Below are 123,557 nucleotides of genomic sequence, written 5' to 3' on the forward strand. Positions count from 1 at the left end.
TGCCATTTTGCCAAAGTGACCCAACAACATGGTCTCCCCCAGTCCTTCAAAACAGCCATTAAGGTGAACTATGTCTAATGTGAACTATGTTTACATCAATTTTCCTACGGGATTAATAAAGTATTATCTATCTATCTAATGGGCAAGAAGGGAGAAAAACCACCCATAGCACCATTCACACATCGAAGAGCACTTTCCCAGCACTCAAAGCAAGCCATATGCAAAACCATATTCAGTTACAGTCACAAAGGGCACATCTTAAAGGCTTTCAATTTCCTTTAAAATCAATCTCGGGGCATGTTTCTGTAGCAGGGCACAGCTAAAAACAAAATTGTATTAAGTTCCTCAAAGTAAGGGAGAATATGAAGGTTTGAGTTAATTGATCATTTAAAAATGTTCGGAAATTAATCAGTTCGTCAAAATCCAACATTTTATTGACAGGTGATGCTGGGGTTTATTCATTTGGGTAAAGGCTACATTTTGCTACTTGCACCAGTAACGTCAAAGATAGTCCTTTATAAAGAATAAGCTTTGAATCTTGATTATTTTTATGAGTGCAGCAGATGTCATTGACACACAACAGATAAAACTGCATTTCATCCTGGACTGTAGCAACTGGTCCCATATGCGCTGTGCCTTTCGGTTTCAATGTACTAAATTCCACAACCAAAGCATTCGCCCCTTTTGTCTATGGCTTCTTCGTTTCTGGTTTACAATTCCAACCTTTTACACTTTCACGGAGAAGTAAACGTGCCAAACTCCCTGTAAGCCTTCTTGCAGTACAAGAAATTCAGGTGCGCGAGTGAATGAACTGGGGCTGTCGGTTCCCTCTAGCGGCTCCATTGTTAATACTCGGCTATTGTCCCATTGTTGAACTCTCGACTAGGACAACAATCAGGCTTCGGAAATGAACGCCGCCTCCTGCTATCAGCCGATAACAATGTTGACTCAGGTTTTAGAAGCCATAATGGTAAAAACACGCTTGACGCGGGATTGATTCTTGGACTTTTATGCTATTTATTGCCTCTATCCATTTGCAGCCTACGGTCTATAGATACGCTTAAGAGCAATTTCCGCATAACTAAATTCCACCACCAAAAAAAAAACAAACAGGAATAGACATTTTGGCAAAAGCACTACAACGAAGTATAATTAATTACTATTAAGGTATCATCGTTGTTTTGTTAAATGTAATACTTTTCCAAACTTTAATTTTCAAATAGAAAACAAGGATCACGTTAGACCGTTTACCGAAATGTTCTTTTAATATTCAGTACCGTTTAACTAGTCTAGCAGGACTCTATCATTTAAAATGTTAATTTTAAATCTGGAAAAGGTACATTGGGATTAAAATACTAACACTATACCGTCTTCGCGTTCTTCTTCCTTCTTTCGTCGTAGTTTGCACACAAGAGGCGAGTCTCACGTGTTTTTATTTATATAGCTTTTAAAACGAGCTGGCCGCTGTTGACTTTTAGTCACGCTGACTGAAAATAACTACAGCAGTTTTTTTTAAATAATATTTGAATAATTTTCTCCGTGATCAGGAAGCATATTAGTACAGTTAACAGTACAGTATGCTGTACATTTATAATTCTGATTATAAAGATAAGTAAAAGTAATCTTGTTACGCGTCTTTCATATTACTTTTTTTTTTCATTTGAAAGTTAGCTCCCCTGCGTCACCCCCCCACAATTAATTCCAGCTGGTAGTGTCTTGGCCCATCCCTACTCTCCGGCAGTCAATGGGCTGTCGGAGGAGGTGGGTGTGTGTTTTAGGGTTGTAGGTTTAGTGTATGAAGAAGGGGTTTTTGAATTAGGAGTAGCCAGTGAGCAGCGTCTCTGAAGAACAATTCTCTTGAGAGAAGTCAAACGTCACACTCGAACAGTATTTTCACGAATCCCAGCTCCTGTGCTGTGCGTTGTTTTGGTGAGTACAACTCTGGCGTTTCCCTTAGAAGCTAGCGAGCCACAGATGGCATGGCTATTTCAGTATGCTCATTGAATATTATTTGTCTAGGCTAAGTCTCTGAACTTTAACTGCATTGAAATGTATGTTGGTGGTCTTGACTGAAAATAAAGTTTCTAAATTGGGGACGCATCCGCAACTGAATCAGTTTTTTTTTTACCTCGTCTGATTTTCGTGTCCCGAATTAAAGTGAGGAAGTAAGCAGGGTAGTGGCATCTACTTCTGTCTTTTTCGAAATAAAAATCTTCAATTTTGAAGCATTTCTCAATGAAACATTCCATGTGTATACCACCTGCCTAGTGGGTGCAATATCGTCATCGAAACGCGGAGTTTCTTGGCCAGTGAATTCTACAGCGCTATTTTAATTGTGTCAGTGAATATTGCTAAGCAATAGAATGGTTCATTCAGTTTTAGGAATCATTGCCCGTGCTCTGCGCTCACTCCTGCAAACGTACTGTTTCAATATAAACTTAACACATTATTCTGAAACGATTTATATTCAGTGGGCTCTAAATAAGAAAGAACCACATTGTTGTTTAATACTGGTGTCGTCTTCCACATGTAACGTAGTGGTGCTACTATTTCTATAATTTCCTTATAATTAGTTTGGGATTTCTTGAGATTTGACACAAGGGGCCGTTTTTATCTCAGGCTTCATCAAAACGCGACCCTTACACTTGTCATCATGTTTTTAAATAAGCTTTCTGTTTTAAGACTACGGGTATCTTATTTCAACCTGTGATACTCCCGTGCGTTTCTAATGCGTCAGTCAAGGCATAGAAGACACGTCTGTAAAAAAATATACGAATATTTTTGACAGACCTCTAGGCGTTGCAGAGATCGGCGTACAGATGGTTGTTAGCCTGGCAAGAGCAAATTAATCTCCTTTTATCTCATTATATACTCTTAAGGCAATGGTACCGAACACATATGTTGTGTACATGTTAAATTTAAACAAAACTGTAGATGTAGATCTGCAGATCGTCAGTTTTACATTTAAATAGGGAAACACCTCTCAATTGCGATATTGCGCATTATGGCCATTTTTAAATAATGTATTAAATCAGTATTTTAATATGTTTGGTAGGCAAGAGAAATAAAAGTAGTGTAACCGTATTAGACTAAATTTCTTTTGTTGCTTTTTGAACGTATTTTTGTGATACAGCCAACCTGGAAATGTGCTCCAACAGTGATTTATCATTTGGATGGAATGTATTTTACACTGCATATTTGTCTAAAACGTTGTATGGATCATGGGTGGTATTTCAGTTTCTGATGTCAGCAAATTAACATGCAAACACAAATGCTCACGGTCTTCGTCAATGAGTGCGAGATGTCGTCAATATATATTAGCTTGTGGGAAAACTTTGCTTGAGACTGCTGACTGTGAAGTGAAGAAAGTGAATTATTTTACACACCTGGCCATGTCAATTATTAATTTTTCCCTTTTAAGTTCGTCTTTTAACAGACCTACAGTAGGTAATGTCTTTGTCACTTTGCCTTTCATCTTTTATCTCAAAGCACTCCTCTTGCTGTCTATAGGCAAGATAGCCATTTCTGGTTCTGGTCTTGTATGGCTGCAAATTAGTAGGTTAACTGGGCCACCGATGTATACATATTGAAACGCCATTTTTTTATCAGTTTACCAAATAGTGAAATGGGCTTGGGATCTGACAACTCTTGATGTGAAGGTCTCCAAGGTGTTTATCTTTCAAAGTATCCCGCATGGGTTCAGTAACAAATGACCACTTCATGTGTTTTTTTATGTCTAAGAAACTATTTGTCAGGATGTGGACTGACCAGTTTTTGTCTAGAGTCTCGGGACAGCACAGGACCTGTTTTGCTTTAAAGTGATGTCCCATTAGTGGGATTTTTTGTTTTGTTTTGCCATAAAACTAAAGCTGTAAAAGAAAATAAAGTGACTTAAGGACTGCTGTTCTCCCAGGGTTGCTCACTGTCACTGCCTGCTGCAGTCCTTAAGGAGGGCTGCGTGGAGTCGTTTGGAAGATTCAGAGGAGGATTTAGCTAGTCTCAATTTTCTGCTTTAATGGACAAAAACAATGATGGGTCTGACCCCAAACTCTAGCAAAGTTTCAGCTCCCTCCTGGAACCCCCTCATCCCTCTCCAGACGTGCCTGACTTCACAAAAAGTCTCAAACCACAGGAGTCACTGCGTTCAGACACTTGATTAAATAGCTGCAGCTTTAAGCAGTTGCTGTACTTTCCATGTTAGGCCATACTCAGCAGTGACTGTCTGCAAGTCACTGCAGCTACTATAGACTACAGAGGTATTTATTGGGAGGGAGAGGTGGGATGGTGATGTGAGTAGAAGCTAAAAGTCATTTCAATCTGTACTGCTGTAGGGTTGTGGAACTGGGGTGAATTTTGGTTAGCTTGGGTGAACGTAGCTGAAAGAGCACTGTACTGTATGTGTTCTGCACGTCCAAGCAGGGATTACAACAGAAGAGTGGCTGGAATTATGATTTATTCAAGATAGTGATAATTTCATGGGGTGTTTTTGTTGTAATTCATGTTAATAGCACTTATGGGGAGAAAGGTTAAGTAAGAACACTTGTCATATTAATTTCTTTTCATATTCAGTAGTTATGGATTAAGCGCCACCACACATTGCCTTGAGGTGTACGTTTTACAGTACAGTATGTTGTATTTTCATTTGAGCTGTCTCGGGTGTGTTATTATGGGCTTATTGCTTCACAGAATAGGGCCTTACTTTACTCCCTTCCAGAGAACGTCTGGCTCAGACAGTTTAAATAAATCAGATGTCTACAGCCTTCCGAACTAGGAAACTACAACAAAACGTTGCTTTACATTCTTGTGAAAAGCAAGATAGCCTGCTATTTTTTCCAAAAAAATAGCCTGTTTTTTGGAAATTACTATTTTCAGCTTTATACAGATTTTCTTTTAAAAGTAAATGGATACAGATTAATTCTACTTTGGGTAGGTGAGTTTTTTTCTCCTTAAAGCTATCATTGGAACACAAACAGGTCTGCGGAAGTATGGGCTTAGAGTTGCTAATAATACAAGCCACACATGAGAGCAAAGTTGAATGTTATTTCTATAACAGTTCAGCGTTATCTGCTCTGTAAGGTAACTAATCATGAGACTACTTATAGGGAATGCATTTTATTACAAGGATATAAACTCATAAAGCACAATCAGCTATAGCTTTAACCCTTAAATAATACACTAAAATAATACTTTTATGATATTCCGGGTCAAAATACTTTCAAAATCCTTACCTTTTTGCAGAAGCAATGGAAAAGTCTTTATCTTGGGGTTTAGTGTGTTGTAATTACTTGTGCACTAAGTGCTTTGACTGTGGAATGGTAAAGGTATCTAATCAGTCTTATGAAAAGTGGTGGGTCTTACAAAAGTGGTGTTTTTCCATTTCTTCATGTTTGTATCCTGTTAGGAATTCTTCTTTAGTGCACCATTTACCTCAGTCTTGACATTTTATAAAGGAATTCAAATGTAATGCGAAAGGCATTTTAATGCTAATTAAACATCACTTGTAAAATAGCAATATGAGCAAAGTTAAACTCACACCCACGCCTACTCACTTTGCAGTCAGCATGTGATTCATGTGTAAATGCACTGCAGTGTGGGGGTCCAGGGACCTGCTCAGTGTTCATGTGTGAGCCCAGGATGTTCCCGATATAGTTGATTCAGACACTGACTGAATATAACAGTAGAACACGGGCTCAGGTCAATAGTCAGGGTTTGAAGGAGTCCAGATCTCTTGAGCGGTAAAGCGCAGGGTAACGTTCAGAGCTCTTGTTGGCATTCATTGTTTACTAAGAATATTACTATTATTGTTAAAGAAGCAGTTTATCTGTTTTTTTTTAATTGAACATATTATTTGAATATATATATATATTCAATCATTAGTAAACCAGGTTAATATCTTTTTGTATGCATAGCCTACATTCTTTAAACAGAGTTTCACTGAATGTGGATGACAGCTAAACTGCATACTTCATAAAACAAAGGGTGTACCAGATTAAAAGTAAATTGAAGAGTTATTTTTAGGCACAGTAAAAATTAATTGGTACTAAAACTAATAAATAAACTAATAAAACTAAAAATAAAAGGTTTTCCATACACTATTTCTGTCAACTTTAATTTATTTCTTTGATAAAAATACATTTCTCTGTGGTTGAAGTGAGGCTTTTGGGGTTGCTTTTCTGTCCTATCTATTGGGTTTCTGGGTTTTCATTACATGAATATGTTTAACTTGAAATGCTGCTGTCTCCAACACTCGGCAATAGTTGAACAGTCACTGGCAAATGCTGGTTAAAAACAAGGTCTCCAGAGATCTCATAATGCGATTGACCTCACAGTGATACCTCTGAATATCTGTAAACCTCAAGATAGGCATTACTGTTTGTCTCTAATTGGCTGTGAAAAGCCTTGGTGCTTCTGATGAGAGCATCTGTTCATCAGCTGTAGGTCCACCAGAGCTAAGGGAATCGTGCTGTGCTGACATTTTAATTAACAGACTGGATTTAAATGAAAAAAAATGTTGTCAAGCTTATAAAAAAGAGTTATAATCATACAAGATAAAACTTTGGATGCACGTTCATTTGTTAAAATAAATGCTAGAGACATTAATTCAATACTTTATTATATAATTAAAAATAATTGATGTATGGTTATCCTTACATGTTACGCCATACTGATGCTGCCGCACTGTAAGTTGACAGTGCAGATGGGTTATACAGTATTGGATTTTACAAGTATTTCATTATTTTACAATGTACAGTAGTACCGTGGAGGGGATACGTGGGTGCTGTCTTTCAAATGTTAACAAATGTTTGAATGCATACAAAAAGACCACACCTCATTATACCATTATTGTGGCTGATCATTAAAGCTGTGAGAAGCCTGTTAGCCATGCTCTGCTAAAACACTGCTGAGCTGGACTCTGCTTACTGTGCATACATGGCCTCATACACTTCCAGTAGACATGCGGAAATCTCAGAGCATTTGTGAGCATTCACATAACAGACTTCCATGGTTGAACCTTGAAGAAAATTGTCTTCTGAGCTTTTGTAAATGTATCTAATGTAAATAAATCTCAATCTCTCATCTTTGTTTTTCTTCCCATTCCTTAACTGTATTAAACCACAGCTTTGCTGGGATGAGTACTGTAATTTTTTTAAGCTGATTAGTTGATTTGTGACTAAGTTGGCGTTAATCACTCAGTGGCAGTACTAGTCTGTTTAGAAAAGCATTGGGCCTTGAAACATAATCGACTTAACATTTTATCGGAAACCCGAATCTCATTGAATTACTGAATAGATTGTATTCCATTGTGTTATATATTGTAATGTCAGATTCTACTTGCTTTTCTGTGCCATCTGTTTGATATCCAACTGGAATCTCAGTTCAGTCACTTAAACACACTCATATACTTGAGAGATCTACTTTGTTTTTCACAGGATAGGCCTCATTTTAAAAGTGGATGATGTGCTCTATTGAGTCTTTAGGTTCAGTGTAGTTTCTGCATAATGGACAAGGTAAGAGCTATTTAGATTAGGTCAGAACAGTCTGGAGAGCTTTGTAGAAAAATGAAGATCTAACTGCAAAAAAACGTTTGACAGATGACAAAAAAAAGTTTGACAAATTTGTTTCATAAGAATTAATACATTAAATTCGTCTTAAGTTGTTGGAGAAAAATAGATAAAACAAAAATTAAACCTAATCAAATAATTGTTTATATTTTGTGATTTTAATAACAAATTGTCTTCCAGTAAAGAAAGTTTTGAAGGCAGGCATTTTGGATTTGGTACTATAACAAAAATAAAATCGGTGCATCATTTCTTTTAAAGATTTCCACTTTGGAAGCAGAATCACTAAACAACACAGCTCAGTCAGTACTCTTAAGAATGTACAACCTCAGGAGTTCAAATAAGGTTTTGTGTTGTGAGTTTTTTTTAAAGCTATTGGTTTTCTTGCTTAAGACTGACACCCACATGTGCAGCTTAAATCAAAGACATTTCACAGCTGCTCAATATAGCCAGCAATAATGGAGCTTGGAGTGCTTGCCAAGTAATGACAAGTGTATGTTTTCTGTTGGCTGCTCCTTTGGACCAAACACCAAAGAGTTTTTATTGATGAATGACTGAGGCTGACGTTTTTATGGCACCTTTAAGAATGTTCAAAAATCACAAAGCACACATTCATGCTTGACCAAAACATGGATCAGAATAGCCTTTTGATGGATGGCAAAAGTACTTTATTTGGCTAAATGGATAATACAGGGTGTTGTTCATTACAAAAGTGAGGTCTAGTAAAGTGCTATGAAATCTTGGTAAGAGCATGGCATAGTATAACAGTGTTCAGGGAAACATGATTGAAACTGTGGAAAGCCATGGCATAGCAAACTGAATGCATGTGACAGTTTAAGAAAACAACAAGATCTGTGAACATTTACAGTGTTAAACATGTCTAAAGGATCTGCTTGGCGGGTTAGTCCGAAAAGAATACAAGCTGTGCATACTGTCTGTGCTGGTGGAATTCAGTGTTCTAATGTGCTCTGCAGAATGTGCTGAAGCCACGTTTTTCATCAAGCAACAATGCAGCTGTCAGGACATGTCTACTCCTCTCTTCATGCGGAGGAGGTGAGCTGTTTCCCTTAATTAATTTCCTTCTTTTTTTCCAGGGGAGATGAAGGCTCCGGGGCCTCTGTTTGGAGCAATCCTGTGAAAGGAAAGGACCCTAAGCCAGACCTGTGTGAAGGATCAGATAAAAGAGTTACCATGAGCAAGCAGGAGCGAAGTGTGTGTGTCTTGTTGCCTAACAAAGAGCAGCTTGACATCACCATTGGGGTAAGTGCACAGTTGGAATTGCCCACTGTTAATGTATGTGAATGCGCTGCTCAGATGCAGGTTACATAGAAGAAACTGTCTTCGCTTCATGTTAGTAGCTTTGAGTAGTCACTCACTACAGAATAAATCGAATTTCAATATTTAGTAATATTTCGTTTATTTTATTTCAGGTCTATGTTATGGGTTTTGAAATGAAAAAATAACAATATTGGGAAAACACCTCAAAATGTTCGTTAGCACATTGCCCTTTCAATATTACACTTAATTTGATAGTTTCTACAACCAGAGAAAGTGTCCTGTAGCTGTGAACGTAGATGAGTTCATGCTCCGCTACTGCATGCTAACAAGAGCAGAGTTCTGTGTATGCATGTTGTAAAAGTTAATAAAATTATAAGTACTAAATCATCTTCTGTACAGCTCATATATTTAAGTAAGTTGTGGGAAGTCTACTTAAGCATTTGTCCTTCCTGCTTCTTTAAAGAAGTATGCCCTCTTAGGAGTGCTTTAAAAGATAGAAGTGAATGTTAAATTTCCACTGAAGGTAACAAAAACAAATCAGTGTTCCCCATTCAGCAGATGAAATGCATAAAAAAGAAGCACAATGTTCTCTCGTAAGTGGAACAAATGGTTTCCTTGGTAGATGATGTTGATGAGCCTGTTCCTGCTGTCTGTCTGTTGTGTGATGCAGGTGAAGGCGACAGGGCAAGATTTGTTTGGTCGTGTTTGCGAGCTTCTGAAAGTCAAGAACCTTCACTTCTTTGGGCTCAGCGTCGTGAAAGGTGGGTCTTACTATAATATTGTTTTAGTGCAGACAATTTGTGTTTTTATGTGACTTGCTTTCTTTGTTATTTTTCCATTCCTGTACTTATTAATGGGCTTTTAGTGTGTGAAAGGTTGTCTCAGGGTATTCTGTGTGATATAATTGATTAAAAGGTTAAAACAAAGGAGAAAAACTGGTTTACTCTCAACATGACTGGTCTAGTCCATTTTTATTACTAATAATAGATTTATTGCTTGTGTTATATTTTAGGTGTTTTAATTCTAGCCCCTGTATGGTTTGTGTCACATCTTTTACTTCAAATGTTGCTACACTGAATGTTGTGTAGAAGAAATTATGATGGGTATGGACTGTCACAGTGTTAAGATATGATTCCAGCGGTGAACTCGGCTTCAGACAGCTGGCAAGAGCAGTCTGTAAACTTCAAAGCTCCCTGCCAGTTCTCCTGTTGAGTCATTAAGCCGTACTGGCTGACACCAGGACCAATCTCCTGGTCTAGGCCTGTCCTTGAAGTGCTGTGCGCCGTCTACATTAGAAATCTCAATATGAGGGTTTGCTGCCAAAATCAAAGCCATTTGTTTGAATAAATGAATGTTTCCAGCATAACTGAGATACCTAATCTTTTGATAAACAGCTGCAAAGTTTGTCTTTGCCTTTGTTTTCGGCTAATCCTGTGAAGCTTACCTTCTCAACAAGGGCCCTTTTGTTTTTGCAGGATGGAGCGTTTCACTATTACCCAGGATTCCAGCAATATTAATTTAATTAAGGCTGGAATGTAGTTCAGCATTCTTCCTTAGAGGGGAGATGGAGATCGGGAGGGGGTGCAAATTGCTTCTGGACACATTCATCATGTACCTCTGACTGACAGCGAGATTATTTGCAAATCAATCTTCCTTTTTATTATTGCCCTTTGAAAAGAAAAGTTGTTTCTCCTTCAAAGATTGTTTCTGGAAATTGGACTGTAAGCTGTGAAGCATGCAGTGACTGAGACCACTGAGGCTCTGTGTGTGTTTATTGTGCTGGATTTGGAACTGCCATCTCTGAACAAGGCAGCACAGGGTTACAGAACAAAGGAATTTTATTAAAGAAAATATTCCTAGCTTTTCCACATTTTAAAACCAGCTGTATTTTTTACCTAAAGTTTAACAGTTCTTCACAATTGTTGCCAAAACTTGCTTTCAGTCCTTCCTTCGCTAAAAGGTGTTTCTTGGTAAATTGGAGTGAGAAAATACAGGGTTTTGGAAGCAATGTGTTTAGGCATAGAGGCTGTAAGTAGCCAAATAATGCGTAGGACAAACTCACCACGTTAATTCATAAATCTTTGTACAGGCATGATTACATGATCTTGTTGCTTCATTTGTACCATTTTCTTTCAGACAATGAACTTGTATTCATGGACTTGGAGCAAAAGCTGACCAAGTATTTCCCCAAAGAATGGAAGAAAGACTCTAGCAAGGTGAGGCTGGATGTCTAAAAGTGCACCTCTGCATGCACATGTAGCTGAGGATGTTCCTACTACGCGTTCGTTTATATAAACACTGTTTAGTACAATCTGTGCTGTTAGAACACATTAAGGATTTTAAAAACTGTTTTGCGGAGCACCTGGAGACGTCACTGATTATTATATAGAGACAAATGTTATTTGCTTACTAAAGCGAATCTAGTTACCTCTTTTTTTTTTTTGCTGTTTACACAAGGACATAAGAAAGGTTTCAATCGATTGGAAGCTTTTTGACCCATCCAGCCTGTTTGGTAGTTTGTAGCTAATTGATCCCAGAATCTTGTCCAGCCAATTCTTGAAAGAGGCTGAGATATTAGCTTCGATTACATGGCATCACTTGTTTCATACTCCCACGATGCTCTTTGTATAGAAGGGCATCATGTTTGTGACTTTAAATGCACTCCACCTAGTATTTCCTAATATCGGTCTATATATTTCTCAGGCTATGATATTTGTTGCTTAGAGGATACTGTGTTCTCTAGTAAGTGGTGGTCCAGTATACCTCTCTTATGGCACTGTTAGCATGCATTTTACTTAGGCACCAGAGTGAGAACTGTTTAACTATTTTTTGCTCAGAACAGAATGATTTTCCAATTTAAGTTATTAAAATATATCTATAAAAACTGAAAATTATCACAAAGAAATGCTAAAGATTGGAAAGGCAACTTAAATAAGCTATATGTGTAAGTGTGGTGTCTCTTTCTGATTCTGATTGTCCCCTCCTCTTGCAGGGCTCTGCCTGTCCTGACTTGCCTCTAGTCACCTGTCTGCAGGTACAATATTACATAGAGAATGGAAGACTCTTAAGGTAATGTTTCTGAACAAGAATGTTTATAGGATTTAATTTGTTTCTTATACTCATTAGCAGGAAACAATCATACTTCTGAAGTCTATTTTGGAGATTAGAGGGTGTGAATTATATACCCTAGTAAAATTATGTACCACATGAAATCAGTTTGAATATTTTTTTGCATGCTTATAGATTTTGTGAAGTTGTACTTAAGAAAATAAACGTATTCCATTGTGTTCTGCAGCTGTTAGTTGGCAAGTTGTTCTATGATAGGTGTATTTAATAGAAAATTCATAGTTAATCTTTGACTCGTGCACAAATAGAAAAAATGTTGTATGGTCACATCATTGGGAGCGACAGAAATGCAAATATTTTCTAAACATTTTATTTCCTAAATAATATTTATAACGTAAAATGTATAATATATAAAACAATAAATATTCCTAAATTAATATTTAGGAGATAAACTACAGAAATCTTGGAGAGCAGCATATGAATTACATCAGCAGTTTAAATTACAATATGTATTGGTGTTGATATTAAGATTGCTCTTAGGTGGACTCTGTCAGTGTACGTTGTATTCTGACAAATCTGTGCTTAATTGCAATATATTAAGTCAATATGATGTGTTGCTAGGCCCCTTTCTTTTTCCTGGCAGTGACAGGAAGGCCAGACACCTGTACTACTGTGATCTACGAGATCGAGTGCTGAGATCGGAGTGTAGACACAAAGAGGAGGTATATTTCCTGTTAGCAGCGTATGCTCTGCAAGCTGATCTAGGGGACTACCACACCGAGGAGCATGTGGGAGAGTACTTCAAGCCACAGGACTACTTCCCATCATGGGTAGGTGCCTCACTAAATGTGTAATACTGGTCATTTTTGTTTGGGCTTTCAAAAAAGTGGTTTACAGTTGCAATATCGGTGCTTCCAGACCTTTCCAGTATTTCTCAATCCCAGCTTCCCTGCCTGCTATGAAATATGGGGTAGACATGTATTTTCAGATCACACTTTGCAGAGCACTCCCATTAGGGTGGAGCTGTAAAGTACACAATCCAGTAACACCCTAATATCATCTGTCATGCAAACAAGTCAAGCCATTTGATGTGTGTTATGTCTTTGGAGCAGTGATCCATGAAATCATTTCACTTTGAAATTAAATCATTATAAGTTCTGTCCTGAGTCTTGGGCAGGCCTATTCTCAGAGATGTCAGGTAGCCTAGACAGAGTTTGCAGTCTTGCTCCGGTGGGGTAGGATGGAGAGGGTTCCTAGAGAGCCTAAGCACAGATAGTGCTGCTCAGTGCCAGTTCCCCAGCCTATGGGATTTTGTCCAGAGAGGAAAGATAATTAACAGTGTTTTCCAAATCCCAGATCATTGCCAGAAGAGGCTGTGACTACATCCTGAAGCATGCGCCCAAGATCCACAGGGAGCAGAAGGGGCTGTTGACCAAGGAGGCCATTCTTCTGTTTGTCAGGGAGTCCTGCCTGCTGGAGGACGTGCCTGTGCACTTCTACAGGCTGCGTAAGGTAAGGGCAGGCACTTCATATATGCCAAAAGCTGCACAATCAATTCTTAAAATCAGTCTCATAGATAAGTAATGCAGTGGGTTTCAGCTGAGCTAGCATACGTACTGCAATTAAGGGAAGAAACGCTTTCTTTCTTAGTCAGACTTTCAGTGTTAATACAAAACCAAAATTAACAGTGACTCATTTAAACATGCAGTGCCCAACCTCTTTTAAGTGTTTGGATTATGTTGGCTCAGGTATGCTGAGCATTTCAGCAATTGTGGGTGTTTCTTCTTACATACTGTAGGTGATTAAATTTCTGAGCTCACGGAGAGGGGGTGTGGCAATACAGCGTTTCAGCACACAGTAGGTGTTCAGAAATATGTTCGTCTCGAGCTTAAAGGCATGTGACATACAGCAGAGCTCAGGGGTGTCAAACTTGTTTACCAGATTTGAATGAAGTGTAGTTCAAGTTAGTCATACATACCAAAAATTAGGGTTCTCAAGGCCCCCAAAGATGACTGCACTCTGACCAAGGACCCCCACCTCACTGAAACATATCGTACTTTTATCCACCCTCTGCAACTTGCTACAATGAGCTGTTTTAAGAGGCTTATGCAAGTGCAGGTCATTAATGGAATATGCACAGTAAAAAATAACCCTAACTGCAGTGCAGTGCAGAATTCATAATACAAATCTAATTGGCCCCTTGCAGTGGCATGGATGGGACTGGTGATTGCTGCAATATGTGATTTTGTTCATGTTAGTGCTGATTTCATATCATTCTCCACATGTATTTATGCTCTATCTTTGAAGACTTTTAAAGTGGAAAAATCTGCTTCACACAAATGAGAGGTTCCAAAGGTTAGAAGACCTTAAAGAGCTTTCTCACTCTGTGGGTACTCCTCACTCACTTAGATCCAGAACACCGATAGAGAAAACAGTGAAAGAAATCTGGAAATAAAATTTGGACATTTTCAGTCTTTTCCTCTTGTGGCCGCAGGCCAAGAATCGCCTCAGTTAGTGATGAGCACAGATTTCTGACCCAGTTTAAGTGAGTTTTGTCAAGCTTGGGGAAGAACTCATTAAAATAATCCTTCCGGAGTGAAAGATGGGGAAAATATGGAGGCAGAATGTTGTCAGCTGTCATGCTAGACATTTTGAAGTTGTTGTTGAAGGAGTGGGAACATTACAGTGACTCTCATGTAGTTTTCTCTCCCCCAATGCAATATCTTGCTAGAAAAAGTTCTGGCTTTGTCTTAAACATTCAAAATGATAAGATAATGGCCTTGAATATTCTGATTAAGAGTATTTAGTAACTGGAATACACCTGACATGTATGTGAGCTTCAGAACCCACAAACGTTTTTCAAAAAAACATCTGGCAAGTTTCTTGTCAGAGAAATCATTCAGCTCCTTTTGAAGGCCATAAACACGTTTTAACACTGCCTGTCGAGATAGGCAGCTTCTGAGGAGCTCGTTGTTTAGCCAGTTATCAGTTTGAAATCCCGGATCTAAGTTCTCAACACGCTTGACAAAAAGGGAATGAGACTCACACAGTCAGTAACCACCAACCAATTAGTTTAAAATCATGTGGTGATAGTGGAAACGTAGAAACCTAAACATAAGAGTTTAAAAATAATATTTATCTTAATAACAGAAATGGGACTAATAGTTTTTGGTTTCAACAGGACAAGAAGGAGAAGCATGGCTCCATCATCCTGGGGCTGACCCTGCGAGGAATGTACATTTATCAGGTGTGTTATTGTGCCCGGCTTTCAAAATATCCAAATTTTAGAATTCAAGCATACGTGAAAAATGTTAAGAATTTGAGTACAGATAATGAATGTAGATGGAGATACTGGGAACAATGATAAGTGGTTAATTATGGTTTGTTTGGCACAGATTGGTTACCTGAAGCTATTTCCAGCAGATGCTTTGAGATTGTTCATTCTATGTGTCTTAGGAGCTGAACAGTGTACGTCAGCTTCTGTACGATTTCCCGTGGTCTAACGTTGGCAGGCTGACATTCCTGGTATGTTGGGCGTATCTTTCTCCTTTGTGGAATCTCATATAACCTGTTTCTCATCGGTCAACATGGCGTGCCAAGCAGATAACAAGAGCAACAATGCATTGCTAATCTTTCTTGTAATTTGACACATCCACTGACTCTTTTATTTTGTGTATTAACAGATGACTTTTGTTATATCAATTTTGAATGTTTCTTGTTGCCTTATACAAGGCTTGAAACTCTGAAGAACAGTTTCTAAGATGCACATACTGTAGCAGAAGTACAGAATGAATGTGTGTTTCTAAGAGGAATGTGACACAGGACACTAATGGCAAGTTACATTGCAGGTGAAATATAAGAGACAAAGAGAGACAAAGTCGTCAGTGTTACTTTTGCCATATTGCAGGGTAAAAAGTTTGAAATCCAGCCGGATGGGCTGCCATCAGCCCGAAAGCTTGTGTATTACACTGGCTCCCCTTTCCGGTCCAGGCATCTGCTGCAGCACCTCAGTAACGGCCACCGGCTGTACCTCAACATCCAGCCGGTGCTCAAACACATCCGCAAGATCGAAGAGACTGAGGGTAAGAGTGTGAGACTGGCTTGGACAGAGCTATTGAGTTTGCTTCGGTGTCTAGGGAACTGTAAAAAAACAAAAATTATCATGTATTACTCACCATTACTGACAGTCGTAGAGATCTATAAATAATAGAAATAGAAATGCAGAAATAATAGACATTGTAAGAAAAAAAAGGCTGAAGTTTGTTTTTAGGTAAGGTTTTTCTCTCTGAGGCAATGAAGTTACCAAAATTAAAACCAAGTACTGGTCCTTCACCATTTGATCTGATTACACAGAGCAGCTGTGACAAGCAGTGAAAGGCTGGTGAGTGATTTCAAACATCATATCCCTATGAAATAAAATGCAGAGAGGAAAAAGACTGAAGTTTAAGAGTCCAGCAGAGGTTAAATGGTCATTTAGTTTTGCTGGTTGTGTCTGTCAATGTTTTCTGTATTATCCCATGGTCTTCAATACAGCAATACAATCTTGAAGACATTGATAAAATAAATAAATCCTTACTTTTATATAGCGCTTTTCTAGACACTCCACTCAAACTGCTTTACAGCTAATGGGGACTCCCTCCATCAGCAATGTGTAGCACCCACCTGCATGATGCGACATGCCAAAGTGTGCCAGTACGCTCACACCAGCTATCAGTGGGGAGGAGAACAGAATAGAGCAGCCGATTCATATACAGGCATTATTAGTTGGGCCATGGTTGGTAAAAGCCTGGGGGAAATTTGGCCAAGATACTCTTTTTGAGAAATACCCTGGGATTTTTAATGACCACAGAGTGTCAGGACCTCAGTTTTACATCTCATCTGAAGGACAGCACTTTTTTTTTAACAGTGTAATGTCCCCATCACTATACTGATACTGGGGCATTAGGATCAACACAGACTGCAGGGTAAGCACCCCCTCCTGGTCCCACTAACAAGCTTTTCCCAGGAGGCCTCCCATGCAGGTACTGGCCAGACTCACACTGCTAAGCTTCAGTGGGTTGCCAGCTGTGAGCTGCTGAGTGATATAACTGCCGGCATTTCATAAATGAAAAGTCTGCCACGGTTTTTGTTTTTCCTTGTCAAAATCCCAGTAAAGCCTTTGGTTTTCCAGAGGATGGAATATGAGTTGTAAATGAAGGTATGTCGTCCCGTCCCCCCAGATAAGAAGCGATACCGAGAGTCCTACATCAGCGACACCCTGGAAGTGGACCTGGAGCCCCTGGGCCCGGGTGCGGACAGCAGCACCCGCTTCCCGCGCCGCTCCTGCTCTGGCAGCAGTCGCGGGAGCTCCGGCATCGAAGCTGACGCCCGGCAGCGCACGTCTGTGGAGATGACGGTGGACGAACCCTTCTCCCTGCCCCCCACGCACTCTGCCATGAAGTCCTTCAGTTCAGCCATCAGCCACGGCAGCTCGCACACCTCCGGCATCGAGACCGGCAGCAAGGCCCGCACCGATGATGACTGGCAGGATGACGGTGAGGGGAAACCGCTCTCACTCTGCCTCCACGCATTTACACTGTCCGGATTAGGGAGTGAGGGATCACGGAGGGACTCTGGAGCAGGACTTGATACTTCCACTGCAGTCACCCTGTAGCATCTCAGAATCCTGGCTAAACATAGTGTGGCTTGGCACAGAATTTATCTGAATTTTGGATTCTTCATTGTGTTATTTGTCATGTCCTTCAACGGTCAGTGGGCTTCACCCTGCTTTATCCCTATTTTGGGTAGTTAATTGGACACCTGTTACTCCCCAATAGTTCCCGTCCCTAAGACAGTCTGAAGGACTCTGTCCACGAAGGAGCTCATGTCTCCGAACTTCAGAGAAGGAGCTTAGTTGTGGTGAATTTGTTAAGAAAACTAGGGCACTGGCCCCTTAAGAAAATCTACCTGCCTTAGTTTTGATCTGTATACCTGTGAGCCACAACTCCCACTACTGTTGACACTTTGCTGAGGGTCTCCCAAACTGCTTTTTTGAAGGGATATTCACCTTTCCCCAGATTCTGCAGGATGTTACCCATTAACTGGATTACTTAGCTGGCCGGCTGAACTTCTGTTTGCATACATTCCTCACTGTTGTGTGGGGATAATTGCCTGCCAAGTATTTTATTCAATGTGAGCAGCTTCTCTGTGTTCTTTGGCAGCCCTCTCAAAGCAAAGACACCCCATTACTTGACCAGAACAAAGTCTATTTGTCACTATAGAAAAAGATAAATTCAGTTTGAATGCTCTGTAACTTGTACGATGAAGGGTTTTGAACTTTTTATTTGATGTGCAAATGATAGATGCAGAAATTATACACTGGATTAGGTTCACTGGCTAATTCAGACAAAAACAGATGATTAGTATTTGTTATGAACTTATTTTACCTTACAGCTCAGTTTTGGTTAACTGTTTCACTTGCTATGGTCCTTTAACCATAGAAAACGAGCTATATATATATGTAAAGTAAACGCTTCTAAAAACAAAATGCAGTACTTGAACCACAGGTTTGTATATAAAACTACTTTTCCAGCTTTAATCAGTATTGTTCTCTAAGATAGATATTTATCACTGGTCATATTGGAATGCTAAAACTGTAGAAGTACAAGCACTTATTTTCCTAAGACAAGAAATAAGCTTATGTTTTAGGAATTAGATCAAAGACACTAACAATCAGTCTTGAAAAGAACTTTTAGCACTACAATTGCAACAATGCAGAACACAACTTTTGAAAATGTACAAGGCATCATGACTGCATACTCGTTAAGATATTAAGGATAACTCAGAGTCTACACAAAGTTATCTGGGTTACAATTAAGAGGACTTTGCTTTTAAGCAATACATTCTCGATAAAGGTAAATGGCTAATGAACCATTTACTTTAATCAGATGTTCCAGCGCAATAATGCAAAGTCAAGCAATCCTTGGTCATTTTTTGAACATGCGTTTTAAGTAACATTTGCAGGAATAATGCACACTTCAGCAATTTAGCCAGCTGTCATTCATAAAACCTGTCATTACTTATCAGGTATCTAATAAAGTTTCTCTATGCGTTCTGGGCTCATGTTGTTTGATGTGGACTTGTCTCTCATGTGCAGAGGTGGAGCTGGCTGTGGATGAGCCTGAAGAGGTGTCTGTGGATGACCCAGAAGAAATGTTGCAGTTCTTGGCCAATCAAGAACAGAGCTGGAAGGGTTAGTGACCATGGAGCTGAGAACACATGGATGGCTGCACAGCACTTCATAGATCATCACTGTTCAACTGAATACATACAGTAGTAGCTGCTCTGTGACAATAGTAATAGTGAATAGCAAACTATTCTCAGCCATGCCTTTACTGCCACCTACTGTCCTGTAATGTCTTTTCTTCTAAAACTGGAATTACAAATATCCATAACTGAGCAGTTTCATAAAAGCAGTTGTCACACAAGTGTTCAATGAAGAGTTTCAGTATTTTAAACTAAAAAGTGCTTTAAAGTATGACCTTTATTTGGAAACCAAACTCCTATCATATAGCTTTATTTTTTGCAGATGTCAGTATCCAGCCTGTGAGCTCAATAGAAACACAAGTGAGACTACGTAACATAGACTCCCTTGAACAGGTGAGTCGCTGAAGACACATTTGAGAGTTTAGGGATAATTTCTGATTTAAATCTCATTACGAATCCCCGAAGAGTAGAATCATGTAACCAGTAAGGTAGTGGGATAGTATTCTAGGAGCCTGGTGTATAGTGAAAGTTAGGATCTAGATTCCTGTGACTGCTGTCCTGTTGTCTCACACAAGCGCTGCTTGGGTGTGTTTCCTCATGCTTGTTCTTCCACACCTCTCTGACAGGCGTCTAAGCGGAAAGGTCGGAGCTGTACGGACCGGCACAGCCAGAGCCTGGACGACGTGCGTCTGTTCTCGCCACCAGCCCCACTAGGCGCTGGCCTGCACACAGATACGTCTCAGAGCTACACCTTCGGTCTGTGCGCGCCTGACCCAGAGGACCAGTACTGCTACACGTACTGCACCACTGAGGGCCAGACTAAACCATCCTTCTATGGCAAGAGGTCCATGAACTGCCTCTCCCTGGACCTGCTGGGGAACGAACAGCTGCTGGAGTTCATGCTGTGATTCAGGACTGCGTTGAGTAAACAACCCACATACACAGCACTTTAAAATGTAGGCCGGTTCTGACTGGAGAAGGAGGTCAGTCCGGCCCTCTGGGCAGGCTGGATTGATGCCTGGAGACTCTGAAAAGGGAGGAAGGGTGCCTATAGAACAAATACTGTATTGAAGGACTCATACATACAAAGGCTGCATGTGAAGGAAGTCATGCATTGCCAGCCACACAAGAATATACCTTTATACCTCACCGCCAGCTGATCATACACTCCACAGTGAACAAATATACTGGATACTCCATTATTGCTTTGAAATGGGGAGGTTTTTCCTTAATTTGTAAAAACTCTTGATTATATGTGAAAATGTTTATTTTGTAATTCATTTTCTCACAAGCTGCTGTGTCTTCCATGTTCTGGCAGCTGAACTAGTATTTTAAAAAACGCAGCTGCAGTTGTTGTAAAAGAAAGGGTACTGGGCCAGAAACTCAGTCCAGACTTCATCGTGAATAATGCTTCAAATTGATTTGTTCAGTGGAGGTAACAAATCTATCATCTCTCTTGATAAGATAAGTTAACAATCTTCCTATCATAGAAAAGGATACTTGACAGAATATTGCAATACAAAGAATAACATCCATTTAGTGTTACATTTTTGATAACTAACATTTGATGTACTCTTGTAGTCGTCTTTTACTGTGGTTTTTATGTGTTGTTAAAGGTTAAGTTGGGGACCAGGACGTTGTTTGTGGTAAAGAGTGAGTTCAGGGAACAGTGCAAGAGGAGGGAAAGGAGGGACAGGACAGGGCAGAAGAATGTTTTTGAGGGTAGTTGGCAGCTTTCATTGGTGTTTTTTGTCAAAAACTCATTTTTAGTGCAATTTTAGTGTATTTACTGTAGTTTTCTTCAATCAGTTGGTATTACAAACTGTTTAGGCATTTTTAGAACTATTTGGGATTGCCACTTTTTAAATACCAGCTTTCTTCGGGATTCCTAGTTGTTTAAGACTCAGCTTTACTCATTAGCATGAGGTTCCAGCTTGTGTACTGCATGAAGAGAATGAGGACCTGCAGATATCTTGCTCTGATTACCTGCCTGTGAGAACAGTTTTTCTTTGACACACTGCAAGTTCCACAAGGCCTTATTGGAAAGTTCTTGTAGGCTGGAACTCCCAAGCAAGTCGCAGCTTGTTTTACTGAATGCCGAGAAGGCCCAGCCTTGACACACACAATGGTGCCACCACTTTTCAAATTCCAGTCCCAGTCGGCTATTGACATGACCCAGACTTGTCTGAGCCACAGGGCTCAACCTCTGCTCTGTGCAGGCGATGGTTTTTGAAGCAAAATGAAAAGACAGTTGTATTTGTAACTGTTTTTCCTGTGACAAGGAAAGTTATCCGGTAAGAATTAAGGTGTGCTATTGAGCAGGATGAAGTGTTCAGATGTTATTCCAGCTCTAGTGCTCTTGTATCGTTTTCACGTTTCACTTTTTTGGCATGTTATTAATTCACTAGAGGAAGGTTTATTCCACTAGTGGAAGGTACTGTGTCCCCGGGGATTCACAGGGCACTGAAGGAAATGTTTCTATAATAACTTAAGGTTCTTCTTCAAAACCAAGAGTTATACAATGTTTTCTGTGTTAATGGCTTTATTTTCATAAGATTGAATTTAATGCATTCTGCAATTTGATTAAAAGGATTTATCACAAAGCTTATGCAAATTGTTTAAATAAGGGGTGCATTAATGTTAAGACTATATATGTCCTTGTTAATATGCCCTGTTTGTCTTTCAGGATTCTGAAAATGAAAGTGTGAATGTGAGAGATATGGATTATTCTCAACTATGAGAACGGTATATCTGGTTTATCAGTTTGCAGAATTCTTGCACTTGATTCATGATATCTTATTTTTGTTCAAAGCCTATTTTATTTGGAATATGTATCTTGTATTTTTAGAAGTTGCATCAATCATTGCATTTACCTGTGTATTATTTATTTATGTCTAGTGGTGAAAATAAGATTATTTTATGCAACGAATCTACCAACAGGTTTGTTGGTATTCTTCATTCTAGTATTAATTGTAAAAGCTGTGACTGTTCGTTTTTCTCATTTTTTATATTGGCATTTTTCTATTAAGAAATTCCTTGTACCTTTTTATATCTGTGACCTATATGATCATTTCTATCTTATGTAGACTAATTACACCATATTGTATTAATTGCTGTGTTTAAAATCATTTATACATTAAACAGGTAAATAGAGTTTTTCTCTAAATGCTTTCTCCTTTCAGTGAAAGGAAACATTTTTGTAAGACTATAGCAATAAAAACTGAAATGTCCTAATGAATAGAAGTGAAGACTTATTTTTGACTTCCTGAAGATGCTTCGCGAAAACTCAGATCTGCTCGGGACATGTAAGATGCTAAAGGGATTTTTATATTAGAGGTGATGAAAATCATGAAATATTTCTAAAAGGATTAATAGTAATACAGTATTAACAGAGTAATGTAAATGGGATGATAACCATCCTCTGAAGTAGAGAAATTGCATGATAAAAATAAAACCCTAATACTGGTCATAGCCTGGACCACCTGCACTTCTATAAACATCTCAAACTACAGTGTTTGCAGAAGGTACAGTAATTTGATTCACCAATACAGTATTTTATAAATGAAATACATGTCATAAATGTATTAACAGATTATATATTGCATGGTAGCACAGTGGTTAGCATTGCTGCCTTGCAGTGCTGGGCTCCTGGGTTCAATCCAAGACCTGGGCTGATATCTGTGTGGAGCTTGTATGGTCTACCAGTGTACGTGTGAATTTCTTCTGGGTGCACTGGTTTCCCCCAGCAGTCCATAAACATACTTACAAGTTAAGTATGTTATACATACAACAAGTTAATTGGCTTCTGGTAAAAGTGGCCGTGGTGTGAGTGTGTGACTAACTGTTTCTGTGTGTGCCCTGTGATGGACTGGCATCCCATACAGGATGTGTCCTGTCTTGCTCCCATTGCTTGCCAAGATATGCTCTGGCTATTATTAAATTAACAGGCCTATTATTTATTTAGAAAATATTTTTTTCAGCCTCTAAAGATTTACCTTGCAATTGGTTTCCTACACAACCTGTGTGAACTATTGCTCAGAACTGGAGAGCTTAATTTCCTTTGACAGATCTATGTAGAACATTCCTTTAAGCACGGGGTTTAACCTGGCTGCTCTAAATTCTCTAAATTGATGCCAAGCCTGCAATGTCTGGTTTTAATACCAAGACCTTTGTAACTTTGACTTCTTGAACACTTTGATCCAGAAAAAAAAGAACGCTGTAGGGTGTCACCTCCTCACAAGTCAGAATTTGGATGGTCACCAATGGTGGATAACTTCATCCTTTGCTAGCCTGAGATCTCGTTTACGTGACGAGATTCGGTGCTTAGACTCAATAACTGGAGTAGATCACAATCCATGTGAAGGGGTTATGTCCTGTTGTGGGTTTTCAGGAGAGTGAAAGGTGGTTGGCTTGAACATTTTCTACCAGTATATGAGTTATAGATATGATTCATAAATAAAATCGAAGTCCCATTCAACACACAGAGACACTAAACAATTGCTTAATGCCAGAAGGAAAAAGGAGCGTAAAAAGTAAATATATGATCATGTAAATAAAAAATGTATCGTGGACGGGGGATAATGTCTGGTTTTTAATTGCATACACGGGGCGCACAAATTTATCTGTTGGTAGGACAGTTCCCGGTTTTGACAGAAAACCGTAAAAGAAAAGGCACAAACCAATACACCGTTGGAGACGACTGCATTTTTATATACACCGCCGCAGTACGTCATGATGACGTAGCGTGAGCATGCGTAGTCCAGAAGAGCACGTGGAATCCCGGATGTTATCTGAAATGCAGTTGTGTTGACAGCGTGTTCGACTGTGCCTGCTACTTTTTCAGTTTCATTGTGCTTAACGGTGCGCACAATGACCTCTGTTTTGATAGATGTTCTTTTATTAAACTGCCGGGACTTTGAGGCTGTTTTAGACTCACTCTGCTGGGGAAGCGATTCCTGGCCTCAGACGCAGACGGTAGAAGCTCTAAGTTGTTTTATCAGAAACATTGCTAGTGTGTTGGACCGCACGCAGGCTGGTGATGGGGCTTCCAGTAATCCACCAGCACCAAACAGGAGGCAGATTCTCGATAAGGTAGAAAATGTAGTGTGGGATCATTGTTTCCCGCTGTTGTTTAAATTTTCCCGTGAAAAAGAATTGAGCAAACATAACCACGGTCAGAGGAGGGAGATTATCTCTGGTGTTTGCGGATTGTTAAACGCCTGTCTCGGACTATGTGGCCGCTCTGACACGGCAGAGAGAGTGGTAGATACCGCTCTGCCTTTTATGCTTGCAGGGGTTGACGAGGACAGCTTGGAATTGTCAAGCGATGGGTGCTTGGATGCAGACATCGCTGTTGAGGTTATAGCTGCTACACTACCATTCATTTCATCTGAGCCACGGACGACACACAGAGTGCTTATTGCTGCTTTCACTTGCATTAGGAAACATAAAGATCACGTAGTGTCAAAAGTGACAATCAGGATTTTATCCACTCTTCTGAACTACAGCAAAATGAGGAAAACGGATACGCTGCAACGCATCTTGGAGGATTTAAGCGTCTGGCAGGTGGAGGACAGCAGCCCCAGTGTGACTGGACGCATACTGCTGTGCCTGACAGCTCTCTCAGACCACATGTTCTCGCCCTGTGCCGAGACCACCGAACACCCAGACCCCCGGCTCTCCGAGCGCTTCTGGAAGACCGTACAGAACGGATTGATTCACGGAGACAACGTATCGCGCAAAAGAGCCCTTTACTTGTTGAAGAGATGCATTGCCGTCTCGGAAGCAACGAATACTGCTTTCCACAGCGGTACACCAGAGGCCAACGGTAAGAGTGTATTAACGATATGAGGGACAGTAATGCTCAGTACTGGATATGCCATTTCTGCTCATTTGTATTTCTTTTAATTTTAATATTATAACTACAAGTGCCATCCCCTGTAGTTGCAAAGGTGATACTTCTGAACGTATTTGTGAAGATGGAGATTTTAAAGACAAATTTCCGATTCCGAGAATAGGTCCAGTATCATAGTCAAGGCTGAAATAGGGAACACTGGTACTTCATGTCATTGCCCTGTCCATGTGTGTTTGCAGGGGTCAGTCTGTTTTGGTGGGCTCCAGACCAACATCAGCTTCTGCTGGGATTTTGGGAAGATTACATTTTAATAATGGAGACTTTGGATGAAAACCAGGTATAACACCCAAGACACACTATATATATTCTTATAAAATAATATCTCTTTGACATGAATACAAATGCTTCCATTACAGTTCCAGGAAAGAAGTCCAGATAATACCTCACATAATCCCTTATCTGTTTCTTTTTAGATTCATGTTGTCAGGCCTGTGCTGAACAGAATTAATAAACTCATGGAGGTGTCTATGATGGACAGACAAGGTAATGTTCTGTATGCTGTATTAAAGGAAAGATATGATGCCCATAACGCATTCCTTTGTCCAATTTTTAGGTTTTACAAACTACAATCTCTGGTACAATTGATGCTGCTTAAGAAGCAAAGTTGGTCCACGTGTGTTTTCTTAAGATGAAAAATGCCTTAAATATTAAGCACCTGATATTGGCACATATGACAGTTCACAGCCTATCAAAACCTCAAACTGATTTGAAGTAGGAACCACAACAAAATCTCCTTTTTTTAAGCTTTCACTTCTTTTTCTTTGTTGCAGTTTCTTTCCACTGAGCAAAACTCTGAGCCAGTTGTTTCCCTGTTCTTACTCCATCTGTTCTGTCCCAGACCGCTGCCGGTTCCACCCCAGCTGGCTGGTATGTGTGTACAGGAGGATGTTCGACAGTGAGAATAAAACTGTGATGAGAGTAGGGGTGTGCCACCTGCTGGACATGTCTGTGATGCACTTGCCCATGTTCTCCCTGGGCTTCTCTGAGGTAGGTATGGCAGGTTTGTTCTACACTATCCTTCTGACCTGTTGAATCATAGAGAAAAAGAGCTTCTTCGATTCTTCCTGGATGCAGGGGTTTTCCAGTCTAGAACTTCTCATCTGATTAAGTGTGAAGTTTGGAAACACACGGAAACCAATACATTTCAGAACGATAAAAACCTAAGCAGCAGGTCCAGGTTTTCAATCTTCTAAGAGAACTCACGGTGATTTTGTTTTCCAAACAAAGTTCAGAACTGAACCACGATGACTGTTCTGTCCATTTTTACAGTTCATTGTGGGTCCGTTCCTGGATGTCCTGGCAGAAAGCACATTGTTTAACAGGTGAGCCACGTTATTTAAACATCAGTTATTGTCAACAGCTGCCCATAAAGAAAACATACGTCAAACATAAAGGAAATATATTATGCCACAAAATGTATTGTTGGATGTTTGCCACAGATTTTACTGTGATTATCCCATTATATATAGAAAAGCCCTGAAGTAGAGAAGTTCTTTCTCTCCAGGACACTACTGACAGAAGTCTGAAATAAGAACTTGTAATGTGTAAATATTTTCTTTGCATTAGAAGATGATAAAAATGTACTCCTAAAGATAGCGGTTTGCTGTGTTAGGTCTGTAGGACAGAGCATCGGGGAGTGCCCTGAACTGGCAATCAAGCTGCAAAGGTTTCTAGTGACTTTCATCAGTAGTCTGCCAAAGGAGAAACAAGGTAAGAGCATATCTCATACTGCAATGGCCAGGTCTCCAGAGACAAAATTAATTGTAAGTTTTGTGTTTGGTTGTGTCTGTCTTACTGGTGCTGCCTAGATCTACAGATCTTATAGTTAAGTGATCGTTTCAGTGAAAAAATACCATACCAGTTTCCATATTGCCTTCCTGCAGGAAGTGTGCTGCTGCAGATGGTTCAGAACCTGGCATGTCGTCACTGGTGTGCTGTTCCCCTCCTGTTCATCTCTCAGGCACTATCCCAGCTCCCATGCTGTTCGGCCTTTGGACTGGAGGGTCTGTGTGCTCTTAGGTAGGACTCCTGGGCTACTGCTTTCAATCTGCGATGCTGACCGCAATGCTAACAGCACACAATTGATATCTCTATTCCATACATAAATGACTGAATGTAAGAAATGTTTCATTTTAGCACCCCCTCACCTGAATCAGAGCCCACACCCTGATGACCAGGTAATTGTGCAACAAAAACCGAGGGGTCAGAAGCAATGTATATCTTTATTTTTCAGAGAGGTTCTCCGCTGTACCATGATTACTCACCAGGTTCTGCTGCGAGGTGCTGCTCAGTGTTTCCTGCTACAGAGTGCCCTGAATTTAACTGATGTGGTAAGAGAATCACCTGCCTTCTTGCATACCTGTGATACAAATAATACTGCACAAGGTGGTGGCATTTAGAGTTTTAAAACTTTTTTAATTAGTTGTTTTTATTTTGTAATGGCATTAATCTTTTTCTTTTCTCCATCTGTCAATAAGTTTACATTGTGCTTTCAAACTCACGCTCCTACAGTGTGGGATGTCCTGGTGTCTGATAAGGTGTTTTTGATATAAACTGGCTATGCCAACACACATTTGTTTACCCATGCCTGACAGAAGAGATGGCACCAGTTTGAGAAGTGATGCTTCTCTCGTTGACATTGCTGCTTGCCTGTAGATGCGTGGTGAGTCACAGGGGCCTCTGATACATCCCTTAGAGGCCCTTGGCTGAATATCCTAATTGTACCTCACCACCTGGGGACATGATCAGGCTGATGGCTTTAGAATTCCATTTTTAAATTTAAATAATAGTGTTTCTTTTCCTGGGAGAAACAGATTGTTTAAGTACTTCCTTCACCATTGGTGTCTGAGACCTGCATGTATCCACAGACCACAGTAACCCTGGTGGATGTCTTCAGCCTCCTCAAGCATTTCAGAACAGAGGAGTCACTGTGCAGAGGAACATTGCTTTGGACTCAAGTAAGACAACCATCATGTCCTAGTACCCAGTGGTATATTCCTAGCAATTGGTCTGCAGAGTTATTGACTACAAAATGAACAGGGTGGACTTTATTTTCAAAAAATGCAATCATGCTTCACATTGTTTAAATTGGAACAATAAATTCTAAAGGAAAACCCCTTCCTTGAATGTTCCTCATTTGTTCTTCATTTATAATTGGAACTTTATGGAAGTGTGGCTCATTCTTGATGATAATGATAAGTCCTGTTTGACATCTGAATCATTTGTAATCTCACAAAACTGTCAATTTGCAGCTTTGTAACTGGCTGCACAGCAATGAGCGTTTGTTCAAGCCTGGAGACAGTGACAAGAACACGTGTTCAGGAAATGGAGACAGTATGACAGTGTGCAGTTTTGTGCAGAACCTGGTGGAGTCATTCCTGAGAGTTCCTGCAAGCACAGGTGAGGGGAAGTGTCCTGTAATTGTATTCTCATCCTATAAGCATTTTCTTACTGTACAGTATGTCTCCCAGGGAAAATTGTCACACAACTTGTGTTAACTGACGATTTATCCTATTTTGAAGCTTATCACTGTAGTGCATTTGTTAAAACTGTATTAGAATCGTTATTTGTTTCTCTTTACAAAACAGTCAGAGGTCATGGTTTTGTCTCTCAGGACTCCCAAACACCTTGCCAGACTGGGGTGATGCTGAGCTGGTAGCAAGAGCAATACTGCTGGCTGCTGATCTGGAGGAGCAACATGGACTGAAGAGGTGTTCTTTATTCAGATGCACTAGATGTTAGACGTTGTTAAGAGCAGACCCTGTGGGTAACCACACTTTGTGGGTTTTGTTATAGGTTTAGGGCACCTCAAACTCACACCTGAATGTCATCTCATTGATTGGAACTCCTGACTCCAATTACCCCCTTTATTAAAGTTCATTATCCTAGAGGTTCACATATTTGTTTTTCAGCTTAAGCAGTGAATGTTTAAACAATTTCTTCCAATATAGACAAGAAAAAGCATAATCATTTGTGTGTTAATTATTTAATCAGATTGTGTTTGTGTCTAGTATTATGAGTTAGCTGAAGATCAAAGCACCCTTTAGGAGCAGTTAATGCAGGAATACAGATGATCCCAAATAGTTCACAAACTTTTCCTCACAACTGTGCCGCCAAAGATCAGCCAGGTTCTCCTTTCTAGGGGAACCCTTGTGCAATGAAACCGGTGCTTGAATGTTTTAATTGGAGTCATCTTGTCGTGACACCTACAGTACGTATGCTGATGTGTCTTTTGTATTGTTCAGTGAAGCAGGAGCATCTGAGCCTGGACTGGGACGACTGCTGGGCCCCCTCATGGACACGCTGCACAGACTCAGCACCAATGTCTACTTGCCTGTGCGCAAGACTGACAAGAGCTTGCAGTTACTGCTCGCTCTGCTGCAGCTCTGTCACGGAAAAGACAATTGCCCTTCTCTGCAGGGAAAAGCTCACCAGGGTCAGTACTGCACACGGTACTGGTTATATTTATTCCAAAAGAGGTGAAAACCTAAATTTTGACTAAACTGAGCACCTGATGTACCTTAGTCTGCAGTCTTTTTAATGCCAAAGAAATGTATATATTACTATGCAGTACTTTTGTACAGCACAAATAGGAGAATTCATACACAGGAGTTCCTTGAGTTAATGTGCTTTCTTAAAATTCCAGATTCTGTCATCACTGCTTTAGAAGAAGCTGTGCTGGCCAGCTCTGGGTCAGTTCTGGAGTACATTCTGAGGAGGCTGAGCAGTGAACTGTGTACAGTGAGTTTATCCAGTGTTTCCTTCAACTGTTCAAGACATTCTGTGCTGCAACATGTCAGTGTTGGCCATTTCCAAGTTTCTTTTTATATAATAAATGGAGCCATCACATATCAACTTGTTTGAGTTTTACATTTTCACTTTTTAAACAATTAACCTCCCAGTCCTTTTGTTTTGAACTATGTGACAACCCAGAATGTACTTTGGTTGCATCATTGATTGCAGTATTATGGATTACCATGTGTTTCTGACTATTGAGGAAACTGAGTATATAACTGTACCTATAACTAAAAAATGATATTGTGCTGGAATATAGTGTCTTTAGTGTCTGGTTTGCCTTCAAGCATTGCAGTTTAAGAAACAAAATCTTCTTCTTCTATCTGTTGTGGTCCTCAGCTCTCCGATATTGACCGCTGCAGTCTGTATCTTTCTGTGCTACGTGAGCTGGTCAGACTGTACACCGCAGTTGGCTGGCACAGGACCTCCTGGCTCCTGAGCTTCATCCTGTCACTGCTCAAGAGCTGCTTGAGGAACCTGCAACTGCAGAGAGAGCAGGTACATCACTGATTTACTGTTTTACTGCAGTTGTGTCGTCTATAAACTTATAACACTAGATGGCATAGTTTTCCATTGGATAGATGACCATGTGCTAATGCTTCCGATGCTCTTAACATGGAGAATTTCAGGCCTTTGGAACACTTGATATTATGTATTGTTATAAGCAACAGATGTTTTCATAGATGGATGTCCCGTTTTGCTACAAATCTGTAAGAAGAGCAGATTTCCTTTTCTATTCCAACACTATAATAATATCTGCATTCACTCCAGGCAATTTAATCTCTGTATTTCCTTGCAGTGCCCCCAGCTGGCAGCGCAAGTCCAGAGGTCCGTAAGCATGGCGTCTTTAGCATGGGTCTGTGAGGTGGTAGACAGACACCACGAGAAGCTTGACTCTAATTCCACCAAGGCTCTCACAGAGTTAATTGCCCATATCTCATCTGCCCCCATGAACCAGGCGTTGGACAAACCTGATGCCGGTGGAGACCAGCAGGGGTCAGTGTAACAGCTGTCATTTACTAATGTGTTTACTAACGTTGTTGCAGAGTAAAGGTAGAAATTCTCATTTAAACCGTTATGAGATTCGTAGTTATTAATAGAGTCAATACAACATGAATGACTGTGTGTTCAGTGTTATTTGTGTGCATACTATATTTACCAAAACATAACAATTAAAAAGTACTTCTGTGAGATATTCCTCATTCATTGCTCAGGTCCTGCTGTCAGTCCACGCTGATGCTCATATTCCTTTATTTTGCAGTACCGTTGAAGAGCTGTCCTCTTTGCAGGGCTGGGGCCGAGTGGCTGCCCAGTTTGTTCAGGACCAGTGGACGTGTCTGCATTTTGTGTTCAAGCATCATGTCCAGCCTAACACTGTCGTCCCTCAGCCTTCCATTGTTCTGAAAGCAGCTTTGGAGGCACTGGCTATCCTGCCATGTGACCATGTTCTGCCAGTGCTGTGTTGTATGAGAACAGTGCTTCCCAAGGTCCGCTTCTTTAGTCCTCTCTTTCCATACAGATGTACTCAAGAAACATTTTATTGGCCAGCATAAATGTCGTAGTGGTTCAAATAAAATACCCAAGTATTGACTTGTTAATCCCTTTTAGGTTCTTGACATTGATCGATCTCGTAACATATCGTTCATCCTTGTTACTGTGTGTATCATTTTTAATGGTGATAGGTTAGAGCAAACCCGTGCACTAGGCCAAAAACTCAATCAGAATCTTTGCATTAGAGATATGCATTTATATGAGTGAATATAGGATGCTTGGTAACAAACCTGAGCCTGCTTTCCTCTGCTCTGCAACAGCTATTGTTTTCAGATGCATCTCTGTGCGTGGAGGCTATGACTGTGACATGGAAGGTGGTCCAAGGCCTCAGCAGCAATCCACATGATTTCTGGACAGCTCTTCAAGGCTTCGTCCTCTTTGCGTTTGACCACAGTGTTCTGGAGCTCAGCTCCAAGGAAGGGTGTCTGATTACATCTACGGTGAAGGAGGTAAAATCTGTTTGTATCTAGGGGGTCATACAGTGTCTGTTCTGCCTTGGATTTTTATTGCTTTACTGAGGACAGTTAGCTTTGTATGAGGACCAGGTTAGACACTACTGCTGTTGTTCCTGCAATTTACAGGTTTGGATCTGATATTAAATTAGATTTATATGCCAGAATATTCTTAGTCTAAACTGTGGTAAAATAGACAGAGGTTATGCTCGTAGATTTAGAAACCTTGGTGTTACGTCTGAGACCATGCTATTAGTTGAAACTAACAGTGTCCCACTGATATATTTTGCATCTTTATAACAAACCCGTAGCTAAGCCTGATGCTGAAATATTCATGCATGGGTTTATTGTTAAGATTAGACTTCTGTAATATCTTATTTACTAGATTATCTCCTAAAGTATTAAATGGGTTTTAAAATGATGGAACTGTAAATGGCACTGGTTCCTACAGCAATTTAAAGTGGATTTCAGTTCTTCTGTTCACTTACATGGCACTGAATGATCTTGGTTCAGATTATTTTAAGGACCTATTCCACAAGTATAGTCTACTTTTTAATCTGAAATCACAAAGATGAGGTTCCGCACAAAGGGTGATAGAGCAAATTAATTCAACTCTGTGACTGTCCTCTATTTTCAAAACTCACTTAAAAAAACAGGGAGAATTATTAATCCATATTCAATGCTTTCTGAGTCACACTTTTCCTCTGTCCCTTTGGTGATGGAATTCATCATATGATTAATTGCTGCAGAAAATATTGGCATGTCATCCGTCCTTTTGACTGCAAGGAAAGTGCAGGTCTTAAACGCAGGAGTTGTGAGCTTGTATTTTTTAAACACTATACACAAAGGAGTTGTTTTGTGTTATATTTATCATAGATTAAGAAGCAAGAGCTGTAATATGATTTGTTTGTTTGCTGTATTCCTCTAAATTGGTCTTCTAGCCATCAGCTTAAAATAGGCATTTTGTAAAGAATAGAATGAAGAATAAATATGACTGATGATCTTAAAATTTATGTTTTGGCTTGCAGCTCAGTTTCATTTTCTGTTTTACACCAGAACTGACAGTTTCCAACAGAGATAAGATTAAACACCTACATATAAGGCACTGGAAACACCACCATCATTCCTGTTTTTGTTCTTATACAGATTGCTTCAGAATTAATTGAAATGTCCCAGGTGAAAATGGGAGTCTTTAACATTCTCATTAAACACTGTTGTGAGACCTGGCTGCCTCCTGACCCTGGGGATGACAGTGCTTTCTCCAGTGCCTTAAACCACTTGGACATTATCACAGAAGCCTGCATTCATGGGCCTGTCTTCAGGAGAGACCAGAGGTTAGTTGATCTTTATTTTTCTTCTTGACTGTGAAAGATTAATGCTTAATGCTGGTTATTGTTAATATGGGTAAAGTTACCAACATCTATAGGTAGGGAATCTACATTGACTGTGTCTTTATAGTTCAGTTATTTTTTTTGTGTCAAAGCTCTTGGTGTTGAATTTAACAGGTGTTTCTTGATTTAGGTTGATTCAAGATGTACAGACATATGTTGAGCAACTTGGAGATGAATGTGCTGCAAATACTGTTGTCAAAAGGTAAACTCATTTCACTTGAGTGTTACAGTGCACTGTCACATTATTGAGCATATAACCTTGAAGCTAGGATGAAACTGAGAATTGGAATTTATCATTTAAATGAGATTGAATCAAACATTTTTGTTCTATGTGTAGAACAGTGCTTTTAAAGCACAAGAGGACCTTTTTAATCCTAATACAATCAAAAACATCAAATGCCAAACCACTAGATTTGATACAACTATCAAACAAGCTAGCCGGGCCTATTGCCCTCCCCTCATTTAGAATCTTAGAATTTTCTTAATAATGGATAAAATATGCAACCAAACGGATAGGCAAAGCCAGTATGCAACCTGTATGGCGATAATGAGAAACACAGCATGTGCTTTGGAGTGTAATGTTAGAAGATGGATAAATACTGCTTTGATAACGATGTACAAAAACAAATATTTGTACAACTTTGTATACTAGTGTTAACCTGTACCGACCGAATGGTGTGTCATTCTGCTCACCATTATATAGGCAATTATGTCCTGTATCCATTGAATTTCTAAGAGTTTGTAAGCTGGCTTAGGGTGCCGTTTTGGGTGCTGTCTTACAGTGATTGGAGGGATGATCTTTATCCCCGGGTTTGTGCCATCACGTTCCTGAGCCGCTTGGATCCTTCAAACAATCTTCATAAAATGTTCATGGAAGAGCTTGTTCTCCAGCTTCTTAAAAAGGTATTTAAATAAAAAAAAAGATATTCAGAATGAAACTCCCACATGTGCATTTGGACTGGTTTAAGTATTGAAAAGTGTGGTGCTTCCAACTAAAAAATGTAGGATTTGAAACGGAGACTGAACATTGTGGTGAAAAGCTAATAAGTATCTATATGGATGATTTTGTTGCTATAGTTTGTTAAAAGTGAAAAATCAGCTAGCTCAAGACTTAGTACACGTGTCCAAGACCTTGAACCAAGTTGTTTTTTAACTATTGTAAGAGATGTCTTATTTCCTTTTCAAGGGGGAATATTTCTTTTAGTGAAATGTAATTACATAGTATGGTGTTTACACTTGTCTTGTCTAGTTGAGGGAGCGGCTCTTTCTGATTCTCGCACAGCTGCTGTGTGTCTCTGGGCATCGCTGGTGCTTCTGGTCAAGGCTGTGTGACCAAACTGAGGACCTCAGGGCTACTCTCTTAATCCATTTCACATGCAGAAATTCTACAGCAGTCAAGTGTTGACATACAACAACACAGCCCCCCCCAGGCTTCTTGTTCACTCCCTTTTCCCATTTCCCTGCAGGATGAAGAGGTGACCAAATCCAAAGTACGTTACTATGGCAACTCCCTGCAGCACCGCGTGAAGAATAGAGTGTGGCAGACTCTGCTTGTCCTGCTGCCCAGACTGGAGGAGGTCAGCTTCTCTCTGCCGTGTAATAACACACGCATTAGGAAAGGCACTTCTCATACAGAATAACAGTCACTGCACAGGCTGTTGACAGCTGCTGTCACTCCTTCTTGCCAGGACAGGGAATGCAGAAGGTTCCTGTAGATCAGCGTCCATACTGCCTCATCAAACTCTCACTTTAGTTTAAAAAAATGCTGGACTATTGTTTGACTTCCTCAGACTTAGAGGCTGCAGAAGCATTTAGAGGCTGCAGGACCAGTGAGCTTCTCATTCATTTGGTTTCTAGGATCTTGTGGAACTAAAGAACTGTATTTAAAAAAAAAATGATTTAAGAGAATAGAATATGTTATATCATTCACTATACATAAACATAATTGCATACATATGCACATAAATGTACACGTATACATAAATATACACAAAGAGGATGTGTTGTTCAGCTGAAATATTGTCAAGTCTGGATGAACCCACAGTGAGAGTAGCAGTAAGGTCCCAGGACTTCATCACTGAAGTTATAATCATTAAGCATTATAAGGGGAATAATGTAACAACATTGAGCAACAACTATACCCAGACTATCACACTTAACTATGAATGCTGAAATAATCAAAATGATTCCAAAAGCATTGAATCTATACACAAAAACAGTGTAGTTCAGTTTTGTTAAAACATACATGTATAAGTGGTGTTATGTTTACTTTGATGTTCAGTAGCTGTTTGGTACTGTATGATATAAATCCTATTGCCTTCTAAGTACCCCATTAGATGAAAACACCAGCCTTTGCCTATAACTCAGGAGGTAGTGACTTAAAGGCTGACTTTGGTCTCTGGAGTGAGGCTCATGGAATATTGTGCTCTCTGCAGGGGTTTGTAGCCAGTGTCCTGGGCAGGGTGTATGAGGCCGGCTTCTGCAGTAACCAGGCATCAGTGAAGTACTTGATTGAGTGGCTGATCACTCTGGTCCTGTTTCATCACCCTGCACTGCTGCACACCTTGTGGGCCTGCTTCCTCCTGGTGAGCTGGTGATGTGGAATACACTACAAGCTTAAACATTGCTATTTAAGTACAGACCTGTCCAAACAGAATTATGGCTGTAATTCAAGCAAAAGGTGCTTCCACCAAGTACTAATTCATGGGTGTGTCGAAATGATCCAGCTCATTTTCTAGGTTTTAATTTTTTATTACTTTTCAGAATATTAGAGCATTTGTTTTTCTACTTGGAGGTTGTGTATTACAATGAGTAAGTAAAGGTAAAATACATTCTGATTAAATGTATCTTGATTTTAGGCTGTTAGGCCACAAAATGAATTACTTCTGTAATTACTTGTTGACTTTCTGTAAGCACTTTATATGCTGATGTAAGTAAAAGTATATCCAATTTTAGTCAGAGGTCTTCAAGAGGTGTGCTAGTCATTACATTTATTATGAACCATATTAAGGAAATATACTTATCTTGGAACAGGATATGAATGTAATTGTTACTAAAAGTCCTTAAATTAAAAGTTCTCTAAAGATCTATAAATAAATGAGATTATTTAAAGTGTTCTCTTGATGGAAATACTGAATATCATTTATATGTAGGATCAAGAGAAGACAAAAACCAGCATCTGCACGTTCCTGTCTGTGTTAATACACTTTGACATCATTCTTCAAAACGTGGAGGACAAGGTATAATCTGTGTTTTTGATGAAGATAGCTTTTTTAAAAGTTTTTAGTTCTAAAAGAAAAAGATTGACATCCTTCCTCTAGGTTTAAGTGCTTACTGGGTTATTAGAAAAAAATATTTTGTGCATGGAAATACTTTAAACATGATATTGAACCAGGTAAAATATTTTGCTTTCATTGTTCTTCTGTATTGTGTGTTCTGTGTTTGAGTGACCACTGCCCAAAGCCATCATTGTGTGAATTGTACTGAGATTGCTGAAAAGGGAGTGTTGGACTTCTGTTATTAATAACCGTGCTGTTGTGTTGACAGGGTGCACAATGGAGGAGAGCATTAGGCGTCACTCTGCAATGGTGCTTCAGTCACAACTTCACCGTGCGCTTGTACGCCCTGCTGGCCTTGAAGCGGCTGTGGGGGCTCCAGGGGACGGGCTCTGGGGATGAGCCGGAGCTGGGGGCTCTGTCTGGGTTGGTGCAGGCCAGCCTGCAGCAGACAGAGGCCATGCAAGGCTCCGGGTATGTACTCTGTGGGCTTGGGTATACAGTTCCAGGCAGGCCCCAGACTCATTTGTATTATGTGGAGATGTCCATTATACTGCCTCTTAGTTTTTTTTTTCTGTGCTAGTATGTGGAATTAAAAAATTTACTCTGTATCCTTTATCATATGGGCAGTTGTTCTAGTAAGATTGTCCTCCTGCCAACAGGAATGCTGTAAAGAACTGGCAGAGGATTCAGGATCACTTTTTTTTTGGAACATTTCACCCTTTGAAGGACTACAGCATAGAGGTGCGTTTTAAAGCTTAATCAATATTATCTGATGTGCAATATAAATTCATAATGATGTTGTTAAATATAGACAGTTGTATCCTGTTACTTTTTTTGTGAGCAAAATACTAATTTATGTTTCTAGCCGTCATGTCTAACTTGTGATTTTACCTCTTTTTTTCCCCACTTTCCAGACCATATTCTACACCTTTCCCAGTCTGTCTGAACTGGCTGATGATGAGTGGATTCCGGTATGGAAATTTGAAAGACGTATGGAGTTTCCCATAAACTCCGTGCTTCCACTGCGAAACCTCCGGACAGATCTGGGCAAGCTGGAAGTCGGACATTGGATTCAGCAGGACAAATGTACGCTGTGGTTGCTGTAAATGAGCAGATTGTTCATTAAACACCTCTTGAGCTTTGGTAGAACTGTTAGAATTAGACCAGCTTTCTGGTGTCATTCCCACTGTTGACTTTCCATTGAGGTCCTTGTTGTCCTGGCTGTGCAGGTGATGGCGAGAGGGAGCTGGAGTGGGTGGAAGTGCAAAAGAAGATGATGCCTTGGAGGCTTTGTGTCCCTGATCAGGATCTAGAGCTTGTGTATCAGCAGAGAGCTGCCCGCTTAGGCAAGCTCAACAGCGCCCTCCTTGTGGTGGCTTCACTGATTGACAAACCTACTAACCTTGGAGGTAAGACGGGCACATTTGTTCTTATTAACAGACTCTTCAGTTTTTCTAAAGCTGAGCTCTTCATGAGGTTCATTACAAATTCATTAGTTGTAAGCACAAACTGTAGTCGTTTCGGTGTAGGGCTTAAATTAATAATTGCATCATTGAGTTTGTACATTTTCTTGCAGTGTACAGAAACCTCTTGTTCTACAAGCTTTAGTTCTTCCTCAAAAACTGCGCGTAAGGTGAAAACTATTAAATTGAATTCCATTATTTTCCATGTTATAGTCTCTGATTAGTTCCAGAACTCAACAATGTTCCCTCAAACACCAAAGCCTCACCTTAATACGGAATGTTACCTAATTGTGAAAATTATAACAGTTTTGATTAAGTATTTAAATAACATGCTTATTGTCATTAGCTGATGCATAAACATAGGTAGGAAAAGATTAACACGCCTGCTTATTTGTGGTACAGTAGTTATATCGTTGCACCAAATGCATAGACATCTGGTGCTATCCTGTACTATTTGCACTTAACACATACAAGCCTTTATTATAAAGAAGTGAAAATATAATAAATAAAATAGTTGAAAAGTTAAAATATAATAAAGAATAAAAACTCAATTCCTCATCCAAAAAGATGAGAGAAAACAAGAATCTCAGCAATGATTCATGAAAGCCAAGCTCTTAAGACTGAAAATCAGCTTGTTAAATGGAAAAATGGGCAGCAATTACTACATCTTGTATAAATGAAGACTGAGATCTCTTGCGGTAAGTGGTTTTGTATGAATTGCTATACTGAAAACCTCATGAGAAACAGAAAATTTGTTAATTTTTGCATTGTGTAACCTGCATAGATTTACATTCATAGATAAGAGATTTCCAGGAGAGTGCTGCTTGTCAGTTTGAGTTGCTATGCACTGGGATAGTATTTACAATCAGGCATTGCACATTAAACTCTAAGCTAGGCTGAAATTACCTGTCTTGCTATTTTTATGATGTGATAATTTGTGATGTGTTTCTGTTAAAAGATCCAATAGTTTTAAATTGCATTGTAGATAATTATAAAGAAAGTAGTCATATTATGAAAGACTAGATATTTCTGCTCTTAAAAAAACAAACCTGTCAGTCTAAACAAGGAAATGGTTATTCTCCTATTATGTATCTGGGGAAACTTTTTTTCAACCTTGTGTACATACAGGTCTGTGCCGGACGTGTGAGATCTTCGGGGCCTCTGCGCTGGTGCTGGACAGCCTCCACTATGTCAGTGACAAACACTTTCAGGCTCTCAGTGTGTCTGCAGAGCTCTGGCTCCCTTTGCTGGAGGTGAGTTATACTGCCTCTCCTGGCTCTTCTCCTGTCTCTTTACTAGAGTTGTGCTCATTTCGGTCACCTAGAATTTACCCCTTGTTTATTCTGTGATTAATACACAAGAACTTGGTTAAGGTGCAGCACCATGTTTTACCTTTTTGTATTCCAAATGGAAAAAAAACAGTTTAATTCAGGGAGTTCATCCAGGCTAGTGCCGATGCATAATAACAATCCTCCATGTATTGCAGGAGCAAATATTTTATTTTAATTGCTGTCAAAGATTCTGGAGCCAAAAAGGTGTTTTTTACAATAATTGTGACTTGTCTACTGTCTTCTCTGAGCAGGTGAAGCCCCCTCAGCTGGCTGACTATCTAGAGCAAAAGAAGACTGAGGGCTACAGTATAGTGGGTGTGGAACAGACAGCAAACAGTCAAAGTCTGGCTGACTACAAGTTCCCAGAAAAAACCCTGCTGCTACTGGGGTGAGCACTTCCTTGTTTCTGATAGACCTGTGCCAGAACAACACAGACACCTTTTAAACAGATTCAGGAGACGCAGTCTTCGACTTCAACATTGATCTAAAACATATTTTTCAGAGTGCTAAGAGTGATAAATAGTAAATAGTTGTAAAAATTTATGTCAGTTTTCCAAAAATCTGGTTTTGCCTGACAACAGCTCTTGATTAGATTGATCTTTTATGGCTCCAATGAATACAGGGAGAGATGTAAGGACTGCGTCACACTTGGTTGTAGACAGCACTTAGGGAAATGCAGCTCAGGTCATGGTGCCCTTCCGTTTGTTAATTCAAATAATGAATGTAGTCTTGAAGAATACATTAAAGATTGCAGGGGTGTTTGTTTGCCACATGCTGTTATCATAGGCCACAGTGACCTGCACTGCGCTGCTACAGTCTGTGGCTCCTCTGGTTATAATGCTGGCAGTTGCTTGTTTCAGAACTCCTCCTTTGTCTTTGAACCGATAATGCTCTTCCACACAAACAGTCTGTTACCTTCTTACCTCTTTCACCTCTTGCTGACAGATGCTTCTAATTTAAAACGGCCTCCAAGCTAGTGATACTCTTAAGTTTAATTAAGATAATTGCTTAAATCTTCCCACTACACCATGTGGATGTACAAACCTGCCTAGGCTTGCTTGTGCATTAATTTGTTTACAAACACTTATCATGTCTAGGATCATATCAGTATGGCACTTCACAGTACAGAATTACAGTCTTGTATTTGACCTTGTGAAATGGTATTTGTTTGTGTGTTTTGCAATCTATAACCTGTGTACTGTTGTTGCAAGTGTAAAGGTTTAGGGTGCCTTGCCAAATAATACTTGATGGCTCTTCAGAACTTCAGGATTTGTTATCTTCTAAAGGTCCTGTTAAATTTTTGCTAGTGGCTGGAGGTTCAACAGCTGCACAAAAGTATGAGGCAAAGCTTTTAAAGGTCTAGTGAGTGAGATGATAAAGCTTAGATTCCTAAATAATGAACTCCACATATAATATTAATTAGACATTAGGTATTCAAAGTAATGTGTGTTTTTGGATTTGGATTTGGTACTAGTTAATAGGTAAAAAGAAAGGTAAGATAGAAAGATAAGGGAAAAATACTCAAATTGGAGTAATGTAATTAGTACCCCAGGAATCTGTATGTGGACCACAGCTCTTCTAATTTATATCAATCATCTAGGTTAAGGCTGTAGGAACAAGCTACACTGACAGGCTTAAAGAACTGAACATTTGTAGTCTTCAATAAAGAAAACTACAAGGGCATCTGATTTAAAAAATTCAGAATCCTCAAAGACATTGAGCTAAACTGAACTTCAACAAAATCTGCAATGAAACACAAACCAGAAAACAATTGGAAACTACATGGAAGGGCATATAAAACTGAGATCAGCAGGTGCATTGTTACACAAACAGTTGTAGGGATATGGAACATGTTACCAAGCCCAGTTGTTGAAGACAGTACCGTGACTTTTTTTTCAAGAAAAGGCTAGGTGAGATCCTTGGATTAAATTATTTATCAGCAACCAAACGAAGGGCATGGGCCAAGCAGTCTTCTTTCATTTGTAATTTTTTCCTATTATTATTCCTGTATTGGTATTCAGTAGCACAAAAGTGTGCAGTTAGAGCAAATGTACAGATAGGTTGGGTTATATGTCTGCACATATGATTGCAATAATAGACTATACTTTGCAATATGTTTTATCTCTTCTGCTTTAAAACTACCAGAAATTAAAATTCATTTAATGTAGCATCCTCATCAACCTTTAATTGATGCCATTGAACAGAGTTTGATCTTGAATGGACATAAAAAAGACAGCGGTTTTACTGCTGCAGAGATCTTCCGCTGCCAAAGGGTGATAATGGCATGAATAAGCAAACTAGATCTACAGCTGATGGGATGTAACCATATGGTGTTGTAAAGAAGAAATTATCTGGCATGTTGCATTGAATGAATGGCACATATGATTGTAGAACAGTCAAAGCAAACACTGTTTCTGCTGTCAGGACCAGATGGAACATTTATCATCAGTGTGTACTTCCCCTATTGGTTCCAGTCTATTGTGCAGTGCAGATATAAGTGAAGCTCTGGCTCTTTCATATCTGAGTTGGCTGGTGTTCAGCTGTGGGTCATATGACTTAAGGGCTGAGTGTTGCCAATATAACAGATTTCCTGTTTTTTTTATTTATGTAGACTACATTGTTCTATTAAAGTAATATAACATAATGTTATTTCTGGTTAACTTAACATGGTGGGTAGAGCTGAGCATTTTCGTATAACTCTAACTGCATTTTTAGAATTGTGGTAATCTCTTACTTAGGTGTAACATTATCTCTTTGTTGATTTGAACTTTCCTCCAACAGAAATGAACGGGAGGGTATCCCCGCAAACCTCCTGCAGTTGCTGGATGTGTGTGTGGAGATCCCCCAGTTTGGTGTGACCCGCTCGCTCAATGTGCATGTGAGTGGGGCTCTGCTGGTGTGGGAGTATACCCGCCAGCACATGGGGGACCCCTAGAGATCTGCTGGGATGACTGTCCTCAGGGATCTACAGTCCTGGACACAAGTGCTACTGTTCTTCCAAAGAGTGCTCCTTTTAAAAAAAAAAAAACAGTCTGAACCTGAAAATGGGTTAACAGAAAAGCTGGATTTTAAACGAACCTTGGAAGAGATCATTTGTTATTTGAACTCATGTTAAGGGGGCCCCACCTTTGCCCCTGTTGGAATTGAAAGAACTTGAATACTGGTTTTGTAGTCATAAGAATTTCATGGGAACTTCAACGAACTGTTTTATTCTTAAACCACATGAGTGAATGTGGTTGATGGTTTGATATTTGTAATAAGATTTAGTATTTTTAAATTGTTTTAATGTAATACTCAATAAATGTTATAGACGATTTTAAATCAATCATAAAGTCACTGACCCCTTCCTGTAGACTGAATCATCGGCGTGTTCAGGCAGCTAATGTCAGACATGGCAACGATCAAGAAACTATTTAAAGAAATGTTCATTCTTGTCTCAAATAATAAACTGCATTGATCTAGCTTTTTCTAGGGCAATTTTGTTTAGTAAAAATGTCATGTGTCTACAGTGTGTCTGATGGGGGCAATCACAGCTGTGGAGATTATTGAAGGTTCAGAATAACAGAATGTTATTTCAGCTAAACTGTGGAAAAAACGGGAATGGCTGGTGTCAGATGGAGTGGGTTGAGGTGTTGACTCCATTGCACTCCGTTCTGCCCTCAGAGACCTCTGATATGGAGAGTGAGTCTGGTGTCATGAGGAGTTTAACGACACTGAAGAGACCTGTGTGGCATCGGGAACTGATGTCGGCAGAAAATGGCAGCGTTCATTCTGGGAAATATCCCTAGAGCTTTTCCATCACGTGGAGTGTAAAATTGAGTTGGATGGTTGAAATGTAACAGCTGATGCTGTGATAAAGCGAAATGTACCATAACATGCTGGCAACAGAGAAAAGGCAGAACTGAAATACATCTTTTAATTGGTCTCATTTGTTTACATCCTTTGAGTTAGATGTGTACCTCAGCAGTGCTAATAATAGTATTACAGTGATATCTTCACCTAGCTTTGAAAGCATGAAGTAGTCTACCACTATTCTGTCTCCTGTACCAGTACAACAAAACTCAGCTTGCAGAAATTACATTATCAGACTAAGACCAAAGTTAGCAAGAAACTGCAGTGTGCCTGGTACTGTAGTGGTTGGTAGAAGGTTTCGTAAGAGGACACGGGGATCTAGCTGTGTAAGCCTTTTCATTTATAAAATGCCAGCAGAGCCATATCGCCCTGTATTGTAGCTCACAACTGACAACCCACTGAAGCGCAGCAGCTGCAATCCTGGCCAGTACCTGGATAAGAGACCTCCTGGGAAAGCTAAGCTTGCTGCTGGAAGTGGTATTAGTGGGACCAGTTGGGAGTGCTCACCCTGTGGTCTGTGTGGGTTCTAATGCCCCAGTATAGTGATAGGGACACTATTCTGTAAAGAAGGTGCCATCTTTTGGGTAAGACATAAAACCGAGATCCGAACTCTCTGTAGTCATTAAAAATCCCAGGGTCTTCTTCAAAAAGTTTCTTGTGATGGTTTTAACCCAGGAATCCTTGCCAAATTTCCCTTTGGCCTTTACCATCATGGCCTCCTAATTCCATCTATGAATTGGCTCATTAGTCTGTTCTATTCCCCACTGACAGCTGGTGTGTGGTGAGCGTACTGGTGCACTTTGGCTGCCAGGAAATACTTTAATATTAAAAACTAATGCAGACGCATACCTGTAAAAACACTTGGCAACATAAAAAGGTGCAAGAAAGCAGTAAACCTAAAACAGTACTGTATTAAAAAGAAATTTGTATTCACCTGCTGTGTATGACTGCAATGTGACAGGATTGTACAAACAAAACAGTGGAACGTTCTTTCAAAGTAAATCATGGTTTTCTCCTAAGAAGGAACAGGCGTCACTGGGAAGAGAGTTACATAGAAGAAAGCTTTAAAATGCCACTCAAAAGGTCAATAAGTTTATAGAAATTGTTTTTTGTTTTTATTGTATTTATTTATACAAGAGCCTTCAGCACACACCGAATGCAACCAGAGAATGGCGCAAAAGCAGACAATTGCATGGAAAACTAATATTAATGAAACACGAGAGAGCGTTATTCTACAGTACCATTTGTCTAGTATTTATTTTTTATTTTTGCCGAGAGAAAAAAAAGTTGTTTGATTTTCCACACCGTCAGCCAGGCGAATATGCCCCTGACTCGCAGGGTGCCGCGGCCCCGCCCGTTTCGTATGGGGAGCGAGAGCGCAGGTGAGGAGCTGGTGAGCTGAGCCGGTGAGACGCGCATGGCTCGGAGGACGTCTCCCGTCTGGAGTCCCCGTTTACTTGAGCTTTAATAACCGAATATTTAGGTTTCAGTATGGCGAACGGAAGATTGGATAATCTAGGGTCCGTGGGATTGCTGGTATCGGCTGTACTTTTTTCTTCTAGTGTTCGCCATGCTGTCAAATCTGAAACACTTTGAGGACTTCAAGCCCGCGTCTGGTACCCAGTCGATTGCCAAGACAGATCTAATTTCGCTGCTTCTGGATTAAGCTCCAGTTAGGCTGCTGACCTAACGGTGACGTTAAAATGGACATTCCGACCAAATGGTCTTCTAGTGAGTCCCTGGATTACAACGGTGACCCGTTTATTGCCGGCGGTTTCAGAGCTGTAAACTTTAATTCTTCGGAGGTCAGGCTGGACATCTCTGCGCGCACCAGGCTGTTCCTGGAGGTTTTGATAGTGCTGATGGCTTTGGGCGCAGTGGCAGGTCAGACGTCGCATCTCGGACGGCTATTCGAAGCAGCACAGCAGGCGGTTTTTTTTATAGATTTACTGTAGAATTCGGCATACTAATGCCAAAATCAGAGCATGAATGCACGGGAAAAAGCATGTTACCTTCCCGTTGGAGCAGTTACATGACGCATATTTCGGGTTTTGGTGTATTGCATGTCTCAGACATTTTCAAACTTTTTATTAAAACCTGTGAATTATATGTAATCAAAACGTGAGTAACGTCATAAGAAAATACATGGATCAGCCGGCTGCAATGTTTATCTAAAGCTGAGTTTTATTTTGTATGACTTGCACCTAATGATGCAATAATGCAACAGACCTAATTAGCCCACCTATGCTCAGATCTTTTGAGTTAACATGCAGACACTAACACTGAAGTGCCCCAGGACTGGAGTTGCACTCTAAATTGAATTTATGTTCTTGATTATTTAAAATCAGATTCCGTATTGAAGTGGCGACTAGTCAACGTTTTGGGGGAAAATATTTTATTTTGTGCTGTAGTGTATGTAGTTAGTTTTACTCTTTTCATTTGCCTATGTGTCAGTTAAGTTTAGCTTAAAGTTGAGTTAAATAACCTAAAAGGGTAAAATCTGCTTAACTGTAGGTGTCTGTCAAGCGTTAATATTTCCTGCAGGTTAAGCACAATGCGAATGAATTTCAGTGCAGCGTAACGGAGGTTCTGTTTCGGCCTGGCAGGTAATATTCTGGTGATCGTGATCGTGGCAGCGACCAAGACATTCCACTCGGTGACGTCAGTGCTGATCATTAACCTGGCCATCAGCGACTTTCTGGTGGGCATCGGGGTCATGCCCTTCGTTGCCATCTCGGTTATGTACGATGGATGGGTGGACTGCACAGTGAGCTTTTATTATTTTTATTGTCAGAAAAGAGCATTTCTTCAGGTCTTGCAACGCCGTTGTCTATTCTTTCTCGTCCTATAGAAATTTATGCTCAAAACCTGTAATTTTACATTGAATATGTATTCATTTACCCTCTGTATGAATTAAAGAAGAAACCTTCCTGTCCCTGTCTTTGTCAACATCCTTCTCCCTCTGCTCACTTGTTCCTTTGTATTTTAGCTACTGTGAGGTTAATTTCAATCTTCAAACTTTAAAGACATGTAAATTGGTAATATTGTGTATCTATTTTTCTTCTTTAAATCCTAACAAGATTAGATTAACATTTAGAGGCTGGCCTATATGGTAAAATATTCAGTTTTGTTTTGACATGAAATGAGTTTTGAATTAATTTATGTCAGTGGTAAATGACATGTTTTATACGGGTTGAACACAACCTCTCAGACACAGAGAAATCCAAATATTAATAATCCTCACAATTTTAACCATAAATTTAGCATCAAACATGTCTTAAAGAATGCACACACAAACATTTTAAGAGGCATTTGATTTAAAAAATATTCATAACTTTATAATGCTCTATTATTTTAATATTTCTTCATTGCTTCAAGTATGAACTCAGACATTCAGCTGAGTTTGTTTATGTTTGGAATATAGGGTTTACAAGACCCTCTCAGTGCTATTTTCACTTCTTCTCTTGCAGGATTTATGCCTCTATGTTGGTTACACGTCCTCTGTGTATTGTACAGCCTCAGTATTGACACTGGCTGCGATTGCTTTGGACCGATATTACGCCATCATAGACTGCCTGCACTACAGCTCTCAGAGCACAGTATGGAGGACGGTGGCTGCTGTCATCTGGATTTGGCTCCAGGCAGCTGTCACTAGCTGCCCCCCATTACTGGGGTGGAGTCATTTGGACTATATCGCTCCAATGTACAGCTGTGCAGTGGACTGGTCCAGGAGCCCAAGCTACACTGGGTTCGTGGCAGCCTTCTCCTTCATGCTTCCTGCCTGCATTATGGTCTTCTGTTATGTTAAGATTGTGAAAGTGGCCAGGGGTCACGCACGGAGGATCCACGACCTGGAAGATCACCTGCAGAGAAACAGACCACATCGCGCTGAGCAGGAGGAGAAGCCCACCTTTTCCAGGCTGATTTATTGCATCAGCGGGAAGATACTCCCAGAGCCCCACCGGGACAAGACACTCAGCTCCCCTTGCCCCTCCAGCAGTTCCTCCAGCACAGGGAGGCTGCACAATCTCATGACTAGGCACGGCTTCCACAGCAAGGAGCACCATGGCGTTTTCCGTCTCTTTCTGGTCATCTTTGCCTTCTTCTGCTGCTGGATGCCATACATCATTGTGGCACTGGTGCAGGCCATTGAGACTGCTACCTCTCACCAGTCCACCCACATCCCCAACAACGTCATCACCTTTGCCTACTGGCTGGCTCTGCTGAACTCTGACATCAACCCGCTGCTCTATGCTCTACTGAGCAAGAGGTTTCAGAAGGCACTAAAGAGCCTGCGCCACAAACTGCATGCCAGGGTTAGCCAGCAGGTGAGCAACCCCCAGACATGCACAGAGCACAGCCCACAGTGCCCCCGTCATACAGCTGCCTCCAGCATTAACTCTGTGTATCCAGAAAGGGCCTTCAATTCTTCACTTTTCTCCCTGGACTCTTGCACACCAGAAGGCTACAAGGGTCACTTGAACAACCTCCTGCCCGGACATCTTTCCTCCCCTGTGAAGCTGGAAAGGACCAAAGAGTGTGTCCGTGTGAAGCCAGAGGGGCAGGGGCTGGATACACAGCACTTGCAGGTGCCCTCTGCCCCTGTAGAGAGCGATAAGCCAAGTAGGCCATCTTCACCCTCTGACAGACAGGTGACTTTCTTTTATGGTAAGATAACAGTTAAAGTGGAGCGTGATGTGCAATGACTACCATGGGATCTGTTGCATCAGTCTTAGCTGTGGGACTTCACTATGCAGTGTGAAAGAGCAGTGTCTGCCATTACCTTGGGCTACTTCAGTCTTTGAAGTAAAAACAAAGAAATTCATGCAACTCTCATGCCTAGGGTAATCATGCTGTAGTATTGCGCAGATCCTATATTTTGTTATTGTGAGTTCTCATGCTACTTTATGCTACTGTAGTATAAACCAACTGAATGTTAAATCTTGTAAAACAAAGACAGTGAATGGCATTGTCACCCTCTTGGATAACCCTGATTCAACATCTTTTCAAAAACGCTTGCCTTAACCGTCCAATGATCAAAAGTTAAACAGAACAGAGAATTTTCATAACACGTCATGCTCATCAGCTTAAAGTACATCCTGGCAGGATACACATGGAAGTCACCAAATCCACTAGAAGCACCAAGGAATCATCTGACTTGAGAACAGACCACTGTTTCCAATGTCACGGATGGACCTCATAGCACCTGTATCATTTCAAAAGTGAAAAGGACACTTTTAGAAAATTATTTTTTGTCAAGATTTATTGTATTCATCACTTTATTTACAGTCGTTTGATAAAATTTGCAGTGAAGGTATAGAAAAATAAAATGTACAAAGTATATTTGTGATTAAGATAACAAAGCTCTGATTCAATGAGATCTTGCAGACAGTACAACGGCACTTTGAAATCGACCTCATGAAAATGGTCTCTCTTAGCCTGGAAATTCTCTTGCGACTGCCTGCGAGCCAGATTCACAGATCCATGCACTCCTCCGGGCTGCTAGCACCATTTGTTAACAGATTTTTTTAAGTCACATGAAACATCTACACTAATTTAAGGACAATATGTATCTCTCAGATTTGTGATTTCTGTCTTCTTAAGACAAAAAAATCACAACACCTGGGGAGAAGCAGGATGTGTGAACCCCCCAACGCTCTTACAAACTCTTTCCGAAAGTGATTTCTCCATCTTTTAAACGTCAATGCATCGGAACCTGAAAAAATGTTAATGCACTGAATCCACTGTAAAACATTCCATTTAACCTCATCAGCCACTCTTCCTGAGCTGTTTTCTATATCTTCTGTAAACTGCTGTCAGAAAACCTCTTCATTTCAACTATTGCTTTGGTTTCTACCCCTGGTGCCAAATTATCATACCCTTCATAGGCATGAGCCTAAAATGTAACAAACAATATGTATATGCAAATGTTTAAGGCCAATACATCAGTTAAAATAAGAAATCTAAAGAAATGCCCGTTAAGTTCAGTGCAAACAATTACATATTCCTACTTACAATAAAGACACGGGGTGTGACTGCCTGTATTTAAGTACCCTCCAGTGGCTAACACCTTTAAACACAATCAGATCACAGTGCTTGAGCTGTCCCCCGGACAAATTGGCTTTGCAATAACCAACCTGATCTTGTACACTTTTATAGAACATTCAAAGAGGGCCTTTCTAAAGGATGCATTCTTTAAATGTTATACAGTCTCTGCTCACATTTCTCTTGTGCAGCATATACTCCATGCAAACTAACAGAAAGATGTTACAATATAACACACAACTGTATGTTTTAAAGGGTGCATTATTTTAAATACTTCTTAATACCTTCTGTGCCTCAGGTAGCAAGATCGTTAGCTGTCTTTGTGGATCGAAACAAGATTTATTGCACAACTATTTTGTTTTGCTTTTATTCTGTGTATGAAATTAAATATGCAAGCATTTTGTTTTAAAAAACTAAGACACATAAATGGCATTTTCAAGATCTTCACTGACAAATCTACACTATTATTTTATTAAAACATTCAATAGAAAACCCACAAGTTCTTCCATTAAAATTCCTGACATAAATATGTACAATGTCTGAAAATGCCATTATTAAGCTCATTCCCTTATCCAAACCCTTAATTAAATGTGATGAAGTTATGTTGCATTTCAGTGTATAAATCATTCCTTACAAAGGTTTACTGTTACTTCTAGCAATAATTCCAGAGGAATACAATATAATAATTTATTGTCATTATAAAATGACAATGGGAAACAGTGTTAGATGTATTTTTGTACAAGGCAGTGAAAGTAATTACTTAAGCTCAGTGTTTTTTGTTTTTTTCTGTTTTACATGTTCTCCAAGCGTAGAGACTAAGAGCTGACACAATCACTCACTGGCAGTAAACAAATCACTAAGTGTCTCTAAATTTACTTTAGTGTCCATTATTGAAACACTGTTAGGCGGACAACTGCAATTGCCGTGAATAAACTTCATGTGTATCTTCCAAAAGAAAGCAGATGTGCATTTTTAGCAAGAAAAATACATTCAACTCATTGCAAACAAATAGAACACTATTGCTCTTTATGAAACATGGAGGAGTAAGACGCAAGGTGCTCATGTACACTTACCTTTACAGTTCTCTTTACAGTCAGAGCAATAATCAGCAACACTTGCACTTTGAATCATCACAGTATAAAATGCAAAAGATTAAAAAATATTACTGATGCAAATTATGCCTTTCTGGCACCACAAAATCTTATATATGTGGAATGTTTTACGGGGTGTAAAAATAACCTTGTCACAGTAAGGTGGATCTATATTGCTTTTAAAATCACAGCATCTACTGAGGAACTGCTGGATTGTGAAAGATTTCAGCAGCTAACTTTCTGTCAGTATAATCAGTCTTTTTACAAAAAATTATAGTCAATGGATATTGATGGAAATGAAAGCTCAGTGTTGCTAAGACAATGCTCATGATTTAGTTGATTATGAGACAGTAAACCTTAATGTCTGAATACCAATTGATCTGTATAAGTGGACAAATCTACAAAAGTCTAGCACTGAGGTAACAGTGAAAGTTTAGACTTTTAGTTTTGACAAATGTAAAGGATCCACTGAGACAATAGTGTGGCTCAGGGAAGTTTTACACATAAACCAGAGACTGTGTGGTTAACTTATAGTGTCTTGCTGTCCGGTTCCCCCTTGATTACAATTAAAAAAAATGTTCAGTGTTGCTCACTGGGTCAATCTTACTCATTCTGAACTTTAGAAATTCCCTCCCTAGAATTGTGGACACTTTGAAACTTCCCTATACTACATCTTCAGAAATTTGGGAAAGCAGCCTAGTGTCTCTTCAAGTGAACACCCCAGTTATCTGCAGAATAACCTTGGTTTAAAAATCCCGAAGCCTTCCCAGCCTCACCACCAACATCTCAGAACACACCAACCAGAGAGCTCCTGCCTCACTAGGAAGCAAACCGACTCCTTGGAGAGTAAGTGGTAACTGAGTCTTGAACTGTACAGTCCACTTCACAATAATCATAGCCAATCAACACCAGCTATGTGGAATCCCCTTTTACTCCAGTTATAATCCCTGTGTGAATGTGTGCCTTTCATTTTCCTTAATGCTTTATTTATATCCTAAAATTTCGTAATCATCAAACACTCTTATGTCATCCCCTGACAGCCTTTCAAAATCTTCTGTTGACAAGTCAGAAAATTTCAAGCACTATTCTATTTAAGCAGGTTGGTGTTTTTCTGAATATTAAAATTACATGTGAAAGATGGTGCAAAGAGCACATTATATTAGATCGGTTAAGCACATCGGTTCCATCTTTCACAAGCATACCTGAGCAGTGACCTACCTGTCAACATCTGAAAAACCTCTCACCATGTAAAGTATCTAGTTTTCCCTCATTGGCAATACTGTCAAGAACAAACAGGTACAATCCAGGCTGTGAAAAACCACTAACAAGCCCCTGAAAGGGACTGAATTTTAGCCTTCAGCTGATGTGACCTGTTTTGTTTTTAAAAGACAGATAACAAAGACATACTGTAATGTGTGACGATGTGTGACATAATGTTATGTCATTAATTATGTGACCATTCCATTCACATGCCTAGTGAAAGTCTTTAACTTTCAATATCAAAATTTACCTTCCACCATCACCCTAAGGAAACAAACAAGTCTTAAACAAGTCTCTTTGGATTTGGAAAACAGTTAACTCTATTTAACCTAATGATGGATTTGATGAATATGAATGGGGTTTGAAAATCAATTATTTTGATCTCCATATACCCCTATTTATAAGATATAAATAACAAATCTCCACCTCAGTACTTTCTCTATCCTAGTTGTCAAAAAGCAAAACAGATGTTTGCATGTTTTCTTCTGCAGCAGTTCCATTCTCACCCTGTATTCCAGCCTTCAGTTGTAAAAATGCATTACTGCCATTGCCCCAGAAAAGGCTCAGTGATACGATGATAAAAAAATCAGGCAACAGGAGATCATGCATCAATCTGTACACTTCCAGATAGGATATATATACAGCTTATATAGAGCTCATATGTAAAAAATAATGGGGAAAAAACTTGACAAAGATTTACAACACAACAGCTGTGCTTTTTTTCACCTTGTTTTGGTAGGACAAATCTTTTGGGCACAGAACAGACCGAGTCACCATTGGGGGGTGGCGGGGGTGATCAGTGAGCGAAGGTGGACATGGAGGTCCTGCCTCTCCGGCTCCAGCCGAGGCCCGGCCCCGCCTCCGCCCCGCCCTCGGCTGGCTCCTCCTTCTTGCGCGTGCGGAGCCGGGCCAGCAGCTGGATCAAGCACTGGTCCCACTCCTCAGGCAGCAGCAGCAGCAGGAAGCCCAGGCAGATGATGAGCACGGCAATGACGCGCACCGAGTTGAAGCTGATCTCGCTGGTGTAATGGTCCACAACTGCAACACAGCAGGCCAGCAGCACTCAGAAAGGGGGCAAAGTGTCCCAGACACCAGCACAGAAGGGAGAAGGCCGCAATGAAAGAGCCTCAACACTTGGAGGAACCACTGGATGCAAAGGTGCAGTTTCAAAAAAACAAGTTCTCCTGTTGCTGCCTCTCACCTGCACTGTTTTATGAATCCAAATCTCATCTTTACATTTTTACTTTAATTCTTTATGCCATTAACTGTTTTCTACTCCTCTGTGTACAAAGAAATCCTAGCCTCCAGTATGCAGCAAACACATTTATTTTCATAATACCGCATATCGGTCAAATGTTTACTGGGTGCTGGCAACAGCATTGGAAACAATTAGTTTTTGCTCTGTTGTACTCCAAGAGAAACTAAATTGCTTACTTACCAGCATTAACAGGAACACTTAAGACAATCCCAAATGAAATGAGCGTGGGGTAGGTAATAGCTATGCCAAAGTTCACTAGGATGTTGAAAGCTGCAACAAAAATATAAAAACAGATGTGGTTGATACACACAAACTAATTTAACAGAAGACACTTAGAAAACATAACAAATGTAGTACCGCCATTTTCCAAAGTGTGAAAAAATTAGAATGAAGTATATTTTGTTTATAAACAATATACTCAAATGCATAATTTAGCTTTACATACAATGTAACGCCCACTGAGCTTTGACTAATGCTTCTCCCTGTAGTCAGTTTGCAAATTCTATATGATTGAAATTTTGTTTGAGTGACAGACCGAGTTTTCATTAAATTCACAATTACTGAGCCTTTGGTTATAGGGCTGATATGGTTGACTAACTTTTTCCACCTTCTACAATGGCTCAAATGTGCCACTGGTGAAATTGTAACACTGAAAAATATTTTCAAACCGAATAAAAGGGTTACTAATTTTAACTAGACAACTATGCTTTACTTTTGCTGAGACGCTATGGCCTCCTGACACAAACATGACTTCACTTGACAAGGAGGCTATTATAGGTTTGAAAAAATGTGTATTAAGTGTATTAAGGAAAGGAGATAAATAGCAATTCAGATAAAAAATGAATCTATGCTGATCTGCAAAAGTTGGGTGGACTGTGCTTAAACCTGACAGTAATGACGATATCTGGTGGAGCAGTTGCATCACATATCACAGGCCATCAAAATAAATAAGCTGTATATTCTAGGAAGGTTGTGTCAGCAATTACTGTAGTTGGAATCTGAGTGAAAGGAACTGTGCACAGTACTCTTACTTAGTAAAAGGACAGCCACTCCACACAGACAGCCCCAGGGAAGTGCCTCCAGGGAGTCAAAGTATTCCACTTTGGTGAAGTACAGGATGACAGGGATGAAGCTGATGAACACAAAGTTAGCTCCTCCCAGGATTGTGAGGAATAAGGCTGCTTCTCCGAACTTGGCACTGCCGAGAATGAGCTTGAACAACACCTGCGGGACAAGAGTTTGGTTGGAAACAGACAGGCGAGATAGTCAGGACTTCTCAGTCAATCTACTGTTGGTATCTGCTGCCCTTCGTGATCCAGGTTCTCTTTTTGTTCTGGAATTGATCCATCTCTCAGTCTGACGAACAGTTTAGAGATTACCACAGCACATAAAACTGTATTTTTTTTACACAAATATTGATGCATATAGCAATCCTAATAGACTCCTTTTGCTAATATCCTTTCACAAAATACATCTACAGTAGGATATGGAAATGGAACACTGGAAGTTAAAAAAGCAAAGCCAATGTACTGATACAGCTGCTAGAATTGGGCCGTGAACTGGGTTTTGAGCATACTTGCCTTATACAAAGCAGACATGGATGCAGACGACACCACCAGTGCAATTCCAATAACAGAATGGCTGTGAAATCCATCGGCATAGGTCATCATTACTATACCAGCTATAGCGAGAATTGCTGCCACAATCTGGTCAGAAGGAAGAATATGATCAGATTCCATTCTGCAGATGCTCTGCAAACAGTTAACATCCAGCTTAACTCGTAACTAGTAACGTTCCAGTCTAGCATAAACAATGTCAGTAGAGCTGACTTGGCGTCGATATCAGGAAATATCATTACTACCACTATAATATTCCATAAATGTGTTTATTGGTTTTGCTTCTGGACAACATCTTCTATAATACCATAACCATTTCATACAGTAATGCAACGATAGTGTTGTCACACATATTAGGCTCAGAAGTACTCTAGCTGCACAGCTACTTTATGGAATGACAATTTCTGTTTGTCCATCTGTCGAACTGGTTAAAGGTAAAGATAGAAGTGAGATAAAGCACTGGAGGCCCAGGAGGGGAAGCAGTATTGCATGTGAGCTATTCAGGCCAACAGCAATCTTTTTTTCAATGTACATCGAGAGACACTCTAAAATGGAAAAAATGCAGGAATCAAAAACTTAATTAGGAGTAATCCTAGTCGGGTGCATCTGAACAGATGCTTAACCAGAGAAATATATTTTATTCCTTTTCCACATAGGCTTAGAAGCAAGCTATGTTTCTGTATACTCCCTATATACACCAATATCATTTACTGTACCTCCCAATGGATTTATTAAATTTATTTATTAACTTCAACAAGCAATGCTGGTCTTTATCAGTTACAAACATTCTTTCCAGCTTAGGACAACATCCTCATTGCTACATAAAGCAAAGGAAGTGAGTAAACGGAAATGACTGGATGATGAATGGGTACCGGCCTGAATGTATTTTACATTAGACGAGGATTAGAAGGTATTGTGAAGATAAATGGCCTGCATTCTCTGCTCTTGGGAGCACTGAGGAGTTGGTGATCAAAATAATGCCTCTGCTGTAAGAAACCAGATGTTTCTTTGAATGTCTTTTTCTTTTGGGCATCACATCATTCCTTCATTAACTCATTCACATTCAAAGGGAGACTTCTACAGTAAAGCTTTTATCAAGCACTCAATATGCTTGTGTTGGGAGTTAACCTGTCCAATGTTCACCATGAATGAAATGCAGTATTGCTCAATCCTTTAAGGCCATTTGCTGTTACACAGATTTGCAGTACTGTGGATTCATGAAGAAGAGTTAATAAATCGGTCAGATATCAAGTGAAAGTACTTATACTTGAAGCAGCTATTATTGTAGGAAACCATCTCCAATGCCCACACAGGCTTAAAAAATTACAAGCACTCCTCTTTGATGCTTACAACCAGAGGAACAAATGAGAGACTCCATCTGAAATGCTCTTTCATCACATGGGCTGCACTATAGTGTATTTTATGGAGGATCACTGCAGCAGATCTATACCACAGTGATGAAGTGTCCAGTTCTACTCCCCATTTAAAAAAAAATTATACTGGAAAACAGGTGCTCATGGGCTATGCCTTCTCTTAAAGTCACACAGTTAAGCTATTTTAACAAAAAAACATTACGATAAATATGATATAACACCAAAATGGTTGTAGCACCAATCTCAGCACTGTGTTTCAGGACTGTACAGAGCAAGTGCAATCCCATCTACAGGAGTGTTTAGACAGTGGTTAAAGACACAGAGCTTGCAGAGCTCCCTGAATTAACTTACTCGGACTCCCATGAAGCGATCTCGCAGAACAATCCATGACAGCAAGAACACAAATGCCTTGTTGCAGCAAAACAAAGCAGAGACATCCGTTGTGTTTATTCTCCTCAGTGCTTGTAAGTACAGATAGTTTGTTAATGTCCATAGAAGGCCAAAAGGGGCTGCCTTTGTGAAGAACACCTTCGCTGTCAAGCCATCATCCCCAAAAAACCTGCAGCATTCTCTGGGAAAAACAGAAGCAACAAAGCGATTTTCACAGTGATAGGAAATGGTGCAGCAGTTACTGAAAAGGGGGCCAGACAATTTTGTTAGGTACAACAGGGGCCTGAGTTTATCCTGGTTTCTATGGCACTAAGCATAAAGAGAGTATGTGACTCACCTCTAGATGGGATACCTGTCCACCACAGGAATTAGCCCAGGAAAAAACTTGTCCCTGTAACTACAGCTTGGGTGGACTGGAGCAACTGGGATACATAACTTTGCTCAAGGTACAATAGCAGCAGGGACAGCAGGGACATTAATCTACAACCAACCATTAATTACGCAGCCCCCTGAGACATGGTAACACCCAAAGAATTATGTATTTTTCACATTTACTGTTTTGTGGAGAACAATGACATCCATAAAGCATTTGTAAAATTATTTTAATATGTCGAAGATAACCAATGAACTCCAACATGTGAAACTAAGCATTTTGTCCAATCCATGCTCAACAGTTGATATTAAGTAAAAATATACCAATGATATCTTCCGCAAAGAGCTCAGCTATAACCTCAGAAACCTGGAAGTTGTTCCTAGTAAGATGTGCATGCCTATTTTACTTGTCAAAGTTAGCTATATCACACTAATTATCAACAAAAAGGGCAAAGAAACTGTTTGTGACTGCTGTCTCTTACGTCTTATATTGTTAGTTGGAATTAAAAGTCTATTTATGTGGTCTATTGACTAAATTGATCATGGGTAATTTATAGTCTCCTTCCCATAATTCATAGCATTTGCCTTCTTTTAAAATACATATTGCTATTTATACAGTATAACAAATATAAATCCCTTATAACAGTTACTTGTATCCTGGCCTTAAATAAACAACATAAAAACAGTTTCCATTAGATTAAAAGGTCTGTAATGGTTTCAGTGGCCGACGTTTATCATATTGAAAGTCTCTGCCACACTTCAATTTGTTTACTGGATCGATGCTTTCTTCTTCTCATTACATATACATACAGTACAAAAATCATTTTGTTGGCTGCATACCTCTTTCTCCCACATAATAATGTTTGAACTTTTCAACAACTTGAGTATTCACATACTGAAAAATAAACCAAGAACATATTCCATTGAATTCTTACATTAGTTTACTATAAGCAAACAGTAATCTCCCAGAACATACTCTTCCAATATTTTCAGGGACCTGGTTGCCTGCCCAGAATTGCCCAGAAAGGTATAACCTGCTTTTCTGATCTCTCACGTCAGCTCCTCTTTTCAGTAGCAGACTGAAGATTTCATTGAGAGCCCAGTGTAATATCTGTCTTTAATGATTTTTATTCAAAAACACTCTTTCTTTTCATAGCAGCATAGTTTGCTCTGAGGCACAAACACACTTTTAATGTGTCACGTTAGACAGCAAAATAAAAAATCCATAATGAACACATAGTGATATCATATTGTGAATAATCTGATAAGTGATTCGTTATAAGTGGCCTGCCAATTTGTGACCTCTCAGGGTCAATCCTATCTTAGTACTCCAGAAGGCCTGCCTCTGTTCCTACCTTTTTACCACTCAGATTCCAATTCTGTGATCACGGTCCAAACATTGTCTCCCACAATACCAAGATAGAGAACATATGCATCTTCCAGATTACAGAGGAGGCAGTTGTTTCAGTTAATGAAATATCACGAAAGTTTCAGCCACTCATTTCCACAGCCACTGAGGATATCTCCTTGTTTGGAAAATCTCCAGAGCGAAGTGGGGGGGTGGCCTTGGGATTCCCATCCATATTCCCATAATGAGAGGACGTGTTGCCAATACTCAATCACAACGATCTGTGTCCTGAGAGAGCTGGCAGTCTCCCAGAGCACTTGATTAAACCAAAATGTCACAACCAAAGTCGTGACCAGATATCATTTGGATTCTTACTGTTATTCTTTCTGATGTTCCCAGCCAGTCCATTTCCTCAGGATCTGCCAACCTTCAGCTTCCCACAGTGCAGGCACTATATCCTGACTAGGACTGCAGTGCTGCACTGCTGCAGAACTCACCAGCTACAGTTTTCACCCCTGACGTTACAGTTAAGTAGACATCAGCAGCATTTTATTATAGTTTAGCCCCAGTCCTGTATCAACTGCATTGTTATTTTCACACTCAGCCTACATTTAACTCCTAAAGGGGGAAGGAAGTTAGATATCAATAGGAACATAACATTAGAACAAAATGTATTAGCGTACCACAAGTCCTCTAGCTCATCTCTTTGGTCTAATTGACAGAACCGTGATAGTTCCTCAGTGCAATTAGCTCCATTAGAAAGTCAAATATTTTAAAAGGCTAATATAATGTTTGAATTTTTTTTGTCCTGATCAAGCAGTTTTTGTAAAAACATCCAAGACCTTCTGTAAGTGTTCCTAAAGTCTGTTTCAGGAAGATAAAAATCAACTACAGATTTCCACACATAAAATACACACAATCTCAAAGGCTTAAGCTAAGTGACTTACTGAGACATGAAGGAGGGTGAATTCTGTTGGCCAGGTTTATAGTTTTAAAATGTGCCATATTTTCAGGACCTAAATATAAACCAAACAACCTAGGCAAATTAATTTTTCAGAAGAGAAACTATATTATTATTACTATATTTGTTATTGAATAAAGCAGACCTAAACAAAATCAAGAGCATTTTAACCTGAATAAGATAAAACAAACAGTTAAAGTTAAAAAATAACCTCATTACAGGTATTGTCCATTCATAAAATACTCACTATATTTTCTAACCTACAATATTTTTGCATCAAAACCATCGCATGCAGAAATCCAGATTGATATACAAGATGCTAACTCAATATGCCTGACAAAGGTTTTCTGCGTGATGTACAGGTAATATCTTAGGGAAAGCTGACAGCATGCCAAGGATCTACACCACACAGCGGTACACAGGATGAATACAAAAAAATCCAATTACTGGCAATACAAAGATACCTAGGCAGGGAGCTAATACAATAAGAATCACCATGTAACAGAATTAAAAATGAGATTTTTGCAAGGTTGGATTCAGTTTATTAGGCTAAAGCACAGCTAGGGAGACGCGCATATTGAAATGGAGGATTTCCTTAACACTGTGTATATCAAATAAAACCAAATATGTATAGAACTCTATCTCAGAACAGTTTGTATTTTTACCTTCTGATTTTTGTTTCAGCTAAGCTTTTCATTAATTAATGCTTAAGCTTCCACAAAATGCTGCATCCGAAATCTGTTTCAGATTTCAAAAATGTTTAAAATTGTTGCTTTCGCATAGCTTTCTAAACAATTAACAATGTACAGACACAGGAGTCACTGAATTGTCAAATACTAGTTTGTAAACATTTTAGTGTTGTATAGACCCACTGATACATTTCCACCTTAAAGCAACAAACCTAAGTGAGACAAATTACAAAATTAATCTTCCCGCACAGGGTAAATGCTGATTTCTAACCGTCTCTGCAAATCAAGAAATGTGTTTCTAGTATACAGTTTAAATAATGAGTTTAATAAGCTTACATTAAGAAATCTCAGCTAGAATAAAAACCAGAAGAGACAGGATTATTCCAGGTCCAGGACTGAAAAACACTGTAATGAGGGATATCAGAGTAGAGTCAGAGTAGAGACATTTGCATGCTCTCCCCCTAGACAGGATACTTGTCCATCATGGGGCTACAGAGAAAGCCATTCAAATTTCACCAGTGTGTCTGTGAGAAATGGAAGAAATGTGGAACACCTGGAGAAAACTCCTGTGAACACAGAGAAAATGCACAGTCTGCACACAGACAAATACCAAGGGCCAAAAATTAACCTGGGACCTTGGTATTTGGGGACCAAATCACAGTGTTGTCCATTGACACTTCCTCAACCTATTTTTTTTTATCCAGATAAGAGCATATTCTAGAATTTACAGGATTTTACATGGACAGTATTACAGTATTACAGTATTACTAGATATTTTTGTAATGGGATAAGTAGATGACAATTACTTGAAGAATGTGCAGTTAAAAGTAATGCCATATTAACAAATGAAGAGCCCGCAGCTCAGGAATAATTACAGTTTCCACTTAAAGTATAATAACTCCTTCCGTCTGTGGTTCAAGTGTATTAATCAGGACAGAGGATTAAAAGTGTCAGCCTGAGTATTATGCTAGTTTCTGGATAAGGAAGCCATGGCAATGTGTTTCATCAGCAGAAACAGCAAAGGTAGAGTGATTGATATTCTTGTACAAGACACTACTCACAAGCTGTCTAATGCTGCTTTTATTTCCAGCAGACCGTGGCGTACCTGTATCTTTGCTTTGGAGTCTGTCGTTCTGTGGACTTGTACAGATGTCCTGTATAATATAAGGGGAAAAATAAAAAGTTCCAATTTGTTGCAAACCAAGTCAGGGTGAAAGGTGCATCAAATTGCTGGAAGGTGAGTTTGGCCAGTTGCGTGGAGCCAGTCCAAGAGGAACAGACACAGAGCACCATGGCGACGCCCCACAGTGCCTTGCGGGCCTGGGCAGCTGAGATCTGAAGACAGCAGCGCAGCAGACAGTGACCCCCCGTCTCCCCCGCCAGGGGGGGCTGGACATCCACAGGGGCGGCATTCTCACGGGGTCTCTCCTCTCCTGCAAGACACACCAAACATCAGGATGAACCTCACTGATGTACCCTGTTCAAGCTGCACCTTTTATTTGACAATTTATCCTCCCAAGAGTCCTCTTGCTGCTTGTGCACCAGCAACCTTCTTGCCACGTATGCCCTATTTACCAAACCTGACCCACTTTGAACATATGTGGGGTGAGTTGGGACATCATGAGGCATCTAGGGGTCAGAGACCAGTGAACATGCTTGTCCAGGTTCAACAGAAAGAATGGGACAGATCTGCATCGCAAAGGTATAACTTGTGTTGCTCCCAGTGGTAGCAACACACATTGTTTGCCTATAACTTTTACATTAGACCCCCTGTCCTAGAGGGTGCTACTCTACTACTAATTCAAAATCACATTTGCATCTCGGTAATCAAAAGGTGGTGAAAACTATCTTACACTAAATTATGTTGGCTTAATGAATCCATTTACACTGTCTTCCACACCTATGGTTTTCTATCTGCAGAAATTAAATGCTCTACAAATCTACTTTACTAAGTTATATCCAGGCCTCTCAAAATGTGTTGATTTAATATTAATGTCTAGAGCCTTACAGACTACAATAAGAAATACCATTTGCTGCTGCAATTCCTATTGTCATTTATCTCACCTCTCTAGATCACAAGCTGTTATTAAAAACTTGCCTAGTAAATGATTTTCCCATTATCAAACACCTGCTGCAGCAAACTGGAAAATGTTCTTATTGCCCTCCCTATTTATTTCTGTGCCTAGTTTCTCATCAGATCTGTTTTCTATCTCAGTGCTAAGGGTAGACAAAGATTTTGTAAAGATCATTGTGCTACTTTGTTTTCTTCTTCTATTAACAAAGCTGTGGAACAAGGTACTGCAAAACTAAAATGCATATTATGACCACACGATGGACAGCAGGCCCTGAAGATCACAGTTAGATCTTTATTGCTCTGTTAATGTCTTTCAGTTCCTGAAACCAGTAGCTCAAACAAAGATGGATATGCCATAAAGAAAATAGATTATTAAGCCAATGATTCAAGAAGTAGATCATTCTAAATTAAATTCTTGTGTCGACTGGGTACCCAGATTCTTGGCTGGCTGCCTACGGGTTTAGGATTGCAGTGTTTTCAAATCTCTGAGGGTTTTACATCATTCAAACACTTCAACACACTGTTTTAATTCAGGAGGTTCCCTATTTCTGTTCTTTATACTGTGTGTCGCTGTAACATTCAATATTACTTACAGTCAACAAAATGAAATAAACGATCAAAGAAAATACCCACATTACATTTGCAAGCTATTCAAACAGCCACATTTAAATCCAAACAACAAATGAAAAATATTACATTTAGCATTTTATTGTTCCTCTTTTGCACAGGGCGTTAGTATTAGGTCTGGTCATGAGCTCTGATGAACTACTGTGTCTGCAGTAAATCATTCCTGAGTGACCGGGAAACTCCCACTCATTTACCAGAACCTCTGTTCTTCAACCACATTAACACTTCAAATACTAAAGACTGCTGACACAGGAAGAGGTTTTAAATTTCAGTTCATGTTATCCCTGAAAACAGAAAGCCACAGTGAGATCTCAGGTTCTTTTCAGTTTACATAAACTATGGATATATTTTATTTGTGTTCATGTTAAGTGACATTTGTTATGGTATTGTGAACTGTAATTTCCTTAACCCACTTATTCATGCCATCTAATATCACTGTCTTCAGTATTATGAAAAGCATTAAACTCCTTCTGTCCATAGTCACTGTGCATTTCCAAAGAGAAGATTACATACAAATAAACACACTACCACCCTTGACATAGGCCGTGTGAAAAAACACACAGTATTATTTGTGTTTTACTAAAAAATAATACTTTGTGCTGAACAACTTAACTTTACATATGCAGACTCACATTAGTCTGTCTCTCAAAATGGGATTTAAGTTGTAATCAAGTACTAAAAATATTTGCAAAAGACATTTCTCATCCAGTGAAATATATATATATTATATTTTTTTTTTCCAGAAATTCAAAATTGCTAATACAGTGCTAGGAATAATTTTTATTCCTGCATGCATTTTGTAAATATTATCCATGTGTTTCATACTGATCTAGCTACTGTACTCAGTTCCTCAGCATGTGTTTGCATCCAACTCCCATTTCTGCATTGCAGATCACCTGCTGTGCTGCTTGGCAAATCCTTCCGCTATTACCTTCCACTTCACAGAACCTCATCTCCTCATTCTGATTCAAAGCACGCAATTGCTGTGTTTACACAGATTATGAAGATATTATGGTATTCTATCCTGTTTTGTTGAAGGTGTATGTCAAAATGTTAGCTGGCTTCATGTAAGTTCAATTAGGTTGTGTTGTCACAGCTGACAGATTGTTGGGAGCTAGGGCAGAATTATATTAAACACGGAACGTCAATAATCAATTACTGCTAGTTGATACCCTCCACTGATTTTATTGCTCGAATTTTTTGAATGTGCCTATTCATTTTATACCAATATATTCTATTATTGATCAATTTTAGAATGTATTTTTTGCTAAGAAAAGTGTTTTTGCATATAGTAACAGAATTTGATTTTACATGACAGTCAGTATGACAGCTTAATACTTAATAATATAGGCAGTGGACTTGGGACTGTTACACTGTTACACAAATTCATTTAAATAATAAATAATTAAATAATAAATAATTAAATCTTTTTATTCAGGCTGAAAATATACTTAAGTGTAACGCACAGTACAAACAAAAAATCAGTTTCATACATTTACATTTTGTGCAGTAGCATTTCCATAGATATACTCGATTTTGCCTCCATACAAAAACAATAAAAATAGGTGACACAAAAAAATAATTTCAACATCAGGAAAAGGCTATGTTGTTTCTTTTAAAGTGTAAAACATAGTCCTGACCAAAGACCATTTCCGTGTCACATGACATGAAAAGCTCTACATTTGGACATCCACTTATCAGACCTTTCAATGGCCTCTTGATTATCACGGGGAAGGAAGGACCTGCAATAGATCTCTGTTGTCAGTTGGTTGTGATTTACTTCTTGATTTAGGACTCATGATCACAGTAACATTTTGGATCATCTTCCACTTCTGGAGCAGCACTTCACCCAGGATTTGTGTGGATTAAATTGAGTCCATTGTCTTTTGGAGGAGGTCGAAGTCTCTGCTCTAGAGTCAGTGATGGTAAGTTTCCTCCTTACAGTTCTTGAGTGAGCAACACAGAGATTGTCTTCTGTTTCCAGATAGACTGGCGTGGTTTCAATAGTTTCTGTGGTAGGCTGGCTAACTCTTTGTGGATAGGAAGGTTAGGTTTTTCCATTATTTTGTCCATCTAACAGAACGCAGCACAGCCCCAGTGAATATCAGGAGGAATAATGAGACTGGCATCCAATTGGTTCTAGTGGATGAAAGTGCCCTTGTCACAATCCACATGGCAGCATTGCTCTGCATGTCTGGAGTCTTTGCACAAAAGCTGAAAGAGAAAGACACTGCAGAACACTGCTCTGCCTCATGATCTAACAACTATCACAAAACTGCAATTTTCAATTTCATAATGGACAAATGCTTTACCTGTCTTTGACATCTTTGATATGACAAGATGCCAATGAAAAGGTTGACCTAACACTGTTGTCCCACATGGCTCTCCGATACACTGGCTGTTTACAAAGCCAAGAGAAAACATTCCAAGCTGAAGGTTCGCTAATTGTTGTTCAAGGTTGTGGTATTATACCATCCTTAATGACCAATATCCCGGAGTTTTTAAAATGAATTGTGTTTATTTGATTAATTTTCAGCTTATTTTCAAATTTAGGGCTTTCTGGTTATTATTCAAAGTTTGATATCATTTATTGGTTATGTAGAATTTTAACACATTGAAGTGTGATGTGTATAAAAATTGTTATCACCCTAAAATTTATCTTACATGCTGATTAACTGCGAGTATTCTCAGTATGTCAGGCACTGGATTTTGGACTGTGAAAGTGTGGCATCTGTGATGCCACATAGGGTAAGAGTGTCAATCAAAGCCATGTAAACAATTGGAGTGAGCAGATGAGTCTGCAGGGGTGTCTGGCAAAAAGAGAACATGAAAAATGGTAGGTTAAAATAGGCTGGAGGAAGTGGTGAAGTTACATGTGGTTTAAAGGATGTGTATTTCTTAAACAGTTTTAGGTACCTTATTTCAAAGACCAATATCACATATTCACCACCAAAGTAAAGAAGCCTCTCAAAAGTATAAATGCAATAACCCTTACAGGCCTTAGTCATTTAAAAAGCAAGGTAAATATGAGGTAAATACTTGAGGTAAATATGTGCCTTGGCTCAATGGCTGTTTTGCTATGTGCAACATTAGAAAATCATCAATTAAAATCTAAACTGCCAATGTAAACAATTACTCAATGCCTGCTATGTGTTATAGAGTAGACTAAATCTTCTGACAGCCACAACAATCCTGTCCGAGTCAGTGAAAAATAAGTTATAAAACTGGCAAAGAAGACGGTGCTCTTTTCCAAAAATCAATTTAATCAATCTGCATAACTCCGGGTATGTTTAACTGCCTGTGCGAATTTTCTAATGTAACCGTTTTTGTTTTGATAACTTGACACAAAACATATTCCGCTTGAAATGAGATACCTTCAACATTTCCATCTCTTCTAGATTGCAAACTGCTCTGAATGATGAAATCTATCAATCAGTAATGTAATAAGAGAGTTAAAGTCCTAAAGAAACTGTGATGGGAAATAATGAAAGAGCTAGCAAGGATTTTCCAGGCATTTGCCTTACTGTACCTTCTGACTCAAAATGACAGAGCCCTTGAGGTCATTTCAACATGCTCAGACAATGACCAGTTCTGAGAGACCCCTCCCCTAGCCAGTTTCACATAAAGGGAGTACAGTTATTAAATGATGTGCCATTTGACAGCCTCATAATCGAGATGCAGTAACAATCTTCAAAGCAACAGAAAACTGCAAAGATTACACTAATTCTAACCCCAAGAGCTACACTCTACATTTAGAAAGAATGTTCTATTTTTGCTTTTTTTTGCATTTTTACCACTTTTAACTTCACTACTCACATTTTTATCCATAATTTAAATACCATCATTTGCACACCAAACAGAATTGGAACTGTAAATGGAAGTGTCCTGTCTCACTGAAAAGCTCCAACAGGAAGTGGTTTAATGTATCTGGACCACCTCAGGCCATTCAACAGTATACTGTATTATTAGTCAAAGTGACCCCATCAGGGACATCTATTAAAGACCATTAAGAGGAAAATGACTGACATTAGACTCACAACTGCTAGTCATGGATGAGAAGAAAATACTCCGGAGCGTGTTTTTAAACTGCTGTGGAAATGGGGCTGACCCACTGTCTTGATGACTTGAGTTCCACATGATGTGACTACTGAATGTCTACACAGTATGTGTAACTAGCAGTGTTCACAGTGTTGAAGCATGTATGGTTTGTAACTGTTTTATAACCATTAGATACAGTGAAGCAGGAAAGCTCCTGAAATAAGATCATTGCTTTGGGGATATAATGAGTGTTTAAAGAGGTTTAAAGACTAAACTCAAAATATCAAAGCAAATCAGATTAAAAATCAAATTAAATGAAACTAGCTTTTAAGCACTCAATACATGCAGGTCTACCTTAGCAGTCTGACTGGACACAATACACAGAGTAGATCATTTATCATAAGGACACAACATACAGACATGCAATTTCTATATGTCTATAGAAACCCCAAAAAACCGACACTACAAAATCCTGCAAAATGGTGTAGAAAATCCTAAAATAATTCCAAAGGAAGATCTCGCAGGATTCATTGTAATAGGACAAAAAGGACAGAATCATTGTGGGAATCCATTAGGATTGTGATCTCCAAATCCCACAAAGGTTCTATATATGAACTGCATGTACAGCACAGAAGTTGCAGGAAACATGCAGCAGTTTCACAAGAGGGCCAAAGAAGCTAAGGAAAACACATTAGAGAGCACATTATCATTCTAATATCTCAGATATCCTCAGCTCTGAATATTAAAATATCAATTTCTTCAAGACATCTAAGGACACCAAGGCGTGTGGGAAGTACAATGTGCATTTTCTTGCAAATAACAAGCTAGTAAAATGATTAGTATACATTATGTGTAGAATCCTAACACCAAAACCATTGCTAAATAAATGCTTTAATAACACATAAGCTGTTGCAAGTGATTGTTTAAGACAAAACTGCACATAACAGAGTATTTAAGAGCATCTTTTGAGAATTAATGGTGAAACAAATGAAATGTAAAATTAGGCTTAGTGGCAATTGAGCCAGTAATAATTTAGTCTACTAAATTGTCTGCTAACATGTAGCACAAATGTAAATAGCTTGTTTCCCTTAGGCAGAAATATATTTAAAATATCCATAACAATTCTACCCACTCTTTCCACAAATAAAAACAGAGACAGATGGATGAAATCAAATGTTTTATAACAGATGTATCCGCTACACTTGATTCACTACACCTGCAATATAGTAAACTTTGTGAATGATGAGCTTTATTTTCTCTACTCCTGGAAGACAGTGACAGGAGGAATTCTTAAGAGACTTTATTCCACATTAAATCAAAGTGTGGCTATTCAAACTGTTCTTTAACACCCTGAAAATAACAGGACTAATGTGGCTGTCCTGATAGACAGGAAAATAATAAAGGAGCTTAAATGAGATTTCCAGCAACAAATGTGTCAGCACAATTATGTCCATATCATCCACCCTATGGTTATGTCCTTAGAATGCGGGAAGAAACCAGAACACCTGGAGGAAACCCATGTGAGCACAGAGAGAACATACAAACTCCACACAGATAGTACTCCAGGTCCAGAATTGAACCTAGGGCTCCAGCACTATGAAGCAGCAATGCTAACCACTGCACCACTGTGCCACCTATGTCCAGATCCATCCATTTCTCTTCTTCCAATTCAGGGTCATGGGGGAGGGTCATCTCGGAAAGCAACAGACACAAGGCAGGATACACCCTGGATGGAATGCCAGTCCATCACAGGGGAGGTACACAGTCACAAACACACACACTCACACGTAGGGCCAATTTTCCCAGAAGCCATTTAACCTACCAGTATGTTTTTGGACTGAGGGAGGAAACAAAAGGAAACCCATGCGAATATACAAACTTCATGCAGATAGCACCCCAGATGCAGAATGGAACCCAGTTGAACCCAGAATTGAAAATGTTTACATGAAGAAATGTTTGTGGTGACTTGGAAAATATATTTTTACCTCAAATCACAGGGGGGGAGGGGTGGCTGCACTGTGCTTCATTCAATACACATTTTCCTCGTATAGAAACCAGTTTCTAAAACTTCTGTTGACACTATGCCAACACCACACTACGTGTTCAGTCGTTTAAATACAGAAGACATTCTCCGTGCAGTAAGGAAAATAAATACTGCAAGTTGAAACACTGCATTGCACTCTCGGCGGTTCTGCTCTCCCCACGGTACAGCACAAACACTGTGTTACATGGTGTCTCCGTGGTGTTCGCAAGGTCCCACATTCATAATAAGCGCATCTCCTGGAATCTCCAAAGCTATATCGCCTGTCCTTAACGTGACCGTCATGCTTAAAGACAGACACGGTATCTCCCCAGCGGAGTCTCCCTTCTCTACGCGCGCTATATTGGTGCGATAAAAGTTGCTCTGTACTTGTGACAGTCCGCGAAGCACAACACCAGACATTTTACATAATTGCCCTTAGGAAAATACCCTATTGATCACCCCCATTTGGGGCATTTTATAGTAACCCTATATGGCTTGTATACGTAAAAGGGAGGACCACATAGAAACAGCGATAATAACACAAGCAGCAATTAAGCAATTCGTCATGACACCAATACACTGGCCCCTGACAGTACAACGCATCCTACGGACTGTACTCAGACTCTATTCTGTCACTTAGCGGATAGACGTTAATCCCGACTACAGCATGCTCACTATTCACATCTCAAACCCAAGCGCTTACCTTCTACTTTGGTTAAGGTGAGCACCGGGCTGTTACAAGCAGACAGCGGGGCTACCCTGGCGGAGTGTTTCTTCATTCTGATGAGCTCGGTAAAGCAGAGCTCTTCCCTGTCGACTACATCCCTGAAACCAGTGTCGCAGCAGAGGCTGTATTAAGCTTATCCCCGTTTTCTCTCCTTCTCCCTCTCCGTTTTTTTCCCTGTCTGCAGTACCCCTCGGAATGCTGATCTGTCACACTCCCATCACCCAACTGCTGCAATTCGAGCACGTCACGAACACTCCACTGTCCACACCCCCTCTCTACCTCCCCACCACCCAGCCCAGGCAAACCCAGTGAAACCAACACCACCTTGAGATTCAGTGGAGGAGATACTGCAGTAGCTGCTGTGTCATATTTAACGGGACTCCTTCAAACATCGTGCTGAAGTCAGAGCAAGAATACACTGTTGCAGAAAGCCGTGGAAGTCTGCAGTAAAAAAACCACTGACGTCTATATTTTATTTATGAGTATTTAGTTTATCTCATTCTAACAAAACAAACAGTAACTAATCACAATAAACAAACCTATAAATTACAGCCCAATTATTATAGCTCTGTTATGATCTATATCATGAACGCATGATGCATTAATTTTATTATTATTGTAGAGGTTTTAATTCAAGGCGGCCTGCCCTAAGTAATATGCGAAGCATATACACTTTGAAATTAAGAATCGTTTTTGTTAACGACTGCCGCAAACAGTAACAATGCAGGAAGTTTTATAGGGAGCGAAGACAATTAACTAAATACCCCTTCATAAGGCAGATGTCGAGATTCCGTTTTTCTTTTCAGATAGTTTAATCTTTTTAGAACTCTGAAAGTTATTGTATTGCTAGAATTTCCAAAAGAGTAGCATATCTGGGAGCATCTTGGCCACTTTAACATGTACTGTAGCTAAGGAAACGGTGGGTCTTGGTGAAGACGGCTAGAATTAACTCCTGCTATTCTAATTTACTGCTTTTAATTAACTCAAGCATTGTCGACTCTATAGACCTTCTCCTCATAATCTGCAGAAAGAATTGTACATAGAAAAGAGAGGTCAGGGTGACTACTCTAAAACAAAGATTGACAAGAAAGACTGACAAGAGGTAGTGGCAATACAGACTTTGAACTGGAGGGGAAACAGTACAGCTAGCTTCTGCAGGGCAGCAATGAAGAAAGTAAGGTTTCATGGTGAAATATTTGTATTGAGTGTAGCGATTGTTCTCCTAAATATTACAGAAGGCACCTTTATTGAAGACAAGGGTGTACAAGTGAAACAAAAACAGGTTTTAGTAAAGTCTGCTCCAGGTCCACTACGCCTAAAGGTACTAGTCTAACACACTATGTACTGTAGAACCAACATTTTGCATTGACCCAGAATAGAGATTTCATGATTCAGGAAGCTAAGAAGCTTTCTTTTTTCTTATGAGTTTAATGTTATATTTCCATCATTTCAAAAATGTCCTCTCACAACACTGAGCAATTTTACTGTAGTAAGTATCCAATACTGCTTGTACGATGACACTACAGCAGGATGTGTAGTAAAAGGACTGTGATGGTACTATTGTGCAGGGTAGCTAAGCGTGGCTATGACAATAAATTATTGAAAGCAAGTGCTTTCTGGTTAAAGCCCTAGTTCCCAAGGACTCTGTTAAATACATATTTTAGTCACTGAGTTCTCTGTACTGGTTCTAAGCGCTTTTACCTACAAATCTCTTCAACAAGGATTTTACTGTAAGTCACCCTGCATTAAGGCCATGGACTAATCAAATAATAATAATAATTAGAACATCACATGAGTTTCTTTCACTTAGAGGTATACCAGAGCAAATGTGATTTATAACCTCCTGTGAATAGCAGAGAGGGAGGGGGTCTGTGTGGCTGCAGTGTGAGTCATGCACATTTACAAAGGGGAATCGTTATGCCGGTACAGATATATGTACTCACATTTGACTGTCATTTTAATTGCTACTCTGCTTTTCATCATCCGTTAAAAGACAAAAAACATCTGCTGATGCCGCCAAAAACTGATATCTTGGAATTCTCTTTTTTTTTCATGTATTTCTTTTTCCACAAAAGCCTAGCAAAAGATTTTGGACATATTTACGATTTCTTGCAGACAAGGTCGAGAATATTCTGGAACTGTAAAAGAAGAAAATGCAGTTTAATGGATAAAATGGACTGTTTGAAGTATTTGTTCTCAGAACTATTGAAGAACTAAAATAGGATATTTAACCAGATGAGTGATGAGCTGATGTTTTGTTTTAGTTTCACAAACTGAAAGATTCTAAAGGAATTGCAGACCCTGCAGTGATTCTGTGCAGAACTGCATGCAGGCATTCTGGTTTAATTTCATGAGTCGACCAATACAGCAATGTCTTTTCTCATTAACAAAACCTAAACGAAACGAAAGAGATCTCTGTGACCTTGAACAATCAAATACCAGGAAAAATCCTATTGACCATACGTTACTTCTACCTATTGAATGTAAAAATAGCTTGAAATTGGGCCATGTTTGTGGATTTGTAGACTTTAATACAGATTTAATACAAATCTTAATATAAATCTAACACAGACAGATGTGCATGCTATTTGACTCTGTGGCATTGAAAGAATACATGAAGAGGACGAATAGCTAAGGCAGAAAATTCTCTGTTTCCCATGGTGGCATTTTAATCATGATAGACATGGTTGTATTTCATGTATCCATGAAGTAATGAAAATAATAAAATCTAAATTGACTGTTTCTTGTTTATTTCCACATTACCAAGCTACTTTGGTTGACTTGTTAAGAAGAGATTAATAAACATCTTAAAAGTCATTAAAAGAGCTGATTCACAATGTTATTTTTTTTAATGAAGCTCACAGGAGATATTGAGGTTAAAAGCTTATCACATAGCTGATATATTCTGGTTCTCAACACTAATTTTCTTGTCCTGTCAATAAGCAGGAAACTCAAATAGACTGTCCAGGGGGGTATTTTATCTTGACCATCTATAGAGGCCAATTTCAGCCTCTAATTCTTGTAAATAGTCACAGTGGGGATTAATTTGTTAATTACTAAGTGGTTGAAGGATACACATTCAAACATGGATAAAATTAAGTCTTGGTTTGGTATAAAAAGGGTGTGCATGGTGTTAGTGGTGTTGGGTGTTTTCTTGTGGTTTTGTTTTCGAACATAAAGAGTTTGTTACACTATGAACTCTTCTCTGTACAGCGGTTGTGAGTCTTAATTTGCTTAGGCCCTGTCAGCCACCTTATTAAAGTCGTTCCAGTCACACAGGGCACACTGAAATAAGTGAAGCCGGGTGAGGAAGTGACCTTGTAAGAAGTCTCTGGGGCAAAGTTGTAGCAGGAAAATAAGATGTGAAAGGAAGTGTTTCAGCATGACTGCTTTCTATCCCAAAAGTGTTGTATAAGCAAAAGAGGCAAAATGGAAAAGACAGATGACTGGGCTGATGTTTATGAAGAAAACTATGAACATGCACAATGGCTCTCCAGGGGCAGAAATGCAATTTTCAAATTTGACTTATGTATTAATTCACTCTGCAAGTGATCGGCCAAATACTATTTGATTTTACAATTTGTGTTGCCCTTTTAATTCCCAACTTACCATTTTCATAAGAAAAAAAAGAATAACCCAAAGTTATCATGAAAACCAATTAGAACATGATCTCATGGTACATTTATGATTATATTTCACTTATCTTAGGTTGTGAAAAATGGTTATTTGCTACGAAGGCCCCTCTTTGCTTATGGTATTATTTCTAGCTACTGTAGCCCTTGCCTTCTCTTTCTTGCTATTCTTTTTTGAGCATAACATTAAAAGGAATATGAAAACCTTTGAACAGCTGTAACAAACTGTATTATAAAAGACCTTGAACAAAGATCTCCACATACTGAAAAGTGGAAATTAATTCAGTACTTCAAAACCAATTGCTTCATGCAGCTGAGCATACGTACTTCACAACCAATAATTATACAGATGCTCATACTAGCTTTGAGTTAGTGAGTGGCGATGGTACAACAGCAATGGCACTGCTGCTGTCCAGAGTGCTGATTCCCCTTGGGAACTGACTTCAGACAGAAGCCTGCTGAAATTATGTTTGGTCATTGTGTTAATTTATGGGTTAATAGTGTGTTGTTTATTTCAATAAATTTGAACTGCTTCAGCAAAATTAAAATGGAAGAAAAAAGCTTTGGTTCAGTTAAATAAATTCACTGATCAGAAATGGAGGTTACATTATTATTATTATTATTATTATTCCTCTTTCTTACTTATAAGCAAGGGGTGAGACAATCATGCTTATTCCATTTCATTCAGGTTCATTTTACACTCAGACTGAAATACAATAGCTGCTACCTGTCATTAATTCATGATGATTATGACTTGGTGGTGAGCTTTATCTTCATAACTCTTACCCTGATGTCAAAGCCAATGGATGACAGGTGTGAATTAAAACATGACATAAGGTGCTTTTAGAATTAATTTCATACATTATAATGTCTTGCTCTTTCTTTACCTTGGATTTTCATTCTCTGTGTGCAGAGATTGATTTCATTCTCAGTCCACCTTTAAGTGTCAAATAATTGTTTCGTTCAGTTCACTGTTAACATGACCATTTCTGTAGTTTTCGTTTGCACATGTGAAGAAACTGTTGCCATACTGAGCTAAACTGAAAAGGAGGGTTTGGAAAAAAAACTGCTTTATAAATCTGAGGCAGCAGTGTGGAGTAGTGGTTAAAGATATTGACTTGTGCCCTGGCAGCGCATTAAGATTGCTTCCGTAAAAATGCCCAGCTGTATAAATGAGTACAAATGTAAGTGACTTTGGATAAAGTTTCAGTCAAATAAATGAATAAATAATGAATCTGGTATTTAAACTTATTTGAGTCCTAGAGGACCTTAAGTAGCTCCAGGGGCAATGTAAGATAAATGGCTTATAAAAAATAAGGTGGAATTATAAACATATCATCCATGAAATCAATGGGATTGAATGTACTGCAATCAAACATTCTTTTTGCATGAAAACTGGTGATAGAAGAAAACATTCAAGGAACACGGCATGTTATGGACTGCTTGAATTGCACATACTAAGCACTGACTCAGTTAAGTTATAGGAATGCATTTCTGTCCTTTTCACAGCGATGCCACTATAATAGAATGACAAATGCTATCAGCTGTTGGGTGTGCTTCATGTTGGATTGTCCCAACAAGCTGCACACTGTTTCAACTCAGTTAATTGACTGTGCAGTACAGGTTGCTTAAAACTGCACTTCCCTGTAAAAGCCCTCTTTTGCTTTACCCCATCCTCTACCACCTGGTGCCTGTACATCATAATCTTGACTGAACAGTAAAATGAACAGCATGTGGCAATGTGTGTGATGTTTAATTAAAGAGTGCTAAAACAGGTTAGAAAATGTTTAGATCCTTAAAACTGACCTTTCAATGCTTGTCAGATCAACACGCTTTGACAAGAAGCCTCTTGCTGTGACTGAACTTGAATTCTCATAGTTCACCTTCTGTTCCAGGCTTGCAAGTAAATGGTGTAGGTGGTGGCATTTATGAGCTCAAAAGGCTAGAAATTTAGTGGGGACTTTTTAAATTTTGCACAACTACTGCAAACTCAGACATCATCCTTACTTGACTTACAGTATGTGACTAATTAAGTAACTTTCAATTCAAACACTATTTTTCATACCATAATTTAATTAAATTATCATTTAATTTAAGATTAAACCTTACCCGATTATAGCCTTTACTCCAGTTCAACCTTATCAATAGGCCTCACATGAGCCAGAAACTCAATCTTAGTCCACGCCAGTTTTGAAGGTATGTCCAGTCTACAACTCAGTCTAAAGCGCTCTTATTGAAATCTAAATTTAACACTAATTGAACTTTTCATTTAACAGGATTCGTACCTTCACCTCCTTATAGCCCTCAGCCCACAACCCCCTGCAGCTCATGTAAAGGCCAGCTGAAACTTTTCCTACCATTCAAACATTTCCATTTCTGAAGTTTCAAAACACAATACTGTATATTGTTACATATACTGCCATCTATTGGTAATATTTAATACACCATAGTATAAAACTTCACGAGAATTTAACTGCAGGTTCTGGTTGATAACTTCAATTTTTCTGTACTTTTTGAGAGAATTTAGACTGCTAAAATCCAACCACTTTTTCAAATTAGCCCCCAATGTGTTATACTGTACCAATGTGTTTCAAGAAGAAATATAACTTTCAGAACTTCTGTATTTCTATGTACAAGATTAGATATAAGGAGCTTCATATTAAAAATACATTACATATATATATATTAAACTGCAGTTACATACATTTGGATATGTTTAGTAGTTACTGATTTAATTCAGTTGTTATATAAACAGTGAATAAGAATAGTTTATTCTGATACAATTCTCTATAATAAAGTTAATAAAGATTCTCTTTATGAGTCCTCTGTAATTTTATAATGCGTAATTTATTAATATGATTTGAAGCACTAAACAATGTATTATGTTTTAATTCATATTAATGAATATATTTTTCATAACATTACTTTGCATTTAAAATAAACTAAAAGACATTAAATATATAGTAAATGTTACTGGTTCCTGTATTAAATTGTTGTTAATGCTCCCAGTATATGGTAAGTATATGGAAATTAAAAACTTTGCATAAATCTTCATTTTCACTTTCACGACAGGTGTATGTCGTAACAAATTGTATGCAAGTGCTAGTCAGTAAATCATTTGCAGTGTCCAGTGTGCCCAAATCAGTGTGTTTTTTTAAATAATGAAACTCGGAATTGGCACAGTGGTCCAGTAATTAGCATTGCTGCCTCCTAGCCTTGGCGCTCTGGGTTCAATTCTTGACTTGTAATGTTGTCTGTTTGCTGATCTCCCTCTGTTTGCTACTGTAGGCGCTCCAGTTTCTTTCCTCAGTCCAAAGACAGACTGCTAGGTTAACTGGCTTCTGTTGCAATCTGGGAAAATGGGCCCTGGTGTTAGTGTGTTTGCCCTGTGACAGAGCAGTGTCTAGTCTATGGTTCACCACTCTTTGCTTGTTGGTATAGGCGCAGGCTCACCTGTGACTCTGAATTGGATGAAGCAGTTAGAAAATGGATGGATAAAATAACAAATGTAAGTTGTTGAAAAGAGAACGTCTTGTTTTGCTAAAACAATGAAAATTAGAAGAGGAAAGTGGTAACCCTATTATATTTTTACTGTCTGGGCTAAACACTGTGTGCCTGTATACCGCACACTTATATCACTATACCCCCATCATCACAATGCTGTATTTTCCTGGTAAGGGTCACAATAACCCAGGTCTTATCTTGGAAGCACCTGGAGCCTGAGGGGACTTCACAATGGATATAACACAAGGCCATCTCAGAACACAAACAAGCACACAGGGACATCAGTTCTACTGACACTGATTAACTGAGCCAGTAATATTTAAAATAGTAATAAATAGGTAAGAGTAAAATACGTCACGAATAAATAATAAATAAATAAATTTATCCGAAAACATAAAGCAAAGTGATTTCATGGAAAGATACACTTGTCATAATTGCAGTTATTTTTTTAAGACTTTAATACCAGCAGTATTCTTCTTATTTGTTTCAACATTTAAGATTACCCTGTATTAGGCTTTAAGCTGCCTAACAGCAGATGGCACTATGCCTTTGGTTTTTAAGACAATTTGGTCTACACTTGTTCTTGTTCTAAGTGCCTCCTGTTTTCAGTTTTAAATACTTTCTTCCTTAGATTTCATTTGTGTGCTCTGGTACGTGTTTCAATATTGATATAAAGAAGTCCATAGGGTTGATTTTGCATTTGCCTTAGAACATTTTGAATACTCGTACTCAGATTAAATATTATATATATTATAGCCATTGCTGAGCAAGTTTACTGCAATTTAGCTTTTTTTAGCTTGTCAGAGTAGGACTTTCCTTTGACCTGGGATGTTGCTAGATAGTTCTGATTGCAGAGCAGCTGTAACTTATATACTGTATATGGCAGTATTGTGTATCATGCTGTCCAAAAGTGTACACAATATTCTAGACGATAGACGATAAAAGAAGATAAAAAAGATATGTCAACTTAAACACCTAAGTCTATTTATCTGTCTGCCAGATGCCTGCCCAATCTTAAATTCTGCCCCAGTTTTGTTGAATATCCTTTGCAGCTTCCACAGTGTAATCCTTCTAATTTGGTATCATCTGCATACTTGACCTTACTAACTCTACCAGAATCTAGATTAATGTAATAAATCAGGAACATCATATATCTTAATTTAGGCCCCAGTAGTATTCCACTAACTGGTATCACCCACAATTTAAACATGCATCCCTTATCTGGACTCTTTGTTTTCTATCCATTAAATAGTACTATTTATTTACTAGTATTAAAACCCAACTTAAACCCCTCAACCTCTTGTAATCTGAGAATTAATCCTTTATGAGTATCTTTATTGTAAGGTATTCATCATATGTTATCAAAATCTAAATATCCATTACTGGTTTTGAATCCAAAAAAATATACCGCTATTGCTGCTGTTTGTTACTAGAATTCTAAGTTAATAAAGCCAAGCCTGTCTTTTCTATTCCCCTGTTAACTATCCTCTAGAGATACATGCTGGCTATCCCACATTTCAGCTTACAATAAATTGATGCTTTCATCTTTTATTTGAAAAATACATTAAGAAACATAATTCAGCACACAAGGTTGTGCCTTGCATTGAGGAATGACATCTCGGAGGGAAAATTAATCCATAGGTCACTCTAGTCTTAATCACAAAAACACTTGGCTTTATTAAAATAACACCTGAATCACCTATGAATCATTAACATTACTCTAAGGAGGAGGACACTCGCTCTTCAACATTATCACACTGAACCTGTCAAAGTAACTAACAATTTACTGAAATCCCTACAGGCCTGTGATTGTACAGTACAGTTCATTTAGGAATGCAATTATCTGCAGTCTCAAAACCCTTGATTCTCCGAGTTTGACACTGGGACACACAAATATTAGTTGTCTAAGTATTGGGATTGCAGTCTCACATAATCACTCTACCTAAGGTAGTAAAGATTTTTCTTACACTTTCTTTTCAATTGTGAGGTGCTATATGTCTACAGTTATCTGTCATAGTCATCTTAATATCCCCAGTACCAGAAATGAGGTCATAAATAGTTTCTCAGCAAAGCGTGTGCAATCATGATATAGTACCAATTGCATTACTGCGCCCTTGCATCATAATTGTCTAGCTGGATATTCCACATAAATATTAGATCAAAATCATACCTGTGTTATTTAATGACTGATACATCCAATTTAAAAGTTCAATAGCCATTATCATTTATTGTATCATTAACTGGTGTGCTGCAGTCTAGAATATTGTAAAGGAAATGCAGCATTTACTTCTTCTGCCTCTTGTTATTAATTATTAATTAATTTTTTCCTATGATCTTTCAATTTTGAAAGCTTGCTTTATGTTACAGAAACTAAGTGCTTTCCCTTTGCAGACAGACAACAAGATTTGACACTGTTATTAAGATTCATGAGGTGTGAAAAAGGGTGGCTTCTCTCTGTGGAAATAGCATTGAGAACACACATATTTGCATTAATGAAATCTGTCAACTGATTTCAAGCTTAAATTCAGTTAGCAACAATAATTGCATTCTCCCCACAAGGTTCATCACATTGAGTACTTGTGACTAACCCTTAACATATCTTACATATGGTGTGGGATAAAGATGTGTGCTTACAGAATGCATGCTTTGTAATACAGTGTGTACTGGTCGCTAGCTATACATAATGTTTTTATTTAAAATAAAAAATATATCTTTCTATTGGGTAAACTGAAAATAACTATTAGATGTTATGTACTGTAAGTTGCACATATGGCAACTAAGACAAATTTGGGTAGAAAACTAGAAATGTGCATAAATACATTGGCATTGAAGTATCTCAGTGAAAATATTTGCAACTGTAACTATAACTATGTAACTATAGGCATAAATTGGTTGATTATTCTCAGCTTTTTAAATAAAAAAACAGAAGCTTAATAGGGGAGAGGTATTCTAAAAAGGAAAAATGCAGTGATAAAAAAACATGTTACAAAATTTCAATAATGCTGACCCAGAGCATTATTTTCAAATCCAGGTCTTCAGAAGAGCACACTTTCAAGTTTGCTGGATAGAACAAGTGAACTCTACCTAATTCTTAATCATGTTTATCAGAAGATATCCTAAGCTTATCTTTAAGATTATTTTAAAAAATACAACCAATGCAACATGAACAGAAACAGGATCTAGAAGAAACCGACAACTACTGTTACACAACACCATTGTTACAGCACTGTAACTAAGATAACAACACTGATACTAAGAAAGTGTTTAAAATACCATGGGTTCTGTTTTTTATAATACTAGCAATTTACAGATAAGGCTGGAGAAATAACAGCTTTGACTGTGTATTACAGACCCCTGTGATAAAGAAGCCCTGCATTTAGGAATTTATCTGCTGAATAAAATCTCATCTTAAAATCTGTGTAGGTTCCAGGAATCTGATTTAAATGTTGTTGTCTTACAGAGTTACCATCACATATTTTTCCTCGACATTTAAAGAGCTCACACACACCCACGACATACAATCAGTAACGCTCTGCAATCACGGCTACAAAACTGTGTGGGAGAAACTGATCCTAAAAACGTGTCATTTTTATTTAATAAAAGGGTAAAACTCATTTGCAAACACCAAGCAACCACAGTACATCACCTATTATGGCCAATTCTACTGCTTAGAGCAGCTGTTTAATAGGGGCACAGACTTGACAAGATACAAGCATTGTAAAGATACAACTACAAAGTTATACTGTACATTAGCACATAATTGTAGTTTATGGTATTCATAATGTTTAGAAATGCTATGATTATAATACTAGTTGTAATAAAAGCAGGATTAAGTTAACCATGTAAATGGTAAGGTTCTGCATAAAATTATTAGTTTGACCAGAAATGTTACATGGTCACAAACACTCAACTTTGCATTTTATATTAAAATAACACACTTTGTATACTTTGGTTAAAGAGTAGACCTGATATAAATATAGCTATATTTGAACTTTTTTCTAAATAAAATAGTCTCAGCATTTCACAACATTCACAATATCAGAAACGGTTGACATATTATTTTCTGATTAATATTTTTTATTTAAATGCACAGCTCTTTAAATATATGTAAATATTGGTGAGGCAGGTAAATTAATTAAAAAAATAAACTGTTAATGGAAGCAGGTGTAACTTGTTTTAGCTAAAAGGATAACTGATTAACCTATTCAAAATACTGAATAATAATTAGAAATAAATTACTCTTTGTTACAGTGAAATATTTGACAATTGTCTAAGATCTGGTACTGCAAACTGGTGCACAAGTACTGTAAACAATATTCTTACTCTTACTCCTATCCTTAATTCTTAGTCTTAGTCTTCACTATTACACAATATTCTATGTTTTCCACATAGTTTTGGTCTGCAAGTGGTAAGGATTCCTTTTAAGGATTAGCTATTGTTAGAAATACTGTATTCCAGCTCTCATTTTCATCTTTTCAAAAACTTTTAATTTTTGGTTAATAATTTGGTTTTAATTTCACATAGCACATAGATGTTTTCACTGATGCCATTTCCCATTTGGTGCCATCAGTCGTGGAAAAAAGTACGGAAGTGCGGAGCGACGGGCCGGTTGGAGTATTTCTCGGTCGCAGTTAATGGCAACGTCAGCTCAAAGATTTGGTTCAAACCACCAAATGGAGACGGGCGTGCCGACAAGCGGACCCTGCTGATGCAGGATTAACACTAGGATGAGAGAGAGAATCGTGGAAAAAAGTCAATACAACTGATGTCTAAAAAAATAAAGCACCACCCCAAATAAAGAAAAAATGTGTTATTTCCTAAATTTCCAACAAACACAGAGCAGGACGTGCTGCGTGTGTTCTGTGTTCCACTTCCCTGTTCATTTCCACAGCCTTTTACATCAGGTAGGTGCCTGATGAGCAATGTAAGTCAGATCTTATGCAGCTCCACCACAAGCACTGCTTTCAGTGAGCCTACTCCTCACACCTGCGACAGACAGATGGACACTGAGTCAGCTGACACTGTCATGAACAATGACTAGCGACATACAGTACTCCCACTGTCTCCTGATTTCAAGTGTTAACACTAATTATTAATTACTAGAATTCTATTTTATTTTTTCACAGTGTGTGTAAAAGGCATTTGAATACATCTGTGGTTGGCAGGGCCTGTTTCCCTTTTCCCCTTGGCCAATCACAGGCCAATGATTCAGCACTTCTGCAAGCCGTACTGCACAGCACATGAACATTTCTTTTGGTCTGTTCTGCATCCCCACTCTCAGCTGTCTCTTCACTTTCCCTGTGTGTCTCATCTAGTTAAATGCCTTCTTCTCGCTAATTGAGGATTTCTACCACGGTGCCGTTCTTCTAGATGTCACTGTGAGAAACACTGGGATAGAAGTGGCAGTGCGCTGAGCTGTGTTGGCAATGCTCTTGTTGGCTGAAGTTAGAAACAGCCATGCCTTCCTTGAACTACAGAAATAACTACAGAGACTCAAGCTTCTTCTTCTGCTGCTGTACCGACTTTAAAAATTGACCGTATAGTATATTATTCAAATATATAAAAATAGTTTTTTATTTAAAAAGTATTTGCTGAGAAAATAAAAACACTTAATTTAGTTAGCACTTAATTAAATTTAGAACCTGCATTGTGAGATCCAACACCTGAACATTCTCTGACCTGACATACCATGAACTCATGAAAGTTTAATGTGGTACACCACAGTACAGGCAGAGAAATGTTTGGCAAAACACAGTCTATATCATTCAATATATCTTATGAAGTTCATATCAATGAAGAGGTATGGGAAAGCCAAGAGTGACTCATAGCAGAGCATCAATACTTTCAGAAAACCTCACTTCACTATTTTGTCCTGGTTGACAACATTTTCCCTCCATTTTTATCAGTAGCCATAGTTACATTGCCAGAATTTTCCATCATCGCTAACAAATAATCTTAATGAGTGACTGAATGATACAACGTCTGTGGTTTCAGCACCTTTAGGTGATGTGCCGTCCAGATTATTTCCTCACTTGCCACTAATCCTCATATTAATTCTCAAATTAGCTTCCTCACAGCTGTTTAGTTCTCATAACAGTAAAAAGGTGACTCATTGGGCCAGAGCCTATTATGGTTTCTGGAGCATTAGGTACACTAAAGAGCACATGATTGCCTTCCTCAACAGGATACACATACATCACAGAGATAACCCCCCCAACAATACTGGTGTTACTAGAAAAACTGGGATAAATCCCCTCTCTAAGCAGTTTCTGCAGCAGGGACTTGAACCCACAATCTCTCAGTCAACCACTCTGCTCTTGCAAAAAGTACTTAGTAATAATTACAGCAAGCCTGTACTTAAAACCTATAGCAGAACAAAATTCATCGTTTGCCATTATGTTGCAAACCAATGTTCAACAGTTTGGAGATGATTAAAGCCGGGTATTTAGTCCTATAAGACGGAATACTAAATGAGGTACATTTTTAATATGTAAAAGTAAATTTAATTCTTGTTACTTTGGCACTGTTTTCAAAAGGGACAAAACATGAACTACTTCTCAAAAGTATCTTTAAAGCCTGATTCAATTTAAAAAATCAGCAAGCGAACAAATAAAAACATTTTAAGCCAACACCAAGATAGTCCAATGACAACAACAAGATTATAAAAATTAGTTTGCAATATAATTCACATTTTTCTCCTTTTGAAAATATGTTTTTTAATTCCTTTATATTCAGGAAGAGGAACAAGACCTTTCTCATGATGCGTCCTTGGACACCAGGCCTGAAAAAGAAATTATATTAAGGAATGATAAAAGAACACTGCTCTAGTCTATAGGATGCTTTTAACCCCCTGGGGTGGAACAGGCACCAGAGCATAGATATCCTTTTTATTTTCTATCTTTTTCTCAGTCATAACAGCTTTAAACTTTGTTCAGGGCTGACCTTTTCCCAGTTTCCATTCAAACACAACATTTCTGCCAGAAAACCAGAATTCAAAATAAGACAGAATCTCAGTGGGGCCTCTCTCATACTGAGCTCTGTTTTTTTGTGCTGCCTTCACAATTATAAATGATAGCAGCCCCTCTGAGGAAAAGAAGAGACCCAATGAAATAAAGGTCTGCATGAAATCCACCCACATGAGCTTGGTAATCGAGCTATAATTACTGTGTCAGATGGATTGTCAGCATAACTGACCAAGTTTCTATTTGTATGTTTTATTCTGATACTAATGTCTCAATGCATTAAATGGAAGTTATAAACTAAAGTTTGGGAGGGATAACAAAAAGTTAATCTCACGTCGCTGTTCCTAACCATGATCACCACCAAACTAGCTACATAAACTGAACTCAATTGCATTAGTCTCAATCATCCCTCCTCTGCCCCATCTCCACCCCTGGATCACTCAGTCTGAACAGGGTTTGAGCCTCCTTGTCCTGTGGCCAGGAGGCTGCCCATTAACCAAGCAGAATAAGCCAAGCTTTTCTTAACAAGTATACCTAGCATTCACAAGCATTCAATCCTTGGATGTTGTTGTCCCTAGTGAAACTGAATTTGGATTCAGGGCTCATAGAAGCATAATGTCAGCATCTTTACATTTCTAATTTTGTATGACTTTTTCAGTCATTTTGTTTTCTTTTCATTCATGACCAGCTGTAGCCAACCAAAATGTAGAAGACAAGAGAAAATCCTTCAGTGGGGTGGTCCTATGTGGTGGTGAATGTGGGAGGGGGAAAGTTGTTGTTTAGAATTGTGGTATTAAACCAACTTAATTTAATACATTGACCTCTCATGACATCTCAGGCAGCATAATATTACAGTATTATACTCTAGTCTATTAAGCTCTGTCGTGTGTTATAACAGAGAGCAAAATAAGAGAGCAGTGTACCAACTCTACTGAGTTCTAATTTGACCTAGTTTCTGGCAGAAGATAACTGGGGAATGGATTATGAAGAAGAGCTGAAGTGAGAAAAAACTGCTATATACTATAAGTATAACTGCTTATACATCACAATGGAAACCAGAAACATTCTAGACAATATAGCAATATAGACAATATAACAATATAGACAAATTCTATTGTTAGACATGTGAAGAAGTAATTGTGGAACCTGATAGTAATGACATCAAATCACCCAAATTCACAGACTGAGCTAATGGAAGTGGCTCAGGTATATTCCTTCTGTCAAATTCTTTACCTTAAGAGCAAACCCACCTGGCTAGTCACAACCCAATTTTGCCTTTGCTGTGCTAATATTATATGCCTACAGGCACAGCATTTGCTTAGTTTTCAAACACCTTACACCTAATTCACAGTCCATTCTCAGGAGAATCGGGGAATATGTAAAGCCCACCATACTCATTCTGATAAAAGAGAAATAGGGGAAGGGCACACACAATATGTTAGAAAAAAATAAGGGTAGAGGATGAACTCAGAAAAGCCAAAGCCAACAGAGAGAGGGCATCTAAACAACAGAACATCAGATTGGCTCCTAAGGAGAGGAGACCATTTGGCCTATCATGCTCCTTTTGTTCTGTTTCAGTCGCTTAACCAATATTGGTCATCCTGGAAACAGTCCCCACCGCCACCTTGGACTGGACCAGCCTCAGTTATAGTGCAAGCAAAGCCATTGTTCTACTGGTAATAAACACCTCTGGTAGTACTGGAAAAAAAAACTAACCGCAGCCAGTGGTTATACTGGGAACAACTGTCCACCACTCACACAGGGATGGTACAGTATAGCTCTCATATTAGTACTATATGCTATATCCCTGGTCTCAGACAGGAGCTGTACTAGCTCATGTTGCTAAGCCACAGATAGATATGGAGCAGATAACTGATGAAGTCAGATCAGTAGTCTCACCGCTGTGGGATACATGTGAGTGTGAAACACAGAGATGAATGCAGGCTGTTAAAACATATCACTGTCTAGAGACTCCTTGAACTTCATTACTAAGCCATAGTGAGGTCTAGTCCATAAGAAAGCCCAGTCTTCAAAAGCCATTTATTTTTTTCATCAGGTTGTATTTATCAACTATAAAAAAGCCTCAAATATACCTCTCCAGGCTTATATGGAAAGGGGTCCCTGTTTTGCTGTACCAAACTTTACAATCATTCTATTCTCTGTCATCTCTGTTAGTCTCTCTATCCAGAAGCAAAATATCAGTCTTAGGCAGAATTATTTACTTCTCTTATTAATATGCAGTTAGTTTGTTCTTTGGCTTTTATATAACTCCCTTCTAACCTTGTTTTGATTTTTTTCTTTTGATTATTGTTTTAAAATCTCTCTTCACATATATAAATTTATTCCTCATCACGAAATCACAAAACTTGAAAAAAGGTTGAAAACAGTCAAGCGTTCAACGCAGCATGAAATCAATTATTTACCCCCACTTCATCGCAGTGAGAAAAGGCAGGTTTTATAAATTTCAGAAACAAATGCAGAAACAGAGTAGCATTGTTTTTTTCAGACAGTAGTCTCTTGAGATAACAAATCCTTGTCATATTTGCCAATGCTGTGGTTTGTGTGACCTTAACTGGGCTTACACAGACGCTTGCTGTAGACTCAGTCCTTGCTTCAGACGGGCCCTGCTGTGCTTTTCAGATGTCAAGTGGGAAAGTAAAGTAATGCTCTTCTAAACAGGAGCAAGATGCACCTTTATAAGGGGGCTCTGAGCTGTACTCTAAAACACAACAGTTGTGTGCCAAGGCCATCAATAATAATAATTACATTATCATTGCCATTTATCCAGGTTGTACACAATGTTCTGTTTTAAAACCTGAACTGCTGTGTGGAACAAAGGGAACATTCTATTACAAGTTGATAATAGTTTGCATTTTCCTCCAGAGGCTTACAGTATGTGAAATATGTTCATTGTATATTCACAGACAAATATACAAATAGTTCATACATACAATGTATGTAAATAGAAATACATTATGTATACTTGATCTCTATATATAATGCATTCATGTGCTTGTATAAAATTCATTTGAAGTAGGATTTGTGATGGTACTTTCAGCAGAAAAATAGATGTCTGTGGAGTTAGACCATGTTTTATTGTATGATACTACATTTGTGTCTTTTGACGAACTTTTAATGGTGACAAATCTGGAACAAACCATGGCTCTGGGACTCTCAGTATTATTTAAGGACCATGACACTTTGGACAACAAGTGAACATAATGTTCCTTCCCCTTACAATACTTAACAAGTGCGGGGGGGGTACAAGTGTGATTTTAGCCCAACGTCATCTATCTGTCCCATTGTGATTTACCTCATTTAGGGGAACTTTTTAATACAAAAGCTCAGATCACCCGACTGTCTTCTCTCCCCTTTGCTTGAAAGTGAAAGTGAATTAGGCAGTAGATTCAGTCACAAGGTTATCAGATCTCCTTAGTAATTAATTAAAAAATAACACAACACAGTTTAAGGCCGCATTAACTTTAAAAAGAAACATCTCGGTTAGATATTATTATTTCTTTGCCTGTGGGAAGCATGGTGGCACATAGTGGTCTTCTGTAATTTTAAATATTTTTTTGAATTAAACAACATATTAATTTTTATCATATAAAGCTTTGCAAATGTATTTTTCCATAACATTATTTTTTGCATTTAAAATAAACTGAAAGGCATTAAATACACAATAAATGTATTTGGTCCTGATATTCATTTATTGTTAATGCTGCAGTATATGTAAAGTGATTATATACAATTATCTACAATGGAGATTAACGAAATTTTCAAAGCCTCCTTCTTTAACCAAGGGTGAATGTCCTGATGAAATGTTGTGTATACTGCAATGTTAACAAGTTGCTAGTCAATGAATTATTTTACAGTGTAGAAAGAGTGTGCACAGTTACTTTTTTATATAAGAAAATGTTATGGTTGAATGCATGGTGGCACAGTGGTTAGCATTGCTGGCTCAAAGTGTTGGGGCCCTGGGTTCAGTTTTGGACCTGTTGTGTCTATGTATCTGCATAGAGTTTGTATGTTCTCCCCATTTGCATGTGGGTTTCCTCTGGGTGCTTCAGTTACCTCCCACAGTCCAAAGACATACTGGTAGGCTAATTGGCTTTTGGGAAAATTGACCCTAGGTGTGAGTATGTGCGTGTCTGTGTTTGTATCTTCCCGAAGATGGACTGGCATCATCTCAGGGGTGTGTCCTGACATGCACCCATTGCTTGCAGGAATATGTTCCAGCTCCCAGTGACCCTGAATTGGAAGAATTAGTTAGAAAAATGCATGGATGAATTGAAAATGGCCTCTTTATATTGCCTGTTGCTATAAAGAAAATTGAATTATCTTCTATGCTTTCCATGCAGGGTGCTTATGATAAAACTTATTATAAGGAAAGTGTGGACATTATTTTTCATAAAAATCACTTTTAAAGAACACCCCCAAATAATTAAAACAGCATGTTTTTGTCCCTGGGACACTTCTGCAAAAAGCAGCATATTTTAAGATTTGATGTGGGAAAACTTTCAAAGATGCTTACAAATTTCAGAAAACTGGAGTACCCGTCTGAACTGCTGTATGTCTGGCACATACATTGAAACAAACCTGTCTTCCCACATGATTGACACTATATATACTACTCTTTTGGACACTATACAATATATTTGCATTTTATAAGTGTCATTTTAGTACAAGTACAATGCCACAGAGCAGGACTGAAAGCACTAGTCTTAAGGTTGTCTCCCAAGCTTGTGTGATGTGTCTGGATTTCTGGACTACATTTCATGACCAGTTCTATTACATCTGTGTAACTCAGGAACAGAGGGAGATACAGTGTCACATGAAGGGAAAATGCATATATTATTTACAATGCTGCCTTATAGAACTGATCTGACATTGAGATTTCCATTGCAGCTGGATAAATAATGGGGAATTGTTTAATATTTACCCTGGCACTCTTTATAGGTCTGTGGCGAATACAGTATGTGTGCTGCATTAGAATACCTCCAGAGAAGAGAACAAGGAATTCTCGTCTTCATTTGAAAGAGAAAAGGAAAGGAATTATTTGCACTTCTGAAATACTGTAATACCAGTAACACAAGTATATTCTACAGCAGCAGAGGTTCTGATATCCATCATATTCACTGCTTAATATGAACACGTCCTTGGTTCGTGTTGCTGGTGCTGTGAAATCTTTGTGATTGAGATGGTGAAGACAAGAATATGATAGAATTTGGTCAAGGGCACAAACTATTCTGCACACTCAGACCTTGCTGGCTTGGTCACAAAGTCAAGGCAGGGGAACAAAGATTCCTGATAGATATTAAATGAATGTTTGTGTTTACAAATATTGACAATCTAACATACAGTAATCCATTTATTTTAAGTGCAGATGTTTTGTGCACATTAAAAACACAGATTAAATCATGGGACAAAAATATCTGTTGCTCTTAGAGCTCAACAACGCAATCAGTTAAAACTTTTTTATCATTAAGATTTTTTTTTTTGGAGTCTGGTTGAAATGCAATCACTTGGATGTGATTAATGAAACACTTTTATACCTTTGCCAAAAAAGCAAGCCACAGTCTTATGGAAAACAGTGGAATTAGTGGTGTAAATGGTTTGAAGACGTGAGATCCCATGATGGAATTGTATATTCTCAGTAGAATCTGAGGTGAATACACCACTGCCAGCACTGGTAAGGTTGCCTGAACCACATGCTAAAGGGAAAATTGCAGCTTTACAATTTAGACAATATAAAATGTAGAGTTTGTCACTCAGTATAAGCAAAACCTATTACTGTGTCAGGTTTTCCTATTAATTGCAAATGTTTGAGAATTTGTATTATTTATTTTTCTTACTGGCGAGTCTGTTGGAGTATTTAGTAACCATGGGTCCACGCCTAAGTTTCTGTTCGGCTGAAAAATGTAGTCATTGTTTTTGTTATTTTTTTCCATTTCAACTTTTAAGAATAACGTGGAAAAAAATCTGACTCAATAAAACAAAATGTAAGAGCTTGCCTTCTACCTATTCACTTGTCATGGTAATTACTGGAGCTCAGTTCTTACTACCAGCAGTTTTTACCATCTATGCCTGAAAATATTACAGTGCTTAGATTCCCAAATTACTGTGAAAGCTAAACAAAATAACACATTTTACTGTCCATGCCTGTTACGAATAAAGTCCTCTGTCTGAAAAAAAGGAATTTAAATTATTTTTAATGGCTCAGAACCATTACAGATATTTCTGTTTTTCAGCTGGTATTAAAAAAGAACACATAACATTCTCTCTGGTGGATTTAATTGTAGAGTGCTAACGCAATGTGTCAAAACAAATTGGAGGCTCTTGTGCAAACTGGTTATTACATTACCACAGATGAGTATATAATACACAAGCTGTAACTTGCAATGAATTGTACCATCTGTTCAACTTCACAAAAATTACAGGGGGGGAATTAATTGAGATTTTTATTAGATGCATGAAATTTAGTTTTTATCAATTTAAGGAGGAATATCACTACAATGCCAATAGATTCTCCTCATGGTCCATGCAGTTCATTTGAGAATTTTTAATGTACAAGAAGGGTTTAAAACTTTCCCTTCCACTCTACTTTATTTACAGATTTATTTTTTAAGCATGGATACCTGTATATTGCCAGAAAATATGATCAAAACAGAAACTTGTCTCAATACTATCTGTACATCGTAGGTAAAAACCATTGCCACATCACAGAAAGTAATATTTCATTTCATATTTTAACACACATCACTTTTGACTTTTTCTGCATGTCATGATTGCCATGGTTCTTCTCTTCTAACTGTTTACTGTGATGTACAGTATCTTGGTCAAAGACCAGTTCAACTAAGCAAGAAAAAACATGGACATTAGTGCTAAACAAAATATTCTAATCACATCTCTTGAAGCCCACATGTGAGTCACTGCCATTGGTTTGCACTCCTGAGCAGCTGAAGCACAGAGACCAAACCTTCTGACACAACAGGTCTTATAATGCAAGACAAGATACAGAACTTGGGGTGACTGCCAATGGCATTCATGTATCACACACCTGGATCTTAATTTCTCAGGGGGTGACAGCCTCATATTTCCTTTTTACTTGGAAAGCTCCATTTGGGTGAGGTTGTGTGTCGTTTCTGATATATCAACATGCAGCATTTTAATCACTTGTGTATTTAATATGTAGATTTCTCTGAATCATTCCTTTCTTTTGATTATTGAAAAGGTTTTAAAATGCTTGATTTTCCACAATTTTAGTAGTGGTTCAAATATGTACTCTAACATGATTTATTAGACAACACACATACACTCCCTAGCTGAAGAGAGGAGGACTAATTTAGCTGCTGTCAAACATGTGAAACAAAATGTGCAACATGTTTTAGTGGAGATGATGGTTCATTTGCGCATACAAATATACAAGTCATCTTTGAGTCAGAGAAAAGAAAAACCATCAATTTCTTCCCAGTCTCAGCACTCATTATTTCTTTTCATTAATAGGAAATAGAAAGTAACTGTTCAGAAAAAATATATGATATGGATATGATATGGAAGTAACACATTGATTTATCAAGGCACCATGCAACATACAAGATGTATAGCTTTCCTGGGAAAATGAGAATATATTACACTGCCACATTGCTTAAACATTTTCCTCATCCATGCCAGCTTTCTATTAAAATATATCACAATGTTGCAGCTTTACAATAGAGCAGAGACATTTACGTGTTCAGATATGCAATAACATTATTGAATTAAGGGAATGCCAAGCCTGAAAATGAGCAATATTGTTTTCTATCCAAGCCTCTCAGTACACAGTAAACTTTTGAAAGGTATAGTACTGTATCTGTAAAAAAGCACTGGAAACAAATCACTTGAAGGCTCTGAAAGCGATGTTGGTGAGACACAATAACGGAAGACCCAGGTCTCTACATCCAAAATTCAATTCCCCTATAGCTCAGAAATCTGAGACAAAAATGGCTTAAAAGTCATCTGTGTAGGTCAATATCATCATTCAGCAGAAACATAAAGAACTTTCAATCACAAAATAAATTGCATGGATAGATATTTAATTCAATCTCTCCACCGCTATTCATGTCTGCATTGATGGAAGATATTTATTCTCCACTGTTCTTTTTTCTTTCTGTGTCATGGGGGAGATGCATGCATGTGTAGCAAGGTCTGGGACAAAATGTTCCCCCCCAAGATAGTCTACAGAGAATGGGGGGTATGATCCCACAATGAAACAACTTCTTTACAAATCAAATGGCATCTTGTTTGAAATCAAATGTGTTCGTTTTACATCTTCTTTCATCCTGTGTCGAGTTACATTTCAGTGGAGTAGAGAGAATACAATTAATACAGATTGGGAGTTAATGGTATATCCCCACAAAGACAGACAAACATTTGAAGAAGATCACCTTTAACACAGTAACCCACTGAACAGCCCGTTAAGAAAACAGCCTGATTAGAACCCGTTTTACAAAGCAAGTAATTTAATTTTATGTCCAATTAGGAGTTTAACCAAAGCATTTATTTGATTCAGTTTTGTTCTTTATAGCCTTGACAAACAATACACCAGCAGCAACACAGTTGTAAAAGTCTGCAATAAACAATTGAATAAACCACTTAAGTATTTTTTGTTTGTTTTAGTGTCTTTTTATTAAAGGTAGTAAAGCTCAGCTGGACGATTGAGAAATAAACAGAAACAGTGTGAAGTGCTGTCCTAAAACAGACACTAAAGCAGGCTCATTTGATCGTTTAAAACATAATTCTTAAAATTCCAAGAGTCATAAAGCTTTTTCAGTGGGGCATATATAATTAAGTAAAACATGTAATTGATGATGTATCAAGGGATTAACTTGCTCTAATACACAAGGGCAGAAATATTACAATTTTATGTGGACTTTAACGCTCGCTGGTAATTGAATTCTGAATCGGGTTTGATAACGACTGTAGCAATCAATCAATCAGCCTTATTTAACGAATTAATCGGGGTCTTACTGTTATAAATCGCGCTCCAGGGCTGGTATCCATAGTATCCTGTGATCCTCAGAATCCTCTCTTCGATGGAAGTTAGCCCAATAGACGCACTATTTATGTCCTCCACCGACCTGGACGACTTCAGATCCTCTTTGATCGATTCATCTACGACAAGGTACTTCAGCTGCCGTAGCTGGGGGCTGATGTCTGACAGCCTCCTCGGGCTCACATCTGGCGATCTCCGCATCCCGCTAGAACAGCAGAGCAAAGGGTTACCGGAGCAGAGAACCAGCTGCAGGTACCGTAAGAAGCACAGCTCTGCCCAGCTATAGAGACCTAACTGCACATTTTCGATGGCACCGTTAAGTGGAAGCTTTTCAAACCCTCGCCGTTATAAAAATAAGAAATTATGTTCCTTGTTACACAGGGTACTTCTGGGACAGTTACAGAACTCCGTTTTCACTGACACTGCATGCAAAAGGAATAATAACGTTTAAAGTCGTTCACACTTACACTAGGGCTGCTGAATGGGTTCCTTTGTTGCGGAACTCCCCGATCCCCATATGAAGAGATATATTCCAACAGTAGATTCAAGAAATTAATATACAATAAAGCGACACAAGGTGTTTGAAAAGAGTACTTGCAACAAAATAGGACGATCCATTGGGTTGTGAACGTAAAGGCTCTCCCTTTCCTGAGACCACGAAAAGCCAAGTGATGTCTTGTCACGTTACACTGCTTTAATCACATTCACCGCCACTGGGAGGCATTCTCTTTGAAAATCTCAAATTGAGTGAGATTAATTTCTGTCATTATTATGACGGTCACAGTACTAAAATCATATACAACAAGCTAATATTATTATTTGTTTTCTGAAATTCTGTTTATCCCTGCATAAAATGTACGTAGCGTTTATGGTGTAGATGTGTCTAATTGAATGCATCAGTTCTAAATTCGAGACTATCCGTTTTTCCAACCTTGTGACGCTATAAAGAAAAGATGTTTTATACACATTTAAAAACACTATCAGATACACGTGGTATTTAGTAACTTTAATGGATCCAACTCTTCTTTTAAAGAATACCGGCTACAGTTCTGTATACGCATTTTTTTTTAAAGAATATGTATACTATATCATGAAAGACCCTAATCACACTATCTCGTGTATGAAAATATTCTACAATCTAAAACTTAAGGGATAAAATGCACTTCGTTAGAAAAGGTCATATTTCCCTAAAATATCAGCCACATTTGCCCTTCATTTAATAAAAAGGATGAAAATATTTTAAGCAAAAAATATCATTATATAGCTAGGAATATTAAACGACTGTCAGGATAGATTTTCTTTGTCTTACTTCGGCATCAAAGTGGAGAATCCCAGCTGGCATCGGCAGTGCTGGCTGGAGCACAGACTCTTTTCCACACCGTCTGCTTGGGCATCGCCATACATATGGACGTTAACAAGTTACTGTTCCCTCAGAAACCCCTCAAGATCACTAGTTCTCCCTCACAGAGCATCATCTATTTCAATAAAGCTAAACAAATGCGTTTGGCAACCCATCGGGTATACTTTGGGGCTTCTGTAATTCTTTCAATTACGCCGTCTGCCGGGCAAACGAGATATCCAGCAGATCCAACAGCAGTACATAAACTCGTGAAAAGATACCTGAAAAGGGAGTGTTTAGACGAGGTTTAATTTTCTTTCTTCGGTCTTTACGAAAATTAGACATAAATAATGCTACTAAAATGTATCACTCAAAGAATCATTTCTTGCATCTATAGAAAAAGAACAATACAAATGAGGTTTTAAACAGTGAAAGGTATGCTTTAACTGCTCCATTTTTATGTGAATCTAGAGCTCTCTTTTAATTAATCTTAATTAAAAGGAGTAAAATGATTTCATTTTAGTCTTATTCCCATATAAGCAAGTGGACACAGGGAAACCAATTAAGGCTTCTAAAATACAAATCTATCTAAAAAATCTTCATTAGTCTACATTGAAAAGATGAAGGGGGTGGAGTCTACTCTTCTAATCCTGTTTTATTAAGTTTCTTATGATAATGCAAAATAGTTCAACAAACCACTAGCATCCCAAGCAGTATTGCTTAGAATGTACTACATCACACTGGAGAAAGCCCAAATCATAAGCACTCTTGGCAGGGTCGGACTGAAGATGGTCCATGTCAAAAAACATATTTTCTTAACTAGGATTAACAGATTTGTTTTGTAAAATTGAACATATACTAAGACTGCAAGAAATGGAGATTATACAAAACATTCGGGGGGATGACAACAGCCAAGTTCAATCAGCCTCAGCTGTCAATAATTCATAATCATTCCTGCCGTCATTTGCTCGTGTAAACATTACAAATACTGTACGTGATCCCGTTCTCCCCCTCGCATATATCTTCTGCATCCCTCCTCCACCCCATCTCCACCACTGCAGCTGGCTCTTGGTCACTCCCTCACTCAGCATGGGGGTTCAAGCCTCTTTGTCCTATAGCCAGAAAGTAAGTCCTCAGCCAGGCGGGTTAAACTAGATTCATTATGACTAAAATACTCAATAACCCTTTCAATATTCTTAATTCTTTGTTATTCCCAGTGAAGTAATATTAGTAAACCATATCATATGTCATTAGTGGACTTTCAAAACAAAAGCTTGGAAGAGGTCAATCCCCAATCTCACCCACTTCAGCCTGCCTTCATATAATTATCGCTCTTCTTACCTACTCGTTTGCACATTTCATTTTCACACCCCTCCCTCCACCCTAGCTTCATCTTTGCTGCAGGTCCCTGTGTTTTCTTTCATTGAAAGGTAGGAGAGGTCAGACTAGCCCATCCTCACGAACAGGTTGTCATTCTCCTCAGTCCAGTGAGTTACTCAATAAAGCTCACTATTCAAATCACGCCTCTTCTTCGCCATAATTAAGTATTGACTACTGAAACTATTGAAATGAATATTGTGCTGTGCTTCTGGAACTTAATAAGGAAGGAGTACAGCACCTCGCAGGAGACATTACCAGGAGGTACACATATAGAAATATCACTTTATTTCAAGGTATATCAACAAACTGTACAGCATCACAAAAATCTGATAAATATTTAAAACATGCCATATGATATTAGAGGCAGTTATCTTTTACAGTAAAGTAATTATACTCTTTGTAGAAGCTTCAAAAACAAGTTCTACAGTGAAATGCCAGGGGACTCAGAGTAATTCACAGCCTGAAATTGAAGATTTATAATTTTTGGTGCGAGAATAATGCCTTCAGGTTATTTGCTCGTTGCAAGTTAGCTGCCCAGAAGAATGAGATGGGCTGAGGTAAATCAACAACCCTGGTTGCATCTCTTGGGGGTGGTCAATTCCTTGAACTCATTCAGAGAAAGCAGCTGGATTGCTTACTTTGGGAAAATCAATGTCAGGTGGATTAAAACGTAATGACGAGAATAACAATGACCTGGGAAACTGTACCTTGATTAATGCATTATTCTAGCAGCCCTATTCACGCCTTACTTACATCATACTGTATATAATAAGTTGGTTATTATTTTTTCCTACAAAGCAGATAATGAAGAGAGCACTGCATCACATCTGTCACGAGATGCCTTATAAAACATGGCTAAGCACTATTCAAATAGGTTCCTTTCATAAAGCTAGTGTTGCTGATTCTATTAGCACAGAATGATTAAGCACAATCATTTATATTCATTTATTGACAATGGACAATCACCCTTTTAAAGACCTTTTTATAATTCTGTAGAGATTCTATGTTATGTTAGAGTTGCACTCTTTGTAAGAATTGTATACATTGATATAAAGATTATTTTCTTAAAAAAATATCTTAGGACAGTTGGGGAAAACTGGAGCAACCAGAATAAACCCACAAAAACACAGGGAGAACTAAAGCTACCATGCAGATAGCTCCCTAGGTCTAGAATTGAACCTAAGACCTCAGCATTTGAAGGCAGCAATGTAGCCACTGCACCACCATGTCACCTGGTGTGAGAATCATATTCTTTAAAGATTGATGAAAAGAAAGCCCTCAACAAATGAACACAAACTGTTCACAGGAATATTAAAGCAGGAAGCAGCTTTGTGACAAATGATGCATCATTTCAGTAGGATCCTTTCTCGTGCTTGATTTTTAATACGAAGGGGAGTGATGTAAAACTCTCTGTATTGTTTAATCAAGCATGCTGTTGATATTTTGCGTTTCTATGAAAAAATCAAATCATTACCAGATGTGTGACCAATGGCCTTTTTCACAGTGTAATCATAGTAGTGGAATTTATACACTGAGCTATTTATAACCTCATCCTGCTGTCTTATATAACATACCTGTCACTAAGTGAAACACTGAGCTATTTGTAGTCCAATGTTATATATTTTGAATGAGCTTCACACTTTACTACTAATTAATTCTGTTACAGTAGATCATGTTTTACAAATAGGTAATACCCAAACCTTGGTGATTCAGCAGAATGACTTCATTGTTTTCAACAGAGACGGGAAAAGGTGTCAAAGGTGATGTCATGGTCCACCAGGGAAATATTGTAAAGAACATTCTCTGGGCTCTATCACCACCACAACCTTTTTTAATTTTCACTTCAATGAGAGGCCTTTGAAGACTTGTGTGTTTTATTGTGACTATTTTAGGAGAAAACTTTGTGTCCCTTTCAAAGTGATGGCTGATTGCGCATTCATGATTAAACTAGCAGTATTCCTGAAAAAGCTTTTAGAATTTAAAACGACTAAAATAGCTTGTAACATGTTGTTGTTTGTAAAATGAAAAATGTTACAACTTTACTCAATCTGAATATGCTATTTTGAAATCTGAAGTTAGTGACTTCAGACACTTACAAGAACAATTTGGCATAGAAGACAATACTTACAAATCCTGTCCTTACGTATCGTGTGTCAACTGCACTGCTACTCATGTGCATTCAAGTGTTATACCAAGAATACCAGGTTGAAAATATATATATATTAAAGAACAGGCTGTCTTGTGGTATTTTATGTTGCATTCTTCCTTGTCACAGCGACTGTTTATTCCTCATAATGCAATTCATGACATTTTTCAGAAACGTGTATTATTATCATCGATGGGAAGTCTCCACCAGTCTGCTCTGTGGATTTAGCACAGCTCTCAGTGTAAGTCAGTAATAAAGTGGATATCATGTTTATTAACTGAGCATAACCTGCTAGCTTCTAATAAGACAGACACAGATTTATGATTTATTTTAAAACCTTTTATTTATTACTCCAAAAACATTAAAGGGTAGGACCCCAGATGATATCATACTGAATGCTATTTAGCAGACATCAGGTCTAAAGCATCTGCCATTAGATGTGCAATTACAATGTCATAAATTCACCAAAAAGATGACCAGAAGTCTCAGCCCTTTCTTTTTCAGTCGTCTTTCTGTTATTTTTTCATCTTTCCTTAAAAATCACAACATCCAGACTTTCAGAAGTCCTCACTTAGCCTCCACTCCCAGTTCTCCACAGCAGTCCTCACAGCACTTAATCACTAAAACATATTTTTTCTCCTATTAGCCTTTCTGTCCCACTGGTGCAAATTAATTGGAGAGGAACAGACCAGCAAGTAAGAGGAAGGAGTGACTAGGAGGTGCAAAAATTATTGTGCCTGTTATTCTAAGTCATTTCAGGATTTGCTTCGTGAAACATTTAAAATCATAATGACACTCAGTGATTTTGCAGTGAAAGGGAGAGTGATGCTATTTATTTTATTTTTGTACTTTCAGCCACCTGACTCTGAGGTCTGATTGCTGTTTATTGTCTGAAGATTCCCTTGAGTGCCTTGATGACTTGGCCAATGAAACAACACTCTTATTACACAAACATGCTTTAGTCACCAGCAGAGATTTAAGGAACAGAAAAAAGGTGAGAGCTGGGCTGGTAAAGATTATACCACGTGCCATGTTGATTTAAAATCTGAAAGTAATTAAAGTTGCTCGATAGAAGGCTGAAAGCCCAGGGCCTGAATCACTGTAAAACTCTGTAAAGAAATATATAAAGAAAGATTTCTTCTCTTGCATTAGCTTTCTATTAAAAACTGAGTTATGAGTGATCTAAAATTTTTGCCAAGCTCTTCTACAAATATCAAAACATCAGTAAGGTATTTTATCAACTAAATCAAGTGGTTGCAAGAAACAATATAGGAGCTATGAACCAGGGTACCGGATCATGTGCTCATCAGCTGTTATCTGAATATATTGAAAAATAAATGGAAAGTTGCAAAAATAATGTTTTCTTTCTTTCTGAAAGTAATATTTTTTGTGATGTTCATGTATATTGGTGGTCATCAAATGGTAGAAAATGGCTGACAAAGTGCCATGACCCAACTTTTCTAAATATCATTTGTTCTACTACTGACCTCTAATTACTACAGGTCTACAAACAGATACTGAAAGTCTATGTGTCTGATGTTTTTTTCTGAGACCTCAAATTTGATTTGTTTTAAAGGATCCAGCATGTCATGTGATATTCCAGACATAATGAAAAATACGTAAAGCACTAAAAATGCTCAAGCGTATTTGGGTTATCAAGCCTGAGGGACATACGACAATTATCTAAGTTACAGCCATAATCTCAAACAGTGGAAATTGAGTTGCTCTGGTACAATATTTGCTTCATTGAGAGCAAAAATAAAATTAAGGTGTTTCTCATCATTCATTGCATTTCTCTGTTACTGTATTAATTGTCTCTCAAGCTGACATATCAGCATTCTTAGGCACTACACATTGAAAAGCTAGATAGACAGGTCCCTGACAATCAGAGCTTTGGGCACGACAAGCCATATTCCCTAGACTCCAATTAGAATAACCCTTCAGTAAAATGATTTATATACTAACTTTTAATACACACAACAATAGAAAAATGTTTGTGGGCAGTTAAAATATTTCAATATTTTCAAAGCATTATGTAATCAAAATGATCAATTATGAAGAATTTCAAATCCCAAGCCACTTGAATATTCAGTAGAGGTATGAAAAACAAATACTTCAAACCTTAGCAAAGAGGTACTGTATGCCAATTTTATGGGGAATTAAAATGTTATTCTGTGGTATACAGTACATGAGTTATGAGTTCCACATCAATTTGTTTGAATAATCAAGATCAAATTAACCTATCTGTTTGAAAAACGAATATCTCATAATTTAGCTGCACTGAAGAAACAAAAAATATTTTTAACTTCAACACTTTTAAGAATTTCAGTATTGTTGGGGATTTTGTACATAATATTGCTGGGTATATTTTACTACAGCATAAAGAGTTCTGTACTAGGCAAAGTTTCTAAATCTTGGTAAATCTTTGAAATAAAAGATATGCAATGGCTTGGTTTTGTGCAAAATCAGAGCTCTGAAAGCTTTTAATATGCACTCCAATACATTGCATCCGACATTAATTTTACTAATTAATACATACGGCAGTGCCATATGCTCTTTTCATGTCCTGTTTTTTCTGAAAAATGAAGCAAGATTTAGATATGTGGTGTCAGATGGGGTCTCATCTGTGAAAGCAATATAGATTGATGTAAATTTTTCACCAAATCATATATCTCTTACTATAAGAATCTAAAGAACATTCTGTTTTTGTACTGCTAAGGGAGAAAGCAAAGTTTTATTAAAAGGTGAATTTTAAGGCTTCTATTTTTGGGATATTTCTCCTGATATCAAGAAATGGACTAGCAAGCTGATCACCATGGGCATCTCTGTGAAGATTCTCAAGCTTTATGTAATTGCTGTGCATTATGTTTAACTAAGATAGACCACAATGAAGACAACTGATTTGGGTTGGATGTTCCTAGAACACTATTCTTAGCGTATGGCATGATTTTCCAACAAAAGACCTTCCACCTTTCTCAGACAATCGCCTTGTCTGTTTTTCCTGTTCATCTTAAGCAAGTAAAAAGCATCAAAGTTGCCTCTCTCTATGCTTCCTAACGACTGTTCTCGCTGCAGGCTATTTTGAGCATTGTTAAATGGGTCAGGATGACATACCAATTAATATTTGATTTTTGCTTCCTTTTGAAGGAAAAAAAAGCTTCAGTTTATCTATGATAGTGTCTGTAAGTGGCAAGCACATTCATTAGCAGAATCAGTATTAACAATTTATTTTTAAATTAAATGTTTTGTATTATGTTGTTGTTTTTTTTACTTGTTTTTAAATGTTTTATGATATTAACAAAACAAATACAATGCCCTGTCTTATCATTAGAAAATACAACTGCAGTGACTTAAAATATCTTGCACATTTTGTGTTTTCCCGATGTGAGATACCTTCTTGTTGGTTTTTAAAATTATCTTCTTAATTGCCTTTCAATTTAGCAATGCAGTCTGCAATACTGGGGCCATATTGTAATTGGCCAAAATGCACAAATTATGCAGGCTGATTACTTCACATTTTTAAATCATTAAGTGCCTGTTGCTCTTGATTTTGTGAGTAACAGCTTCATTTGCATATTTTATCCAGGGTTAATGGAAGCCAGAATAACTTCACTTTCAAATACACTTAAAAGTTTGTGGCTTATCAGTCAAAAAAAAACCCTAATCAACATTGCAAAAACAAAACACAGTCTGAACACCAGAAAATAGGCCAGGAACCCTGTCAAGTAGAATGAGAGAAATGACATGATTTGGGAAGCCACAGTACTATAACAGGTACTACATTTCTCTCCTCCCTGGATTAGCAATGCATTGTGCATCCTGCTGCTCTTTTCTGGAAGGGCTGTTAGTTCATCACTGCGGAGGAGCTCTGGTCTCCATGGTGCTCAAGCTAATCTGATGTTGTGAGTGATGATTGGACATCAACGTTGAATTATGTTTTTAATATTCGGTTGAAACAATATCAAACACCCTGAAAGATGTTTTCGAAAGACTTACTATCTTTGCGTGGAATATTCCTGTATTTCCACAAAATTGGAAAAGAAACAGTACTATTGTAATCATGCCAATTGCTTAAATCAAACTGAAAACATTTTATTGACATCACCAAATTTTGAGTAATGAAGGTTAAAACCACCTTGTATATAGAGCCTTCACGTTCTGATTATCTGATTCTGATAAAGTGAACATTCTTGCCTTTTCTGTACTTAGGATACAATGTGATTTGGTATCTGTATTATGGTGAGATAGAAATTTCTTCAGAATTCCTACAAAGTATTTTGCATGCACCAGATAGTCTCCCTTCTGCCATCACATAAAATACATGCCTGCTTTTGCAGTTAATTATTTAGATTTTTTTTCTGAAAGCTGTTTTTGGCTCAATATGTGAATGTGCTTTCCAAAGCCGTACAACAGAGACATGCTCTTTATGCAGTCTAGAAGCAGCTACTGTATAACATGGTAATATTATAGTCATTAGTTTTCTTTCATTACAGTTTGCGGCGTTCACCACGGTTTCTCTTAATTTCACTGTGACGTTCCATACCAGATACTTTAGTTTAATGTTAAAAACCGAAAGGACATGTCATAACATTACAGATTCCTTATATATACAGTGTAATTTTTTAATCTGAAGCATACATTGGTTGAAAAGCTACCTAGCCTAACCTTTTTCAGTAGCATTTATTTTGTTTTCACTGACTCCTCTTTTAAAATGAAATTTTAACTGTGCTTTTTTGAGACAATGCATAATGTTGCCCAGGATTTTTTCTTACAGACAGTGGCTCTAGGCTGCAAACATGAATGTGGATAAACAGTAGAAATACATTACTGGGAATTTGACAAATAACCATAGAAACAGGTTTACAGTCTTGTTGAATACACAGTTCTGAATTTCTTACAGCAAATGGCTCAGCATTCCCTATTTTAGTTTTTTCTCTCACCATACCACTATTTTTCTCTTAAGTAATGGACAACAGCTCTGCCATTCTAACCTATACTTCCAAGTATACAGGTACAGGCAGTCCGCCAGGTTAATTTTAAATGTGATGCAACAAGAAAAAACTAAAATCCACGTTATTCTGCAGGAAAAGCTAATGAACGGAGAAATAACAGGGTAAAGTGACCTTCTGATTCTGGTCAGGGATCTGGATAAATGAAAACCAAAGCTGGTTTAACTATAAAGAGTTCCCCAATGTTGAAGAGACAATTTTTGTTTTTATCAAATATAAGCTTAAAAAAACACATTCCCCATAGATTTCCAATAACAACAAATCAAAGTGAAGAGATGACAAGTAAAAAGGCATGCCATGCACGCTAAACAAAAACTGTTTTTACTCTTCTGGAACGACCAAATGAGTGACACAAATTGTTAGGAGCTGTCAGTCACCATGCTTTGTATGGATATTCAGCTTTTAGAATCCACTATTTTATAAAAAATAAATAGTTGCATGTCAATAAAGATAAAGGAGTAAGTTTAACAGAATCCAATACAAGAGTGGTGCAGAATTCATATTTCACATTCTTAATGCACAAAATAGAAGACAAAAAATGCTTATAACTTCGAAAGACCTTGAGCTTTTTAATCTCAATCAAGAATATGCAAACATTACACACAGTAAAATAATCACAAAGGATCTATACTGTCTTACAAGGTTGGCCATGCATTCTATCTAAGCAAATAAAACAATAAATGAACTCAGTCAATGAATAAGCTGTGGAATGTCACAGACAACATAAGCATTAAATTCGACAAAAGATACATTACTGTATATAGTGTACCGTATTATTATTAACCTGTTTATACCCAGGAGGACCTGAAAACCAAGAGTGTATAGATGCCTATCTCTCTTGATGAGCAGTGAAGGAGAAGTCACTCTATCCCCATTCTTTCATTGCTAGGTTTGTAAAAGTATTATCTTTGACAGCAACTTTAGTGGAACTATTCCGGCACACTGATGCTCACAGTAGTTAACTCAGTGGTTCCATCCTGGTCCCATAGGCCTAAACACTCTTGGTTACATGATTTAACCCTTAATTGACATTAGAATAGAATTCATTTGAACTAAATAAAGTCCCAGACATTTGAGTAGGTTAAAGAATAAATATCCCAACCAAGCACCCTTAAGGCTTCAATTAATTCAATTAAGGTTTGGTAATTAGGCTAAGTAGGAATGAAAAAAAGCAGGAATGTGGGCCTCTGGGATCAGGATTGGGCACCTCTGGTGTAAATGAACAAAATAACCTGAAATATGTTAAAGCTTAAGCAAAAAAAGCCATTGGTTATGGGAGAAGCCTGCTGGATTTGGAGTAGCCTTGAGCCTAGTAGAAACCAGTCCTTCACCCAGTGTCCACCCACACCAGGAATAACCCCTTGCATCAGATCTGTTTTACCACAGCACTGTTTATCAATAACTTATCAGCTTTGGGTAACACTTAAAAGATTCAGCTCTAGTGTGCATGTTCTCTGCGTGTAAAATGCACACCCTTCCTGCAACCAAGAGAGCATCTTACAGCCAGGTCTTGTTCATGCAAAATTGTCTGCTTGGGTAATAATTGCAAACTGATTTTTGTACATCCACCTTTATACTTATTAGGAAATGATATATAAAAACGCGTGCAGGATCAAAGTAGACTGTGCCATCAGGAGTGTGGCAGATGGAATAGTAAGCAAATTATTCCAAACCTTTTCAGGCACAGCTACATACAGTCCTGCTATTGACAATAATTCGAAAGAAACTGTTCATCAAAGCAAATATATGCGTTGTGACACTTGGTTATATAAGTAATTTTATTTTAATTTGTAATGTTTTAAATGTAATTGCTAGATAAAATGAGTCTCATAAGGTGGAACCTTTGATAAAAACAAAGTAAAATTACAGAATTATTGTGTGAGTTGTGTGATTACTATACTTAAAGGTTTCATTGATGACAAAGGAAATCCATAAGGACTTAACCATACACCTTATGAAAATAATTCATACATTTTAAAAGTTAAAGTAATACAGAATACTGTACCACTGAACTTATTGCACAAATGAAAATAACTAATCATAAAACAAATGTGTCAGACTCCCATTTTAAGGACTTAACAGACCTTAAAATATCTATGAAGGTAGACATGTTAAATTCTACCTTAATAAACAATACAATATTTTTACAAGCATCATTTAATTTACATTTAACATCATGTCAATTATCTTGAGTTGGCTTAATGAAATTGTTGATGATGAACCTGGATCAGATTCTTGGACCACTTAGATAATAGCAACCAGACAAACTAGACAGGCAGAACGTCCTGGTCTCATTTTGAACATTTCTAATGTTCTTACGGTCTGTTGGTCTCTATTATTCTGTGCATCAGGGCAGTTCTACAGCCCCGGAAGACAAAAAGAAAAACTGTTAACAGGCAAATCGACTGTCCCTTCTTGACAGAAAGTTCATCTTCAACCTCAAAGAAGCGGGACATTCATACTGCAGAATGTGCTGGTCTCTTAACAACGTTACAGGAAATTGAACTTAATAAACACTTTATTATACTCCAGGTTCACAATTTACAGTTAGTTTTAAATAAGAAGAAAAAACTCTGTTTTACACAGATACTCTGAATTTACCGATCGAATATCAGCGCATGCACTATGTATGATTTAATCCTGAAGCAGCTATTTGAGTGCATAAAAGCATTGTGCTTGAGTTCCTTTTCTAAGACAATGGGTCGGTCTGACGTACCACACATGACCCAGTAGAGACACAGAAGTACAGTGCAAATACCAGAGAACTGACTATTCAATAATATACAGTAAACTAATGTCACTAGGAAATCTCACAATAAAACATTTTTATTCCTTTATATTGGTAGTATCCTTTCAATACATTTTTGTGCTGCTTATAAAACATTTTTCTCTCTTTTGTACCTGCAACTCTATACAATGTACAAATGTACAATTGGCAAGACTTTTGTAATACAATATCAGGGACCAGCCCCCATACCCACTTGTAAAAGACTGTTTAAAATTACATTTCTTTTCACTTCTTTCTACACATCTATGACAGAAAACCACAGACGTGTTAAAATAACAATAATACTAATTACAGTACCTTCCACCATGTTTAGAATAATTGCAGCTTGTAAAGCAGGAATTTGCTGCTTTGTATTCTAGACACAAACAAGGAATGCATTTATATGTGTAAATCCACAAATCATTCACCTTTAAATCATCCTCAACACTTTCCCTGAATCTAGAATTTCAAGTACATTATGGATTTAAAGACAATGTGCTGAATGTTAATATTTTTCTCACATTAGGTGAACAGTTATACCATTATTATTATAAACTCCATCATCCTTCAAAGCCCTTTAAACTTTAAAGCACAACCTTAAAGTAATACAAACTGTAGACTTGTTCAAACCTACTGTATGCCTGTAGTGCAACGACAGCCAGTGAAATCATGAGATGGAACTATTGACATTATTTGACTTATGCTTAATACACTAAACTCACTTTCCAAATACAGTATCAGCAGTTAAGTAAGTATGCCTTTTTAAACATAGACATCTAAATTCACTTGTTGATAGCATGCTGTCAGTTAAAATTAACATTGCCGTCTTAAATTAATTTTGCTTTCCTTAAGCACACCACTCAACAAATACAGCAAGCCTGTAAAACCTCTGAAAACATTTTTCACAATGTATTTGTTCTGAAAAAAAAATCTATTCTGGTATTATGTGGGCTATGGACCAGCTATGATTCTATATCTCCACTACATTCCACTACAGAGTGACCTATGCAGAACCCTATCTGTTGATGGAGCCATCTGTAGCAGTGTAAAGCACGGGCTGCACATCCACAAAGGGTTCAGTGATTTTCTCTTCTCTGAGGGTGGCAGCCTGGTCAGATACAGAGGAGAAAGACAAGTGGTCGTGGTCTAGGATGGTGACACGGTCTTCTGGCTTCTCCCTCTTCAAGTAGAACATCTTCCTAAACTGTTTCAGTTGCTGCAGCTCGCAGAAAGTCTCCAGCACCACCAGCATGGCAATCAGGCCCAACAGGAGGTACACTGGCAGAGAGACAAACACACATACACACACTAATTACAGGGTACAGGCCACGCAAGAGCCCTCAGCTGCTCTCTGCTCTTTCCCAGTAACTGAAAAACCTGTAGTGAGGATAAAACGCCTGGTAAAAAAAAAAACAAAACACCTGTCTCCGGTATTTACAGAGCATCACGATTAGTGGTTTGCTCAAAATAATAAAATAGACTAAGCAATTTTCTTTCTTTTTTAACAAACACTACTTGGTACACCTGTAAAACTTTAAAAGAGTATCCCCATTATTAATACCTGCAAGAAAGAAAACAGAAATAAAGTGAGGGATCAGGAAAGCTTTCTTTGGAAAAAAAACTGTACCAGCAGTTGAGACACTACCAACCATCTGTCGCCCCTTACTGATGTTAATTTTAACAAGGCCCTGCCCGCGGGCTCATTGTACCTCAGACGTCAATGCCATCATCTGCTAAATGCTTCTAAATTACACTGATTAAACCAAAAGCAGCTGGGAAAGGTAACCTTATCTAAATGACATGGAGTGCCTCCTTGTGTCACATGAAAAAGGTTTATAGTCCTTGAAAAGTACAGGCAGGTACCAGATGGAAAAAAAGAACCATTGAAACAAGGTTGCTGCTGTTGCAGAGACAAAAACATGGCTTGAAAAACAACATGGTCTAGAAAAAAATACATTTGCTCTTGTAATGTCACACTGTATCGAAAACTGGATTTAAACATATTTCCGTCCACGGAATTGGATAACTTCAAGGCTCAAGAGTCAAGATCTAGTAACCCATAGTATAAGATGTAGTCTGCATGCGTAGGCTGCAAAGGAACAAGTAATAGATTTATTCCATGCTGAAAAGAGACGAAAGAAACACGTTTCGGCCGTGGAGCCTTCTTCAGCTTCACACCTGAAGAAGGCTCCACGGCTGAAACACTGTGTTTTCTTTCTTCTCTTTTCAGCATGGAATAAACCTATTACCTGTTCCACAGTATAAGATTCTTGCCGCTTGAAGGGGACATTTGTCTTCCTGTACTGGGCTTTGAGGAACGTTGCTAAGGCACTAATTATATCAAAGCACATAACATCTGCTCTGTACTGTAAGTACTGTTAGAGGTGCTGCAATTTAACTAGCTGTTCCTCCCTGTCTTCTGCATCCCGGCCTTCAATGGATTATCCCTCTTAAAACTGCACCCAGTAGTACAATCCAAAACCAAGAATATGGTAAATAGATAAGATAAGACTTTATTGATCCCGAAGGGAAATTGATGTAAATGGCCATAATGTTGAAATGACAGTCCATATGGTTACCTGCAGATAGTCACAGTTCTTGTGGATTAAGAGAAGACAAAATAACTTAACAGTTTTTACATCCATCCATCTTCTAACCACTTAATCCAATTTAGGGTTGCAGGGGAGCCGGAGCCTAACCTGGCAAGCAGTGGGAGCAAGGGGGTTTAGACCCTGGATGGGGCTCCAGGCCATTGCAGGGCACACACAGACATAAACATGCACACCACTCACACCAGGACTAATTTTCCCAGAAGATAATTAATGTACCAGTATGTCCGTATCACCCTGCAACTCACAACTGGCAGCCCACTGAAGCTCAGCAGGTGTGAGCCTGGTCAGTACCTGGATGGGAGACCTCCTGGGAAAAACTAAGGTTGCTGCTGGAAGTGGGGCCAGCAGTACTATAAAAAGGCGCCATCCTTCAGATAAGATGTAAAACCAAGGTCCTGACTCTCTGTGGTAATTTAAAAATCCCAGGGTGTCTCTCAAAAAGGGTAGGGGTGTTACCCCGGTGTCCTGGCCAAATTCCCCCCTAGCCTTTACCAGTCATGGCCTCCTAATAATCCCCATCTAATAAATGGCTTCATTACTCTGTTCTCCTCCCCACTGATGTGTGGTGAGCTTACTGGCACACTGTGGTGCTGTTGCATCATTTCATTTAAAGCACTTTGAGTGGAGTGTCCAGAAAAGCACTATATCAGTTTAAGCAATATTATTATTATTATTATTGAATTTGAGAGGAAACTGGAGCACCCAGAGGAAACTCACCCAAACATGGGAAGAACATGCAAACTCTAGGCAGATAGCACCCCAGGTCAGGAATTTCACCCAGGGGCCCAGCACTGTGTGGCAGCAATGATAACCACTGCATCACCAGACTGCCCTAAACACTTTTTTTAGTAACCCCAGATAAACAAGGATCCAAATATTCAAAGAAAATCATCATTTATCACTCCATGGCACCTCACCCACTCACAAGCACATACATTTCCTCAGGATACGCACCGGTGATGCCCAGTTTGTACAGCTCTCTGAACTTCTGGTTGTAGCCCTCTCCGGGTACATAATCCCCCAGACCAATGGTGCTGAGGGAGATGAAGCAGAAGTAGAAGGACTCCAGGAAGTTCCAGTTCTCCTCCAGGGCAGAGAAGACCACAGCAGGAATGATGAAGAAGCAGGACGCTGTGATGAAGGCCAGGAAAATGGCATGGATCATCCCCACCAACGGCTTGGAGAGGCCCCAGTGGGTGTGGATGTAGGTCACGGGACGGCGGGTGCTGAACACCATGATGCGCTGCACCACTGCTGTCAGGAAGAGGAGGGTGAAGGGGATCCCGATCACTGAATAGATGATGCAGAATGCCTTGCCCCCGTCTGAGAGGGGCACCGTGTGGCCATAGCCTGCAAGGGAGAAGAAGTACGGGCTGTTAAAGTATAAAAATAAGTCTTAACAAACATCCCAAATTGAGACGACACAAATGCTCTCCACCTGATCTTTCTACCAATCCTTTTACATGCATATGTATGTTAAATGTTAACCTCTGAATATGCGAACAAAACTTTCACCTGAAACCCAATGTACTGCCTTTGATTTCTTTTCTTGGTAAGAGAACATGGAAAATAAATACGTTACCACACAACAGTAGAACAGAAAAATGTGTATTTTTTTATCCATACTGACAACGTCAAAATGCACATAGTGAAGTTGTGCAGTACATAACCATTTATTAAACCTACAGTGCATCGACTGTTTGCAACATCCCTCAGGCTACGGGGTAGAAACATCATTAACCTGAACCTGTGGAACTTGTGACAAATTAGACTGCTCATGCTCTGCCCTGACTGTGTCCTTCGCACTAGCCCCCAAGGTCTTTAGGATCGTTTGCATAGCCAAGTATCTGCACATTTTAGTACAGTATTTACAGCAGGTAAAATAACTCCCTGAACAAGCCTCTACACTCAACTCTCAGATCTGGTTCCCTCCCTGAAGATTTATGACCTCTGTGACAGTACCTCTTAGTATATATGTTGTTAAAAAAAATAGATGATCTAGCACGAAGGGTCGTATTGTAATGTAAAGATCCTGCACCATAACTGTCGTACTGTATGATGGCACTGAACTGCCTGTCAGGAAAGCCAGAATTTCACATGCGATTTATTTTGTCAGCAAATAGAAAACATCAAAACCCACTGTAGAATCCCACTGCAGTTTTCGAAGACCGGAGCCATGAACCTGCAATTCTACATCAAACATGATCTGCTAGTCTGGTGACCTTTATGATAAAAAGAAAGAGCACTACCTGTAGCAGTGAAAAGCACAACAGAACAGTGGAGAAGGAGTCATACCTACAGAAACACTGCACGTTAGTACTTAAATGTTTTGTTGTGCAACAGTACAGCTACTGTATCTATGGACTACAAAAAGTTTATTTATATAAGTCCTTCCCATATGTCAAAAAATGTTTCAGTCTACGATCACTCCACACTTCATCATGATCTCTGAATAATGATAAAGCCTTTCATCTCATTCTTTTGTTTTTCCCTTTCCTGAAGGTGAAGCAAGAAAATTTGCGATGAACCCTGTCAGTTGGGCCTGTTACAATGTAGTGGATGATGCAATAAGGGAGTGATATTGAAAGCTGGCACACCTGAGCTTGCTGGAGGGCCTCTGTAGTAAAAGGAAGGGCATGATTATGAAAATCAATAACCATTCAGTGTGCTACAATATTTCCTGTAGTTCTTTTCTTCTGTGCTTGCCAAAGTGAAAACCCAATGAATAAGCAGTTGGTAATCTTGAACGTCTATGTGTACATAATCACCACCATTGTCAGACCACAGTCCAACCCATTTGGTCTCTATTCTCACAATTCGGGTTCTCCTAGTCAAGAATCCAGCTCAGCAGCCTGTTAACAACAGGACATTCAGGGCAGTACTGGGTCTTTTATTATACAAACCACTCACTTATTCTTACAGTGGTGACTAAACTTTTCTTTTCTTTTCTAAACGTTAAGTACTTCTCTGCAGAATGTTTTCAGATAAAGCCTTTGACATTGAAGGAAGTGATTTTATGGTTACCAGTGGGAGGGACAATTCTTTAACAGGAGCAAAGTGCAACTGCTCTTTGAATACAGTAATGGTGATACCTAGTGACACAGATATAACCATGAGAACTCCCTTGTTTATAACTATGTTCTAGGTTTACCATTCAGCTAACAAGGCAATTGCATTGATATGTCATTATCATCAGGAAGTCTAGGTCAAATATCCTAAAGTAAACCGATTATTTTAAAAACAACTCTTTACAGGCTTTAGTAAGGACAATGGTGAGATGCCATTGACTGGAAAGGTAAGTCATGGGATCGTGTTTCCTCACTGCAGTCAGACGAGCCATGCTGACGGTGAATGGTGACTTCTGCTGGGGCTCTCAGGAGTCGAGTTTCACCTGAGCGCCTGGAGCGCTCTAGAGACTTTGTATATAAATGCGCAGAGAAAGGAAATGGGTTTCTAAAATATAGGGTTACATGAAGTTTCATTTGATCTTCAGCATTTACTCGTGGACTTCGAAATAGATCTGTTTGTAACTTTATTATTCGGCTGATTTGGTTATTTTGCTGATGGAAGGAGAAAAAGCTAATCATATCTGTAGGACAACAAAACGAGTGGATTTCTGTTGTCTAAACAAAGGCCTGAAATAATGTTTAACCATCTAATAGCACCCCCCCCCCCCAAACAAAACAAAGCTGCTAGGCACATCGGGATAAACTGATCGATGTCAATCAAGCCCCCCAGTCTTAACCAAAGTGTAGGATGACTGTGGCACATCAGACGCTGAACAAAGGCTCCAGTGAGCGAACACATGCATATTATTACAGGTCAAAACATTCCATGATGCAAATCTAGGCTCACTGCGCGCCCCCACCCTTACTGGTGTGACACATAAGTAACACAACATGAAAGTGATACTATAATATATTATCCCGACAGTCAAATTTTGAGTTATTTAGGAAGATCCACTACAAATTTACATAAAGCAGATACAACACGGCTGTTTCGACATGCCCCTTTATTGAACATCCTGCATCGCTGTATTTGACGTCCCCCCCCCCCGTACTTCCTCACCTGTGGTAGACAGAACTGTGCTCGCGAAGAACAGAGCTGATGTGAAGTCCCAGTTCCAGTTGGCGGTGGCGTTGTTCAGCATGGAGACCCCATAATTGCTGGCCTCCAGCGCCTTGGCGAGGAACTCCTCCAGCCGGTCCTCCGACAGGCACTCGTTCTCCTGCAGAAACTTCCGCTTCACATTGCGGAGATCTTGCCGGAGCTCGTCCTCATAAGGCAGCTCGACCGAGGAGAATACCACGGCCCCGAAAATCAAATACAGCACGTAGCCCAGGATCAGAAACAAGAAATACCACGTCGATTTATTACTCTGTATGAGACGCACACATGAGTTACTTGTGAGGGATTGTAACATCTTCCAGTAGCTAAATTGGTATTAACAGTAATGTTACTGTTATTTCTCAAGACCGTATCCTTTGCACCAAATACGACTTAGAACCAGCTAGGATTCATTTGTGTGTCGCATTCGCGCAGCGCAATTCTTTTCCCGATCCCTGTTTTTCTTTGGTTCGGTCGGTTCACATTCATTGAGGTTAGATGAGCTGATGTGGCGATGACTTCAGCCCGCCTGTGACGTTATTGGCTCCCCAGCCCAGGTAACAGGAGGAGGAATGAAGAGCTTCCTTAGCTACAGAAGAAGGAGGCAGTGCTTCGGCGCGTAGCAGCGCAGGGCGAAGCGGCTGACAAAAGAACTGAAGTTCAAACTTCTCCCTTTGTGTAAATGCCCGCTCGCTCTCATCGCACAACAGTGAAATACAGATAAGACAGACATATTGTAGCGTACATATAAGGTACGGTATATATTTGCGTAGATATTTGCCCAGTGTGTTCATGGGTATATACTGTATGTATACGTGGCCTGCCTTAGCATACAAGAAAATAATATAATAAAATCATTCTCGACATTCCGGTTTGTCTGGCATTCTGAAGGGATCCTGTGTCAATGGGTTGAAGACTCATTTGATTTCAAGCCTAGGAGTGATGGCGACGTGGAAAAATCTAGATCATTTTCACACGATGATATGTCAAGTATGTTAATTTAGACTCCGGTGCTGTGCCTGTGGTGTCCGACTAGTATCAAATTACAGGTTTCATTCCGAGATGTTTGTTTTGGCACAGGAACTCAACAACAAGCACAAGTCTCTTAGCATATACGCTCAAACTGCCCCCGTCTTCTTTTTAACGACATTCATAATTTCACAGGAAACTCCCACACAACTCACAGTTAGAAATAGGAAATGACAATAAACGGTGCTTTTGAACCAACAAAAGTTTCATGCAGCTTTTAGATCTAGAAAAGTTGTCAAAGGCAGGCTGGCAGGTAATGGGCTTAAGGAGTAAGTGCTTCACATTAAAAATATCCATGCTTTTAAAGATTGGTGCTTCATTGTGTTATCCAAGTAAAAAAACAAATGTGTCTATCATACCAATAATTAATATAGTGAAGACGATTTGGTGAATGGAAGCGGCAGTATACATTAAACTCACCCTCACACACCTCAGTCTCACACCACACAGAAACACGTGCTGTAAGGCTTGTGAAAAGCAGATACTGTATGCATTGTGACTCTTGCTAAACTTGAGTTTCTGCATCATTGCACAGATTGAATTCTCAGATGACGCCACAGTGAATTCCTTTATAGACGGCTGATGCTCATTTCGTGTACCTGCCTGTTGTAGTTTATCTACTGCAGGGTGTCCACCCAACAATACGCCAGAAGGAGGTTTTACTGTTGAGTTCATTTTAACTGTAAAGGGTTACAGTTAAAACGTTAAAACGGAATTCATTCACCACCTGCGCAGTGCCAAGAGTCATGTTTTTTTCTGAGAGTGGCAGAAACGAAGTTCTGTTCCAGGAAACTTTTGCTTTCTTTTAAGTCTACCTGCTCAGAACAGGAGGAGGCCCTGATACCGCCCAGGGTTTCTTGCTCCGTATTTGAGAGGTTTGAGCAAGATGCGCACTTTCATAAAAACTGAAAAACAAGCTAATGAAATGAGCAGGTCGCATAAGCTAGGAAGTCTATGTACTTTGTTTAAAAAAGACTTCTACCTACTTCATCACATTACAAATATGGACACATGACTTAAGCGCTTGTTGATGACATTGCTTATAAGCCCAATTAAGCTTATTGGTAATAATATAATCATCGTTTTACGAAAGGGATACGTTTCTTGAATGTCTTCCTTAAGCAAAAATTTTATAAACGTGACTCCCTTAGTAGAGATAATACAGTGAAGTACAGTAAGAACACAGTAACAATAAAAGATAGTAGTAAAGGAATGTTAATATATATTACAGTTATTGTGCTAGTATTTATTTATTACAATAAGTGGCACTAATTAAGACAAACATACAATATAAATGGGAAAGAAGGACCTAAAACGAAAAAGAAAATGACGGACACCGCAAATTCCACATCGCAAGCAGACGTTGGCAAGCGCTTTATAGTCGTAACGGAAGGCGAGATATTTTTTAGACAAAACCAAATTCAAAAGCTCTGAGCAGGCTTCTATACGGAGCAAAGAACAGTCAAAACAAAAACGGGACTGGACATACAAGAGTGGGCTGGGCAGTTTTTTTTTCATTGGGAAGGCGTGATTTCATTGTATTGAAAAAAACACGTTACACATACCGAAAAAATATGTTTTCAAAAGCATTATTGAGAACCTTCTTAGTGTGTAAACCTGATTAAACACCCAGATATAAGATCAGGCCATTCCTCTATTACACAGTCTGTTCACATTCTATTATCTTGCTTCGTCTTATACACTAAAAGGGAAGCTTTTTTACATGTACTGTATTTTTCTAAAAAAGTGGACTTGCCAACAGCAGAAAAACATATTTTAGAGTGAGTTATTTGACCCAACTTTAATAGCAGAACACGTTGTAAATGACAGTAATAGTCTGTTCTACTTTTCTTTTTATTAATGGCCTGCTTTCGTTTTTGGGGGGCTCAAGAGAATACAATAGCAAAATTGCCTTTAAAATTGATATGCTTAATAATTAACCATCCTTTTTACTGTTAAGAGTTTGAATTCTGAAATAGCTGCTCTTTGGGTGTCCTCCAAATGTACTTATACCCCCCCCCCAACAAAATCTGGAACAATGGACATCAAATAGCAGAATGATTTACAGCTTGGAACATCTGAAAATGTAATACCGTTATATTATCAGCATTAAATAGAGCAAAGTCATATTTGTCATCAATAATTCACATTCATAAAACACAAGGGTGACATTGATTAGCTTGTATTTGTTTATCATACAGTACAGTATATGTGCATAGGCTTGACACATGTTCTGTTCTTGATTCATGCCTGGTTTTCACTTGTGTCCATTGTTTCACTGTTGGTTCTGAAGACATCATCAGGTTGACTTTGGTAGTGTCTTTGAGGATTTTGATCAATACCCTCATGGTGTTCTCTGCTCAAGACTAAAAATTGGCAAAGCTGCCAGTGTAGGACATTCTTTAAATTCTTTTAATGAAAGTATGTGGTCGCTCTTCTCTGGACTGATGATCTTTTTTGTCATGCAGTGGCCACAATTTTACAAAATATTCAAAATGATGTCTTAAAAGTCCATTTTACAACTGTAACATAACATACCTTGACCTTAAGTTTAGAATTTTAACTTTTCATCCTATCATTTTGCCCTTATAATCACTTCCCCCACATTTTCTAAATGTTTAGGGAGCTACTTTTGTGAGTGTTAGCCACAAAGGAAAATGTAAAGGCCAATTCCATACTGAAAAGTCCGAAGAAAAACCTGGAAAAAGTAGTAACCTGGAAAAGCATTGTTATTTCCTTCTGCCTTTCAGCTTGGAATTAACTTTTACATGTTCCTTGTCTAAAGATGTAAATGATGTACTGTATCAGTATAAACATCTATTTCTTTTTTGAAAGCAGCCAGTATGTGGGTCCCATGTAGTATGTACTCAACTCCATGCAGTTCCTGCAGTTTACAATCCTAGGCTGTTTGCAGTCATGTACATTACTCCCTCTGTAACATAAGTTCCTGCCTGTCTTGAAAACTAGGCCTGTTATTAAGATTAGATAGTGCTGACAGTACCAGCTTTCAGGCTGTCTAAAAGTTCAAGGATCACTTAAACAGGAATCACTCATCTCAAGGGTGTGTCTTCTATCTAGCCATAGGCTCTTGGGGTGGGCTCTTCTGGTGTTTGTGATGAACAGCAGAACATATTACCCTGTCACTCACAACTGGCAACCCACTGAAGCTCAGCAGGTTTGAGCCCGGTCAGTACCTTGATGGGAGACCTCCTGGTAAAAACTAAGGTTGTTGCTAGAAGAGGTGTTAGTGGGGCCAGCAGGGGGCACCCTCTCTGCAGTTTATGTGGGTCCTAATACCCCAGTATAGTGATGGGGACACTATACTGTAAAAAGACACCGTCTTTCAGATGAGACGTAAAACCGAGGTCCTGACTCTCTGTGGTCATTAAAAAATCCCAGGGCGTTTCTTGAGAAGACTAGGGGTGTAACCTAGGGGTGTCATGGCCAAATTTCCCATTGGCCCTTACCAATCATGGCCTCCTAATAATCCCTATCTCTGAACTGGCTCCATCACTCTGTTCTCCTCCCCACTATGGAGGCGCACAATGGCTGCCATCGCATCATCCAGGTGGATGCTGCACATTGGTGGTGGTGGAGGGGAGTCCCCATTACCTGTAAAGTGCTTTAAGTGGAGTGTCCAGAAAAGCACTCAATAAGTGTAAGCAATTATTATTAACAGTAGAGCGCTGAGTGTTTTAAAGTTTAAGGTCTAAACTGTAGTCTAAGAAAAAAAGGTTATTTTGCTGTTAATGAAACAAATCTTACTCCTGCTGGTATCAGTGCTACTGTTAGTACTTACACTTCATCTACCAATAATATCTATACAAAAACAGTTACAAAGATAGTAACAGTCAATAATATCACAAATATTCTGATGTCTCCACAAAGACTTAACACATACAGTACATTAAAATGATCCACCAATGTGGTGAACCAAGCAGGAAACCCATAATGAAAATGGATTACCTTATTTCTGGCCTCTGTCCAATCAGAGGAAGAGGCAACATACTGCCCCCTGCCTAGAGATGCTCAGCTCAAAGTGTCGCTTAAGGCTCAGGTGTACCTTAGGAGGATGAAATCTAAAGGCCAGTGATACAATGTAACTAACCTTAAACTTAATAAACACATATTCAAATCCGAGTGAACTGGGAGTGTCACTTGGGATTTTGATGGGAGTTTTCTCTTGCCTACATTTGCATGATGTGAGATGTAATGGGAATGCCATTGCCGAGAGTAAGTATGGGACCTCAGCCATATTGACATATGGAGATGAGCTATTTCTGCAATACAGTTTAGTGGTGCTGCTCATTCTAAAGGGGCTTTATATCACTCCCCATAATGTCACATTCCCAACTACTGACTGGTACAAACAGAGCCATCTTCCCAACCTTGCGGTGAGGCGTGGGTAGGACTGCTGAAGCATGACTTTTCACAATTAAAGACGTGTCGATAAATGAACACAGCACACAATCTTTTTTCCACATGACAGGCCTGAGGACAGTTCAGAATGACGGTGATTTATTGTGCTGCCACAGTTAATAACTGGTTCTAACTTAACGTCTCGTTCTCTTGTAAGTTACAAGCTGCAGCTGCTTCTATTTTTTTTTTCAATTGAAATGGATTACTAATTTTGATTTAGGTAATATACCCCACTAAAACAGTGTGGAATCACTAGCTATACCTCTGTGCATGAACAGGGAGAGTCAGGACCTGTAAGACACGCTGCCACATCATACCGACACACATCATCTTTTGACAATCTACAAGTTTCACAGTGCTTTATGGGAAATTTATTGCCGATTGGAGGAGTAATGTTTCTTTCACTGGTGTCACACCAAGTGTGCAGATGACCAGGTTGTTGATTTGTTGTAACTGAAAATGGTAACAAATTCCCATCACACCCCTCTGCCAATGGTGTGCCACTATCTGGGGAATCCCAGTCTCTGAAGACAGCGGTAAAATGCAGGATCAAACCAGCAACATGTGGAGCTTTAGTTAACCTGTAGTTTGTAACACCCTTCCTCCAGTTGTAGAGATCATCTACATCTTCTAAAGGATGACTGCTCTATCCTGTTCTTGGCAGTTGAAAACTTGGGCAATTCTACCGCTGCTTGTACAGGCCCTTCCTTGAAAATTTAGGGAACTGAAACCAGGTGGTTTTCAAAGCAACACTATACAACACACATTAGTTGTATAGTTTCCAAGAGATTAAGCTCCACTTACTCTACTTTATGGTAGGTTTCAGATACTCTAGCATCTACAGTATACCTGTCCTTTACTACGATACTACTAAACTGGAAATTGGCTGGATGGCTCATTCCAACAGTACATTGTACTAGTAATGGAAAAACTGTTTTCTACTTGGCAAGCATAGTCATTTATGTAGAAAACTCACATCTTCAATTTAGATGTCATATATAAAACTAAATTTTACTACATGCCTACTTTAAAACATAATCCTGTCCACACAGTAATATACAAATAAAAATGTGATATGTCCCAGAAAAAAATTGAATGTCTAAAATATTTCTGTATTTCAGAAAGGTAGCTTTATAATACAATGTAATAGGAGACAAGAAAACATAGTCTGTAAAGGCTTTGACACAAAACATAACAAAAAATAAACAGTATGGATGAAAAAATAAACATACCTGACATTTTCCTAAGTCTTCCTGTATTGGATCAATTCTGTGACACAGAGAACCATAAATTAAATATGAACCCTGTTACATTTTTCTATAGGGTATTTGAAAAAGTAATTCTTTAGATGATAACTTTATCTTCAGAACACCTAAAATGATTATTAGAGCTCTCATGAGCCTTAATTATGTTTAATAGCTACATTAACCTAAAAAACAGCGATGAATAATGAATTTTAAAATAGACTTTAATAATATACAAAAATGTAAAAGGAGATATAGAACATGTTTGATGAGCTGAACGTATCACAATAAAATAGATAAAAGTGTGTTTATTGACATTGACTATGCAGTGACAGTATGTGATTAGAAGTGTTGTCTTTATTTGACCAAACAAACATACTGTGATGCTGTATTTAAAATATATCAACAACCTTGGTTATTTGATTCATATATGTGTGAAATTTTAATTTGAATATATATTTCATAATATATATTCACATATTTGTACTGTACATAAATAATATTTACGACAATCTTTAAAACAGATTGCTTTAATCTTTCATTTTTGTCTACTTTTTAAATTAGATTTAATAGTAGAATTTAAAACTCAATTTATGCTTTCAAATGACTTCCAATATTTGTATATTACTCAGAATTCATGGAGAAGTGGTTAAGGTTTGGAATGACTCAGAAGATAATTACCCCATTGCACTCATTTGTTGAATAGGAGCTTATGTGGACCTCTGACACATCTTGAATGCTCCAGACAAATCAGCATTCATAACGTTCTGATTACATCATTGGTTCCAAAAGCTTTCACTATTTTTAGAAACCCCCATTCTGTTTGTATCATCTCTCCTGTATGTGACTTTGCAGTCATCTTTGTTGCTCTTTTTTAAAACCACAGAACACAAGCAAAATAAATTTTTGGTGCAGTGATGAGCACAATCATGACTTGGTTCTAAAGTGACACATTCATCACTCCAATAGAAGTTTAAATGACTGAATGACTTTAGCCTTTAGCGATTTAGAATTGATAGTTGTTTCCCGTGCCCTAAAATACATAAAAGATTGACACAGTGTATCATTGCCCATGGTATTTTAGTGCTGATTCACTCAAATGTTTTTAAATCTCTTCCCGCTGATGCTGCAGTTTTTGTCTAAACCTCAATGGAACTGGACTTCTTTTCTCTTGGTCATCTGCCAGCTAAAATCCTGTTACCTAAAATAGCTGCTGTCCTGTTGTGGTCTGTTATTTTAGATCTCTGTAGTGCAAATCTGAGATTCTTAAAAGGGCTTCAATCATTAAAGTCAGTCAAGGTTGTTCATAGGGCCCTCTGATTCTCAATTTGTATAATATGAACTTTGTAATACATTTGAGGGCTGATACAATAATACTATATCTAGTTCCAATAGAATAAAACATTGCTTTAGTAATGAACTAGAATTTCTTCATCTACTAAAATTAAGATAATCTAATAGACAAACGTTTTTTCTTAAATATCCTGCTGGTATCGAACAGCCTTTATCCTTTCAAATCTAATTATATATGATGACTTAAAAAAATTAAAAAGAAAAAAAAACTCTTGATATTGTACTCAACAATCAGAACTGTCCAAATTGCATTTTAAACAACAGCTCTGCTGATCAGGTGAAGATAAAAAGGACAGAGTTTCACGATTCTTTGCTTCCTGTTCATTTCGTGCTGAAATACAGTAAGAGGCTAGACTTGCTTTTTCTTTTGCTGCCTTTTCCTGCTTGCAGAACACACCTCCTGTTTGAAGAGAAGCGATTGTCACATCCTGCTTTGGATGACACTGATGATGTAAAGATGATGACAATGATAATAATAACTGCTGTGTTCAAAGGCAGACTATAAGATACTAAGCACATTCACATGAAAAACGGCAAATTTCACGTTTCATGGTGCTAAGGGTGCCTCCCGGTGGTAAGCCAAGACTTTGTGAATACAGTACTGGTGAATACAGGACTGATTCAAATGTATTAAATATGATTAAAACCAATGATTCTACATGTATGAAAATGTAATTATTCCAGTGAGTTTTATTTCTGTAGTATATTAAGTGTTTTTAAATAACTTAGAATCTTATAAACAAGAATTCTCAAAAGGTTTGTTCCAGTTGGAATAAATTATTAAAAATTGAATATATTTCTGTATAATTAACTTTAATTCATTCCAGTTGTATTAGCTATTCAGTTCCCAATTTTCTGAATTCACCAGTTACATATCTGAGTTTAATATTTCATTTAAGCACAGGACAAACAGCTATTCTAGTATGCATTCATATTTAATTGGGCACTTGAGACTCCATTTCAACTGGCTCAATACACATTTACATTTAAGCATCCACAGCAAACTTAATCTCTCAGGGTAATGAGGCACTGTTTTTCTGTTGTGTGCATTATATATACTATTATCTATCCTCCATATAAAATTCTCCTCAATTTGGAGCATATACAGGATATTCCAGTGGGTCTCTAGCACCCAGTACTGAATCTCTTAAAAATCAATCAATCAACTCCAGTGTTTGGAGTCAGGGTAGAGGATATGTTGGTGCTCACCCTCACCACCTGTGGCTGTTCCGTGAAGAAGTACATTATCCAATTACAGAGGGAGGTGTTCAGTCCCAGGTCCTGGAGCTTGATGACAAGCTTTGAAGACACTATGGTATTGAATGCTGAGCTGTAATCAACAAACAACATTTTCACATATGTTCCTTTCTTATCCAGGTGTGAGAGGGCTGTATGGAGGGCAGTGGCAATAGTGTCCTCTGTTGACCTGTTCTGGCGATATGCAAATTGCAGTGGGTCTAGGGTGTCAGGCAGTGAGGAGGTGATGCATGCCTTGACCAACCCCTCAAAGCACTTCATGATAACTGATTTGAGTGCAATGGTAGTCATTCAGACAACTGACTCTGGGTTTTTTAGGAACAGGGACAATGGTGGTTTTCTTAAAGCAGGAAGGAACTATAGACTGAGCTAGAGAAAGAGTGGACATGTCCTAGAAGACACCACCCAGAGCATCTGAATGCTATTAGACATGTATTTCTGGAAGTAGAGACAGCACATGGAATTGTATCTAAAGTTTTTTATGATTTTGAATTAATGCCAGCATTTATTATTACTACATTTCAGAATTTTATGTTTCAATAATTTTCACCGCCACTGGCATACACAGTACAAATGCAGAGGTTCTGCAAATCTAGCTCCAATTTTATATGAAGTATTGAATAATGCACTGTATTTATCTGTAACAGCAGGGTTGTGGTTTGTGGGCACTTTGAGATTTTAATTTTTTAAATGCACTTTGGCATTTTATTGTGCAGACTGTGACACCATGAAAGGTCTGTCAAGTTATCAGTCAGCCTCAGACAGCAGGAAAAAAATAGAAGACTCTTCTCTGAGATATTATGCTAATTTGTTTATGTATTGCTTTTGAAGATGAAGTGGAGCACTGAGTTTGTTACATACCACTAATATAATATATACCACTAATATTATATATGTATATTTAACCAAAAAAGAGTTTTTTAAACATCTGTTACGTCACCATTCTTGAGTATGTAAGAAAATATATAGCTCTAGTGGCACAATCGGTCAGCGTGCGGTACTTATACACCAGTGCACAGGCAAGGCCTGAGCAAGCCCCTTAACCCCAACTGCTCCAGAGGTCCTGTATAAATAGCTGACCCTGCGCTCTGACCCCAAGTTTCTCTCCCTTTCTGTGTGTCTCACGGAGAGCAAATTGAGAATTGAGAAATTGTATATGGCCAATAAAGTGATCTCATATAATAATTCTCTTGTCCATATTATCTACATATATACAGCTATCAAGTATGTGCTTATACTAAACGCACAGTATATCACTGTCCATTTTTTGTTAGCCATTTCTTTCACAGACACACATGAGAAATTCTTAAGGCAGGAACGATGAAACTGATTAGTGTCCCAGTGGAGTGGTGCAAGCCCTCAGTTCATTACAGAACTTTTAACAATCTTCCCCTTGCAGCTGATAATTGGATTAGGGATCAAGGGAATCCTTTTTTTCTTCCCCTACTCAGTATAAATTAAATGACCTTTGGACTAGAATGTCTAGGGGATGGGGAAAGGAAGAACTCAGAAGGCGAGTGTTTCATGTAGAAGGGTTCCGCACCTACTTAGTGTCAGCAGTATATTAAACAAACCTTCACACACTGCTAACACACATTTTAAAGCTTAATTTTGTCTTGGTCTTTTTTTTTTGCTGCAGGAGACAGAATTTCTCTCCATAACTTTCCATTTAAAGGGCAGAGCTGTAAGAACTCTGAGAGGGAGCGTGTGGGTTCACAGGTGATGTTCACTGTCTGACTCTATTTTCTGCCTGTGTCCCAGGGAGTGACTCACTCCACTTTGTTATATCCCTGTAGACTGTGCTGCTGAGGCTGAGCATCAGGCAGGGCTTTGCTGAAAGGTCACCCTGTGGGAGTCCTTGACAGACCTGCTGCTCTCCAGGCTCCATGCTGTCAGAGTTCTGTGTCTCAGCGTGCTGCTTTATCACCCATTAGCAAAAAATAGTCTTTCGTATGGATGGCAGCAATTAAATTTATGTGTAGGGCGTCTCATTTCTGTCAGCTCACAATGTCTCCCTGCAATAAATGGCTTGTCAGCTTGCATGAGGCAGAATGAATGTGTGTGCATGGGGGCGTGACTATGCATTGTATATGTATATCTAGGTTGGTGTTTGTGTCTCTGTGTGCATGCTCTGTTCCAAATTTATTCTCCTTACTTTTAAAATGAAAACTCTTAGAAAGAATAACCCAAGGAAATTCTTGTATCTTTATGAAATGGCTGCAGGAAATATCTTTCTTCTGTCTTTTACAACTTTGATCAGTAAAAAACCAGTAAAGACTGCAAATAACTTTACAGTCATTTATATACAGGGTTATATTCAGCATAAGTGCTACACTGCACAACGTACTGATGGTCAGGGTCTGGGTTTTCACTACAATGTTGCTCCTCTGTAAATAAAAATACACTTCCAAATGCAGTCATTTACAAATACAGAACTATAGTCCTCATTTTAATTAACAACAATAAAACAGTAAAATACAGTAACAGAACTACACTAGGATTATTGAGCACAATCCTATACACTTTAAAAATTAACCAGCCTTTTTATGTTGTTCAAGAAAACACATTCAAAAAGTCATTTTGCATCACCTGCTTCAGTTCATTAGGAACTGTCTATTCTCAACACTATCTCACAGTGTTGGTTTTGGTTACAGTCCTCGTTCACATCACTTCTGTTTCTCAAGAAACAAACTTCCC

At 38.5% G+C, this 123,557-nt stretch overlaps 5 protein-coding genes across 5 annotated transcripts; 3 read left to right on the plus strand and 2 right to left on the minus strand.

The window, feature by feature from the left end:
- Window positions 1-1,790: 1,790 nt before the first annotated feature.
- Window positions 1,791-22,385, plus strand: LOC148820096 (FERM domain-containing protein 6). Its single transcript, XM_088934182.1, has 14 exons — window positions 1,791-1,929; window positions 8,654-8,819; window positions 9,508-9,598; window positions 10,974-11,053; window positions 11,830-11,906; window positions 12,547-12,733; window positions 13,260-13,415; window positions 15,085-15,150; window positions 15,360-15,428; window positions 15,811-15,985; window positions 17,123-17,437; window positions 19,039-19,134; window positions 19,471-19,541; window positions 19,775-22,385. Exons 2-14 carry the CDS (start codon window positions 8,751-8,753, stop codon window positions 20,054-20,056), a joined length of 1,734 nt encoding a protein of 577 aa, XP_088790308.1. The 5' UTR covers window positions 1,791-1,929; window positions 8,654-8,750; the 3' UTR covers window positions 20,057-22,385.
- Window positions 22,386-23,929: 1,544 nt separating this feature from the next.
- On the plus strand, window positions 23,930-42,781 carry tarbp1 (TAR (HIV-1) RNA binding protein 1). The gene is made up of 30 exons (XM_088934063.1): window positions 23,930-24,975; window positions 25,242-25,339; window positions 25,476-25,545; window positions 25,901-26,049; window positions 26,332-26,384; window positions 26,675-26,772; window positions 26,946-27,081; window positions 27,296-27,392; window positions 27,930-28,019; window positions 28,314-28,461; window positions 28,676-28,772; window positions 29,307-29,497; window positions 29,708-29,802; window positions 30,196-30,354; window positions 30,656-30,852; window positions 31,118-31,343; window positions 31,668-31,856; window positions 33,006-33,193; window positions 33,381-33,452; window positions 34,033-34,153; window positions 34,717-34,827; window positions 35,686-35,835; window positions 36,403-36,489; window positions 36,797-36,999; window positions 37,188-37,269; window positions 37,443-37,614; window positions 37,758-37,937; window positions 39,120-39,244; window positions 39,574-39,710; window positions 42,104-42,781. Exons 1-30 carry the CDS (start codon window positions 24,018-24,020, stop codon window positions 42,255-42,257), a joined length of 4,833 nt encoding a protein of 1,610 aa, XP_088790189.1. The 5' UTR covers window positions 23,930-24,017; the 3' UTR covers window positions 42,258-42,781.
- A 2,096-nt stretch (window positions 42,782-44,877) lies between these two features.
- On the plus strand, window positions 44,878-52,074 carry LOC148820098 (5-hydroxytryptamine receptor 1F). The gene is made up of 4 exons (XM_088934064.1): window positions 44,878-45,058; window positions 45,781-45,941; window positions 46,645-47,842; window positions 51,351-52,074. Exons 1-4 carry the CDS (start codon window positions 44,878-44,880, stop codon window positions 51,521-51,523), a joined length of 1,713 nt encoding a protein of 570 aa, XP_088790190.1. The 3' UTR covers window positions 51,524-52,074.
- Window positions 52,071-93,602, minus strand: slc35f3b (solute carrier family 35 member F3b). Its single transcript, XM_088934065.1, has 8 exons — window positions 93,508-93,602; window positions 92,174-92,403; window positions 60,683-61,010; window positions 56,169-56,388; window positions 54,409-54,534; window positions 53,860-54,052; window positions 53,009-53,098; window positions 52,071-52,608 (listed from the first exon to the last, which is right to left on the minus strand). The coding sequence occupies exons 1-8, from the start codon at window positions 93,600-93,602 to the stop codon at window positions 52,367-52,369; spliced, it is 1,524 nt and encodes a 507-aa protein (XP_088790191.1). The 3' UTR covers window positions 52,071-52,366.
- Window positions 93,603-102,617: 9,015 nt separating this feature from the next.
- kcnk1b (potassium channel, subfamily K, member 1b) lies at window positions 102,618-112,197 on the minus strand. The gene is made up of 3 exons (XM_088934028.1): window positions 111,520-112,197; window positions 108,406-108,801; window positions 102,618-106,117 (listed from the first exon to the last, which is right to left on the minus strand). The coding sequence occupies exons 1-3, from the start codon at window positions 111,872-111,874 to the stop codon at window positions 105,855-105,857; spliced, it is 1,014 nt and encodes a 337-aa protein (XP_088790154.1). The 5' UTR covers window positions 111,875-112,197; the 3' UTR covers window positions 102,618-105,854.
- Window positions 112,198-123,557: the final 11,360 nt, after the last annotated feature.

This window comes from Atractosteus spatula, chromosome 15 (genome assembly GCF_055471065.1).
Source record: "Atractosteus spatula isolate fAtrSpa1 chromosome 15, fAtrSpa1.hap1, whole genome shotgun sequence".
NCBI lineage: Eukaryota > Metazoa > Chordata > Actinopteri > Semionotiformes > Lepisosteidae > Atractosteus > Atractosteus spatula.

What these genes read in the sequence shown, in the direction of transcription:
- LOC148820098 (XM_088934064.1), top strand. Translation starts at nt 44,878, where the DNA reads ATGGACATTCCGACCAAATGGTCTTCTAGTGAGTCCCTGGATTACAAC. An exon ending in GGCTTTGGGCGCAGTGGCAG is followed by an intron (nt 45,059 to 45,780) that starts GTCAGACGTCGC and finishes TCGGCCTGGCAG; the next exon opens with GTAATATTCTGGTGATCGTG. An exon ending in ATGGATGGGTGGACTGCACA is followed by an intron (nt 45,942 to 46,644) that starts GTGAGCTTTTAT and finishes CTTCTCTTGCAG; the next exon opens with GATTTATGCCTCTATGTTGG.
- kcnk1b (XM_088934028.1), bottom strand. Translation starts at nt 111,874, where the DNA reads ATGTTACAATCCCTCACAAGTAACTCATGTGTGCGTCTCATACAGAGT. An exon ending in CACAGTTCTGTCTACCACAG is followed by an intron (nt 108,802 to 111,519) that starts GTGAGGAAGTAC and finishes TCTCCCTTGCAG; the next exon opens with GCTATGGCCACACGGTGCCC. An exon ending in GTACAAACTGGGCATCACCG is followed by an intron (nt 106,118 to 108,405) that starts GTGCGTATCCTG and finishes TCTCTCTGCCAG; the next exon opens with TGTACCTCCTGTTGGGCCTG.
- tarbp1 (XM_088934063.1), top strand. Translation starts at nt 24,018, where the DNA reads ATGACCTCTGTTTTGATAGATGTTCTTTTATTAAACTGCCGGGACTTT. An exon ending in GCAGGGAAAAGCTCACCAGG is followed by an intron (nt 29,498 to 29,707) that starts GTCAGTACTGCA and finishes TTAAAATTCCAG; the next exon opens with ATTCTGTCATCACTGCTTTA. An exon ending in GCCGGTGGAGACCAGCAGGG is followed by an intron (nt 30,853 to 31,117) that starts GTCAGTGTAACA and finishes TTTATTTTGCAG; the next exon opens with TACCGTTGAAGAGCTGTCCT.
- slc35f3b (XM_088934065.1), bottom strand. Translation starts at nt 93,602, where the DNA reads ATGTATGGCGATGCCCAAGCAGACGGTGTGGAAAAGAGTCTGTGCTCC. An exon ending in TTCTCCACTTTGATGCCGAA is followed by an intron (nt 92,404 to 93,507) that starts GTAAGACAAAGA and finishes CTGCTGTTCTAG; the next exon opens with CGGGATGCGGAGATCGCCAG. An exon ending in ATCGCTTCATGGGAGTCCGA is followed by an intron (nt 54,535 to 56,168) that starts GTAAGTTAATTC and finishes CCTTCTGACCAG; the next exon opens with ATTGTGGCAGCAATTCTCGC.
- LOC148820096 (XM_088934182.1), top strand. Translation starts at nt 8,751, where the DNA reads ATGAGCAAGCAGGAGCGAAGTGTGTGTGTCTTGTTGCCTAACAAAGAG. An exon ending in GAGAATGGAAGACTCTTAAG is followed by an intron (nt 11,907 to 12,546) that starts GTAATGTTTCTG and finishes TTTTCCTGGCAG; the next exon opens with TGACAGGAAGGCCAGACACC. An exon ending in ACATAGACTCCCTTGAACAG is followed by an intron (nt 19,542 to 19,774) that starts GTGAGTCGCTGA and finishes CCTCTCTGACAG; the next exon opens with GCGTCTAAGCGGAAAGGTCG.